Raw genomic sequence first — 144179 nt, 5'->3', positions numbered from 1 at the left:
TATTCTTACTAGAGTAACTGTCTTGGTGCCGCTTTGCAATACTGGTTGAAGGGCTGTCTTAATGAACCTTGTGGATCGGAACCTAATCAAGGAACTTATGTGTTGAACAACAATGTGTGGTAGTAATTAGATAACAAAAATGAAGTGTGAGTATGGGGTGGAAAGTGGGGCATTGGCTCGGGTTTCCAATGCCTATGAGAAGGGTGGTCCCGATTCATCGGGAACTCTCCGTCCCCATAGTGTTATAAATCGACACTAGTATTACTCATTGCCCCAAGAGCGGCGAAGTCTCAGGTGTACATGCCTCTGAAAGCTATGGGGAAAAAGACACTTGGGACTTCCCTCCTCTTGGAAGGTGGGTCTTAAGATCGCTAGATAAGTTAATCACGCTTTCCCTGCGGGGTGGAACTAGATCTCGATGCTAGTAGGCTCGAAATCGACTCACTTTGTGATGAGAGATCGTCTGCTAGATGAACCATAAACCACTTTGTTTTCTTCCGCTGTAGATATAGTGGCCACCAGGTTTACCATCAGATCCGTCGTTTGAGATGATGGAGTGGGGACCTCACACCTGGTATCAGAGCTATAGGTTTACAAACTGAAAAATGATGTTGTTTGAAATTTTAAAAAAAATAAGGGATAGTAGGATAGCTTGTACTAAAAGCTTGAGCATGATGTTTCCCAGAATAATGACATTGGATTTGTCTAGTGGATTGTCTCCTGAGTGATGTTAAAGATTTTTACTCGTTGAGCTTGTTGGGATTCAGTGGGTTCCACATGATGTTTTTTAAGAATTCGTTGGTGTGACTAGTACTGCGGGCAAGTAGCCTGTTGATGCACATAAAGTTATAAGTATGGATCAAAGCTCTCAAGTAAAGTTTTTACCATTATTTATCAGTCAATTTTGGATGTATTCAATGGAATTTAAACTAATGGTGGAATGGTTAAATCCTTTGTGATAGTTGTACAGATTATGTAGGCTGGTTAAGCCCAAAAAGTTAAATTTCTTCTGGAGTATGGAAAAGCGTAGGTTCATTTGAGAAGAGTGCTATATAGTAATGAGTTTTATACCATTGGATAGGTACTATCTACTACGTTATATACCGCCGTTCAGGAGAAAAAACTTCTCCTTAAGCAAGCTCAGTCTCCAACCTTTAAAGGCGAAGGGGTTAATGTGGAGAGAGATGCAGAAGTATGGATGGAAGCAATGAACGACTATTTCAAAGCTGCGGGAACTCAACCCGAGAACCAAACCATGCTTGCGATGTTCCACTTGTCTGGCGATGTCAAGATCTGGTGGAAACAACATTGCAGGGACTTGGATATCAAGGGATCTTCCCAGTCATGGGAAGACATCAAGGCTACTGTGATGGAGCGATACTTACCACCCGCTCACAAAGCCTTGAAGATGAATGAGTTTTTCTCACTTCGACAGCTGACTTCTTCCGTCAAAGAATACTACTCGAAGTTCATCACACTTCGGAGATATGCTCCTAGGATGACATTGGAACAGCAAGTAGCACGGTTCTGCCAAGGACTCATCGACCCCTTGAACAACCGACTAGAAGCTCTCAGGCCAGCAACTCTGCAAGATGCCTTGCTAAGGGAAAAACCGTTAGCTAAAGAGATTCAGAGGACTACCCAAGATAGTCAATACTATTTGTCAAAGAGGTCCATGCCAGACAACTAGAGTAACAGACCAATCAACCCTGCATACAACCATCGTCCGGTAGTAGCTACTACGGCAGCTACCGAGTTTCCCAATATAAGATGCTTTGAGTGCTAGGAGTAAGGACATTACAAAAGCCGATGTCCAAAAAGGATTTCCCAAACATCCGGTGCTAATAATGTACCTATAAACGTCAACGGGCGAGGTCAACCAAACAGAAGAGGAGGCCGAGGAAGAGGAAATATAGGACAAGCAAGCGGAGCTTTCGCTAATGCCGCAGTGAGACAACCAATTGTGGGTGACAAAGCTGATGAGAGAGAAGCTCTGTATGCTGCAACTGCTAATCCTAGTGATCAATAATTCAAGCACCAGGATCTCATCAAAGTTCAGCAGAATAAGACGCATAAAGCTAAAGACTATTCTATTATCAAAAGATGTCTTTACTTTAGACAAGGATATATGTACCTAAGTAGTTAGCATAGAGTTTATCCAGATGTATTCTTGAGATGAGGACATCTCAAATTTTTCACGTTGGGGAGGATGCAAGGTCTCCAACCCCGAGCTAAAAGAACACCATTATACCATGAAACAATCATAATGGAAAAAGTTACTATTTTTAGCAGTTTTCCAAAATCTGTCGATGCCATGATGTTTAGAATGTCATAAAGCTTCCAATAGTGAATTAAAATAACTGTGGAAATTTTCCAAAAATAGTAAGTTTTTGGTCACCCGACCCGTCTAGTTTTAACCGTCTCGAAAAACTACACATGTACCCCGAATTTGAAAAAATGCATTTTCGGATGCCGGGGGCTGCTAAATATGGTAGGTACCCAGGTTAATACACCTTAATTAGAGCTTAGTATAGCAAGTTCCGGCATTAAACTCTGATTCGTATTGCCCATCTTAGGTTAAAATTAAATTTTCCTAGAGTTGTGCGGGGAGGCACTGGGGCTCGGGAGCTATGTGGGAACCGGCTCCAGGCCACTGCTGAGTTGATATGGTAGGTAGAGGGCGCTCTCACACACAGATAGGGCTCGTGGGCTACTTTCCCAGCTTGAGAGATAGTGAGTGAGTGAGTTAGAATAGCAAATGGGACACTTTGCAGCCCATGCACCCCATGCAAGTAACCTTGCCCATGAAGGCTTGAGTGGACTCCAGACCAACATAGTAGGTGATTTCAAAATTTTGAGCTTGTGAGCCTATATAAGAGCATGCTCACACACACACAAGCATATATATGCTCACACACACATTCAGTATACACACACACACACACACATACACACACACCTTGGGGAGGTGTTGTCGGCACACATAGCCTTTGGAGAAGGAGCAAAAGACGGAAGTGCTGCCCAATTCTCGCCACAAGAAGCTCCTTTGGATCAGCAAATTGATTCAAATTCATCCCAAACTACGGTAACATAAAGCTAATTTCACGTTATGTTAAAATTCCTTCTATGGTTCTCATAATTCCGTTGCTAGTATGCATAATCACAGTTAAATTTCTCATTAGACACTCTCTAAATTGCTATATGATTATTCCATTGCACATTCTTAATTCTAATTGTCAATTATGCAAACAATTAACCTATCCTAATCATAGATTAATGTATGATTAGCAATAAGAGAATTATCCACTAAGTCACTATAGTTAATGAATGATAGAATCAAGCCAGCAATGTGATAAGGTTAGTCTATTTCATTCTATTACCACACAATGTTTATATAGCTATGTTTAGATTCAATTTGTTCAAATATTAGGATGTAATTAGTGCAATTAATTCCACAATTAATCCACTAGGAAAAAGGAATCATCTCACCTATGCATGCGGTAAATCTACAAATCTCTACTTGCATTAGGAAGTGATTAAGCATGCCTAATTCATCTTTAGTAAATAGATCAAGTAGAAATCTGAAATTCTTAATTACCTAGGCCAAATAATTAACCTTAAGGATAATTCCCATAGAACAAGTAAGGGGCTATCAGAAATCTCTATGTCTTGAAGTAATCAAACCTTCGTATAAAAGAGTTTGCCTATTGAAACTAATCCGTCATTTTGGTCATATGTGCTCTCGAATATTAGCTCTCTTTTTCCAAGTTGTCAATTTAAGTAGTGAGTATAATATGTCCCCGTTAAAGAGAACTCGTTTCGGTGGTTTCCACGACCGCGAGGATGGGACAAGCAACACACATGGGAAGGGAAAAGCTCCCATGGTCGACCAAGTACCGGCCAACTCATGGACCAATGACGAGGAAATTGTGGAGGTAGGTCACATTTTTAATTCAAGTTTTGCTCAATTTAACATTTGATTCGATAAGTTAGGAAAGAACATATCCCTATACATGTTGGAGAAATCCAACGGAGATCACAGCATTTGAATTGAAATATATTTTAACTTCCAAGTAGGAAAGAATGATTGTTGGATATATTGTTTGAGATAGTAAAGAATGTTTGCTAGGGAAAATTTAGCTCGGTCTCTTCATTTCTATTTCCAATGTTGATACTAGTCCGAACCCCCTCCTGATCACAGGGGGCAGAGTTCCTGGTTAAGGGCTCTTAAATCCACGTTTGTTGGTTAAGCGGTGGATACCCACGTCTGCTGGTTAAGCGGTGGGAACCCACGTCTTACGTTCTATGCGGTGGCAATGTCCACGTCTACTGGTTAAGCGATGGACATACGTAGTTGTATGGGCAGCTAGGCGACAAAACGGGAGGAGTAAACTCTCGCTGGAGGGGGGATGTTGTACCTCCAGAGCATTGGAATTTTAATGAATAAGTTTGAGTAGAATTTTTATGTTGACAGGTCAACCTTTTAACAACGCTTCCACAAAGATTCCATGAAGATTCCTCAAAGATTCGCTAAAGATTCCATATGAAGATGTTGATGAAGTGACAAAGATGGATGGATGTTGTAATGTGAAGATACAAGCTCATGGACATCATCGAATATCCCGTTATTATCATTTTGAGTCCTTACGGCCACTTTTTTAATGTTTACAGGAACTTCATATTTTAAGTTGGCAATTGTATATTGGCCACAGATGCTCGTTGGATGAGCAAAGCCAGCTCACGGTGTTGTAATTAAGCTCTATAGAAGCCTAGAGACAAATCAAGTCATTTTGGCCATACATTAGGTTTTCTAAGGTTTAGTGTATAAACCAAAACCTAAAGCTTTGTAAGGCGACTTCTAATAATCATATCTTCTGTGTCGATTGGGAGACTGCGAGAGAGAGTGAGTGAGTGTCTGTGTGTGTGTGTGTGTGTGTGTGTGTGTGTGTGTGTGCTACAAGAGCTACAGTGGTCAGAATCGCAAACGGAGAGCAGCAGCGTGTTGCCCACGAGGAGAGCTACGCGTTGATGCTTACATCACGCGCGTTCGTCTATGTTTTGGTAGATTCACCCGCGAGCTACTTTTGGAGTTTCGGTGAGTAAACGTTGTCCATTTTTGCATTTCAGCATATCCACGCGATCAGAGAGAGTAGAGCTACGCATTAGGCATGCTAGATTTTAGAAACAATGACCTGTAAAATTTGAGTGGACATACTACGTGTTTTCTGCACGGAGGGTATTGGGTTAGGATTTGTGGTCAAGGACCTAAGGGATAGCAGCCTTCCAGTGTGTGTAGGACTTCCCTTGAGTTTTGTGAAGTTTCGAGATCGTATAATGGGCTTTTGGCTTGCTGTAGCATCATAGGAGACTCTCACATTCACAGAACCGATGGCATGTAGATTTGATATCTCTGTAGGAAGTAGTCATTAGTCGGTCGCGTAGAGGTTGACACCCTTTGCTTGCTTCCACGCGCCTACAGGTCGAGCTTCGTCCTTAGCTGACAAATCTTGTTAGGTGAGTTCTCGCTATGCTGACGTCCATCGCGGCGTATGCACCAACATTGGCGCCGGTGCCAGGGACGAGGGCCCTAAGTAGATAGTCGAGACTAGTCCTTGAGGATAGAGGTCCCTCTCGCCTGCCAGAGTACTATTTTACATTTAGATAGGATCAGAGGGTGGTGGACTGTCTAGGTATTAGAGGGAGTCTAGGGAGCGTGTGTCTGGCCTAGATCCTTCGTCTTGGTAGTATTAGGTAGTAGTAGGTTTTGGTGTAGAGAGTAGGAGTTGGAGTGGTAGATGTGGTGGTAGGTTGACTTGAGAGTCCGTGTGAGGCCAAGAAGTAGCCAAGACATCAAAATCACCATCTCACATGATGAGTAGGAGTAGGGTAAGTAGGATATCTTGATTGTTGATCTAGAGTACTTTATGCATGTCTTATTTTCTGTTAGGCTCATCAGAGAAGTGGAAAACGCTAAGTAGGAAAGACGATAAATTGTGTTTGGAAGCTGATTTGAAGTCCAAAAGTTTCTGTGATTATTGTTGAGAGCTCTACAGAGCATAGGGAGTACTACTGCTAGAAAAAATTTGCATTTTAAGACAGTAGACATCCTACGCGTAGGATGTCTCCAAGGCACCTTTGGTAGGGAATTTGGGGAAACTGAGGTTACCAGTGTGTTCAGAGGGTAGGTTTTACCCTAGTAACATATTGACTTGAGTGTTTTTCCCTATTTTTGTTGACCAAAAGCCAAAAGGCGGAGTCAAAAAACGTAAAATTTTAGAAAAGGCTTAAATTGAGTGATTTTTGCATGTTTTTGCAAGTGTGAAGCATACTTGTACTTGCTGAGAGCATAAGGAAGCATCAGGGACACTTCAATCTGAAAAAATAAGCAGTAGAAATCCTACCCGTAGGATGTCTACAGGGTGATCTCGGTATTTTTTTGAAAATCTAAGGTTACCAGTGTGTTTAGAAGGTAGGTTCTACCCTATTTTCACCTGGAAAGTGGAAATTTGATCAAATTTTGACAGATTAAAGCCAAAAGACGATAATTGCCAGACATCCTACCCAAATTGTATCCAAGGCCTAATTTTGAGACCAAACCATAGGATGACTCCATAGGCATGTTCTAAATGTTGTATTGAGTGCATGTGATAAATTTCATCTCATTTGGGTCAATGAAAGTGAAGATTAAACAAACTTTAGCGTTTTTGGACGGACAAAAGGCAAGAATAGCTAGTTTTGGGGTCTTTTGACATCCAAACTCAAATCTAAGCATACCAGTGGGTTGCTGAAGACTAGGGGAATCTTTGGTCCAATTTTGGGTTCATTCTAAGCAAAAAGGTAGGATGTCTCCTGCATGATTTTGGACCCTATACCAACATTTGACAATACCAAAGTGTTTCATAGCATCTTATAAGCCTGCCAGTCAATTTTGGTCCAAGTTGGAGCTCATTTGACTTGAAAAATCAGTTGATAGAGTATCCAGCTTCTAAAACAGATTCTTGAGCATTTGACCAGCCTAGAGGTGTCAGAAACAAAAAGTGAGGATACCTAGGGGTTCAACACATCAAGGGAGTCTTTGGACCAAATTTTATTCAATTCTGAGCAAAAAGACATCCTACCCGTAGGATGTCTAGGAGCTTATTTTGAAATTTTGACCGTACCACTGTGTTGCTAGACCCAAGGGGAACCTTTGAACCAAATCTTGCTTCATTCTGAGCAGAAAAAAATTTGGACGTAGGATGTCTCCAGGGGTTTTTGGGCAGGAATTTGGGAATTTTGACACCACCAGTGTGTTCAAAGGGTAGGTCTTATATTATGAACATGTTGACTTGAGTGTTTTCCCATGTTTTTGATGTCCAAAAGTCAAAAGGAAAAGTCAGAACGCGAAAAATTCTTAAATTGATTGTTTGGAGTGATTTTGACATTCAAATGAAATTCTGAGCAACCTTTGAACCAAATCTTGCTTCATTCTCAGCAAAAAAAAAAAAAAAAAAAGGGCGTAGGATGTCTCCACGCCAGTTTTAGGGTCCAACTGTAATTTTGGCCATACAGGGGTGTTCACAGTGTCACAGAGATCCCAAAACTTCTTTTAAAATTGAATTTGGACTCTTTTGACCATTCTAAAGTGCATTTCACTATTTTGGCCATAACTTTCACAAACGGTATTGGATTGGAAAAGTTTTTATATCAAAACGTAGCCTGAGAGCGACACTACAAATCTTAGAGCAAAACTTGAACTAAATGTTTGACTTTGGAAACCATTTAGGTCAACTTTGAAAAAAACATCGTTAAGGCCTCAAAATGCATCCAGAAGTCAGCTGTGTCTAAAACCGACAGTTCAAAAGAATTGTGAGAAAGCGGTCACGGTTTTGAACATAGTTTTGACTTTTCCCTAGGAGAGGGGCTAGTGAGCCATAAGCGAGGTCATCGGCTAGAGTCAACCCAGGCTCTGGAACAGACCGCTCAATTCGACCTATAGCGGACACGAGTGCATGTGAGATTTTCATTATCGGGAAGCTGAAATTTGAAACCAGATTTGGTCTCTAGGCCTTCTAATTGACCATTAAAGACTACTAAGTTAGCAGATTGAAATTATCTTTTGGGAAAACCATTGGTCACCCGCGGGAAGGTGTAAAAGTAACTACGGCCTAGTGTAAAATTTGAGCGTCCATACACAAATGTGGTAGCAGTAAGACCATACACAAGGACTCTTGATTTCGCAACAACAGTCGCAAGTTTTGGAGAACTTTAACACAAGATTTTTGCTAGCAAATCGCTGCAACTTGTGCATAATTCTCTTGTGCTAGCTTAAGTTTAGTTTTGCTAAAAGCGAACTTGAAAGTCACTTCCGAGCCCACGGAACAAGTGTGGCCGTCAAAGGCACATCAAGAATTTTTGCATTCATTGTGAAAAAGTTTGCCAGCTAAATAGAATTTTGCAGATTGTGTGCTAAAGTGAACACAGGTCAGCTCGACTCAAGAATCGCTACGAAGGGAGCACTCGTTGCAGTATAGTGATAAGTTGCATAACTTATCACAGTGCTTCCAATAGATCGAGGTCTGCTAAAAAGCTCTAGGCAAAGCAAGCAGCTAGACAAGTCAATATCTGCCTTGGCAAGCAAGGGAGCTAAGAAGTTCAAGCAGTGCAAGCAAAGCCCAGTTCATAAAACTCAGAGATTAAGGCATCCACAAAAGCTAAAGGATCTCAAGCGAAAAAGACCGACACAAGGGTGCTAATAATTTTTATTAGCATTGAGGCAAGCAATTAGAGCTATCACTGAACAGGTACAACAAGGGAGTCAAGACGAAAGGAATGGCGTCTCAAAGGAATCAGACCAGTCCAGACGAAGCTTCGAGTACATCCACAGAAATTACAAGAGAGCAAATTTGGATCTATCTGATTGGCCACTACAAAGGACTGCCATGCTATGAGGATGTCAATGGGAATTTGTACATCAAGACAAAGAAAGATACAGAGGAAACTCGGACATCTCAATATGTGGAAGTTGAAACAGCGAAGAATGTACTACACCCACATCCAGATTTCATGGAAGACTGTCTGGGATCAATTTACATGAGGCACGGAAAATACATCGACAATGAGATAGAAATGTTGTACAAGGATCAACTTACAGATATCTACACATATCGTCCAAGTAGTTTTCTGTACAAATCACAAGATGGAAAACGGAAAATTGGTACCCTCTATGGAGATGAAGACGGTCGATACTACAGGGCTATCACAAGTCATGAAGTTCCTGTAGAAAACAATCACTATTTTGCAGCAGAAACGTTTGGCTCAAGAGGAGAAGACTACATGTCTAAAGGTGGTAATGTATACCATCTCGTCATGGGTTTACCTCTAACTCCGCACCTGGAAGAATTGACACCTACAGTTGTCACTACACAAATGAGTGACACACCACATGACACACAACAAGGCACAACACAAGACACCACATGGAAAGACACGACACAAGTCTCGTGCACCGCACCAGCACAAGACAAAGCACAAACACACCAAAATGCACAAACAGGGAATACGCCGGAAGTATCACCTATAAAGATAGCACAATTTCAAAAAGAACTAGCTCGGTCTCAAGAGTTACTTAACAAAGCACAAGAAGTCATATCATCAGGCATTAAACAGATGCCAACATCAGATATGGAACCCTCTCGGATGGGGGGAGTTCAAACTCAACAAAGAGACCTAATCCCTTCAAGAGTGGGATTAAGAAGTCCAGTTTTACAAGAAGCAGTGTCCTTTTCAGGAGCCCAAGTGGAATTTCAAGAAGCATTGGAAGCTGCCAAGCCGGAAGAGAGACCATCGAAAATTCACAATGCCAAATGTAGAAGGTCAGGTCAAGATGTCATTGTGGTCGACATATATGGTAGGCACTATGAAATAGCGGAGAAAAATATGGATGAGTTTAACATTTGTGGACAACTTGTAAGTCACATACTTGGACCTCGTCGAAAAGCACCATTTAGGGAAAGGGAAAACAAAGATTCGGCTCGATCTTCACCCTTGGTGCAAACCTCGCCAAAATCAACTCGGAAACATAACCCTAAGGCTATGCAGAAGCCCCACATCAAAGACCATATGTTGATGGAAGAATTAGCATTACGACTGCTAGAAAGAATGGATAGTGATTTGATCTTGTATGCAAGCAATAATGAAAGCTATTTTCAGCTTCTCAAGGACAAGACGATGGAGAATAAAGAGACGAAGCCAGTGGATACACCTAAGTCAGTCGTAATCTACAGATACATGCATGTAACTTAGATGTCTTATTTGTATCGAGATCATTATCAACAGTACTATGGAGAGCTGCCTCGTCCAAAGAATGCAAATGCTAAAATAGAGGCATATTGCAACTAGTGTTCCATCAGTCAACTCATCAAGGACTGCCCAACAAAGCTCTACCTGGAAAAGAAGAAGCAACAAGCCAAAAGCAAAGTTCAGACAATGACAACAAGGGAACGGAAGCAAGAATCCCCAACGAGATCTCCGGAAAAGAAGCAGATCTTGTCGCAGAGCACAAACGATAGGCTCAAGACACAGTTGCTTGAAGTCAAGGGTGTCAACGACATTATCATAGAGAACCAGGCTTTCAAAAAAGATCAATTGAATCAGCTGATTCAAGATCTCTTAAAGAACCTCAGTGAGGACAAGTCAAAGCATCCACAAGGTGATGAAGATGAAGCTCGCAGTTAAGGTTCGAGAGCAAAAGAAGCCAAGATTCTGAAGATGGTAAGCAAACCCAAGAAGAGGTGGCAGAGGTAACAACAAAACTTAGTGTCACCTCCCGATACAAAGACATGCAAGTTGAATCAATGGATGAAGCTGAAATTCTACAAGAGAATTCCTCTATTGTAGACTCCACAAGGATGATTGAAGAAATCAAAGAGCAAAAGAAGCTAAAAGAAGATGTAGCTAAAGTTTTAGAACCCATAGAAGAAAGGGAAATCCCCTTTTTTTAGCTATGATACTAGTATGAGGCTAGGGATAAAGAGCCCCTCCATTGCACCCACCCATCCTCCTCTATTATAAAGAGGGGAGCCCCCTTGTTTGTTCGCACTCAGTCGTGCCCAGGCCCTTGGCCTCATAGAGATACCCTACAAGATAGAAAATGTATAGGACATCTATAAATTAGCATTAGCAAATATCACCTTTAATAATTGGAGTAAACTAATTTTTTCATATAATAATTTATGTACACGTCTCGTACACATCAATTTGACTATGTTTCATAAATGACTAGATGGCTGTGGTGTGACTATTGTTGCTTACCGAATTGTCCTTGATTTTACCTTTTCTCACATACAATAAGAATTTACAGTTATTTGTCGATGACTATTATCTTTAAATTTGCTTAGCTATGTTTGTTGTAGTATATTGATTTGCAAGCCCCACATTTGGCCAACCAAATACACTATCATCACTTTATACACTACTATTTTGAATTCCTTTTAATGTGAGAGAGAGAGAGAGAGAGAGAGAGAGATTGCAATGGGGTTCAATGTGACAAGTCTTCCTTCGGTTTTTGGGTGCATAGTCCTCGTCGTTCTTCTTGTATACTTTTCTGGTGTATGAGGGGAGCGGCCGGAGCGTACCCTACCGAACTCCGAAAACAAAACAAAAACTAATAAGATAAAACTAGTGTAATGAAAACGTTATATTATCCATGGAAAACATGCTTAAAACAAGATCTATTTACATAGGTAAGGTCTCATTTTCTCTATTCCCAGGTACTCAAATTCACAACTCATGTATAGGCGCTACATATTTACTCTACTGTCTCTATCTTAATGTTACATTAATTAATTAGCAAGATTCCATGTTTTCTTATGTGAGTGTAGAGGAAATGGATAGCTTGGCCTTGTTCACACGAAAAGCATATCTCGACATCACAAAAGACATAAGCATAACGTTTTGTCACATTCACGTCGATTTCAAACATAATCAACAAATTGTAGAAGAAATGGATAGCTTGGCCTTGTTCACACAGAAAGCATATCTCGACATCACGAAAGACATAAGCATAACGTTTTGTCACATTCACGTCGATTTCAAACATAATCAACAAATTGTATCAAGACAATGGAGTTGATACTCAAGATGACTGTGAAAATTCAGTTATTAGATGCATAGTCACATAAGGTCAGCAATACATGCTGGGAGTAAATAACCAAAATGGCAGTACATGCTAGCAGTAAATAACGAAAATCCACAGCAGCAAAAGAACCCAGCAGGTGTCGAGACTGTGCTCACAAAATCGCCAGCAGATGCACTAATATTTTTTCGCATGTTGACAATCTAGTCAACAAGATATCTGTTTAGCAAGTTTGCAAGCCTATACAAGAGTGCATTCAGCTTGTTGAGCTGTGTTTTCAACTTTGATACTTCAGCACGCAACACCAAGATTTGCTCCTCTAGCTTGGAAACCTGGATATCAGCGACATTTGTTTCGCGTTCATCGATTGCATCCTTTAATCTATCTATTGCATCCAGGACATCAGATCGAAGAGCTCGATAACCCTCTGCTCGATTCCTGGAGACCTCGTGCAAAATTTCTGACACCATCTCCTCGATCTTGTCCAATCATGGATCCTGAATTTCATCCAGTGACTCGTCTACTTGAGTCTCTGTCATCGTGTTCACCAAGTTCATCTGGTCCATTTTACCTTGCATTCACAAAATAGAAACTTTTAGCCTCATCACATGCAACAAATAGAAGCTATTACAGTGAATTAGAAATACATCGTATCATGCAATTGTTGTGACGCCAACACTATGCACCAACGGGATATAGTCATCGCCTATTTCTGGACTCCCTCCGTCGCTATCATCATCCCCGTAATTGCGGTTTTGTTCACTATAGTTATCTTCGCGATTAGTTGGCACGCTCGCTAGACTGTTGAGAAGATGCTCGATAGTTAGCAAAATACAAAATCAAAATCATTCCTATGCATATTCATGAACGTACCTCTCAATTCCTTGCCACCGAGAGTGGAACCAGTCGGCACGTGGGTGGGTTGTACTACATACATCGTTGTTGATGAAGATGCTAGCGACATCTTGGTACGTTGTGGTTGATGGATAAACCATGCATCTCCAAAGAGCTTTTGTCTTGCCTAATTGCGTCCCCCGGCCTTGATAGGGTGTGACCCACGCCGATGACGGATAATATTTCCCAGTTTTTAGCATCTTGTGCACGGTCAACAAGAAATCGTTTCCCAATGGATGTCCCAATCTAAACTTCCAGAACATATATGTCCTATCAAATATATTTGCAGGTGTCAAACAAAATTTTTTCTTCAAGTCGTCACCGCCATACAAGCTGTACAACTCTATTCCCTTGTTAATCTCATCTGCATGAATATTGTGCATCACGACTCGAAAATACGGCTGGTCTTGGTCCTTCAAGCAGTAGCCAAGCATACCCTCGAAGCTATGCATATTACGCTGTTTCAAAGCACGGCAAAGCACCATCCCACCACCAGCACAGCCTTGTCCCAGCCCAAGTACTGATTCACTTTCCTATTTGCTGCGACCAAGGAGCTAGTCCAAAGCCGCATTACCATCTGGAAGTGCAAGTGAAAAAGAGTGCCGCCTCTTTCAACAGCACAAAGACCAACAGCTGTCTCCCTTTCGAGGAATGCATGCATGGAAGCTAACAAAGCTACATCAATATCGCAACCCCCTACAGACACCGTGACACTAACCTCCATGAGCCTAGAGCTTTTCGGCTTCTCAGCCCTGCATTACGAGCTGGCAATGACTCAACCCCATCCCTTTTTCGTTTTTTTGATACATTGCCCTCATTTGCATTCTGTCTGCAGCGAGCCTCTGCCTTGAGCCGAACCATAGGCCTTTGCATCAAACAATAACATGCAACAGAGTACAAACACAACAGTACGCATTCAGCATGTTGACTTGAATTCAGCAAACAATCCAGACCATAAACAAAAAAGCACAGTAGAACTTACCTCCTTCTGGTTAGATTCACCAGCCGCTTGCGTGCACACACAAAACGAACAGAACCAGCTCGCGAGCACTGACTAAAAATATCCGCCGTCTTATAAAATCAGCAAACACACACGTTTGTGCCCACCAGTAAACGGTCGCCAGCTGTCCTGACACATGCCAGACTGCCTGGCTCGCCTCCGATTTGCTTTCTAGATTTTGCTTGGCATCTACACTGATTCGCGTTAATTCCACTAGGAAAAAGCCGTTTTCGGGACCTACAAGGTCAGCAACCATAAAAAATTTATTTCCCTTCTCTCTCCCTATCAGTGTCATCGTGACAAGTGAAATGATATTATGCCCCCCTCCCCTCAACACTAAGTGACACCTATATTTAAGGAAAGGGCGGGGGGGAGGGGGTGTGTGTGTGTGTGTGTGTGTGTGTGTGTGTGTGTGTGTGTGTGTGTGTGTGTGTGTGTGTGTGTGTGTGTGTTTTTAACGGGATCAAGGGTGAGGAAGTTCACACACGAAGATCAAAAAGATCGCAACCATAGATGTCTGCTCAAAAACTAAACCTGGACACACACTAAACTTGGACTGCTCAAAAACTAAACCTGGACACTCACTAAACCTGGACAACATGGGCAATGCATATCAACTCACAATATTACATCGTAAAAACGGTTTGTGCGCGTGGGTGAGGTGGTGAACCCATGTGACCCTAAACGTGGACCCCGATGTCACGGGTTCAAATCGCGACGGTGCGCCTTATTTTTTGCACTGGCCAGGTTTAGTGCCCCTCATTTTTTTGGCGGCACGCCTCGATTTTTCCGGTAGCCAGGTTTAGTGCACCTCGAGATCCCGCCCCCCAACTCCGACTGTCGATCCCATTACTCTCCCCCGCATTAAATATAGGTGTTACTTAGTGCCAAGGGCCCCTTCTTGGAGTCTTGATGGCTGCAAAAGAATCCTTTTTCGTAATAATTTCTCCCATTGTGGCTCCCAACCTTTGTGGTCGTAGTTATTACGTGTTCACGATCGCTAGTGTCCTTTCCCTGCACCGTCAAGTTTGTTGCTCATGGGGCTAAAGATCTCATGCATGCATCTACTGTCGATTCCTCTACAGAATGCAACTTTGCAACACTGGGATGCACGCAACCTCAACATACAAAATCCAATGCTTCCATGGATGAATCAATGAGTTGGCATATCAACACATAAAATATAATCAAGGAGTGACACATCTGCATGTGAATGCTATCTACCAGCTTCCAATGATTGAGCACCAACTCAGCATAAGGAATAAGGTGCTGGTCACACGAGGCTTAGTTTCCAGTTATTTGCAATGGTTACTAAGCCTCCTTTCTGGTCATGCGCTGATAGCTAACCCTGCTTAGTACAACTATGCATGCCTTGGCCAACTATGCCGAAATCGGCATAGTTGCAAAACGCGAAGGGAAATGAGTTAATGCACGTAGAAGTAAAATTGCCAAGCACAAGTTTCTCCAGCTTTGCCTCAGAAATGGCGGAGCCCAAATCCATTCCACTCTCGCCACATAGGGCATGCAGCAGCGTGCAGCTTTCTGCGTACGCACAAGTCCTCACACTTCTCATCAGATTTTACCGAGCCACTGGCTAGTCGCCGCCTTGCAACCTCCACTTGGTAGCTCTCTGTGTATTGAGACCTCTCGCGTGACCACTCAAACGTTAAGAAACTTAATTTTTTAATATATTTTCCCTTAGTCGGCATAGTTACCCATTACGGATAACTATGCTTCGTGTGACCACACCCTACCATGTGCAGGTATTACGTGTATAGCTCTACGGTGCAATCCCTCGTGATTATATGACACCACTTGTGTCAGGTGGGATCAATGTCGCTATTAATTGGGGGCGACGGGATTGGTTTCGCGTCGTCCGATGGCGAATTAATCCCCAAGTGATCGTCATGTGATCACAATCAAAGTGAACCCCACGGAAACTCAATGTGAACATCAAGTGATCGCCAAGTGATCCCCATGTGATTCCCAATTGAGATGTGATCACCTTGTGAACCTACCTATTCCAAAGTGATCACTGTGTGACCCCAACCATTCTAAAGTGATCCCCAAGTGGTCATCCTGTAACCCCCAACCATTCCAAAGTGATCTCCAAGTGAACACCGTATGATTCCCAGCCCGTCACTTTTGCCATATCATACTATGTTCTCACCCTCTTTTCAAGTGGCGCGTGATACCTTAATGGAAGAGCCGACGTCTCTAGTGTGGGAGGTGGAGGGTCCAAATCGGTGGGGCAGACCGGCCGCCATCCTTTTATTCTTGGGAATAAACGGATGGTCCACATCTTTCAGAGATCTTGGACCGTCAAATAGTCCGGTGGGGGTGCAATCCTCACGCACAAATGATTGTTTGGCCGCACTCCGACTAACACTTGTCGGTCAAGAATGGTCAGCCATTGACCATTCCCTCTAATTAAGGCTCCTGCACACTGGCTCCCGAGTCTCGACTCCCTCTTGGGTAGCTAGCTAGTCAGTCACCTTACTTCACCTCACTGGGAGGCCATTCCCTACCACCACCACCCCTCTCTCTCTCTCTCTCTCTCTCTCTCTCTCTCTCTCTCTCTCTCTCTCGTGAGACAATCTGCAAGTTCAAACTTCATAGTGGTCAAGTTTTGAGTCAAAGATAAAATATAGTTTTCAAGAATGATTGCGCAAGCTTGAAAGAGGAGTTCATGAGAATCTTGGGATGGAGTACCTCTGCCGCTACACTCTAAAAGAGACACTCTGCAGCACACACATGTCACACAAGGTCTCCGAAGAAATGCACACGCACTCTCCCTCACACACACACACACACACACACACAACACACACAAGTGACACAAGGGGGACCTCAGGGCCCCTTCAAGACGTGAAGTTTAAAAGGGCCTATAGCCCAATAATTAGTATGCTGCTATGTATTTGTTTTGTACACTAGTGGGATCTCATTCATCGTGCTCCATCCGACTCCTCAAGCCTCAACCAAAGCAAGCAATCCATCATTTCATACCCTTTTACTTCAGCCAAAAGTAGTGGATTTTGTGCAAATTCAAGAGTTAGGCGAAAATGTGTCACTGCTTCCCGTTGTGCTGCTTTAGAAAAAATCTTTTCTTTGAACACTTTCTCACGACTCACCTTTGGTGTTAGCCACAAGCAATGGATTATGGGCCAATGCGCGTTGGCACCAATGCCCATCTTTGAGGTTTCTACCCTAGCGACAATAGATAAGTGAAGAGGTGTCAAGTTTTTGCTCCTTTTGGAAGTTGCCTTACTATTCACACTACCTCCAGTTTTTTAGCAATCTGTTTATTATTACAATAGATAATTGACAAATTGCATTGCACATACAGACAAAGTAGTACTAACTTAGGCAATGGTCACACGAGGCTTAGTTTTATCAGTTATTTGAACAAATAACTAAGCCTCATTCTTGGTCACACGCAAAAAAGAGCATTAAATGACTTACTAAGCCTACTCTTTGACACCACTTGTGTCAGGTGGGATCAATGGTTGCTATTAAGTGGGGGCAACGGGATTGGTTTTGCATCGTCCGATGGCGAATTAATCCCCAAATGATCGTCATGTGATCACAATCAAAGTGAACTCCACGGAAACTCAATGTGAGCATCAAGTGATCGCCAAGTGATCCCCATGGGATTCCCAATTGAGATGTGATCCCCCTATAAACCTACCTATTCCAAAGTGATCACCGTGAGACCCCAACCATTCTAAAGTGATCTCCAAGTGGTCACACGGAATCGAGATGTGATCACCTTGTGAACCTACCTATTCCAAAGTGATCATTGTGAGACCCCAACCATTCTAAAGTGATCTCCAAGTGGTCACCGTGTGACCCCAACCATTCCAAAGTGATCTCCAAGTGAACACAGTATGATCCCCAGCCCGTCACTTTTGCCATATCATACTATGTTCTCACCCTCTTTTCAAGTGGCGCGTGATAGCTTAATGGGAGAGCCGACATCTCTAGTGTGGGAGGTGGAGGGTTCAATCGTGGGGCCAGACCGGTCACAATCCTTTTATTCTTGGAAATAAACGGACGGTGTCCACATCTTTCAGAGATCCTGGACCGTCAAATAATCCCATGGGAGGCAATTTTCACGCGCAAATGATAGTTTGGCCCCACTACCACTGACACTTGTTGGTCAACAATGGTCTTCCATTGACCATTCCCTCTAATTAAGGCTCCCGCACACTGGCTCCCGAGTCTCGACTCCCTCTTGAGTAGCTAGCTAGTCAGTCACCTTACTTCTAGGGATTGGTCACTGGGGGACCATTGCCTCTCTCTCTCTCTCTCTCTCTCTCTCTCTCTCTCTCTCTCCAATCTGCAAGTTCAAACTTCATGGTAGTCAAGTTTTGAGTCAAAGATGTAACGAGGCAAGTTTGGACGGCCAAGTTTGTGGAGTTCGAAATGCTAGTTGTATAGTACTACACTCGCGCTCCTATAGTAGCAACGGCTCAACTACCCTACATAAATCTAAATGTTGTTGCCTACGATGGCTCTTAAAGGTTATTTTTGTAGGCTCTCAAATGCTGACATTGGTGGTGTTGTTGCCCGTGATAGGGCACCGACAAAAGGCAGACACTGAAGGAAGTCAAGGCAAGATTCAAAAAACTGGGAGATGCCAAGGTTCAGCAAATCAAATATGCATGCAAGCAAAAGCTTGAAACTAAAGAACTAATGTTTCAGTGGCCTTGTTACAGCAGTTTATAATTTGAAAGTATATTATAATATTATTAATAAGCTGCTTAAGAAAGAAAAATTGAGCAAATGATATACTAAATATGAACATGCAAAAGATATTCTGAGACTTATTTGTGATGTTAATATTAGACTATATAAAGTAGAATCAAATACTATAGCACCAGTGCAATCTGTTTATTACAATAGATAATGACAGATTGCATTGCACATAAGACACAGTAGTACTAACTTATTATAAGAGGTGGCAAGGGTCTCCTTGGAAGCTACTACATATTTTTCAATTCCATTTTACAATTCAAAATTATGTATTCGCTTCATCACCAAAATGAGAATGTTGCTAGGGTACAGGAGCCAATAAAAGGACAAGTCTCTTTTGTCGAAACGATCAACCACCACTTGATCTAGAGCGATTGAACTATTTTCAAACACTCTCCAAAGGTCGTAGGTTCAATTTGCAGAAAACCTCAAAGCGGATGAGCGTCGTAGCCAATCGGTCACACGGAACGGGTGAGCGTCGTAGCCAATCGGTCACACAGAACAAGACAGGCGAAAGGATAAAAGTCACAAAAGTGACTGTGCTTTCGTCGAACGATCAACCACCACTTGGTTTAGAGCGATTGAACTATTTTCAAACACTCCCCAAAGGACAAGTCCCGAAACTAAATGTTTAAATAAATCCACCATATCTTTTTTTTAGCATTTGAATACTTGATGAGGTCGATATTTTGTACATAAAGAGTAGACGTCAGCAAACTTTTGATGTCAGTTTCCATTCAAAATCATGGGGGATTGAATTGGGAGGATTTGAATTCCCTTAAATTGGGTCATGCGATTTGAGTGTCTATAAAATGGCTCCCCTACCCTATGTTTGTTTGTAGTAAACATTGTTTACACTTGATATCAACATGACTGCAAGTGTTGAAGGTTGATATTGGTGGTGAGCTAAACACAAGCCTAAGGGAAAAAGAACACAAAACCTCACGAAACCAATTGAAATTTCAGGTTTGTTATCATGTTTTTTATGTCCATGCCAGTGCAGTATAGCCATTCTTTGTTGACTAATTAGTAGATATTTAATAATGTCCACGATTTCATCATAGTTGAATCTCACTCAGTCATACTTATACTTTCCCTATCCTTCCTTGTGTGTCATAACAAGCATACATATTTACAACAAACTTTTGAATGTGACTCGCACATATGACTCCACATCGACAAGACTTCTAGATATGCTACCTCATTTGTAAGATTTATATACATTGCAACACGTTTTTGCGAGATGATGCAAGCCACCCTAAGAACATTTGAGGGATGTTTTTTTCATGATTTTTAAGGGTTCCTTATGTATAGAATATGTTTGTACAAAAAGCACAAATGCGGTCGATTCCAAGTCTGTGTGGGCGACAGCTATACGGTGCACTTACTTTTGTTATTTTAGTACATAGAAGTGTGCCCGCTTTTAAAAATCACAAAGTACTTTAAAAACATGAAGAAAAGTAGATTTCTATATTTTTTTAGTCGTAAGTACTGAGGAGGTTTCAAGGAAGAACAGGGAAGTAAATCATCTATGTTCTTGTGTGGGAAGGAGGACACATCGTTGCCATCTATGGGGCTTGTGTATCCAAGTGGAGGGTGTGACCCTCCTTTTGGAGCTGATGAAGATGGTGTTTGATCTTTGTAAATGTGGCTCTTTTATGTTATGGGTTTGCTTTGAACATCTTGGTGTGTCGTATGTAGTTGAGGCTAGGGCTTGTGGATAGAAGTCGTGACTTTTTTATATATGGAAGTGCAGAGATTCCTTGAGGTTTTGAGCTTCAAATTGTGAGTTTGCCTTTTTTTTTTTTTTTGCTAGAGTTAGTTGGATTTTGAATTCCTCTTTGTTTGGGTTTCATTTGCCCGAGTACTATACATAGTCATGAGTGCCTATGATCACCTCGTAGGGGTATGCGTTAGCGAGTTGAATAAATTGCAACCCAAGGGAGTGGCATCAAAAAATCAAAAATTTCCAGAGCTTTTGGGCTGGTTTTTTATGAGTTTTAGTATCTTAATTGGCTTTGCATGGGAGTTGGTCATGCTAGTCTCTACGAATGTGCAGACTGTAGCTAGTCAAGGTAGGTGGGGTGTTGTGAGTTTGAGAGTGGTGTGATTTGAGAGAGGAGTACATTCCATATCCCTATGTGAGGTTCCAATTAAGAAAGCAAACAAAGCGTAGCTTTTGAATTCAAACACATAAAAAAGCTAGATTATTTGAATTCAATTTTTTTCCAAAATAAAATATAAAATCTAGTGAGTAAAACCATATCATGTAGCATATCTATAAAAAAGAGCTCGACATGTAGATCATAGACCCATAATCTCCGCTCAATCAAAGATCATATGTACAAGTTATGGAAGGGCAAAAATCATAAAATTGTCCACCTTTTTGGGGAGCAAAGTGCATCCTTTGACCACTCTTTTACGGGGCTTTCCAATCAACGAGCAAAGAAAACCGAGCAAAGCCAATTTTTGAGCAAATATGAGCAACACCCTTGACAAATTGATGCAAGTGCAAGGTATATTGAAGAAAATAAGCATGTCATGTTGGATTCCACGAGCACCTCAACACAAAAGGGTTGTACATCTAAAATTACCACAAAGCAATGGAGGCTTCAAAATCTCTAACCACCTTAGATGTTGAGACCCGAACAAAATCCCAAGTCACACAAGTAAATATAAAGTAATTAATTATAAATGCATCAAAAATACCAAAAAAAGCTAGAACTAACAAGCTTCCAGCAATTCTATGAGGCCACTCAAGTACCTACCAAGTCTATGCATATCTTGTTAAGCATATTCCAAAACTCGATATGAGCATGTCTATTTTCCATTGTAAACTGAGAGATAGGCAAAGTCGAAAACTTTCAAATGTAAGGATCATAAATATGGGCTAACATAGTCAGCCATCCTTCCATTCGATGCACATGCTCAAAATGCACCCACATATAATGCATCTTTCCTCCAAGATGCATACGGTTAGCCAAGTCCACTCCACTTTTAGGGCCCATTGGCATTAGCCCAATTGACCAAGGAAAAGAACACTATGCACGTAGGGGACTCTTACACTTGAGTTTTAACATTGACTCAAGACCGATAGAGATGTAATACCCTTTGCTTTTTTGATGAGTTTCTAGAATTTGTTGCACTCAATGCTTATCAGACTCATGGAGTAACGGTATCAAGAAAACCAAAAGGGAGTGTTTGCAGAAGAGTTATGAACTCATTGTTCCATACTATACATGCTTGAGTTATCACATTGGGTGGCATCTCAAAAGCAATGCTTCTCTCCCATCTCACTTTGTGTCTACCCATCGCTTTGTCTCTCATCAAGTCTTATCATCTTGCTCGATTGACCTGTCAAATTGGAAGGCCTTTTGAAATCACTAGCACAACCCTATACCAGTCATTTTCAGTGACTATAACGAGTATAAACAGGTTGGCAGCCGATTGCTTTTCAGTGCGTGCATTGCCTTCAATTCAAAAAGTTGGGATTGAACATGCAATCTATAATTTTGAAGGTGAGAGGCCCTTCTAGAGGGTGGTTCAACCACCCCCCAAACTAGTAGTAGTTCTCATTGTGGCGGCATGTTCAGGAGGCCTATGAGGTTACCGTTTTCATTCAGGGGAACACTATCAAAATAGGCCCTTTTGGAGGGTCTAGGAAAGGCCCTATATTGTTACAGATGGGACATTTATTTAGGTCGATGAGGGTGGTGCAAATAGTGTAGATGTGGTGAGAGAGGGTGAAGAATGGAACAGTGGGATAAGTGGAGGGCCAGGAGGAGGAAGGGCAAAAAATGAGAGGAAAGAGCGGCGTTCCCAACAACTTCTTATTCAATTATTCATTCTTGAATGCCAATACCCCTGTGAGCAAGGCATAGCCATCCTGCAGCCTCTGTACCAACCTGGCCACCTCCTGTTGTCGGACATACTATAGCTCCTGCATGCGCTTGGCTGTAAACAGGCATGCGAGGTCGTTCTGTTTGAACATTTGCTTTGGATGGTGGACATGGGGCTGTGAGAACTTAGAGATTAACTTAAATGTGAGTAATATCACTATTAATTAATATGCTAATGTCAAGACATAAGAGAGTGCAAGATAGAAATAGAGCAATGACAAAAGATTGCACTTGAATGGAGAGTGAAGACCTTGTTACAAATGAGGGCAGCTAATGGGATTTATATACAAGTTGAGGGAGTGAGGATTATCCATCACATGTGAATTATAGGTAGGTGGGAATAGACACATGTTGAGACTTGCATAGGTAAAAGGAGTCCATGTGGGAATTAGGTGTAAGGACTTTGGGAAAAGAGGTAGGTGGAAAGAAGTCCACACTTATTAAAATCATAAGTTACTTTTACATCACCCCTTAAGGGTGGACTTCTCGTTGTAGCGCATTGAGATTGATGAACAAAAAAGCTTTGTGAAGTAGCCATGTCGTAGATACATGCTATCCCCCCTCAATGAGAAGTTCATCTAGTAGGGATCAAACTCAAATTACAAGATGAGACGTGAGAGATGCAGTCAATCGCTTGCAGAATCATGTACTCTGATGTGCCAAGAAGAGGAATGTCATCCGATGCGCCTAAGATAGCCATGCCTTTAGAGATTTGCCACATGTAGATATTGTAGTCTTGTTGTTGATTGAAGTCGCGAGCGACAAGGCGTGCCTTGTAGCGATCAACTTGTTACCATATACATGTGGTAGTGATGTGTGTGAACACACTAGGACCACCGGGGCATTTTTTCCCTCTTTAGGAGGTTTTTTCCCCTGTGCATTGTATATACGCCCATCACTCTAGGGCTATCTATCTTTTCCATTGCACACTAAGTAACACACTCTCTATTGTGTGCCTTGAGCTTCCTTCGTCTTCTCCAAGCAGTGTGCGTTTCTCTGCAACCCTAATTCCAACAATTGGTATCAGAGCAGGTCACGTCCTCCCAGGCTTAGTCACCAGCTGCTCCAGCACACGCCTGCTCACTTTCTCCGATTTCAATGAGCTTTGGCAAGTGTTCACAGGTCGACAAATTTTTTGGGTAAGCTCGAAGAGCTTAGTCTGCTCAGAATTTTGATTTGGGCTCATTTCGGCCTCCGTTTCCACTACAGGCAGTACTGCACAAGCTATTTCGTCATTTTGTGCAGAATTTTTGTCAGTGCCATTTTCAGCATAACAGGTGCCTTATAGTCTTCTACGGTTTGTGCTATATAGCACAGGTTGTTCCCGCTCCGTTTCTCCTATTTTTGGGCAGTTTTCACATCAGGTGCAGCATTTACCATGGCTGACAACAACAACACAGATGTGTTCAAGATGTTTGCTGTTGAGGACAGGTTGGATGGGGACAACTACCCTATGTGGGCTTATATGATGCAACATGTTCTTGTGTCAAAGGGTGTCTGGAACATTGTGCAGGGCATTGATGTACGTCCTGGATTTGAGGATGCAGGCGATGTTGAGGATGTTGCAGGTCTTGCTACAAGGATTGCAACTGTTAGAGTTGTTTTGCCTACGGCAGAACAAGCTCGTTGGGATGTTAAGGATGCGCAGGCTCATGCATTGATTGCGTTGTCTGTGAAGCGCACCATTGTTCCTCACATCCGTTCAGCAAAATCTGCAAAACAGGCTTGGGATATTTTAGCAAGTCTTTATGCAAGCCGCGATGAGGCTAAAATTGCTTTGCTGCGTAAAGAGTTGGAGTCGAAGATTATGCATGAGGAAGATGATATGGACACTTTCCTTGCTAGTGTCAAGGATATCAATGAGCAGCTTATTTCTGCAGGTGAAGTCATTTCAGACAGTTCCCTTGTGCAGACTGTTCTTGATGCCTTACGAGATTCCTACCAGACTTTTGCTAGTACTTGGAGACTGATGACCCAAGGAAATCCTGAAGTTGTCAAGTTTGATGCATTATGCACATTGCTGTTGCAAGAGTCACTGTCCAGAAAAAACATGACTAGACAGCGTGCAGTTGAACAGGCTTTTATTGCTTCTCCAAGAAAGGGTGGTAACAGCAATGCAGCCACTTCTTATGGTTCTTCTGCAAGTGACAAAAATTATGTTCCTGATGCTTCTGCTAGTAGTACTTCATCTGGCAATTCTGGTGATAAGGGCAAAAAGAAGATGCGTTGCCATTATTGTAAAGCCAATGATCACTTGATCAAGTCGTGTCCTAAGTTGAAGGCCAAAGAGGCTAAGAAGAAAGAGGGTGGTTCCACTGCAAATGTTGGTTCCACTACAAATGCAGCCATTGTTGAGTCTTCTGTGAAAGGAGACTGTGTTGCTGATGTTGATGCAGAATGGGCTTTTAGCGCAGAGTGCACTTACAATCCTGCTGTCCATGATGCATGCTTGTCAGTTGTTGCAGATTCACATGTGTGGTATTTTGACAGTGGTGCTACAAAGCACATTACCTCACATCGTGAATTGTTTACCTCTCTCGAGTCTGCCCCTCATGCGAATTCAGTCACTTGTGCCAACAACGCCTCTTATCCAGTTCAGGGAGTTGGAAAGATTGTGCTCACTGCTGCTAATGGCAGTTCCTTCACAGTTGTTGATGCACTTTATGTACCTGGGATCAAGAAGAATCTCTTGTCTATATCCGCACTTGCTAGACTTGGACTTGTAGTCAAATTTGTGGATGACAGATGTACAGTTCATGATCTCAGTTTTGGTGATGAAATTGTTGCATCTGGCCTTTTGTGCCGTGGGCTGTATAAGATCACTTTGTATGACAAGTGTGGACAAAACTTTGCAAATGCTGTTGCAGATTCAAGGGCTATTTCAGATGCAAAACTTTGGCATGCACGTTTTGGTCATCTGAATTTTGTGAGTTTGCTGCGTTTGCAGAAATCTGATATGGTTGCTTCTTTGCCACCTCTTGAAGCACCTGTCAAACATGTTTGTGAAGGCTGTATTTTGGGTAAGATGCACCGTTCTAAATTTCCAAAGGATGGTTCAGTTCGGGCCACATGCAGGTTGCACCTTGTGCATAGTGATGTTTGTGGGCCCATGCAAACTCCGTCCTTGGGAAATTACTTGTACTTCGTGACTTTCATTGATGATTACTCCAGGCATGCATGGGTATTTCCGCTTAAAGCAAAGTCCGAAGTCTTTATGTGCTTCAAACAATTTCTGGCTATGGCTGAAAATGTCTCGAAATGTACTATGGGCACCCTCCGTTCAGATCGAGGGGGGGAGTATATGTCTCATGAATTTAATGCATTTCTGGCTAGTCGTGGGATAAAACACCAATGTACATTGCCTTATACGCCTCAGCAAAATGGTGTTGCTGAGAGGAAAAACAGGTCACTGACGGAAATGGCACGATGTATGGTCAAAAGTCAAGCTTTACCGCATTCCTTTTGGCTTGTGGCCATCATGTGTGCCACTTATGTACTAAACAGGTGTTCTACGAAAGCTTTGCAGTCTATTACTCCATATGAAGCATGGCATGATAGAAAGCCTTTGAGCACATGCGTGTTTTTGGTTGTTTGGCATATGCTTTGGTGCCACAAGTGTAGCGCAAAAAATTGGATGATAAGGCTGTCAAATGTATTTTTGTTGGTTATAGTGCTGAAAGCAAAGGTTACAGGTCGTATCATCCGCAAACAAAACGTATTCTGGTTTCTCGGGATGTAGTGTTTGTGGAAGATTCTGTTCAGCCCTTGCTGTCATGTACTAGAGACAGTAATGTAAGCTCACAGGACATTTATGACACGTTGTTGCCTCTTTTCATTGGTGGAAATACGAATGTAAGTTCCAATGAGGCAAATGTACAGCCTATGGGGGTTTCTAAAAATGTTTTAGATCAGCCTATTACTGATGCAGATGTACATGATGTACTTGATGAGGAAAGGGCTGAAAATGAGCAGGCTAGAGGTATGCCAAAATTGCTGGTGCACACTTTGCGTGACAGTAAATTGGATGCACCTTTGTCTAGTCGTACTCGTTCAGGCTCTCGCCATGCATCTTATGCATCAGATTGTTATGCTTTGGCTGTGTCTAGTTTACATGATGTTGAGGAGCCTCTGACTTTTGATGAAGCACAGAATTCAGAAAATTGGATGGCTGCCATGCAATCAGAATATGATGCACTTATAGAAAATGACACATGGACTTTATGTGATTTGCCTCCTAGCAAAAAGGCCATTGGTACAAAGTGGGTTTACAAGTTGAAACGCAAACCGGATGGTGAGATCGATCGCCATAAGGCTCGACTTGTTGCAAAGGGTTATGCACAGCAAAAAGGAATAGATTATGAAGAGACTTTTGCTCCCACTTGTCGTATGACTACTATGCGTTTTCTATGTGCATTGGAAACTCATTTTGGTTGGGATGTACATCAATCAGACATTGTTACTGCTTTCTTGAATGGTGACATATTTGAGGAAGTTATTGTAACGCAGCCTCGCGGTTATGTCATAAAAGGACAAGAGGACAAAGTGTGCAAATGTAACAAGGCTGTGTATGGGTTGAAGCAATCTCCTCGTGCTTGGTATGAGAAAGCTGACACTCATTTGGTCAAACAAGGCTTTCATAACAGTCCAACAGAAAGCACATTGTATGTAAAGCGTGAGGGTGATGTACTTCTCATTGTGGTTCTTTATGTCGATGATTTGCTGATCACTAGACCAAATGAGAGACATATTGCTGAATTTAAGGCTGATTTGAATGCTACTTTCAAGATGAAAGATTTGGGGTTGTTGCATCATTACTTGGGTATACAGTTTAAGCAGTGTGATGGTGGTATTGCCTTGTGTCAGAAAAGTTACATAGAGACATTGCTATGTAAGTTTGGACTTGAGGATTGCAAACCTATTGCCACTCCCATGGAAACAGGTTTGAAATTGAGTCTACATGATTCTGGTGATCCTGCTGATGTCACTCTTTACCAAACTGCTGTTGGCTGTCTCATTTATGTATGCAACACGAGGCCGGGTATTCAGTTTGCAGTCTCACAGGTCAGCAGATTTATGCATAGCCCAGGGTCTAAGCATTGGCAGGTTGTCAAGAGGATTTTCCGCTACCTTAGTGGCACTTTACATCTTGGCTTGTTTTATCCCAAGGGGGGATCATTGCCGCCAGACTTACATGCTTTTTCGGACTCAGATTGGGCTGGTTGCTTTGACACGCGAGTGTCCACAAGTGGTTTTTGTTTCATGCTTGGCAGTTCATGTATATCATGGTTGAGCAAGAAGCAACCTACTGTGGCCACTTCGAGTTGTGAGGCTGAGTACAAGGCAGTCTTCACAGCTATGGTTGAGTGTGTATGGCTCAGACGCCTTATGGCTGATTTGGGTGTTGGACAGGACACTGCCAACACTATCTACACTGACAGTCAGAGTGCATTGGCAGTTACGAGGAACCCAGTTTTTCATGCTCGCACAAAGCACATTGAGGTGCATTACCACTATGTCAGGGAGAGGCTCTCAGCAGGAGAGATCAGCTTGGCTTATGTGCCAACACAGGACAACCTTGCAGATCTTTTCACAAAGGCATTGTCTCGTGAGAAGCTTGAAGCTTTCCGCAAAGCTTTGGGCTTACTCCCCTTTGTGGACTGATCCTGTCCTGAGGGCATGGCACTTCCCTTTACTCATGTGCCAGCTCTCGTTAACCGCATCACTCCAGGGGGGATTTGTTACCATATACATGTGGTAGTGATGTGTGTGAACACACTAGGACCGCCGGGGCATTTTTTCCCTCTTTAGGAGGTTTTTTCCCTTGTGCATTGTATATACGCCCATCACTCTAGGGCTATCTATCTTTTCCATTGCACACTAAGTAACACACTCTCTATTGTGTGCCTTGAGCTTCCTTCGTCTTCTCCAAGCTGTGTGCGTTTCTCTGCAACCCTAATTCCAACACAACTGAGCCGTTGGGGTGGTATTTCTTCTTTAAGAGCCATTTGCAAGAGACAATGTTATGATTCTTAGGAGGTGGCACAAGCTCCCAAGTGTTAGCTTCTTTGAGGGCTTGGAGTTCATCAAATATGGCGGCATGCCACGCCTTGCTCTCGCTAGAAGCGAGGGCATCGAGAACAAAGAGGGGAAGGGCATCTTCAAGAGGCTCTGGTTGATGTTCAAGAATCATTTCATCACTGAGGACAGCAGAGAAATTGGTGGCTTCATAGATCTCGCGAAGAGAGCGGGTGCGACCATGTGAGCTAGAGGCGGTTGGTCCAAGTGTATAGCCGAAGTGTGTTTCGATGGCGAGGTGGCAGAAGTAGAGCTATGAGGCTCGACTTTGTCGACATCTGCTGGGATGGGAGTAATTGGCAAGGTTTCGTGGGAGTTGTGGAAAAAAGATGGCAATTGTGAAGGTGAGACCGGTAGCGAAGGTGATGAGAGCTCACGAGGTGGAGCACCGAGTGTCTGTGGTGTGATGGAAGTAGCGGCAGTCGGGATGGACGATGTTGGTGATGGTGTCAACTCTGAGGAGATGGGTGTAAGAGGTGGTGCAGGAGTGTTGCCGATTGGCTGTGCATGAGAATGCGAGACACGAGGAGGTGGATGGGCGATGAGGAAAGGCCTTTGGATGGTGAAGGGAGGCTCAAGATTGTGCCTAGAAGGGTGGGAAAATTTCATGGGTGTGTGTGTGGGTGAGGCTGTCAACAAAGATTGATGAGAAGAGTGGACTGGTGATGAGAATGTAGGGTGCAATGGTGGAGAAGATTTGCATGAGATGATGAATTCTTCATCAAAGACGACGGTGCGGGCAAAGATAAACTTGTGATGGTCTGGGATATAGAGGCGGTATGCCTTGATGCCAAAGTGATCACCATAGCCGACAAAAGTTGTGCGTTGAGCACGTGGTGATAGTTTTGATAAAGGTTATGTCAGAAGTGGGTATGCAATGCTTCCAAAGATGCAAAGGTGTCCAAGATGAGGTGGGTGACCGTGCCAGAGGGTGATCATCTATAAAAGTAAGCATATACTTATTGCCAGTGAGGGATTTGATGGGCAATGGGCCACAAACATCAGAGTGGATGAGGTCGAGAGGTGCAGTGGCTCGTGATGATGAAGTGGGGAATGGGACATGATGTGCTTTAGCAAGAATGCATCCCTCACAAAGTGTGATGTGAGTGAGGTGCTTGGGAAGACCTAGTGCAAGTTGGCGATGAGTGAGTTGGTGCAAAACATGTTGAGAAATATGTCCTAGTTTATAATTCCATTTGAGTGTGTTTTCTTGTGTTTTTATGGATGATGCAGATGCATGTGCAGGCGTTTTGGGGACCAAAAGTGTGACATAATGACCATCTTTGTTTAGTGCCGAAATGTGGCAGCCTTCTCGCATGAATTTGATGATGATGCCGTTGTCGGTTAGCTCGCTGACAGAGATGAGATTTTTCTTGAGACCAGGGACATAATATACGTGAGAAATAGTGGTGTGTAGGCCATTAGGTAGGTTAATGACAGCATCTCCATAGGCTTTGGCGAGCTGGATGCTGTTATCACCGAGGCATACTTCTAGAGGGTGTTCTAGATAAGTGATGTTGGATAGCCAGTGTAGGTGATATGTCATATGATGCGTGGCGCCCGTATCAAGTAGCCAGATATTGGGATATGAAGTAGCTATAGTGGTGGCATATAGTTGCAAAGGATAAGATGGGCTATCATAAGTAGATATGTCAGCATAATGAGTTTGACCATAAATAATGACCATAAATGAAAGGAGATGGATGGCCATGGCGTGTCCCCCCTTGAGGGTAAGAAGGATATAGATTAGGGTGAGAGATAGGACGATTACCTTGATTGTGTGGTTGCCGACAGTCCTTTGTGAGGTGTCCAAAGCGATGAGTTGGCACATTGCTTTGAATTTTGGTGATTGTGGTGGCTTTGAAATTGCGACTTTCTTCCAGAATTATTGTGTTGTCGAGGAGGGCCCGAATATTGAGGCTTCTTGCCGTTGTAAGGGCGTGAGTTTCTTGTCATAGTGACAAGTGCTGTGGACTTCTGCGAGCTGCTAGTGTGGTCGCGAAGCGTTTCCTCCTGATGGATCTTGGCTACAAGATTTTGTAGCTGCAAGTTAGTCGTGGTGGCTTGTGTAGTGATAAAGGCTCTCCATGATGCAGGTAGAGAAGCCAATAAGAGCATACTTTGAAGCTCTTCAGGGATGGCAAGCCCTGAGATAAGTACTTCATCTAGAAGTATTTGCCACGTCTCCAAAAACTTGGAGGATGACTGACCCTCTTGCATGGTAGTGTTTACCAATTTCTTGATCAGGGAAACTTGGTAGACGAGGTCAGTGTGCTCGTAGTTCTTCTCGAAGAACTTCCAAATGGCGCTAGCAGTAGTTAGCTTTTTCACCATTTGGACTTGCCGATCTTGGCAATGGAGAATGAGCTCCATCTTGGCACTATTCTTTCTACTATGCCAAGTATTATAGGTGTCGATGAAGTATGTTGAATCTTTGTCTTCGGGGTCTTCAGGGTGGTCAGGTTGCTCTTCGACTCCTGACGTGACGTCCCAAAGTTGCAGCTGCGTGAGGTAGAGTTCCATCCGAATCTTCCACACTTGGTAGTTAGTGCCGTTAAGCTTGTCGATAATGTAGTGGGGCTTGTAGGTGGATGCGGAAGATGAAGAAGCTAACTCGGCCATCTTTCGAGGTTCCGGATTCCTTGAAAATAATGGAGAGTGAGGCTTCGAGTGTGGGCTAGAGAGATGGAAGACTCTTAGCGCTATTCAGAATTAATCTTAAGCTCTATCGCTCTGATACCATGTGAGAACTTAGAGATTAACTTAAATGTGATTAATATCACTATTAATTAATATGCTAATGTCAAGACATAAGAGAGTGCAAGATAGAAATAGAGCAATGACAAAAGATTGCACTTGAATGGAGAGTGAAGACCTTGTTACAAATGAGGGCAGCTAATGGGATTTATATACAAGTTGAGGGAGTGAGGATTATCCATCACATGTGAATTATAGGTAGGTGGGAATAGACACATGTTGAGACTTGCATAGGTCAAAGGAGTCCATGTGGGAATTAGGTGTAAGGACTTTGGGAAAAGAGGTAGGTGGAAAGAAGTCCACACTTATTAAAATCATAAGTTACTTTTACAGGGGCACCTGTTTGAAGACCCACCAGCCTTCTGCTGGGCCTCCTGCAGCTTCGCATGAACCGCCTCCAATTTCTGCTCAGCCAGCCGTGTAGAGGCTCTGCCATGGTGTGCTCATAGAGGCGAGACAAATTGAGGACGCTGGTGATCAATGCATCTTACGTGATCAATGCATCTTACGTGAAATTGCAAATGAGACCCTTGCAATTGTGGATCCATGATCAAAATGCGTGCCTTCAGCTTCTGCACATGCTTTCGTAAGTACTCACAATGTGAATGCCCGGATAATGTCAGCCCTGATGAGACTATCCCAACTCAACGCAGCTCAAAGGATCAAAGCTCTCATCCCATCTCTGCTTTGTGACGCTCCCAGCACGCAACCATGTGTGCTAGCATGAATTCCGCAGACCAGCAGCTAGGCTTCACAATCGACTGAGATCTTCACTCTTTGTGGACCACCTGATTCTCTTAGCTCTTTGATCGTCCCCATTTTTCTATGCAAAGCTCCCTTCTGAAACCTATCAAAACCAGTCCGCGCCGGTGCGGACTGGTTCGAGCACGTTTTGCTCATGTCCTATTATTTATTCATGGATCTCTATATCCAATTTGAGCAATGCACATTATTGTGATATCGTATTTCTCCCAACATTTATTTTATAAAAGAAAAAAAGGCTCCCAAGCATGTTGCAGAAGTCGGAAGCGTTCACGTTTCTTGCAATTGTCCTCTCCAACACAACCAAGAGCTGTTTTTTTTAATGTATATGTGATCCAGTTTTAATGACTTATCAGTTTTATATTTAAAAAATATATATTATAGAGCATAGCATTAGGATCCATCGTTGACGAAGTAGGCACTATCCCATGTTATAACCAATTTGCACCGGCGCAGACTGCTTTGGAGTGGTTTTACAAAGGTCATAGGAAGGCCTACTAAAGGCCATTTTCTTTATAAAAAACAAAACATCTTTTTACGTACACATTGCATAACTTTCATTAGTTTGCTATTTCTTTATGATCTTTACAAAATGTTTTCATCAATGGAATCTCAACATATCCTCTCACTTCTTACTGAAACCAAATGTATTAAGATCCATCTACATGTGGCATTGACACTTCATACATCCATGCCAAAAATGCATATGCATGTGGCACTACCACTTCATACCTCCATGTGAAAAATGTACGAGGCTCTCTCTCTCTCTCTCTCTCTCTCTCTCTCTCTCTCTCTCTCTCTCTCTGTGGGCAATCCCTGGGTGTGTGTTTGGTCCATCTTCAAGCCCTATGCCAAGAGCCTTAAGTAGCTCTTTTGGCAAGAACATGCATCTCTCTCAGTACAAATGCAATCACCTCCACATATTACCTTCAAGGCTTATACAAGATGAAAATTGAGGGTCATGTGGTCTTAGTGAATGATGAACAGATTGAGGGTCATGACAGGGGAGGCGGAGAGATTGAGGGCATAGGAGGAAATGATGGCAGATTGTAGTTGTGAACTATAAGATAACAATGCCACGACAATAGCCATTCAACCTTCTTTGCAGGCATAGAGGAGCTGCAACATTTAGTCAAAATCATTGTTAGACTAAACAGCTTGGTGACACAATCAAATCCTCATCGTAAGAGGAGTTATGAGCGTTTGTGCATGTGGTCTAGAAGCAGGCAAGGAAGGTGCTTATAGTAAGGTGTAGGGGTGAGAAGAATAAGAAAGGAGCTGGGGGAGGGGGGGTGGTTTGTATTTGATACTAAAGAGTTATTTACATGTTGAGCCAATATGTAGCTAGTATTTAAATAAGCCAGATCAAGTTTAATACATTCATTGAAAATTTTAGTGTAGTTTAAGTGAAGAAAAGTCTGTGTTTTATTAGCAGTAAAATTAAATATTGAAACCATTATGGCATATAAATATGTAGTCCTACAATTGGTCGTGGTTCTTGAAGATGGGGAAAAGCTTATTTTACTCATACTCTCTCTGCAATGATCAAGTTAGTTCATTGTCTGTCACCAAAGATTGTGATGGCTCTGATTATTATCATGTTGATGAGAGTGAGAGTATAGGCATTGGGTTGGGTTCATTGGTTGAAGATCCAAAGAAAGCTAGGCAATAAACTTTATTGAGGGACTTGCTCGTTTTTTTCATTGCTCGAAAAAAATCGCTTGCCATCTTGTAAGACTCCTCTTTTACACACCCACCATTCTTGCACACACAGTGAGCACCGATTCATGAAAATTGTAATCACTTTCATAACTTTATGGTAAATAAAGAGGCCCTCCTATACCCCATCCTCTTTCTAATGTTCCACTACCTACTTGAGAAAAGAAGCCTACAAATTTGTGTTAGCTATGTTTTGTTCTATGACTCGGTAAAGTTTGCATAAAGTGTGAGGTTTTGCAACCATTGTATAACGTGAGACGATTTCAGTTGCAACTTGCATAAAAGGAAGGAGTATTAGTATTGACATTATTTCCAGTCAAATCTATATCTAATCCAATCACATGCATGGTTCTTTTTTCCTATAAGTTTTGCCCGTCACATGTATGGTTCTTTCTTTTATTTGAAGAAAATGCAGAGGTTTCCAAGCACATGTAATGTAGTGATTTTCCGGTCTAAATTTTAGACCATGCAAGAGTTACTTACTGTGATCCTCATGGGGGTCGTCGTGTATACAATGTGTATATCGCATGCGTTCAAGACTATTTAAAAAACTCTTTTATTGTGAATTTTTGACAACTTAATTACACCTTTTTCGAGTTCAATGTGTAAATCTTTTCCATTTTATGATACCTTTCGGTATGTAAAAATGTGAGAAAAAGTAAAATTTAATAATCCCTTCTGTTGCACTCACGGGATAGTCACATAATTATTAAATGACCCCCCCAAGCTATGATCCATCTCTACTATCCTTCCCCTCCATAAATTAATGCTCTGAGACCAATAAAATATAGGCATTGATAAAAGCCTCTCGAGGTGACCTCCACCAATGAAATGTAGGCATGGTGGAAGGAGACCTCTTGCATGGGAACACTTCCATCGATTGTCCTCCCAGCTGTAGGAGTCTTGGATATATATAGGTCACGGTCTTTTTCTCACTTGGCTGGACACTGACAGAGCATGTCAAGTATTGTGATGTGCCAACATTCATGAGTGGCCTCTTTGCCCTAGACATGGAACTTCACCCCTCAACATAGGCCATTCAAAGGTGGAACCTTCTAATGGCAGAGTCCATCTACAATAGGATCTTTAAAACATCTGAAGGCATCATGACTAAACACCAGACTCAATTCTTTCTTGTTCACTGAAAGAAAAGGCTGAGGACTGTATGGTACAATCGGATGACATATCATCTACCCTTTTCCTTTAAAGAAACTACAGCTTAATGTAAAAGACCAGTTGTGCACAGCTACCAGAATCAACACTCCACACGCTGTTTTGGTCATATCTTGTGATTTAGGCATCCGATATGAATTCCATAAGTAGTTGTTGAGAGAGCTGGACATTAAAATCAATAGGATGTGTTGTTGTGAAAACAGACCTGCTAAATTTAGGCCTACTGACTGCCCATTCCTGGCATGCAAAAAACGATAAGCAACGACAAGTTGTAGACACGTAAGCAAAAAGCTGTAGAACCATCCATAAGTATCATGCTTCGTAGGCAAGAGCTGCAACATCATTGGAAATATAGAAAAAAGCTCAAAAACAATAGCCAACCCCCTCACAGACACTGCAAGATCATTGTCAGGCACAGAAGGGGAAGATCAGATATAATGAATTGAATGAAATAGTGTTTCTGGACACACACACATTAGCTTTGAAATGCTGGTGCTTGCTGCTATTCTCGTTACTTCAGATTCATACATGCGTCTGTCATCCATGCAGACGGTGAGCCCTATTGCAAATCCCCAAAAAGAGTCATTGTGCCCGTAATGCAAGTCAGATTTAGTTAGACACCGCCAACAGCTTGATAAAAAATCACTTTGGGCCAAAACATGCCACTCCCGGCAAGTGTAGGAGAGCTTTTCTTGGTATAACCCTTTCAATTTATATCCATTAGGGAAGACGATAAATTCAGGTCAACGTAGCCAGTAATTAAAGACCTCCCCTCATATGTGCCCCTAGTTCTCCAAATTGATCATCGTTTTCTTCAGTCTCCATGGATAGCCGTACAGAATCAAGCTTTGTCTTCAAAATATCTATGGCATTTATAAACATGTCCGCTGCTTTTAGAGCTCCTGTGGACTCTATTGTGAAAATGAAACTGTCATCCCTACTAATTATATTGACCAGACCAGGTTTGCCCATTGCCTCTGCCTTCTTTATGACCTCATCATCATATGCATAAGCTTCCGCATCAACCACAACCACCTGAACGTTAAGATAAGGGAGGCTTAAATTGATATTCGATTTGTGTCATTACCAACCATCCCCTACAGCAAAGATAAGTACCTGGTGAGTGTTTGGATCAACCTCAAACACTTTTGTTGGACAACTTTCCACCCACTCTTTCTTTCCCTCCAGAGAAAGTGTCTCCATTAGAGCCTCGTTGATGTGTATCTCAGGTTCATACTGAAATGTAATTGTGGCAGCAGGCGACCATTTCGCATGATCCTTGCCTATGCCCTTCCTTGCAATAGCACGCAACTTCAATTCCTGGCCACGCCTCAGCTTCACGATGAGAATCCCTCTGCGACAAGCAAAACAGCATAAAACTCAGCCCCTTGAAGTCGTCTGTGGCAACTATTCTAGCTCGCTTAAATCTTCAGTTCCAATAAGTACAGCGTGAATGCACCAACAGACCATATAAGAGAGCTGCAAATGCGAGATTGTGTTACCTTCGCTCCGGTGGCTCTTGGTCGTCTTCAAAACTGCTGTAGTCAGTATGCTCAAGAAAACCAACAGGATATACTGGATATTGCTGATCAGAAGCAACAAGGTCATGGCTTGTTACATCAAGGGTCTGATCGGATGTGCATTTCACATTGAGTGTGAACTCCACAGAACAAAATTCGCATCTGGAAAAGCAGCATATAGCCAGTTCAGTGAACTTCATGTCTAGAGTATATATTTTGACTATTTCTGGTGAAATACGATTTTCGCACAATAAGACAAGTGGTAAGTATCAAATTAAATGAGGGGGCAGCCTGCATTCAGATTACCTGAATAGTATAACCATCTACCATGTTGCATCCACCATACGGCCAACGCATGCAAGTATTGATGTATAATAGGAGTGTGTCGACCCTTGGACTTGAAACATACGTAACCCTCATTTTATTTAGGAAAACACCAACGCTTATGCAGGGCAAGCACTCATAGCACCATAGAAATATAGAACTTTTCACATCTTACTTCTGCATCAACCTCATTAACTCCAATTTTTCTTGCAAATTTGGCCAAGAATGATATTGTTTTCTATACGGGTATGAAAACAATTTCCATACGGTCATGGTTCACTTGAACATACGAGTATGATTGCAACTATGGTTGCATGAACTACAGATGTGGGGACATGATGATGCTAATTTAGCCTAATAAGTCTTGTATCAGCACAAGACTATCGACTAGTTTACAGATATCAATCTCTTTCAGCACAGGCGGACGTGTCCCCGGTGACAGCATAGATGGGACGCGGGCAAGGGGCGAATGGGTGGCAGTTTTCAATTTTTAAAATTCAAAAAAAGGGGCCGTTGAAGGCCGTTTCACTTGGGGGGCTCTCTATTTAAGAGGCCCAAGGAGAAGCCACTTTCAAGCAAACTTGCCCATTGCCCAAGCCTTGAAACTTGAGGCTTGCCCAATGCCCCTTGACTCTTGAAGCTTTGAGCCTTGCAAGTTTCCCTCCCCTCTCGAGTCTCTCCTTCCCCTCTCTCTTTCCCATCTCTCCTCCTCTCCAAGTCGAAACTTCGAAGTTTGGAGCCTTGGCCCTTGATTACTTGAAGCCTACCCCTCTCTCCTTCTCTCCGAATCTCTGAGCTTTCTCTAATATCTATCATCTATGGCATCTCAAGATGGGTCCGGAGCTTCTCTAAGCCCTCCTCCGACCCCACCGCGGCCTCTCAACCCCCTACCTCCGCCAGCTTCACATGGACATGGTGGAAGGAGGTGATTGCTTCCAAGTCCAGTGTTGGATGTGGAAGCAAGCCATGGAAGTGTCGCCGTTGTGGCTACGAACGCAACCGTTCTGTGAGAAAGGTGTGCGCCCACTTCCTTCACAAAAAAGGGCATCAAGTTCTATTTGCTTGCAAACCATCTCGAATGAGGATCCTATACCTTGAGAAGACTCTTGAGGATAACAAAGAGGCAAAGACGAGTCGCAACAAGCGTCGCACGGTGAATCCAAGGGAGATGGCCACGGCGGCTTTCATTCAAGCATCGGCATCCCCTTCTTCGACATCATTTTGTGCATCAACCGGCACCGACGGCGAGCGCCCACCTCCACCCTCTACCAACCCTTCTTCCCTCATTCTCGTCCACCCAAGCGGCAAGCAACTCTTGGAGAGAGTTGCAAACCGGCCTTGAAAGAGAAGGTAGATGTGGCTGTGGCAAGATTTTCTACCACGACCATATTGCTTTCAATGCGGAACGGTAAGCTCTATAGGCTATTATAAGGCTTGAGCTTTAATCTTTAGTATGTACAATGTACATTACTAATGTACACTTTTTTTTGGACAATAGGTCTCCTTATTTTAAAGAAATGGCACGGAAGATCGGAGAGTTTGGACCCACATATGTGCCTCCCTCTTTGGAGAGCTTGCACACCACTCTTCTTGATAGGGAGAAGATGATTGTGGAGGCGGCATGTTCATCCACAAGGGCTTCATGGAAGAAGAATGGGGTATCCCTCATTGTGGATGGATGGAGTGATACCCGTCGTCACTCCATTCATGGCACGGTGGCATATTCTCGGGGGTAGATGTATTTCATTGACTCCCATGATGCATCGGGGACAGGGAAGAGTGCACAAGTACTTGCATCGGAGTGGGCGCTTACCATTGAGAAGGTGGGAAAGCATGATGTCATTGCCAACGTCATCGATGGAGAAAATACGAATTGTGCCGCCAGAGCCATCATCGAATCCCTTTATCCAAAAAACACGGTCACAAATTACATGGCTCATTGCCTCAACAATCTTTTCAAAGATATAGGCGCCTTGGAATGGATTTCCCCCATCATTGAGCATGCAAATACAATGGTGACTTTGTCAACAATCATCAAAAGGTAACCACTAAGTGTGAACCAATCTCAATTCAATTCGAATCTAATTTCAATATGGAATGCCAATTCTCAGTTTTAATGTTGAATTTTCTAAATAGGTGAGGGCTGAATTTTCAAAGAGGTCAAAGCTACTCGGAGACTCACTTCGCCTTTAACTTCGTTATGCTCCATCGCTTGAGTGTGTGTAGTGGGGCATTGAGGGGACTCTTCGTTAGTGATGAGTTATTGGCAATACCCGAGGCAAAAAGTGCCAATGGAGTGGCATGCTGAGCTGACGTGTCAAGCCACTAAAGAACAGAGCCGACTTGTAGATCCCGGCCAAGTAGCCTAAACCCTAAGAGAAGCAACAGAAGCAGCGGAAGAAGATCCAACCAACTTACGGTTCCCGTAAGGGTGGTCTCATACGGTCCTGTACGTTTTGTACACGTACGAGATATGCGGTACTAAACGAACTAATAAAAAATTATGGTGTACGATGACGTTACGTACGTTCAAAATTAAAAAAACAAATAATTCTCGAGTCTAAGGCCTAGGCCCTTGGGTTTAAACTATAGACCTAGAGCTTGTCGCTTGAGAGCTAGAACATGGGAGCATTGAGAGCTTGAGAGCATTCAGAGCTTGTAGTTGTAAGTGTTGGAGAACAAGATGGAGAGGCATTGCTTAAATAGGAAGAGGCTAGAGGCTAGAGCATGAGAGAGGGAGAGCATGGATGATGACTTTTAATGAGTGAGGGAGAGCATGGGAGAGAGGAAGTGTCATTAAAATAGGTCACATCATCTCACATGGATGATGAATTCAAGCCTTATGTCCATTGTAATTTGTCAAATGTGGAAGGGCTAGGGCCTAGGCTCTAGCACATGGCATATGATCCAATGTGGTGGAAATGGGCTTCAAAACGGCTCCAAAACTTGCCTACAACGTCCAATAGGCAACAATCAAAATACCACCTACGTTAAAAAACAGCTAGAAATTTTTGAACGCACGAAACGTACTAATCGAACAGAATGGTACGTGACAGGCTGTACGGAACAAGACGTTCAGTACGTCGAACGAGAACTACCCTGGTTCTCGTCCAATGGGGCCTAAAGTAAAGCAACCCACACACATACAAAAAACCCGTAGAAGCTGATGACGTGACATCCTATACAGGATTCCGCATTTTACGTTGGCTTGCTGACGTGGCAGATTTTACGATTTTCGGATTTTATGCTGGCTGCTGACGTGGCAAATTGTACGGATTTCCGGATTTTACGATGGCTACTGACGTGACAGATTGTACGGATTTCTGCATTTTACGCTGGTTGTTGACGTGGCAGCGCTGTACGAATTCTTGCTTTCGCGATGGCAGCTTTTGAGCACCCGCTTTTGGGCTAGTTGCTTTTGAGTTTGAAAGATTTTCATGTAACTGCTTTTCATAGGCCAAGGGCCTTTAAATACGAACCAAGGGTTCATTCTCTCGCATGCTTCCTGGAGAAGGTGCAGAGCGCGAGTACTGGCATTGTACCGAATTCAAGTAATATAAAGAAAAGAAATACCAAAAGTGCACATGGCTCTGTGTGTCATGTAGACATGCTACATCAACTTCCAGAGCCAATTCTGCACTTATTCCAAGACAAGAGTATCTAGAATCCTAGGAGAATGAATAGGGAACATGGGTTCTATGTATTGTAAAATGCTCATGATGGGTACTGAATGTCATGCTGATGATCATGTTGTGTGCAACCAAAGGATATGCAACTACTCTTAAGTGCCTGGACATGCACGGCCTGCGCATAGGCTCACAAAGGTTCCAAAACACTTCCTAAGCTGACCTGAACCCTAGACCTAAGATAGCTTGTCCACATGCACATAGGGTTAGATGTGCACGTGACATCGGTCACAAACTGGTGATGTGGCTGCACACACATACATCCTCTCAGCATGGACAGCCCTCGGGAAAATTCCCGGCAATGCTAATTTGGCTGCCCAGTGCACACACCCCTGTGGTGGGCTGCTGGCTGGCAGCGGCAGGCTGACGTGGCAGCAGTACGGACGGCAATTGATGACGTGGCAGCATTTGCGACAGTGCTCTGCTTTTGGCTGTTTTTTTTTTTTATCCACGCGATGCTGGCTGAAAAGTGCTACATTGAAGCTTTTTGGCCTTGCTTTTAATTACGTAAGCTTGAAAGAGAGAAAGAGCTTTAATTTAAAAGAAGCTTTAAATTGCAAGCCTTTTCTTTTTTTTGGGGCAGCTTTTTATGGAAGCTTTTGGGGCTCTGCTTTTGGCATCGCTTGTACTCTTTAAATAAGCGGGTAGGCCACTCATTACTTATAGCAGCTGGACGCAGAGTCTGAGTGTGAGCGCCTGCCCGCACTCTTGTACTTTGAACTCAAATTAATACAAAAAGAAATACCGAAAGGGGCGCCAGTCTATGGGGCCAATAACTCTAGGCACGAAACTCCGCCGGGCCAGTGTCGAATCAATTGTAAACTGTGAACTATTTTGAAGTGGTTATTTGTGTTGTCGCGGTAGATTCTCGACTTGGAGTGTCCAAGTCTGTTACAGTGGCATCAGAGCACGACCGATTTCTCTTCTACGGGAAATCCGATCCCAAATTTTTTTCCGCAGCACCTATGGCTTCAGGCAAGGATCAATCGACTCCCTCTGCATCCGGAGATGCGGGAAGGGATCACAACGAAGATTCAGGCAAGGAGTATCGCCCGTCTCGGCCTACTTCGGCGGAGCGTTGAGAGATGGAGCGTCACCGATTGATCGGCGACGCAACAAAGATGATGCTTAATTTTTCCAAGGACCCGAAAATGGAAAAATATATGAGCAAGACCTCTTTAGAGGAGGTGCACGCGCAGTGGCAGAAAACCACAACACCACCTCCAAAACCCGCTCTCAAGAAACCTCCTGCTCCCAAGAAGTATACAAAAAAGGAATTAGAAGAGGTGGTGGATGCACGAATTGCTCAGCTTTTTGACGCGCAAAACAAAGCTAAAAAGCACGGCAAAAAGCAAAAGAAAGGCACTGATTTCCCGGGCTATTTGGGTCGTCAATCGACTTTTGAAAAGGCAAAGAAACAGAAGAAGCGTGTTTGATTTGAAGGAGTACCCAATTCTTCTTCTTCTTCTTCTGAAAGTTCTTCTAGCTCATTTGACTCGAGCGAAGAAGACAGAAAAGGCAAAAAGCGAAGTAAGAAGCAACGCTTCGGAAAGGGCAAGAAAAAGGCAAAGAAGCCAAAATCTCGCCCCGTGAGTGACAGTTCTGCAGAGGACTCGTCTACAGACAATTCAAACTCTGATGGGAGCAACTTTTATGCAAAGAAGAAGAATTTTTACAAAAGCCAACCAGTATGACTTTCTGGAAGACAAAAGCAAGAAAGTCCGAGAGTTTAAGGAAGGTGGACAGTCAATTAAATTTTCTGAATATAGAGATGCTTCGAAGGCTTTGTCTTTTGTACAGCAGTTTAACATCGCTTTCGCGGGAGGGCGTTACTCAGAGCACTCTAAGATTCGAAGAGCTGCCTCTTACTCTAAGGGGAATGCTCGAACTTGGTGGTCCACGCTTCTATTAAGCAAGATTGCGTTAGTTAAATGGCTGAAATTCAAAAGGCTTTTTATTTCTTCTTGGTTGACTCGAGAGTATGAACGTGATATACGAACTACTTGGAACCATCTTCGGATGACCAAGAAAGATACAGTGGACGCTTATTGCGAGAGATTTTGGAGCTCCTTTCTATCTGCCTCTTCATTTAAGAAGATCTCGTTCAAGGAACAAATTGAGCGGTTTACCTTGGGTCTACCTACAGAGATCCGAGATCATTGCTTGGAACAGAAGTCAGCTTCTATTCAGGAGTTGATGAGTCATGTGAAACGGGGTTTTCCCATTCACTCTGGCAGTCTGACATACCCTACCGATGAGACCATGACACAAAGAGCCGAACAAACTTCGACAAATGAAAGTAGAAAGAGAAAGAGCAACCCAAAAAAGAAAGATGCACGACCCAAGCTTACTCCTCAGGAGCAAGCTCGCTTCATCAGGGAGGGGAAGTGCTTTGGATACAGGGAAATTGGACATATCTCCGCGAAGTGCCCTAAAAAGGCAGACAAAGGACAGAATGACAAGGACGACGAAAGGCCTGAGAGTTGGAGAGTAGCTGAGGAACGTGGAAGAAAAGGCAAGATGAAAACAGGATTGGTTCCAGATTGCGTGGTTATTGATCCCAGCACGATGGCCAAAGTACAGAACTTTGCCGAGCTTGGGGCAAAGTGAAAGACCAAGAAGCCTGATCTTCTTTGATGGAGGAGCCAAGGCCAACTTCATTTCACCGGAATTGGCGTCGCGGCTCACGATCACTCCCGATCGGATGGGACCACTTGCGGAGGCAATTCTAGCGGCATCCGACAAGGACGTAGCCATTACACGTGTCATTGGCAAACTTCGGTTGCATTATCAGGGGTATTTGGGATATGAGGACTTTTACATTATACCTTTGGAAGGTTGTGATGTCCTCTTGGGAATTCCCTGGTACCACAAGAACAACGCCGTGGTCGACTATCGGGCGAGGAAAGCGACATTGACTACGGAGAAGGTCAGAACAATTGTGCTTGATATTAAACTTAAGGGCGAGTCTGTCCCTATTGTATCGGCTTCGGCCATTTTCAAAGTTAATGAAACCCAGTCTGTTTGTTTACTCGATCTTTATGAAAGAGTTGAGTGATGAGGATAGGACAAATATGTCTAAACTTGATAAAGAACGTCAAGATTTTCTCCACTCTCACGCCGATTGCTTCTGAGAGGGCCTGCCAAGCGGGTTACCACCTGCTCGTCCTGAAGATCATACTATTGATCTGATACCTGGCAGCACACCACCGAACCGGCCACCTTACCGTGTGAACCGAGCCCAGACCGAAGAGATTATGAACCAAGTGAAAGACCTCTTGGAAAAGGGTCTTGTCCAACCTAGTACTTCACCGTATTGCTCTCCGATGATGTTGGTTTTGAAGAAAGACGGATCTTGGAGAATGTGCATCGATTATAGAGCTCTCAATAAAATCAACATCAAGAACAAATTTCCGATTCCTAGGATCGATGATATACTCGACAGATTACAAGGATCTTCGTGTTTTAGCGGGATTGATTTGAAGAGTGGATATCATCATATCAGAATCGCGCCTAGAGACGTCTACAAGACAGCTTTTCAGACGACTTTTGGGTTATTTGAGTTTTTGGTGATGCCTTTTCACTTAACCAATGCTCCTACGACATTAAACCAGATGATGGACGGGATTTTTAGAGAGTACAAGCTATTTGTTGACACTTTCTTTGATGATATCATTGTTTTCTCCAAGAATGAGGCAGAACATCGAGATCATCTGCTTCAGGTCTTTCAGGCATTACGAGATCACAAGTTAGTGATTAATGCAAAGAAAAATGAATTTTTCCTACCAAAGATACACTTTTTGGGACACATTGTGTCAGCAGCAGGAGTGCAGACGCATCCGGCCAAGATAGAGACCATCCATGATTGGCCCGATTTCAAGAATGTCCATGAAGTTAGAAGCTTCTTGGGACTGTGTTCGTGCTACAGGCGGTTCATTCAAAAGTTTGCAGAGGTTGCTTCCCCTCTGCAGATCTTGACACAGAAAGGAGTCCCTTTCTCGTGGGGACCCACAGAGGTGACCTGTCACGTGACACATCCAACCCTATGTGTCCGTGGACAAGCTACAGCTCGACAAGGGTTCCATCAGTCCAGTCAATCTAGATTAGCAAGTGTTCTGGCACTTTTTGTGAGTCTGTTCGCAAACCGTGCATGCCCAGGCACTTAGTGTAGATGCATATCCTCTGGTTGCACACAGCATGATCATAAGCATTCCCATCAGAATCCTTCAGGGGAATTTTCCAGTGCATTTAACCTATTTAACCTATTTTCGACATTTTTCACTTATTATTTTAAGTGACTTTTGTTGGGAACTGAGTAGGGCAAACTCGGTAAGATAATATATAAGCAAACCTAGGCTAGCACTAATTGGCAGAAGAACAAGGAGAACACAGGCCACAGGCAGCAAGTTCCCCCTCTCTCTCTCAAGCAGGACATTCTCCCCCTTGGTGGCGATTTCCTTCAAGCAAGACTCCAGAACCCCTAGCGTTTTCATCAAAGTCATCCTCGCCATGGAGATCAAGCACCCTGGCGTTTTCAGCCCACAGTAGCATCGCCATAAGACCCCAGCACCTAGCGTTTTGAGCAAGGCTTCATCGCCACAGATCCCAAAAACCCCTAGCGTTTTTCAACCTCAGCATCATAGCCTTCTCCCTAGCGTTTTTCAGCAGCGCTATAGTCAGCCAGAAAACGCAGCCTAAAACAGCGTTTTCAGCCAGCAGATCTCAGCCTAAACCAGCGTTTTTGGCTTCAGCAGATTTCATCCCATTAGCGATTTTGGACAGCAGAGAAAGTGCATCAGTTTTCAGCCATAGAGTCGGTCTCGTCATCCCCGTCGTCGACATCGACATAGCCCTAGACTTGCATCAGGTTCCGTTCATCCACTTTGTACTAGTTTGTGCAATCAATAGTAGACCACTCTCGCCAACGAGAGTGGGGGCCTTCGGAGGAGGGCTTTACAACATCTCTGGTGTCGTATTCTCTTCTCTGTCTTTCTCTCAGTCTCATACACTTTCACGCACAGTGTCCATTCACTTTGTTTGTGTTCATTGCACTCTCTCATTAAGAACGGAAGGCTCTCCCTTCCATAAGAACAAAAGGAACCTTGAGCACAGTTCGGAGCACTCATCTAAAGCAAAGTTCAAACATTCATTCCGCTGCACCTTACATTGGTATCAGAGCTTTGGCAGTGTTCTGTATCACTCAAGGAAAAAACCACAAGAATCACAAGAATTTTGTTTGCTTGTTGCGGTCGCACGAACCCAAGTTCGCTTGGGCGTGTCGATTCCTAATCGTGTTTTTGAAGAGTGACAAGAATCCCAGGAAAGAAGGGCTTGTCCAGCCTCCCCTTGTGCCTCTTTTCACTCATTGAGAGCGGACCGTGCACTTAGCGGCCGGCCAATCGACGTGAGGTGGGAAAAAGCAACCTTGGTGCGAGCGCAAGGCCGCCAAGGGGTGCGGTGCGCCCGCGGAAAAGAGCAGAACTCGGGTGAAGAGAAGATCCTTCTCTAACACAGATTGCAAGCAAAAGAAGAACCTCAAGACCCTCAAGAACTCAAGACCCTCAAGAACCCAAGACCCACAAGAACCCAAGTTCCTCGTGAACTTAAGAACCCACAACTTCAGTGCATGGTCATCACCCGAAGCGGATTGGATATCGGGCATGAGAGTGATGGGCAAGAAAGTAGTGAAGAAGAATAACAGCAACAGGGAGGTTTTCCTGATCCTCCCCCTTCGCCATCTACGCCAGGAATTGCACCAAACCCCATGGAAGCTTTGGTTAAGTCGATGATGGACATGATGGCAAAGCAAGAGGCGACTTGCATTGCCGCGGAGCGTGACCGCCAAGACAAACAGGATTGCGATCGCTTGGCGGCCGAGGAACGGAAAGAAAAAAAAGCAGCAAGAAAGGCTGACTTGGAGCGAGCTCGCTTGGTGGCCGAAGAAAGAAAGGCTACTATTGAGCGTGAGCTTGTGCAAGCATGCTTGGCAGCCGACGCAAGAAGGGAAGCGGCCGAAGAAAGAAAGACTACTTTGGAGTTAGAGCGTGCGGCCCAGAGAGAACAGCGCATGAACGACTTGGTACTACATGTCCTCACCTCGAAACCCGAACCGGCCAAAGAAGTTGGTGGTTCATCAAGTGGTGCAATCCGAGATTCGGACTCCAACAACCTCGTCATTGAGAAGTTGACGTTCAGTAAGTATGATGGTAAGATGGACGCTACTATTAATCATTGTTGGATGCATCAATTTAATGCTTATTTTGCGACAACTAAGAAGACAGGAAATAGCACGGTTTTGACAGCAGCTATGTGCCTTGCCGATGATGCCATCAATTTGGTACCACGCATGGCAAGAGGCACAGCTAGCCGCGCACCTAGAGGAAGCCAATAGAGACACGCCCCTTTCCTTCAATTGGGCCGACTTCCAAGACAAGCTCAAGGCGCGGTTTATGCCTCCTCAGTACCTAGCACGATTGAAAGAAGATTAGAGCAATCTCAAGCAACATGGTATGCTAGTCATGTCTTTTTCTAACCGTGTTTTGCAACTAGGCACTCAATTAGGCAAATCGGATGATGAGCGCAAAGAGGCTTTCCTTTTTGGGTTAGCCAAATATATCAAGTTTGATGTAGAAGTCTTCGATCCAATCGATCTCAACAATGCGGTAACGATTGCTCTCGTACACGAGATGAAGCACAACAAGGGAAAGCCTAAGGAGAACAAGACTTCCACAAGTACCTCTCAGAACCCTCAGAACGGTAAGAATGGTAAGAACGGTAACTCTTCTAACCAATCTTCCAATAGTCTCTCAGAAAAGAACTCTCAAAATGAACCTAAGGGTAAGGCTAACACAATTGCTAAACCTAAGCTCACTCTAGATAAAAAGGTAGCACAAGGAATTTTAGAAGGATACATCACGTCAAAAGAGCAAAGCACTTATTCTAAGGAAGGTAGTTGTTTTCATTGTCACATTAAGGGTCACATAAAAAGAACATGTCCTAAACTTGACTCTAATGAATCTAAAGAATCCACAGAACCCACTTCCTTTGTCAATGCAATTAATGATAACACGAGTGTGCCCCAAGTTTCTCCTGACCCTCCCATTGATGAGTCTCTCATTAAATGTTATGGTCATATGACGGGGCACGTTTGTCATATTGTTTGACCCAGGCAGTATGCATGATGTGATCAGTCCCTCTCTTGTTGAGAGAGCCCGCCTAGAGGTTAGTCAGAAATCTCCTCTCGAGGTCTCTGGCTTCACTCCCGATATGGACTCTCTCATCACGACAGAGTGCCTTGATGTGTTGTTTACAGTTCAACAAGCTGCTTTCCGTAGAAATTTTTTTGTCTCTCCTCTCTCAGGATGTGATATGATTTTAGGCATTCGATGGTTTCGTGAGCATAACCCTCTCATTGATTGGGCGGAAAATACGTTCACTTTCAATGCCAAAAGTAACTCTCCCATTGTCATTCCTGGAGAGCAAGTTGTTCATTCTCCATCTCTCATTGCTAATGTGCAGGCAAAGATTGAACGGATTCAGGAGAAGGAGACTCTCTCAGTCTCTTCTTCTCCAAAGCATGACACACAGGTTTTGCATGATGATAAGCATGATGATTCGAATGACAAGCATGATCATTTGCATGATCAAGATGTGATTTCTCACAAGCATGATGATTTGCATGAAGATGACATGATTGTTCACAAGGATGATGAGTTGGTTGATGCTTTTTCTAGCGCAGCTAACCTCATTGCATATTCGATCAATCACGAAGGATCGATCTTGGCTCTCGAGCCTAGGTCCAAAGCACCCCTTCAGGAAGAACCGGTCTTGGCTCTTAAGCCTAGGTCCAAAGAACCCTTACAGGAAGTACTATGTGTTCGAATGATTCGTAAGCACGCATTGTTTGAGTGTTTCTTTCGTGATCGTTTCCTGTATTTTCGTCAACGTCTTTATATGATCCCTTTTCCTAGGAATGACATATTGTACGTTGGGCACGTTTCACTAATGAATGAGCATGAATGTATGCGGATTGTTCATGAAAAGCTGAAAAGTATGCATTCAAGGAAGTCACATTCCATGTCTCTTCCTTGGCACGACAGAGTTGTAGCAAGAGCACAAGCAAGTATAAGCACCAAGCATGGGCATTTCCGTTGTGAATTGCCACAGTTGATTGCTTTAGATCAGAAGAGAAAGATTCGATCTCATTGTTTGCGTGTGTGTGGTAAACGGTTTGGCACTCCGTCTCTTTGTTCATCTACATTGCATGCACAGTCTTGGAGGAAGACGAGAATTTTTCCAGTCACTTTACATGGAATAGGTATGTTCATGGTTTTGTGTTGGAAATGGTTTTAGGAATTTTCAGCCATGGAGATTCTTAAGAGGCAAGAAACATGACTCTAGATGAAGTTGAAGCATCGAAGGAGCCTCAGAAGACTTTGTGTAGTTGTCGGCGCGGCCCAAAGAAGCAAGCGTTCCAGACCTTTATGAAGTTCAAGTACCGCACGACCCACACATCAGAGTGGGCCGGTGAAGAGTCCCTTCCAGGATTCCAGATGCTATTGGCGATCTCCCTTGACGCCATACAGTTCGGTACCAGTACCTCACTTTGAAAAGGAGGGGATGTCACGTGACACATCCAACCCTATGTGTCCGTGGACAAGCTACAGCTCGACAAGGGTACCGTCAATCCAGTCAATCTAGATTAGCAAGTGTTCTGGCACTTTTTGTGAGTCTGTTCGCAGACCATGCATGCCCAGGCACTTAGTGTAGATGCATATCCTCTGGTTGCACACAGCATGATCATAAGCATTCCCATCAGAATCCTTCAGGGGAATTTTCTAGTGCATTTGACCTAATTTCCCTCTTTTTGACATTTTTCACTTATTATTTTAAGTGACTTTTGTTGGGAACTGAGTAGGGCAAATTGGGTAAGATAATATATAAGAAACCTAGGCTAGCACTAATTGGCAGAAGAGCAAGAACACAGGCCACAAGCGGCAGGTTCCCCCTCTCTCTCTCAAGCAGGACATTCTCCCCCTTGGTGGCGATTTCCTTCAAGCAAGACTCCAGAACCCCTAGCGTTTTCATCAAAGTCATCCTCGCCATGGAGATCCAGCACCCTGACGTTTTCAGCCCACAGTAGCATCGCCATAAGACCCCAGCACCTAGCGCTTTCAGCAAGGCTTCATCGCCACACATCCCAGAAACCCCTAGCGTTTTTCAACCTCAGCATCATAGCCTTTTCCCTAGCGTTTTTCAGCAGCGCTATAGTCTCAGCCATTCAGCAGTAAGACGTCAGAATTTCAGCAGGTTGAAGCACCAGAAAACGCAGCCTAAAACAACGTTTTCAGCCAGCAGATCTCAGCCTAAACCAGCGTTTTTGGCTTCAGCAGATTTCAGCCCATTAGCGATTTTGGACAGCAGAGAAATTGCATCAGTTTTCAGCCATAGAGTCGGTCTCGTCATCCCCGTGGTCGACATCGACATAGCCCTAGACTTGCATCAGTTTTCGTTCATCCACTTTGTACCAGTTTGTGCAATCAATAGCAGACTACTCTCGCCAACGAGAGTGGGGGCCTTCGGAGGAGGGTTTTACAACGTCTCTGGTGTCGTATTCTCTTCTCTCTCTATCTCTCAGTCTCATACACTTTCACGCACAGTGTCCATTCACTTTGTTTGTGTTCATTGCACTCTCTCATTAAGAACGGAAGGCTCTCCCTTCCATAAGAACAAAAGGAACCTTGAGCTTAGTTCAGAGCACTCATCTTGAGCAAAGTTCAAACATTCATTCCGCTGCACCTTACATGACTGCCTTTCAAACTTTGAAAGAGAAATTGACTACGGGACCAGTTTTGTCTTTGCCGGACTTGCAGAAGTCATTTGAAGTATATTGTGATACTTGTGGTCGTAGGCTGGGTGTGGTCTTAATGCAAGAAGGCCATGTTATTGCTTATGAGAGCCAATTGTTCTCAAGGCCGGAATTGACAGCACAGATTTATGAGAAAGAGCTTTTGGCGGTTATCCATGCTCTTACTCAGTGGCGGCACTACCTACTCGGAGCGGATTTTACTGTCTTTACAGACCATCAGAGTCTACGCTACTTCTCATCACAGAAGCAGCTATCGGAAAAGTAGATGCGGTGGGCGAACATCTTGTCACAGTTTCACTTCCAGATTGTTCATGTTCAGGGACAGAAGAATGTGGTGGTAGAGGCTTTGTCTCGGAAGCCGTTGGTTCTGGCTATTTCCGCGATACATCATAGGAGCTTCGAGGATATGGTCGACCAGTATGCCAGAGATCCGGATTTTGCAGACGTTTTCACACGGACACGAGATGGGGAGAAAGTAGCGGGATATTCCATTCGGGATGGCTACTTGATGAGAAAAACCATGTTGAGCGTTACACAGCGCTGAGAGTAAAGATTATGACCGAATGCGACTGTCCACCTTTTAAGGGTCACCACAGCGTTGCTACCACCATGAAAGGGATAGAGAGATATTTCTTTTGGCCGAGACTCAAGAAGGATGTGGACGAGTTTGTGCGCAATTGCTTGGTATGCCAGAAGGTCAAGTTTGACAGGCATAAAGCACAAGGATTATTACAGCCTTTGCCCATACCCACCCGCCCCTGAGAAAGTATTGCAATGGATTTCATTTTTGATCTCCCGAGAACACAGAGTGGTCACGATGGTATCTGGACTGTTATTGATAGATTTAGCAAGCAAGCTCATTTCATTCCAGTGAAGAAAACAGTCAAGCCAGATCACTTAGCGAGACTGTTTGTAGCCCAGATTTTCAGATTACATGGCATGCCTAAGACGATTGTCTCCGACAGGGACCCCAGATTTACGAGTTTGTTTTGGAAGGCAATTTGGGAGAACATTGGCACGCGGTTGCAATTCTCGTCATCTTTCCACGCGCAGACTGACGGGCAATCTGAGATTGCTAATTCAGTAGTTTTAGATTTATTGAAGTCTTATATCTTGGATTAGAAGACTCAATGGAAAAAGTATCTACCTTTGGTGGAATTTGCATAAAATAATACGATACACTCTTCGACGGGGAAGGCGCCATTTGAGATTATTGAAGGTGTTGCAAAGGTTCCACCCTTCCTAAGCACGAAAGATAAGATTTTTGAAGTTGATAAGTATACGCGCGACTTAGACACGGCTTTTGCCAAGATCCGCGAAGAACGACAGAAAAAGGCAACGGATCGCCATCGTCACGATTTGAAATTGAAGGAGGATGATTGGGTGCTCTTACATTTTGAGAAGGCACGCTTGAGAAAGAAGAAGGGAAAGGAGAGGCTTTTTCCAAAGCTTAGTATGAGATACTACGGACCTTTCCAGATCTCTGAAAAGATCAATGATGTCTCCTTCCGACTGAAACTGCCTGACACTTGGAGGATTCACAATGCATTCCATGTGAGTCTCTTGAAACCTTTCAAAGGTGATGTGCCTGATGATGGGGAGCCCGATGAGCAACCTGAAGTGGAGGAAAACGAGGAGATCCTTGTTTCTGAACAGATTTTGGTACATAAAGACACAAAGAATAAGGGTAAAGTTAGAAGGCAGTTCTTGGTTGAATTCAAGAACTATCCTGCATTGGATGCGAAGTGGATGGAGGAGGAGAACCTAGCAGATACTCCTCAGATTGTGAAACTTTACCTTGAAGCTTTTGGTTTAGCATAGTCTATTCCAAATGGAACCCAGAATTCAGCTTGGCCGCAGAGTGGGATGCACGAGAGGGGAGTTACTCCGCTCCTTTGTCAACAGATGCCTTGATTTTTGTATACTAGAGTCACTGATGTCTCTTTGAGCTTCAGGGATACTGAGAGATGACAGTATTCTACTGTATGACTTTATGAAATGGAATTCCAAAATATGAAACTGATTTGTTCTTGACTTGTTTTTAAGTGCAGGAACTGATAGACGAAATGATTGCAGCATTTCGGTCTAATTGATCTTGAATATACATGGTTGCAATAGAGGTTAGTCAATCAGGTATCTATGAGGTCCCGACTGGATCTAGATGTGATTGCTAGCTACATTGCCGATAAATCATCGTCTAAGATCCAAATGAATGTTAAATGTCATGTGATGTCGTGTGATGTCTAGTGATGTCCTGTGATGTCGTGTGATGTGACTGTTGATTGGTACACGTTGTCAGGAGTTTTTTGGAGCAAGGGATTGCGCATATGTACATATACATGCATGGTGCATCAAATAAAGGATTGCCCAATTTCCATAGCCAGGTGGTTACGTGGGGCCCACGTGTGTACAGGTAGGACAAGGTGTACATAGTGCAGCCATTTTCACTATTATCAGTACCAATGTGTTTTTCCTACAATAAGGAGGAGTTGATAGCGCATAAAACCTCTCGAGGAAGTTATCAGCGGGCCGACGACATGAGGTAAGCAGGTGCGTCAGATGGCATCTAGTGGCGTCAGGAGGTCGAATGGGGTCAATACTTGCACGCGGAGAGGTACGGACACGACCTGGGTGTTTTCTTGTGATACTTATGCAGAAAGGTCATCATGAGGACCACTTTTTGGGGCCACTTCACGTGGTTGCGAGATGTATTATTGGGAAAAACTGAGTGCCACGTGTGCGGATGATGCAAAAAGGTGACAACTATGCACTGCGAGGTCAGTTTTTGGCCTGTTCGGGGTCCGTTTGAGGTCATCTAAAAGGCCAAGGGTGCCCAACTAAAAAAGCTAAGTGTGGGAATTGAAAAAAGAGCAAGAAGACCATAAAAAACGTGGAGAAGAGAGGAGGAACAGCCGCAAGTGTGTTTTTGCTGTTTTTGGAGCATTTTTTGGCCCTAAACTGCTCATCCAAGGTCGGATTTGAGCACTTTAACATTGTAGACTGGGGTTTTTGGGCGTTCTGGACGCAATGGCGCTGTCCATTTTGCCAAATTCCTCACAGATTTTCTGTTGTTTTTCTGTGTAATCGTCTCCGGTGAGTGAAGCCTCTACTTAACTTTGTGGTTGTATCTGGTGTATTTCCTCAATACTGTGTAAACTATTTGCCCCATTGGTGTTGGGCTGAGCTTCATTGAGTCTAAACAACAGCAATTTGCCTCTTTTGAGCTGAATTGAGAGTGTGTGTGTGAGTGTTGAGTGGGCAAGTGGGAAATCTCTCTCTTCTCACTCCGTCTGTGTGTTTCCTGTCTCGGCCAGGCTGGTTGTGTAAGCCGAGTGGTGCCCCATAATGTGTGTGTGTATCATCCCAAGAGTGTGTGTCGGGTCATTATAGAGGCATTGTGTGTGTTTCCATCCCGCTCACATTCTTTAGGCGCCCCCACGGAGGATCTTCTTCGAGTACCTTCTGCTTCGAGCTTCAAGCTTCGAGATACGGGGCTACAGGTTACAGGTTACAGGGACAGGTAAAGGTATAGGTGATTCACACAGGTACAGGTAGCTGGAGTACAGTGATATACTAGCAGTGATGTCACTTGCAGTTGTTGTGGGTATGCATCAATTGGCGCCTATTTGAGCGCATTGTCTGCTGGATTGTACGTTACTTGTGGAAACTTCCATTGTACGTATTTGTGGAGCCATACTTGGTTGTATTTGGCAGTCCCAACCATTTCTGAGACTTGGTCTGGAAGATAGTCATTTCTGAGACTTGACTATACGCGATTTGCATTAGCCTTCGTGTGAGGGTCGATAGCGTGAGGTTTTTATTGAGCTGAGGGATTCTCAAATGTGGAGATCCTTTCGGTGATACAGGTAGTTGGAGCACCCTTTTTGTGACCTCGCCATAGGCTATGTACTAGTGAGTCCTACTTGATGCTCGGGTTCTATTGTTGACAGTTTATGCATACATATACAGTCTATATTTTTGAATTCCTACTGCTCTATTTCTGGGGTAACTCTGCCAAAATTTTTCCAAGTTATGATGGCTGGTTTTTTGGTCTTTTGAGCCATTTATGTTGTTATGTTGCTGAAATTTTGGCAAAATCAGAGGTTAAGTCAGGTGTGCCTTCTTGGGAGCTTCATGGTTGGCTTTAATGGATGATCAAAATGGCCCTCAATTCACTCCATTTCATTTAACTCAAAGAATCCAGATAAATGTTCATGTGTCCAGGAAGATTTTTTTCCAACAGCGCATAGTCTTTATGTTCGGGCCAAGAAGATTACGAGAGATCTTGGAATGTCCTTTGCCTGTTGTAATTCTGATGATCAACTATGAAAACTCATTTGATGTGCATGTGTTTGTCCTTATCTAAAGTTGAGCTCCATTGAAGTTTCTAGGGATTGGGTAGTGAAAAGTTTTGGGTTCTTGCACGTGTGTTCAAAGGGGTTCTCAAAGCATTGTAACTTGGTTAGCCATGGCTTTCTCTTATCCGGAGTTTCATGGAAGAAGTGATGAAGATGTGAAAGATTTTTTGGAAAAGATGGAGGCTGCCTACATTAGCAACCAGATTCATGACCCTGTGCAGATGTTACGTCTTCTCCAAATTTGTTTGAAGAGTGATGCACGAGTCTGGTCCAAAACATTTGAAGAGGAGTTGCGTGCAGCGGATCCACCTGTAAGATTGAGTTGGGACAATCTAAGGCATGGGTTGGAAGTGGAGTTTGTGAAGATAGAAGATCCTGAAAGTGTGGCAAGAAGTACAAGGTTTGGTGCAAAAGAAGGTGAGCCAGTAGATGCGTACATACGTAAGTTCTCATTGGCATGGGAGCAGATGTGCAAGGCCTTAGCACCACAGGTACCCCCGCCTGACATGATGAAGGACAGGTTCTTGGCTAGTCTTTGGGAGAATATACGTTGGAGAGTGGAGCTAAAGAAGCCTAGGACATATGAAGATGCACTAGAGGTAGCAAGGAACAAAGAGTGGAAGTTGAGGAAAATGAGTCAGTTAGGGGTGGAGTCTTTGCCCATGAGGTCTGAATTTCAACCTATAGAGTCTTTACAAGGTCGCATGTCAGGGGTTCATCATGAACCAGTGGTTCCTGTTACTACTCAGGTTATGCCAGCAATGGTCACTACATCGGTGCAAGATGATGGGCTAAGGCAAGATATGAGGCAAGTGGTAGATTTGATGAAGAATCTCAGCCTAAACATGCTAGGTCAAGTGGGAAATAATCGAGGTCGAGGGAGGTTTGCAAATCAGCCAGGAGGTGAAGAAAGGCCTAGGAATGGTGTTGGACAAAGCAATGGTAGGTTTTGGAGGCAAACGCCCACATGTTATAATTGTGGAGAGTTGGGTCACATCAGCCCGCAATGTGATAAGCCACCAAGGATGGGGGGAGACATGTATCCATTGCCAAGATAGGTGCTAACTAGGTCAAATGATTATGGCATCGAAATTAAGGGAGACGAAGGAACCAGTGGACTGACCCAGGAGGAAAAGGAAAAGACAAAAGTGCTAAGTGTAGTCACCTTGGAGAAGGCATCAAAGCTAGAGGATACATTAGTGATGCCTATTGGGAAGAGGACCACAGAGGATAAGGAAGGAAGAAGTGCCCCAGGTCCTAGTAAGAAGAAAGGAAAGAGCCATGAAGGCGAGGATGTCAAGGCCAAGAGGAAAAGGAGAGCTCGTCGAAAGTTTCATGTTTCAGATTTTCCACTAGGGGATGGGCAATTAAGCTATGACTTAAAGGAGGATCTGACAAGCAAGAAGGCAGATGTTACTTTTGGGCAGCTTATAGAGATGGTGCCTAAGATAAAGCGATGGTGGAAGAGGATGATTAACCCAATGGAGAAAGAGCCAGAGAGAGGTTCAGTAAAGGTATTGGCAATGGATGAGCTACCAGACATTTGTCCAATAGTAGATGTGTGGCATAAAAGGAAAAATTTGGGACAAGGTTATGTGGATGGCGGAGCCCAAATATGCGTCATAACACACTCATGCATTGAGAAGATGGATCTCACAGTGGCTGGGGTGTCAAGTTTCCGGATCAGATTGGCAAACCATCAAAAAGTAAAATGCTTGGGTGTTGTAAAGAGCTTAGAAGTGGAGGCATATGATGCAAAGGCAGTGGTTGATTTTCATGTGATGCCAGCAGGGTTAGGAGCATATCCTATTATACTGGGCAGACCATGGTTACGTGCAGTGGGAGCTGTTCAAGATTGGCGACATGGTACGATTAGCCTCTATGGAAAGATAGGTACCAAGAAGCTTTATAATATGGACACAAGGAAACGATTAGAGGAGCTTTATGAAGATGAGGATGAGTCTAGTGATGAAGACTCTTCCACGGTGACAAATGAGGACAGTGATAGCACTACCAGCAGTGATGAGGATGCTGATGTTGCATTTCTTTTGATGGACAAAGAAATCCAGGAGTTTGGTTTAGTTGCATTTGCGAATGAGGTTGAAGATGAAAGTGAAGGGCCTTATGAAGTGATTGAAGGGCTGATGCAAACCAAGGTTGAGTTGTCAAAGAAGCAGGAATTGATGACACAAATGATCAGTGGAGACCTCTCAGCTATGGAGAAGGATATTTATTTGCACATGCTGGCTAGTTTTCCTGATTTGTTCATTACTTCATACGAAGAGATCAGAGGGTTCAAGGGCGAAGAGATGCATATAGAGCTGAAAGAAGGTGCTAAGTCAGTGCGGCAAAGGCTAAGAAGGATGGGTCAAGAGCAAATGGAAGCCTTGCGAGAAGAGGTGGACAAGTTATTGAAGGCAGGGTTCATAGTCCTTGTGTAGACCACAAAATGGGTGAATCCAGTTGTAGTCAGTCCAAAGAAGGATGGGAAGTGGAGAATTTGTGTAGATTTTAAACCCTTAAACGCAGCCACTAAGAAGAACACATATCCTCTTCCATTCATCGATCAGATCTTGGATTCAGTGGCAGGTTATGAGAGGTACAGTGTGTGTGATGGTTTTTCAGGCTATTTTCAATTGAAGATTGCTCTTAAAGACCGCACAAAGACCACTTTTATTACGCCATGGGGCTGCTATTGCTACACAGTATTGCCATTTGGGTTGTCAAATGGACCTTCCTTCTATCAAGAGAGAGCGAATTGGGTGTTGGAACCATTCATTGGTAGTTGTGTTAAAGCTTTTATGGATGACTTCTGTGTTTATAGCAGTAGGGCTGAACACCATGAGAAGCTGCAGATAGTATTGGCTCGATATGATGAATGTGGAGGACAACTAAATCCAAAGAAATGTCATCTAGCACAGCCAAGGGTGAAGTTATTGGGCCACATGGTGTCAGAAAATGGCATTGAGGCTGATCCAGACAAGGTTAAGTCTATTATTCTTCTTCCATCACCTACGAGTACGAAGCAATTGGCAACCTTTATACACAAAGTGAAGTACATGGCAAGGTTTATTCCATTGTCTTCTCAGATTCTTTATCCATTACAACAAGTGGCAAAGCATGATCCATTGCAATGGGATGACAAGTGTGAAGAAGTGTTTCAAGAGGTGAAAGAGGTGTTACGGGGGTTGTCAGCCATGCAGGCTCCTGATTGGGAGAAAGTTTTTTATGTAAATCCCTCAGTAGGGGATGATGCCATTGGAGCCATGCTATTGCAAAAGGGGAAGGGCAGCCATTATATGAGGCCGGTGTATTGTGCAAGCCGAGTGAAGTTGGTAGCGGAGAGAAAGTTCTCGGAAGTAGAGCTAGTGATGGCTAGTGTAATATTTACTTGTCGACGATTTCGTCATTACTTGCTACCACGACCTTTTGTTTTCTTGACGAGTTATGCCTTTTTGCCACAGTTAATTAATGGCACTAACATGTCAAATGTGGTGAAGAAATGGGTAATTGAGCTGCAAGAGTTTGAGTTCTCTTTTCTAGTGGAAGATAGTACAAGGGCTACCCTAGCTGATTTGTTGACCTATAAGGAGAATCCCCTTATTGTTAAGGAAGAGGTGGTGAGAAAGGTAGTTGAAGAAGTGCCACAGATCAACAATGCATATGTGTTGTTCTTTGATGGTTCATACAGAAAGAGCCATGATGCAGCTTCAAGGGGTATAGCACTTTATGATCCAGAGGGGAAGCTAGTATGCAAGAGAGGGTTCAAATTGGATGCTCATAGTAACAATGAGACTGAATATGCTACTCTGGAAGCCGGATTACACATTTGTTTGAAGCATGGGGTTCGAAGGTTGAGCATAAAAGGTGATGCCTTGTTAGTGGTGAAGCAAGTGTTGGGTGTGTGGAAGAGCAAGAACAACTCATTGAAGGAAATGTGTTTCAGAATTAAAGGCCTGTTAAAAAAGTTCGAAGCATGGAGCATCAGACACATTGAACGTGCTCTAAATGGAGAGGCACATGAAGCGGCTCAAGGCATGATTGGGGAGCTATTTGTGTTGAGGACCAACTTACCTCTTTACCATAGTCAGTGCAACCGGCCCGTAGGGCGGTAGGCGTTGGCTTTCACCCGAAATTCTTTACTTTATACATACACACAGAGCACTTTGCAAAGAGAACCTGTGATGGGAATTAACACTTAATCACACACACAGCTCGGAAGCTAGAATGCTCCGAGCAGACGCCGACAACCTGTAAGCCCCAAAATTGGCGCCCCTTTCGGTATTTCTTTATTCTTTAGGAGGGTAAATTACAAGGTAAGGTCCTGGGAATCCTTCACGTGTATCCACCTAGATACCATTTGATTTGGCCAAATTTCGGCAGCATAACAGCCCCAAAACTTGCGCGAAACCAATTCCCCTGCTGGAACTCGCTTGCACTGTCGTATACCCTCTGATTCCTGTCCAAAAACAGTAAATTCAGCACGCTGTATTTACTGGTTTTTGCCCTATTTTCAGCCCCAAACAGTCCCCTAACTGTCCTTTGCCAGTGGGGCACGATTCCCAATGATCCTGGCATCCGTACGGCTGAAAAACAGTGAATTTACAGCGCATACACAGCGCTGATTTTGCACCTGTTCGGTGAGGTTATGACCCTCACTAGTGCCTGCTTTGGAGCAGCAGCTAACTACCCCTGTTCCTGCTCAAGGAGGCTCTTGCCTCAGCACAAAAGCATGAACCCACACAACTATACATCAGTCAAATGAGTAGCCCTCTTGTGGGGCATCACATAACTGCACGTAGGGGAGAGAGAGAGCAATGTGTAGTGTGCAGGGCATCACTCCTAGCACCACACTGTACATGAGAGGGAAAGAAAGCACTCCATAGCTCTTAACCTGTGACTGGTTCTCAATGAAGCATCCTCCCAGCATAAATCGAGCGCCCCCTCTGCTGCCCTTGACCTGTAATGCATCTATGAACAAATAGATGCAAAAAGGGGAAGATTTCCATGGCTGCCAAAACCTGCGTATCGCTGAAAACGCAGCAAAACAACCCCGTAAACACGCATTTGATGCCTTCCAATGCTGAAAATGAGCTCCTTGGACCTAGGCAAAGTCATGGGAAGCTCAAAAATGGAGAGAAATGGCTGAAAATCCAAGTTAACAGCCTCCAAAACTGCTCTCAAAAGTCAGTTACGAGTTCTCTTCTCCCAAACTTGGTAAATTGACCAAAAAGTGCCACTTGGCACTCATGCTTGCAATTTCCCCGCATTGGGTTTCCTGCTTAAAAATCTCTCAACTGGTGCATCAGTTGACTTTGCAGCAGAGTACTAAAATGTTTCCTTGGTCATACCGAAGGTAATGACGCGAACACATTTCACGGCCCAAAATAGCAGTTCCCTAATTTTTACGAGATGCTTCCGTCGGGCTCCCGCTGGTCTTCTAACCATCTATCCTCATTGGGACCGCATCCAAAAGTGCAATGTGGCCCAACTGTCGGATACTTTCTGTTGGTGATCCCACCTTGACTTTATGCCTTTATTGAGTTCACTTCCTAGTATCCACCAACTTGCTAAGTGCGATGGGGGGGACCTGTATGATCTTGCTCTGAGCCTAGACATCCTCTTACCATACGGATTCCAGTGCCGACCAACTTCCCGTCTGCGGGTGAAACTACCGTTCACATTGGCCATACAATGTCCGACCATTTGCAACTTCAAAAAGAGGGTCTCAAAAATTAAACAAAAATCATTGGAAAGAAACCAACAACTAAGGTTAGCAGTTGCCACGTCCTCGTGACATACCCCCCTCTTGAAATCGCAAACGTCCTCGATTGCATACCATAAATACATGCCATAGATGATCTTGTGTGGTAAGCACACTTTTATCATCGCATGTATCCGCAAGAAACACTGTCAAAACATATGTACAAATGACTTAATGAGACCTTCATACTTTTGTCAAACTGTACACTACTGTTGCACTGAATCCATGAGTACATTTGATGTGCTAGCTCTATCATTACCCCTCCTTTGCAAACATTGGGTTGGGGCATACGTAGGCTGTAACCCAAAGGCCTCAAGGTAGAGCTGCAATACATTTGGTGACTCTGACAGTTCATGCTCTTCCATCCACTTTGCATCCATAGGTGGATAGTTCTTGAACTTCACCATAGCATCTTGCAACCTGTCCCTTAACTTTTTACCTGTGCAAGAGGCTCTTGCCTCTGCAAACAAACATAATTCCACAACCTGACGTACCACCCACGACCAAGCAAGCTCAAATTTCAAGATAATTTACCAATGCGTCATAGAATCCAAGCAATCGCCTCAGAGAATCGGCAAGCAGCATGTCACCTAGCAGACCCACATCACTCCCGCAGGAGATCTAGTGGCCACTCTACCACCGTGAGACCTCTCCCTATCTCATCTTGGTTCATACTTGCAAACCCTAAAACGCAGCAAAAAATCAGCCCTAATTTGACCACTTTTTGGCAGGGCAAACATGCGGAATTTCTTGTCTGTCTTGTAAAGAGGAACCCTCTTCCATAATTCCCTTCCCCTTGTCGGCCATAGTGTAATCCCCGTGTTCTTGCACTGTGTGTCTTTACCCTGAACAATCCAGGCTCACTCTTTGAGGCAAAAGTGATTGATATCCCGACAATGGAACCATGCAACCGGCCCGTAGGGCGGTAGGCGTTGGCTTTCACCCGAAATTCTTTACTTTATACACACACACAGAGCACTTTGCAAAGAGAACCTGTAATGGGAATTAACACTTAATCACACACACAGCTCGGAAGCTAGAATGCTCCGAGCAGACGCCGACAACCTGTAGGCCCCAAAATTGGCGCCCCTTTCGGTATTTCTTTATTCTTTAGGAGGGTAAATTACAAGGTAAGGTCCTGGGAATCCTTCACGTGTATCCACCTAGATACCATTTGATTTGGCCAAATTTCGGCAGCATAACAGCCCCAAAACTTGCGCGAAACCAATTCCCTTGCTGGAACTCGCTTGCACTGTCGTATACCCTCTGATTCCTGTCCAAAAACAGTAAATTCAGCACGCTGTATTTACTGGTTTTTGCCCTGTTTTCAGCCCCAAACAATCCCCTAACTGTCCTTTGCCAGTGGGGCACGATTCCCAATGATCCTGGCGTCCGTACGGCTGAAAAACAGTGAATTTACAGCGCATACACAGCGCTGATTTTGCACCTGTTCGGTGAGGTTATGACCCTCACCAGTGCCTGCTTTGGAGCAGCAGCTAACTACCCCTGTTCCTGCTCAAGGAGGCTCTTGCCTCAGCACAAAAGCATGAACCCACACAACTGTACATCAGTCAAATGAGTAGCCCTCTTGTGGGGCATCACATAACTGTACGTAGGGGAGAGAGAGAGCAGTGTGTAGTGTGCAGGGCATCACTCCTAGCACCACACTGTACATGAGAGGGAAAGAAAGCACTCCATAGCTCTTAACCTGTGACTGGTTCTCAATGAAGCATCCTCCCAGCATAAATCGAGCGCCCCCTCTGCTGCCCTTGACCTGTAATGCATCTATGAACAAATAGATGCAAAAAGGGGAAGATTTCCATGGCTGCCAAAACCTGCGTATCGCTGAAAACGCAGCAAAACAGCCCTGTAAACACGCATTTGATGCCTTCCAATGCTGAAAATGAGCTCCTTGGACCTAGGCAAAGTCATGGGAAGCTCAAAAATGGAGAGAAATGGCTGAAAATCCAAGTTAACAGCCTCCAAAACTGCTCTCAAAAGTCAGTTACGAGTTCTCTTCTCCCAAACTTGGTAAATTGACCAAAAAGTGCCACTTGGCACTCATGCTTGCAATTTCCCCGCATTGGGTTTCCTGCTTAAAAATCTCTCAACTGGTGCATCAGTTGACTTTGCAGCAGAGTACTAAAATGTTCCCTTGGTCATACCGAAGGTAATGACGCGAACACAATTCACGGCCCAAAATAGCAGTTCCCTAATTTTTACGAGATGCTTCCGTCGGGCTCCCGCTGGTCTTCTGACCATCTATCCTCATTGGGACCGCATCCAAAAGTGCAATGTGGCCCAACTGTCGGATACTTTCTGTTGGTGATCCCACCTTGACTTTATGCCTTTATTGAGTTCACTTCCTAGTATCCACCAACTTGCTAAGTGCGACGGGGGGGACCTGTATGATCTTGCTCTGAGCCTATACATCCTCTTACCATACGGATTCCAGTGCCGACCAACTTCCCGTCTGCGGGTGAAACTACCGTTCACATTGGCCATACAATGTCCGACCATTTGCAACTTCAAAAAGAGGGTCTCAAAAATTAAACAAAAATCATTGGAAAGAAACCGACAACTAAGGTTAGCAGTTGCCACGTCCTCGTGACAGTCAGGAAAGTTTAGCTCAAGAAGAGGAGTTTTTGCTAACAAGAATCATTCCAAAGGAGATTCAGAAGTCTAAGAAGTATGGCTTTGTGCGTAGAGCATACAGGTACAAATTGATTGGTGATGTCTTATACATGAAAGGGGCTGATCTCGTGTTGAGACGTGTACCTTGGTGAGAGGAGCTTTATAGAGTGTTGGAAGAGAATCATGAAGGCGCATGTGGTGGCCATTTTGCTCTAAAGATCACCTTGCATAAGATTTTGCAAGAGGGGTATGTATGGCCTAGTTTGCACAAGGATGTTCACCATTGGTGTAGGTCTTGCAATAGGTGTCAAGCATTTGGGAAGAGAGTGTTGAAGCCAGAGCTACGAAAAACCATTATGGCGTTTGATGTGTTTGAAAAGTGGGGGATTGATGCAATAGGCCCGTTACCTATCACAAGCAGGGGCAAAATCTATATCTTGACGGCAGTGGACTATCTCTCTAGATGGACAGAGGCTATAGCAATAAAACAAATCACTGCAAAGGATGTGGCAAAATTTGTGTATGATGAAATATGTTGCAAGTTTGGGGTGCCATTAGAGCTCCTTTCAGATAAGGGGCCAGGATTTAGAGCTAAACTGCTAGACTTCTTATGCACAAAGATGAAGATTAGGCACCAGCATACCACTCCTTATTTCCCGCAGTGTAATGGCTTAAATGAAAGATTCAATGGTGAGTTGGTACAAATTCTTTCTAAAGTGACAGAGCACCAAGGAAAGAATTGGGATTTGGAATTGCCTAGTGCATTATGGGCTTACCGTACTTCGGTGAAGATAGGTACAGGGTTTACTCCATTTCATTTGGTGTATGGAAAGGAAGCACTATTGCCTGTGGAGGTACAGTTGCCTGCGGTCAAGATGTTAGAGAAGTTGCTTGGGCCGCCTAGTGATGCATTCAAAGAGAGGCTCTTGTAGTTACAAGAGGTCCAGTTGGATAGGATGAGCGCATTGGAGCATTATGGGCAGATGCAGGATAAGGCTTTGGCAAAGATAAATGAAAAGGTCAAAAGTAAGGGTATCAAGAAACATGACTTGGTTTTGCGCTACAACAGTAAGCTGGACAACACCTTCCAAAAGAAGTTTCAAATTAAGTGGGAAGGCCCTTTCAAGGTAGTGGAGTGTTTTCCAAATAGCACATATCAGCTGGCTAACCTGGATGGTGTTCTACATAAGTCAAGGGTAAATGGATTGCGTCTTAAATTGTATCATGCTAGATTGATGATGGTGGAGCAAGATGAGCTGTCTGTGGATCAAGCAGTGTGGTGAGCGATGAGGAGACTTGTGATGCGGCGAGTCTCATATCTCTCTTTGCTGCTGCTGATCATGAATGATCTAGCAGGCTAGGGGAAGGGCAAATTATGTCAGGAGTTTTTTGGAGCAAGGGATTGCGCATATGTACATATACATGCATGGTGCATCAAATAAAGGATTGCCCAATTTCCATAGCCAGGTGGTTACGTGGGGCCCACGTGTGTACAGGTAGGACAAGGTGTACATAGTGCAGCGATTTTCACTATTATCAGTACCAGTGTGTTTTTCCTACAATAAGGAGGAGTTGGTAGCACGTAAAACTTCTCGAGGAAGTTATCGGCGGGCCGACGACATGAGGTAAGCAGGTGCGTCAGATGGCATCTAGTGGCGTCAGGAGGTCGAATGGGGTCAATACTTGCACGCGGAGTACGGACACGACGTGGGTGTTTTCTTGTGATACTTATGCAGAAAGGTCATCATGAGGACCACTTTTTGGGGCCACTTCACGTGGTTGCTGGATGCATTATTGGGAAAAACTGAGTGCCAGGTGTGCGGATGATGCAAAAAGGTGACAACTATGCACTGCGAGGTCAGTTTTTGGCCTGTTCGGGGTCCGTTTGAGGTCATCTAAAAGGCCAAGGGTGCCCAACTAAAAAAGCTAAGTGTGGGAATTGAAAAAAGAGAGAGAAGACCAGAAAAAAACGTGGAGAAGAGAGGAGAAACAGCCGCAAGTGTGTTTTTGCTGTTTTTGGAGCATTTTTTGGCCCTAAACTGCTCATCCGAGGTCGGATTTGAGCACTTTAACATTGTAGACTGGGGTTTTTGGGCGTTCCGGACGCAATGGCGCTGTCCATTTTGGCAAATTCCTCACAGATTTTCTGTTGTTTTTCTGTGTAATTGTCTCCGGTGAGTGAAGCCCCTGCTTAACTTTGTGGTTGTATCTGGTGTATTTCCTCAATACTGTGTAAACTATTTGCCCCATTGGTGTTGAGTTGAGCTTCATTGAGTCTAAACAACAGCAATTTGCCTCTTTTGAGCTGAATTGAGAGTGTGTGTGTGAGTGTTGAGTGGGCAAGTGGGAAATCTCTCTCTTCTCACTCCGTCTGTGTGTTTCCTGTCTCGGCCAGGCTGGTTGTGTAAGCCGAGTGGTGCCCCATAATGTGTGTGTATCATCCCTAGAGTGTGTGTCGGGTCATTATAGAGGCGGCGTGTGTGTTTCCATCCCGCTCACAACGTGCTAGATGTGTGATCATAGTACGTAGGTACTAATAGTCAGTGTCTCCTAAGACAGTTTCTGGCCTCTGTCTGTTTTGCAGGCGTAATCGAGGGCGATTAATGAAACCGGCCCGTGGGGCGGTAGGCGTTGGCTTTCACCCGAAATTCTTTATTTTACACACACACACACACACACAGAGTACTTTGCAAAGGTAACCTGTAACAGGAATTAACACTTGAACACACACAGCTCGGAAGCTAGAATGCTAAGAGCATACGCCGACAACCTGTAGGCCCCAAAATTGGCGCCCCTTTCAGTATTTATTTATACTTTTGAGAGGGTAAATTTACAAAGTAGAGTCTTGGGAATCCTTTGTCAATATCCAACTAGATACCACTTGATTTGGCCAAATTTCGGTAACATAACAGCCCCAAAACTTGCGCGAAACCAGTTCCCCTACAGGAACTCACTTCCATAGGCATAAACCCTCTGATTCCTGCCCAAAAACAGTAAGTTCAGCACTCTGTATTTACTGGTTTTTGCCCTGTTTTCAGCCCCAAACAGTCCCCTACCTGTCCTCTGCCAGTGGGGCACTATTCCCAATGGTTCTGGCGTCCGTATGGCTGAAAAACAGTCAATTTACAGCACATACACAGCGCTGAAAACGCACCTGTATGGTGAGGTTATGACCCTCACCGGTGCTTGCTTTGGAGTAGCAGTTAGCTACCCATGTTCCTGCTCAAGGAGGCTCTTGCCTCAGCACAAAAGCATGAAACCACACAGCTGTACATCAGTCAAATGAAAAGCCCTCTTATGGGGCATCACATAACTGCACAGGGAGAGAGAGAGAGAGAGAGCAGTGTGTAGTGTGCAGGTCATCACTTCTAGCACCACACTGTACATAGAGAGGAAAGCAAGCACTCCAAAGCTCTTAACCTGTGACAGGTTCTCAATGAAGCATCCCCCCAGCATAAATCAAGTGCCCCCTCTGCTGCCCTTGACCTGTAATGCATCTGTGAACAAATAGATGCAAAAACGGAAAGATTTCCATGGCTGCCAAAACCTGGGTATTGCTGAAAACGCAGCAAAACAGCCCTGTAAACACGCATTTGATGCCTTCCAATGCTAAAAATGAGCTTCTTGGTCCAAGGTAAAGTCATGGGAAGCTCAAAAATGGAGAGAAATGGCTGAAAATCCAAGTTAACAGCCTCCAAAACTGCTCCAAAGAGTCAGTTACGAGTTCTCTTCTGCCAGACTTGGTAAATTGGCCAGAAAGTGCCACTTGACACTCATACATACAATTTCCCCGCATTGGGCTTCCTACTTAAAAATCTCTCAACTGGTGCATCAGTTGACTTTGCAGCAGAGTACGAAAATGTTCCCCTTGTCGTACCGGAGGTAATGACGCGAACACATTTTACGGCCCAAAATAGCAATTCCCTAAATTTTAGGAAATGATTCCGTTGGGCTCCCACTAGTCATCTGACCATCTATCCTCATTGGGACCGCATCCAAAAGTGCAATGTGGCCCAACTGTCGGATACTTTCTGTTGGTAGTCCCACCTTGACTTTATGACTTTATTGAGTTCACTTCCTAGTATCCACCAACTTGCTAAGTGCGACGGGGATACCTACATGATCTTGAACTGAGCCTAGACATCCTTTTACTTTACGAGTTCCAGTGCCGACCAACTTTCCATCTGCGGGTGAAACTACCATTCACATTGGCCATACAATGTCCGACCATTTGCAACTTCAAAAAGAGGGTCTCAAAAATTAAACAAAAATCATTGGAAAGAAACCAACAACTAAGGTTAGCAGTTGCCACGTCCTCGTGACAATTACAATGCTTTCAAAAGGGGGGTATGTCACAAACTGGTGACGTGGCTGCACACACATACACCCTTTCAGCATGGATAGCCCCCGAGAAAATTCTTGGCAATGCTGACGTGGGTGCCCAGTGCACACACCCCTGTGGTGGGCTGTTGGCTGGCAGTGGCAGGCTGACGTGACAGCAATACAGACGGCAATTGATGACGTGGCAACATTTGTGGCAACGCTCTAGTTTTGACTTTTTTTTTTTAATCCACGCGATGCTGGCTGAAAAGTCCTACGTTGAAGCTTTTTGGCCTTGCTTTTATTTACGTAAGCTTGAAAGAGAGAACGAGCTTTAATTTTAAAGACTGGATTGTTGGAGTCCGAATCTCTGCTTGTGCTACCTGATGAGCTACCCACATCTTTGACGGCTCGGACTTCGAGGTGAGTACCTGTAGGACCAGCTCTTGCATGAGTTGGTCTCTCTACACCTCATGCTCTAAGTCCAAGGCCGCTCGCCTTTCTTCGGCCGCTATGCGTTGAGCTTCACGTGCTTGCTCACGCTCAAGATCCATAGCTGCCCTTCGTTCTTCGGCTGCCAAGCGCACTTGCTCACGCTCACACTCCAAGGCTTCCTTTTTGTCTTCGGCCGCCAAGCGCGCTTGCTCACGCTCACGCTCCAAGGCTACCTTTCTATCTCCGCCACAAGGTGGAATCCGTACGTACGTACCTAACGATTCCGTACAGTACAGTACGGCATGAAAAAAAATTGGGGCATTTTCTCCACGGACCAAGTGCGCTAGGGGCGCTTTCAGATTGGGATAATAGGGTGAAGGGGAGAGAGCCTTAGGCTTTTATAATCCTCCAGGATTACATGCCGACTTCTGGCTGATGCCATGGACATGATGTTTGTAGTTGTTATTTGGTTTTATGATTTATGGTCATTGGTTTTCTCATTGAGACTTGAGTATTGAGTCTTGAGTCATTAAGTTTTATGATCAATATGTTCATTTTAAGCATTGCATTGTTAATTTGTTAATGAGGCTGAATTTTGAAAGGTCTGTGAACTTTAATTTAGTGTAATTTTTTTTTTTTACAAATGGTACGTACCTATCACGTGCCTAAAGGTTGGTTCAGTACGGAAGTACGTTCCGTATGTACCTAAACCGTACCGTACACTACCTACCTTTTCACTGGTCTCCGGCATCCAAGCACGCTTGCTCATGCTCACGCTCCAAGGCTACCTTTCTTTCTTCGCGCTCGTGATCCAAGGCAGCGCGCTGCGCCTCTTGTTTAGCATCATGTCCATTCACCGACTTGACCAAAGCCTCCATAGGATTTGGTGCAACCGGTGGTGTAGATTGGGAAGGGGGAGGGTCAGAAAAAAATCCTCCTGGTGGGGAAAATTCTTCGTCACCACCTCCATGCTCATCACCCTCACGCAAAGTATCCATTCCGCTTTGGGTGATGACCATACACTGAGATCTTGGGTACTTGAGTTCTCGAGGAACTTGGGTTCTTGAGGTTCTTGGGGTTCTTGAGGTTCTTGAAGTTCTGTAGCTTGCAATCGATGTTAGAGAAGGCTTCTCTTACCCGAGCTCCACTCTTCCCTGTGGGCGCACCCTTTGGCGGTCTTGCGCTCACACCAAAGTTGCTTTTTCCCACCCCACGTCGATTGGCCGGCCGCTAAGTGCACGGTTCGCTCTCAATGAGTGAAAAGAGGAACAAGGGGAGCTGGAAAAGCCCTTCTTTCTTGGGTTACCTGTCACTCTTCAAAAACACGATTAGGAATTGACAAGCCCAAGTGGACTTGGGTTGCATGCGACCGCAACAAGCAAAAAATTTATGTGATTCTTTCCTTGAGTGATATAGATCACTACCAAAGCTCTTATACCAATGAGGTGCAGCGGAAGTGAATGTTGCTATTGCTCAAGATGAGTGCTCCCAACTGTGCTCAAGGGTTCTTTTACTTATGGAAGGGAGAGCCTTCCGTTCCTTTAATGAGAGAGTGCAATGATTACAAAGAAAGTGAATGATACTGTGAATGAAGGTGCTGAGACTGAGAGAGAGAGAGAGAGAGAGAGAGAGAGAGAGAGAAGAATACGACACCGGACGGTTCTCAAACCCTCCTCCAAGGGCCCCTCTCTATGGCCCGAGAGGTCTATGCTATAGATTGCACAAATCTGGTAGAATGGTCTAGATGCAATGGACCTGCTGACGATGTCGACAACAATGATGACGACGACGGAGACGACTGAAATTTGAAAACGCTAGGACTGAACTGTTGAAATCTGCAAAACACTGACTTTCTAGCATCTGCTGATCTCTGACACTGTGTCGGCGAGGACGGCAATGGCGACGACGCGACGACGATGCGCTGAAAACGCAGATGCTGAAATCTGCAGACAGCGGGCTGAATCTGAAAACGCCGGCTGACTCGATGGTACGACGAGGATCTACTGCGGGTAGGTGAAATCTGTGAGGCTAATAGCTGAATTTGCGGTGTCTAAGTGTTGAAAACTGAAAACGCTGATGTGCTAGGCTGATCTCACGCCGGAATCTGCAAACGCTAGGCTGAATCTGCAAACTGAAAACGCCAGGCTGATCTGTAGCAAAAACGCTAGGGAAATTGCATTCCAACAACGCTATCTGCTCTGTTGACTGAAAACGCAAGGCCTCTTGCCGGTCTTGCTGAGAAGGTGCACTCCAAGTTGCTGGAACTTCTTTTGCCTCTTCTGCCAAAAAGTGCTAGCGCTAGGTTTCTTTTATAGAGACTTAGCAAATTGCCCTACTCACTTTTCCAACAAAGTTACTTATTAATAAATAAGTGAACAATGAGTAAATAAGGAAAATGGGTTCTATGCACTATAAAATGCTCATGATAGGTACTGAATGTCATGCTAATGATCATGCTGTGTGCAACCAGAAAATATGCAACTACTCTAAGTGCCTGGACACGCACAGCCTACGCACAGGCTCACAAAGGTTCCAGAAAACTTCCTAAGCTGACTTGAACCCTAGACTTGAGATAACTTGTCCACATGCGATTAGATGTGCACGTGACAGTACTTGGATTACTTTGGTACTTCCGGTGCTTAATACTTGGTTTCTACTTGCAATCTGCATTTGAAAAGGCTTTTCTCTTATCCAAGCTCAACTCCTTCTTGCGGGTGCACCCCTTGGCAGCCTTGCACTCCCACCAAGGTTGCCTTTTCCCACCTCACGTCAATTGGCCTACTGCAATGTGCAAGGTCCACTCTCAATGAGTGGAAAAGAGGAACGAGGGAGACTAGACACGCCCTTCGTTTATGGGTTACCTGCCACTATTAAAAAACGCAGAATAGAGAGATCAGCACGCCCAAATGGTATTGGGTTACGTGCAATCTCAAAAATGCAAAAAAAAATGTATGTGATTTTTTATGGCTTAATTGCCTTCTAGATAGAGCAATGAAGACAGGAGCGTGCCCAATCCACGATAAACTAAGGATGGAGCAGCTAATACTTTCAAGGTAGGGACATGAGAATCCTTTAAGAAAATAATTTGAGAGGTTCTTTAGGGTCTTTTCTTGAGTGATAATACCGAACACTACCAAAGATCTGTGTCACAAGACGGGCACCACGTGCCAATAGAAAAGAACAGACTGAACAGACTTTTAGCACTTCAATAACAACTAACTGAAAGAGAGAGACGACACGTGACACGGAGTGGCGGAATTCCACCCCAGAGAGTATTGGGCACAAACCTTGGCGCCCCTTTCGGTATTTCTTTATATTGCATCAACTCAGTTTAAGCCGGTACTCCAGACTTTGCACCTTCTCCAAGAAGCATGCCAGAGAATGAGCCCTAACCTCATATTTAAAGGCCCTAGGCCCCAAAAGCAGTTTACAGTAAAAAGCCTTCAAACTCAAAAGCATATAGTCCAAAAGCAAAGCCAAAAAGCTGTCAACGTAAATCACGGAAATCCATACAATCTGCCACGTCAGCAACAAGCGCAAAACACAGAAATCCGTACAGCCTGCCACGTCATCATGTCAACGCAATTTTCGAAAATCTGCCATGTCATCAGTTTTTGTGTGTGTGTGTGTGTGTGGGGTCCCCATAAGTTGGTAGGACTTCTTCTGTTACTTGTTCTTCTTAGGGTTTAGGCCCCTTGGCCGACATCTGCAAGTTGGCTCCCTTCTTCAGGGCTTTGACACGTCAGCAGTTTGTTACATCTCCCCTTCTTGAAAGACAGTAATCGTCCGCGATTACAGCAAATCTGCAAAACAACTCAAGTTAGCTCAAAAATTTCCGAGGGACATTCCGAGGGACAATCAGTTTGCTCTTTTTATTAAGGAGTTAGCTTCTCCTTTCTACTCTTTTGATCAAGGAGTTAGCTTCTCCTTTTGTCCAGATCGAAACTCTTGATATTCCGGCGTAGTAAAATTAGCCATCACACCCGGACCGTACTGATCTTCCACGGGTGTCTTGATGCACTAAAATTACATACCCAGGCAATCTCATCGAATTAGGAATACTCATTGGTTGGCACATCACAATGCAACACAAATGCTCACATATGCATGTTACAAAACATAGAAACATAAAGCCGCCGATGAACACTCCCTCCGCAAATAACCATCCAGGTCCGGGCCATGAGCTATTCAACGACTCCCTCATCACTCCTCCCGCAAATAACCTAAAAAGGTCCGGGCCATGAGATATAGAGGCTTTTTACAACCAAACGCCCCCCAAACCGCAGCCTACGTCGTTTGGAGATGCGGAGAGTAACCACTGCTCAGACTTCTAAATACTCCCCCTATAAATAACCATGCAGGTTCGGGCCATGAGTAACAACAACAATACTCCCCCCATAAATAACCACAATGGTCCGGGCCATGAGTAAAAACACCTCTTTTCAATCATTCAATACTCCCCCCGCAAATAACCACAAGGATCCGGGCCATGAGTATGAACAAGCATTCTCAAACATCATTTCTCACTACTCCACCCGAGAGTAAAATCACCAATTATTGAAAGCAAATTTAAAACCAGAGTCAAACAATTCAAATCGGCACCAATACAGGTTCAAAATACATACCATCCATTTTAAACAAATTCCAAACAAGATCACCAAACAAGTTCTCAAACAGATTTCAAACTTAAAAAAAGCAATCTCAACATCAGTCGAGCTCGAAAAGTCGACTGACTTTCCATCCTGAAACCTACATCAAAGATTAGGGTTAGGTTCATCCCATAGGGTCGTAGCCGAGCACAGCATGGTCCATCAACTCTTGGACAAACAGTGTTTCTTTGGCGGCGATGGTAGTCCCAAGATAGCAATCGCACTGGACCTCCAAGGTCATCTGAACGTGAAAAGACATCTACTGGAAGAAGTCGAGAAACTTCAAGTTATAATCAGCTAGGGTTTCCATGGCAAGCATTTCAGGATACCCCATTCTGTCAGAAATTGCACTTTGAAGAAAGATGTCAAACACCATATAACTTCGGGAAAAAAAAAAATCTTGAAAGCTTGCCAAGTCCTTGGAAGTGTGCGGCTTGGTAGCTAGACGTCTGCATGGTACTGTCTCTGAGAAAAACAGCATCTCGAACAAATCTTGGATCGTTCTCTTGCAAGTGATCTTAATGGCTTATGCCCTGTAAGACATGAGCAGTGAAGACGGGAGCGCGCCCGATGCGCGATAAAGTAAGGGTGGGAGTGGCTAATAAGTCAAGGGTAGGAGCACAAAGATACCTCAAATAAAATTCCAATAGCTATGTCTGCTCCTTTTGTAGAACCGGTATGCTTTCAAAAAAGCACACGCCTGATGCTTTGATACCACTGTCACAAGACGAGCACCACGTGCCAATAGAAAAGAACAGACTGAATAGACTTTTAGCACTTCAATAACAATTGAACTGAAAGAGAGAGACGACACGCGACATGGAGTGGCGGAATTCCACCCCAGAGAGTATTGGCCCCAAACCTTGGCGCCCCTTTCCGTATTTCTTTATATTATATCAACTCAGTACAAGCCGGTACTCCAGACTCTGCACCTTCTCCAGGAAGCATGCCAGAGAATGAGCCCTAACCTCATATTTAAAGGCCCTAGGCCCCAAAAGCAGTTTACAGTAAAAATCCTTCAAACTCAAAAGCATCGGGTCCAAAAGCAAAGCCAAAAAGCTGCCAACGTAAATCACAGGAATCCGTACAGCCTGCCACGTCATCAGCCAGCACAAAACACGGAAATCAGTACAACACGCCATGTCATCATGTCAACGCAATTGTCGAAAATCTGCCATGTCATCAGTTTTTGTGTGTGTGAGTGTGCAGGTCCTGCTTACTTTAATCCTTTGTCGCTTGGGGCCCCATCGAACGGGGTCCCCATAAGTTGGTAGGACTTCTTCTTCTGTTACTTGTTCTTCTTAGGCTTTAGGCCCCTCGGCTGACATCTTCAAGTTGGCTCCCTTCTTCAGGGCTTTGACACCTCATCAGTTTGTTACAATCCCTGATACCAATGTAATGTGAAGCAGAAGTGATTGATGGTGAATGCTCAGGATGAATGCTCAATATGTGCTCAAGGTTCCTTTTATTTCATGAGAGATGTGTAAAGACTAGAGAGAGAAGAGAGAATGATACTGTGAATGAAGGTTCTATGAGTGTGAGAGAGAGAGAGAGAGAGAGAGAGAGAGAGAGAGGACTAACACCAGATGGGGTCCCAAACCCCCCTACAAGGGCCCCCCTCTCTATCGCTAGAGAGATATTTGCTTTAACTTACACAAATGCTGATACAATTGCCAATAATATCATGCAATCACAGCGGAATTGGTTAATGAAAAGAGAGTTTTCCATTAAAAGGGATCTTTAGAGGAGAGCCGTAGGTAGTGTAAGGTTGATTTCTTAGCATCATTTACACATTACAAAATCAAATCATTAAAAAAAAAACTTGAAGAGAAAAATACATTAAGATTGACAACTTGTTGAGGACTGGATTTGCATGGAGCGGGGGGAAGGACTTTGTATTATAATTCTCTCACAAAGAGATGCTTTTTAGAATACAAACTTGTGCACTTACAAAGCTCCTTTGAACCAATGAGATGATGAGCTTCACGAACCGATTAACTTTGCATGGTGTAACCCTCCTTTCCAATCCCTGAACACCCCATCCAGGAGAAAGAACTATGGGGATGGAGGTAGATGAGGGTGAAGAAAAGTATTTTTTAAGCAAAGAGGTAATCTTTTCTTGTATGCTTACTCTATGAACAAGCTTTTAGCATAGCTAGAGCAATAGAGAAGAAGAAGAAGAGCTTTAAAATTCACTTGCTTCGATTTGCATCCATAGCCAAGTGCCTTGTCGGGGGATTTGTGTTCAAAAGGTGAGCCAGGAAGGCGCAGGGCCTCTGACTGTGAGATGTCACGTGCACATCTAACCCTATGTGTACATGGACAAGCTACTTCATGACATGGGTTCAGTTCAGTTAGCTTAGGAAGTGTTCTAGCACTTTTGTGAGTCTGTTCGCAGACCGTGCATGCCCAAGCACTTAGTGTAAGGTCCAGCGGAATGAATGTTGTTCTTTCTCAAGATGAGTGTTCCATATTTTGATAGAAGTTCCTTTTAGTTCTTATGGAAGGGAGAGCTTTCCGTTCTTAATGGAAAGTGCTATGATCACGAACAAAGTGAGTGGATACTATGCGTGCAAGTGTATGAGACTGAGAGATAGAGGGAAGAGAGATACGTAAAACCCTCCTCCGAAGGCCCCACTCTCGTTGGCGAGAGTGGTCTATGATTGATTGCACAAACGGGTACAATGATGATCCATGGACTGATGCAGATCTAGTCTATGTCGACGATGATAACCGGAATGGCGATGACGACAAAAGGGCTGAAAACTGAATTGTTAGGTGCAACGGAATGAATGTTTGCGCTTTGTTCAAGATGAGTGCTCCGAATTGTGCTCAAGGTTCCTTTTGTTCTTATGGAAGGTAGAGCCTTCCGTTCTTAATGAGAGAATGCTATGATCAAAAACAAAGTGAATGGACATTGTGCATGCAAGTGTATGAGACTGAGAGATAGAGAGAGAAGAGAGATACGACACCAGAGACGTTGTAAAACCCTCCTCCGAAGGCCCCACTCTCGTCGGCGAGAGTGATCTACTTATGATTGCACAATCTGGTACAAATGGGATGCATGGATTGATGCAAGTCTAGGCTATGTCGGTGACGACGACGGGGATGGCGACGACGACCTAAGGATTTCAGCGGTCTTCTATCTGCTGTCCATAAAAATGCTATGGCTGAAAATCTGGGACTGATTCGGGGTGGCTGAAAACGCTGATTTGGCTGCGTTTTAAGATGCTGAAAATGATGATCTTCTGCAATGTCTAGGGCTGAATCTGCTGCTATTCCCAAGGCTGAAAACGCTGCCTTGCCTGCCTCACCGAAGGCTGAAAATCCAAAAACGCTGGTAGCTTTGTAGCATTAGAAAACGCTGGGAATCTGGGAGTGTTGGCGATGAGGGAAACTGAAAACGCCAGGACTAGGGCTTGAGGCAGGCTTGCGGTGGAAATCTGTTGGAAACACAAAAGCTAGGGCTTGGAGAAAACGCCAAGGCAAGGGAGAGGAAAATTGCCAAGGCAAGGAGTTCTTGATGGTTCTTGCTCAGAAGATGCCTGTTGAGCGGGGAGCTCCTGCTGCCTCTTCTGCCATTGAGAGCTAACTTGGGTTTGCTTATATATAAACTTAGCAAAATTGCCCTACCTACTTTTGTTGGGAAGTCACTTAAATTAATAAGTGAAAAATGTCAAAAATAGGAAAAATAGGCTAAAATCACTAAAAAATTCCCCTACCTGATTCTAATGGATTCTGATGGGAATACTGATGATCATGTTGTGTGCAACCAGAGGATATGCATCAACACTAAGTGACTGGGCATGCACGGTCTACGAATAGACTCACAAAAGTGCCAGATCACTTCTAAATCTAAACTGACTGGACTGACTGAACCCTGATCATGTTGTAGCTTGTCCACGGACACATAGGGTTGGATGTGTCACGTGACATCCCCTCATTTTCAAAGTGAGGTACTGGTACCAAACTGTATGGCATTGAGGGAGATCGCCAAAAGCATCCGGAATCCTAGAAGGGACTCTTCGTCGGCCCACTCTAATGTGTGGGTCGTGCGGTACTTGAACTTCATAAAGGTCTGCAACGCTTGCTTCTTTGGGCCGCGCCAAAAGCGACACAAAGTCTTCTGTGGCTCCTTCAATACTTCAACTTCGTCGAGAGTCATGCTTCTTTCTTCTTCAAGAATCTCCATGGCTGAAAATTCCTGAAACCATTTCCAACACAAAACCATGGACATGTAAAGTGAAGGGAAAAAATCTTGTCTTCCTCAAAGACTGAGCATGCAATGTAGATGAACAAAGAGACAGAGTGCTAAACCGTTCATCAAACACATGCAAACAATGAGATCGAATCTTCCTCTTCTGATCTAAAGCAATCAACTGTGGCAATTCACAACGGAAATGCCCCTGCTTGGTGCTCATACTTTCATGTGCTCGTTCTACGAATGTGTCATGCCAAGGAAGAGACATGGAATGTAACTTCCTTACATACATACTTTTCAGCTTTTCATGAAAAATCCGCATACATTCGTGCGCATCCATGAGAGAAACGTGCTCAACATACAATATGTCATGCTTAGGAAAAGGGATCGCATAAAGACGCTGACTAAAATACAGGAAACAATCACGAATGAAACACTCGAACAATGCGTGCGTACTAATCATGCGAACACATAATACTTCCTGTGAGGGGTCTTTGGACCTAGGCTCGAGAGCCAAGATCGGTTCTTCCTAAGGGGGTTCTTTGGACCTAGGCTCGAGAGCCAAGATCGGTTCTTCGTGACTGATCGAATCTACAATGAGGTTAGCTTCACTAGATAAAGTATCAACTAACACATCATCCTTGTGAACAATCACATCATCTTCATGCAACTCATCATGCTTGTGAGACATCAGATCTTGATCATGCAAATTATCATGCTCGTGAGAAATCACATCTTGATCATGCAAATCATCATGCTTGTCATTGTCAATCAAATCATCATCATTCAATTCATCATGCTTCTCATAATCATGCAAATCCTGTGTGCCATGCTTTGGAGAAGAAGAGACTGAGAGAGTCTCCTTTTCCCGAATCTTCTGCAGCTGTGCCTGAGCTTGAGAAACGAGTTGCAAGAACACTTTCACCTGTTGGTCGCTCTTTCCTTTGACAGTGGCTGCAATTCTTTCTTGGTGTCTGCACTCCCTTTCTGCTCTTCTTTCTGCGTGTCTGCGTTCCATTTCTACCATTTTTTCTGCATTTCTTGCTTCGCGTTCTAACTTCCTTTCCATAAACATCTTGTAGAAAGCCTCCATAGGAGTTAGTGCAATCCTTGACGTAGATGGGGAAGGGTCAGAAAAACCTCCTGGTGGGGAAAATTCTTCTTCGTCTCTCTCATGCTCATCACCTCCTGTCACGTGACACATCCAACCCTATGTGTCCGTGGACAAGCTACAGCATGATGAGGGTTTAGCCAGTCCAGTCAAGTCTAGATTAGCAGTGATCTGGCACTTTTGTGAGTCTATTCGTAGACCGTGCATGCCCAATCACTTAGCATAGATGCATATCCTCCGGTTGCACACACCATGATCATCACTATTCCCTTCAGAATCCATCAGATTCAATCAGGGGAATTTTCCAGTGCATTTAGCTTATTTTCCCTATTTTTGGTATTTTCACTTATTATTTTTAAGTGACTTTCCAACAAAAGTAGGTAGGGCAATTTTGCTAAGTTAATATATAAGCAAACCCAAGTTAGCACAATAGGACAGATGAGCAAGGAGCACAACAGGCTTTTCCAAGCAACAGGTACTCCCTCCCTCTCTCAACAAGACCTCCCCAAGCCATCCCTTGGTGAGCCATCCCCATCCAAGACCTAGCGCCATCCCATCTCCCTCTTGGCGTTTCCCTCCAACAGCCATCGCCATCCAGGAACTCCCCTTCCTTGGCGATTTCCCCATCTGTAGCCATCGCCAGCAAATCAGCCCATTAGCGTTTTTGACCTCAGCGTTTTCAGCCATAAAACGCAGCATCAGACCTGCAACAGATAAGCGTTTTCAGCCTGGACATCAGCATTCAAAAACGCAGATCTTCAGCAGATGGAAACGCAGCAAATTGAGCCTAATTGGTTGCAGAAGAACCCCCATTTTCAGCCCATAAAAACGCAGCCAAAACAGTCATTTTCAGCCACCGAAACAGTCCCGAAATTCAGCAGATAGAAGACCACAGATTTCAGCCCTAAGAAGTTGTCGTCATCACCGTCGTCGGCGGCGGCGGCGGCATAGTCCAAGTTGCATCAGTCCATTGCATACGCATTGTACCACTTTGTGGCAATCAAAATTAGACCACTCTCGCCGACGAGAGTGGGGCCTTCGGAGGAGGGTTTTACAACGTCTCTGGTGTCGTATCTCTCTTCTTTCTCTATCTCTCAATCTCATACACTTTCACGCACAGTGTCCATTCACTTTATTTGTGATCATAGCATTCTCTCATTAAGAACGAAGGCTCTCCCTTCCATAAGAACTAAAAGGAACCTTGAGCACAGTTCGGAGCACTCATCTTGAGCAAAGCGCAAACATTCATTCCGCTGCACCTAACACCTCCAAGCGAAGTATCCATTCCGCTTCGAGTGATGACCATTCTGAAGTCGTGGGTTCTTGTGGGTTCTTCGGTTCTTAAGTTCGCGAGGAACTTGGGTTCTTGGGGTTCTTGAGGTTCTTGCGGGTCTTGAGATTTTTGAGGTTCTTAAGGTTTTCTTTTGTTTGCAAACCGCGTTTGAGAAGGATCTTCTCTTCACCCGAGTTCTACTCCTTTCCATGGGCGCACCCCTTAGCTGCCTTGCGCTCACACCAAGGTTGCTTTTCCCCACCTCACGTCGATTGGCCAGCCGCTAAGTGCACGGTATGCTCTCAATGAGTGAAAAGAGACACAAGAGGAGGCTGGACAAACCCTCCTTTCCTGAGATTCCTATCACTCTTCAAAAACACGATTAGGAATCCACACGCCCAAGCGAACTTGGGTTCGTGCGACCACAACAAACAAAAAAAAATTCTTGTGATTCTTGTGGTTCTTTCCTTGACTGATCAGAACACTGCCAAAGCTCTGGTACCAATGTTAGGTGCAGCGGAATGAATGTTTGCGCTTTGCTCAAGATGAGTGCTCCAAACTGTGCTCAAGGTTCCTTTTGTTCTTATGGAAGGTAGAGCCTTCCGTTCTTAATGAGAGAATGCTATGATCACAAACAAAGTGAATGGACATTGTGCGTGCAAGTGTATGAGATTGAGAGATAGAGAGAGAAGAGAGATACGACACCAGAGACGTTGTAAAACCCTCCTCCGAAGGCCCCACTCTCGTCGGCGAGAGTGGTCTACTTATGATTGCACAATCTGGTACAAATGGGATGCATGGATTGATGCAAGTCTAGGCTATGTCGGTGACGACGACGGGGATGGCGACGACGACCTAAGGGCTGAAATCTGCGGTCTTCTATCTGCTGTCCATAAAAACGCTATGGCTGAAAATCTGGGACTGATTCAGGGTGGCTGAAAACGCTGATTTGGCTGCGTTTTAAGATGCTGAAAATGATGATCTTCTACAATGTCTAGGGCTGAATCTGCTGCTGTTCGTACGGCTGAAAACACTGCCTTGCCTGCCTCACTGAAGGCTGAAAATCCAAAAACGCTGGCAGCTTTATAGCGTTAGTGAAAACGTTGGGAATCTGGGAGTGTTGGCGGTGAGGGAAACTGAAAACGCCACGGCTAGGGCTTGAGGCAGGCTTGCGGTGGAAATCTGCTGGAAACACAAAACGCTAGGGCTTGGAGAAAACGCCAAGGCAAGGGAGAGGGAAATCGCCAAGGCAAGAAGTTCTTGATGGTTCTTGCTGAGAAGGTGCATGTTGAGCGAGGAGCTCCTGCTGCCTCTTCTGCCATTGAGTGCTAACTTGGGTTTGCTTATATACAAACTTAGCAAAATTGCCCTACCTACTTTTTTTGGGAAGTCACTTCAATTAATAAGTGAAAAATGTCAAAAATAGGGCAAATAGGCTAAAATCACTGGAAAATTCCCCTAACTGATTCTAATGGATTCTGATGGGAATATTGATGATCATGCAGTGTGCAACCAGAGGATATGCATCTACACTAAGTGACTGGGCATGCACGGTCTACGAATAGACTCACAAAAGTGTCATATCTAGACTGACTGAATCCTGATCGTGCTGTAGCTTGTCCACGGACACATAGGGTTGGATGTGTCACGTGACATGAATGAAACTAACTGCTGTCCAAAATCACTAACTGCTGAATTCTGCTGCAACTGAATTGTTGAAATTTGGGCTGACCTTGTGTTGCTAAAAAACGCAGGTTTGGGCTGAGAAAAACGTTGAGATTGGCTGCGTTTTTGGATGCTGAATTTGCTTGATAAAAACGCTGATGATTGCTGTGTTTTAAGGCTGAAAACGCTGCTGTCCTGCTACGGGTTAAGGCTGAAAACGCTAGATGCAAATGGGGGTGAAGCTATGCGTATCTGCTGAAATTGCCGAGGCAAATAGATGGCTAGCGATGATGCAAAACGCCAGGGCTAAGGGAGGGAAAACGCCAAGAGGATCTTGGAGAGTCTTGCTGAGAGAGGGGGAAACCTGTCGCCAATGGCCTGCTGTTCTCCTTGCTTATCTGCCCTTTAGTGCTAACTTTGGTTTGCTTATATATTTTCTTACCCAAATTGCCCTACCTACTTTTGTTGAAAAGTCACTTAAATTAATAAGTGAAAAATGTCAAAAATAGGTAAAATAGGCTAAATGCACTGGAAAAATTCCCTAATTGATTCTAATGGATTCTGATGGGAATGCTTATGATCATGTTGTGTGCAACCAGAGGATATACATCTGTACTAAGTGACCGGACATGCACGGTCTACGAATAGACTCACAAAAAGTGCCAGATCACTTCTAATCTAGACTAACTGGATTGACGGAAACACTGTTATGGTGTAGCTTGTCCACGGATACATAGGGTTGGATGTGTCACGTGACATCCCCTCCTTTTTAAAGTGAGGTACTGGTACCGAGCTGCATGGCTTCCTTGTAGTCTGCCAACAACTCTGGATAATCCTTGAATAACTCTTCGTCTACCCACACAGCTTCGTGGGTTCCTCGATCCTTGAACTTCAAAAAGTATTGTCGCACTTGCTTCTTCGAACCATGGCGAAACCGATGCAACAACACTTGCTCCGGCTCCATGACTTCAGGTTCATCGATGATCTCCGGTTCTTCTTCCAAAATGTCCTTTGGAGATGTTCCCTAAAACACTTTCAACCAAGAAACATGGAAAACGTTGTCCATTGACCATGAGTTAGGCAACTGCAAATTCATTGAAACCTCATTTATCTTTTTAATGACTGGAAATGGACCATACATACGAAAAGACAACTTTGGACACTTCTTTTCAACTTGCTTAAGACGTTGCTTCATGATTCTTAAATACACCCAATCTCCTTCCTTGATCGAAACATCCTGACAATGCTTATTAGCCTGCCGTGATAAGATTTCTGAGCCTTGCTTAGCCGAAGCTTCACAGTCTCAGAAATCTCATCCAATGACTGACTTTCAGCATTGGCATCAAGCATTTGACTGACCGAGCGAGTCAAAAGTGACTAGGACAGACGGCCAAAAGCTGCCTCATACGGAGTTCGACCAATAGCAGAAGAAAAAGAGTCATTCAAAATAGCCTGTACCAATGGAAGATAGAGCTCCCACTGAAACTGTTGATCATGCATATATGACTTTAAAACATCAAAAGCCAATTGATTGTAAATTTCTATTTGACCATCTGATTGTGGATGAAAAGCTGATGAAAAATTCAACTTAGTAACAAAATTTTCAAAGAGTGCGCGCCAAAAATTAGACGTAAACTTAACATCCCTATTTGAAACAATTGACTTTGGCAAACCACAGAGAGGGTACCAATGCTTAATGAACAACCATGCTACATCTTGTGCAGTAATTGTGGCTTTACAAGGAATCAACATGCAAAATTTTTTGAAACGATCAACAATTGTTAAACATTGAGTGTTCGTTGAATGCAAACTTGGTGGTAGGTTAGTCACAAAATCCATGGAAATATCCTGAAAAGGTCCATCGGGAATAGGCAACGGAAGCAAGAGACCTTGCTGCTTACCCCGAGGATCTTTTACTTTTTGACATATAATGCACTGTGTGATATAACGAAACGCATCTTTTCGCATTTTAGGCCAATTAAAAAATCTTTCAATTTTTTCCAATGTGGTGTTCATTCCCCTATGCTCACCCATGAGAGAATCATGTGCATCATGCAATATCGTTGGCCTGAGAGAGGGCAACACACATAAACGTTGACGAAAAAACAACAATCCATCACGAATGAGATAGTTGCTTGGCCCTTGGGAAACAAGAGTTTGCAACCAATGCTTATGTCACAAAGTGATGACGTGGCGGACAACAGAAACCCTAATTTCTGCCAAAAACCCTAAAATTCTTGCAAACCCTAATTTTTGCCAAAAACCCTAATTCCGGAAATCGCGGAGGCGGATTATTACTATAAAAAAAAAAAAATTTATTTTTTTTCTTTGGAAAATGATGAGCGACGCAAATTTCGCTTTTTCTCTACTTAAATGAGAAAGAGAGAGAGAATGCTTTTGCTTTCATGTTTTAACTCTCTGTGAGAGAGAGAGAGCAATTGCTTTTGATTTGAAGCTTTTGGGGCTCTGCTTTTGGGCATCCCTTGTAACCTTTAAATTAGTGGTGAGGGCCTCACTTCTCGAAGCATCTGGATGCAGAGTCTGAGAGTGAAACCCTAACCGCTCTCTTGTACTTTGATGATTGATTAATATAAAAAGAAATACCGAAAGGGGCGCCAGTCTTTGGGGCCAATATCTCTAGGCACGGAACTCCGCCGGGCCAGTGCAAATCTATTGTGATCTGTGAATTGTTTGGAAGTGGTTATTTGGTGCTGTCGCGGTTGATTCTTGACTTGGAGTGTCCAAGTCTGTTACAGTGGTATCAGAGCACGGCCGATTTCTCTTCTACGGGAAATCCGATCCCCGAATTTTTTTTCCACGGCACCTATGGCTTCAGGCAATGATCAGTCGACTCCCTCTGCATCTGGAGATGCCGGCTGGGATCACAACGAAGATTCAGACAGAGAGTATGGCCCGCCTCGGTCTACTCATGCGGAGCAAAGAGAGATGCAGCGTCGTCAATTGATTGGCGATGCAACAAAGATGATGCTCAATTTTGCCAAGGACCCGAAGATGGCAAAATATATGAACCAGACCTCTTTGGAAGAGGTACAGAGGGAGTGGCAGAGAACCACAACACCACTCCCGAAACCCGCTCTCAAGAAACCTTCTGCCTCCAAGAAATATACGGAGAAGGAACTGGAGAACGTGGTTGATGCACGGATTGCTCAGCTTTTCGACGTGCAAAAGAAAGGCAAAAAGCACGGCAAAAAGAAGAAGAAAGGCACTGACTTCCCGGGATATTTAGGTCGTCGGTCGACATTTGACAAGGCAAAGAAATTGAAGAAGCGCGTCAAGTTTGAAGACCTACCCACTTCTTCTTCTTCTTCTTCTTCTGATAGTTCTTCTAGCTCCTCGGACTCGAGCGAAGAAGACACGAAAAGCAAAAAGCGAAGCCAGTAACAACGCTTCGGAAAGGGCAAGAAAAAGGCAAAGAAGGCTAAATCTCACCCAGAGACTGACAGTTCTACTGAGGACTCGTCTACAGACAGCTCAGATTCCGATGACGGAAAGTTTTATGCGAACAAGAAGAATTTTTACAAAGCCAACCAGTATGACTTTCTCGAAGATAAAAGCAAGAAAGTCCGAGAGTTTAAGGAAGGTGGCCACTCGATCAAGTTTGATACTTTTCAGGATACTTAGATGCTTCGAAGGCTTTGTCTTTTATACAGCAGTTTGACATCGCTTTCGCGGGAGGACGCTATTCAGAGCACTCCAAGATTCGGAGAGCTACCTCTTACCTTAAGGGGAATGCTCATACTTGGTGGTCCATGCTTCTTTTAAACAAGACTGCGCCAATTACATGGCTGAAATTCAAGAGGCTTTTTATTTCTTCTTGGTTGACTCAAGAGTTTGAGCGAGATATACGAGCTGCTTGGAACCATCTCCGGATGACCAAGAGCGATAAAGTGAATTCTTACTGTGAAAGATTTTGGAACTCTTTTCTACCAGCCTCTTCATTCAAGAAGATCTCGTTCCGAGAACAGATTGAGCGGTTTACATTGGGTCTACCTACAGAGATCCGAGACCACTGCTTGGAACAGAAGTCAGCTTCTATTCAAGAGTTGATGAGTCATGCGAAGCGGGGCTTTGCAATTCACTCTGGCAGACTGACCTACCCCACAGACGAGGTCACGACACAACGAACCAGACAGACTTCTGGGAATGAGAGTAGAAAAAGAAAGAGCAACCCAGAGAAAAAGGATGCACGACCCAGACTTACTCCTCAGGAGCGGACTCGCTACATCAGGGAGGGGAAGTGCTTTGGATGCGGGGAAACTGGACATATCTCCGCGAAGTGCCCTAGAAAGGCACAGAAAGAACAGAATGATAAAGACGACGACAGGTCTGAGAGTTCGAGAGTAGCTGAGGAATGTGGCAGAAAAGGCAGATAGAAAAGCAGAACTGGTACCACATGGTGTGGGACCTGCACCGAATCTAATGAATGAAAGTACAAACTTTGCCGCTTTCGGGGCAAAGTGAAGGATCAGGAAGCTCTTTTGAAGGAGCCAAGGCCAACTTCTTTTCACTTGGAATTGGCGGCTCGATTTGGAACTACGCCCGACAGACTGACGCCACAGGTGGAGGTAGTTCGACTGGCACCCGGATGGGATGTTGCCATTACACCAAGCATTGGCAAACTTCGTTTGCAATGACAGGGGTGTTCAGGGCACGCGAGTGACGTTCTACTCGGGATCCCTTGGTACCACAAGAACTACGCCGTGGTTAACTACCGGGCCGAGAAAGCGACTTTGATAAATGAAGGGCTTAGAGATTGTACTTGATGAACTTCAGTTTTCTTACTCATTCTTCTGGGAGAACTGAACGATGGATAAAGGTTGAATATGTTTTGACTTGAAGAAAAGAACGCCAAGATTTTTTTTCTCCACGCTCATGCCGATTGCTTTTGAGAGGGCCTGAAGATCATACCATTGATCTGATATCTGGAAGCACGCCACCGAATCGGCCACCTCATCGTGTGAGCCGAGTACAGAATGAAAAGATTATGAACTCAGTGAAAGACCTCTTGGAAAAAGGTCTTGTCCAGCCTAGTACTTCACCGTATTGCTCTCCAGTGTTGTTGGTTTTGAAGAAAGACGGATCTTGGAGAATGTGCATCGATTATCGCGCTCTCAACGAAATCACCATCAAGAACAGATTTCCGATTCCTAGGATCGATGATATACTCGACAGGTAACAGGGATCCTCGTGCTTTAGCAGGATTGACTTGAAGAGTGGATATCATCAGATCAGGATAGCGCCAGAAGATGTCTACAAGACAGCTTTTCGGACGACTTTTGGGTTATTTGAGTTTTTGGTGATGCCTTTTGGCTTAACCAATGCTCCTGCGACATTTAACCGGATGATGGATAGGATTTTTCGAGAGTACAGGCTATTTGTTGGCACTTTCTTTGACGACATCATTGTTTTCTCCAAGAATGAGGCAGAACACAGAGATCATCTGCTTCAAGTCTTTCAGGCATTACGAGATCACACATTAGTGATTAATGCTAAGAAAAGCGAATTTTTCCTACCAGAGATACACTTTTTGGGACACATTGTGTCAACAGCAGGAGTGCAAATGAACCCGGCCAAGATAGAGACTATCCGTGATTGGCCCGATTTGAGGAATGTCCATGAAGTTAGAAGCTTCTTGGGACTGTGTTCGTACTACAGGCGGTTCATACGAAAGTTTGTAGAGGTTGCTTCCCCTTTGCATACCTTGACACAAAAAGGAGTACCTTTTTCGTGGGGACCCACAGAGGTGACTGCCTTTCGGACATTGAAAGAGAAATTGACTACGGGACCTATTTTGACTTTGCCGGACTTGCAGAAGTCATTTGAAGTATATTGTGATGCTTGTGGTCGTAGTTTTGGTGCGGTCTTGATGCAAGAAGGCCATGTCATAGCTTACGAGAGCCGTTTGTTCTCTAGGCCGGAGATTACAGCACAGATCTATGGAAAGTACCCAGTTCTTCTTCTTCTTCTTCTGACAGTTCTTCTAGCTCCTGGGATTCGAGCAAAGCAGACAGAAAAGGTAAAAAGCGAAGCAAGAAGCAACGCTTTGGAAAGGGCAAGAGAAAGGTAAAGAAGGCTAAATCTCGCCCAGAGACTGACAGTTCTACTGAGGACTCGTCTACAGACTGCTCAGATTCCGATGACGGAAAGTTTTATGCGAACAAGAAGAATTTTTACAAAGCCAACCAGTATGACTTTCTCGAAGATAAAAGCAAGAAAGTCCGAGAGTTTAAGGAAGGTGGCCACTCGATCAAGTTTGATACTTTTTCAGGATACTCGGATGCTTCGAAGGCTGTGTCTTTTTTTTCAGCAGTTTGACATCGCTTTCGCGGGAGGACGCTATTCAGAGCACTCCAAGATTCAGAGAGCTGCCTCTTACTTTAAGAGGAATGCTCGTACTTGGTGGTCCACGCTTCTTTTAAACAAGACTACGCCAGTTAAATGGCTGAAATTTAAGAAACTTTTTATTTCTTCTTGGTTGACGCAAGAATATGAACGAGATGTACGAGCTGCTTGGAACCATCTTCGGATGACCAAGAAAGATACAATCAATGCTTATTGTGAAAGATTCTGGAACTCTTCTCTACCCGCCTCTTCATTCAAGAAGATCTCGTTCAGAGAACAGATTGAGCGGTTTACCTTGGGTCTACCTACAGAGATCCGAGATCACTGCTTGGAACAGAAGTCAGCTTCTGTTCAGGAGTTGATGAGTCATGCGAAGCGGGGCTTTGCCATTCACTCTGGCAGTCTGACCTACCCCACAGATGAGGCCATGACACAACAAGCCGAACAGACTTCTGGGAATGAAAGTAGAAAGAAAAAGAGCAAGCCAGAGAAAAAGGATGCACGACCCAAGCTTACTCCTGAGGAGAGAGCTCACTTCATCAGAGAGGGGAAGTGCTTTGGATGCGGGGAACATGGACATATTTCCGCAAAGTGCCCTGATAAGGCACAGAAAGAACAGAATGATAAAGAGGACGACAGGTCTGAGAGTTCGAGAGCAACAGAGGAATGTGGCAGAAAAGGCAGATAGAAAAGCAGAACTGGTACCACATGGCGTGGGACCTGCAGCGAATCTAATGAATGAAAGTACAAACTTTGCCGCTTTCGGGGCAAAGTGAAGGATCAGGAAGCTCTTTTGAAGGAGCCAAGGCCAACTTCTTTTCACTTGGAATTGGCGGCTCGATTTGGAACTACACCCGACAGACTGACGCCACAGGCGGAGGTAGTTCCACTGGCACCCGGATGGGATGTTGCCATTACACCGAGCATTGGCAAACTTTGTTTGCAATGACAGGGGTGTTCAGGGCACGAGTGTGAAGTTCTACTCGGGATCCCTTGGTACCACAAGAACTACGCCGAGGTTGACTACCGGGCCGAGAAAGCGACTTTGATAAATGAAGGGCTTAGAGATTGTACTTGATGAACTTCAGTTTTCTTACTCATTCTTTTGGGAGAACTGAACGATGGATAAAGGTTGAATATGTTTTGACTTGAAGAAAAGAACGCCAAGATTTTTTTCTCCACGCTCATGCCGATTGCTTTTGAGAGGGTCTGAAGATCATACCATTGATCTGATATCTGGAAGCACGCCACCGAATCGGACACCTTATCGTGTGAGCCGAGTACAGAATGAAAAGATTATGAACCCAATGAAAGACCTCTTGGAAAAGGGTCTTGTCCAACCTAGTACTTCACCGTATTGCTCTCCAGTGTTGTTGGTTTTTGAAGAAAGACAGATCTTGGAGAATGTGCATCGATTATAGAGCTCTCAATAAAATCACCATCAAGAACGCATTTCCGATTCCTAGGATCAATGATATACTCGACAAGTTACAGGGATCCTCCTGCTTTAGCAGGATTGACTTGAAGAGTAGATATCATCAGATCAGGATAGCGCCAGGAGATGTCTACAAGACAACTTTTCGGACAACTTTTGGGTTATTTTAGTTTTTGGTGATGCCTTTTGGCTTAACCAATGCTCCTGCGACTTTTAACCGGATGATGGATAGGATTTTTCGAGAGTACAGGCTATTTGTTGGCACTTTCTTTGACGACATCATTGTTTTCTCCAAGAATGAGGTAGAACACAGAGATCATCTCCATCAAGTCTTTCAGGCATTACGAGATCACAAGTTAGTGATTAATGCAAAGAAAAGTGAATTTTTCCTACCAGAGATACACTTTTTGAGACACATTGTGTCAGCAACAGGAGTGCAAATGGACCCGGCCAAGATAGAGACTATCCATGATTGGCCCGATTTGAGGAATGTCCATGAAGTTAGAAGCTTCTTGGGACTGTGTTCGTACTACAGGGGGTTCATACGAAAGGTTGCAGAGGTTGCTTCCCCTTTGCATATCTTGACACAGAAAGGAGTACCTTTTTCGTGGGGACCCATAGAGGTGACTGCCTTTCGGACATTGAAAGAGAAATTGACTACGGGACCTGTTTTGACTTTGCCGGACTTGCAGAAGTCATTTGAAGTGTATTGTGATGCTTGTGGTCGTAGTCTGGGTGCGGTCTTGATGCAAGAAGGCCATGTCATAGCTTACGAGAGCCGTTTGTTCTCTAGGCCGGAGATGATAGCACAGATCTATGGGAAAGAGCTTTTGGCGGTTATCCACGCTCTTACTCAGTGGCGGCATTACCTACTCGGAGCGGATTTTACTGTCTTTACAGACCATCAGAGTTTGCGCTACTTCTTGTCACAGAAGCAGCTTTCGGAAAAGCAAATGCGGTGGGTGAACATCTTGTCACAGTTCCACTTCCAGATTGTCCATGTGCAGGGAGAGAAGAATGTGGTGGCAGATGCTTTGTCTCCAAAACCGTTGGTTCTGGCTATTTCCGCGATACATCATAGGAGCTTCGAGGATATGGTCAATCAGTGTGCCACAGATACAGATTTTGCAGATATTTTCACACGGATACGGGATGGGGAGACAGTAGCTGGATACTCCCTTCGGGAAGGCTACTTGATGAAAAAGACTATGTTGTGCGTTACACAGCCGTTGAGGGAAAAGGTTATGACTGATTGCCACTGTCCACCTTTTACGGGTCACCGCGGCATTGCTACCACCATGAAAGGGGTAGAGAGAGATTTCTTTTGGCGGAGACTGAAGAAGGATGTGTAAGAGTTTGTGCGCAGTTGCTTGGTATGCCAGAAGGTCAAGTTTGACAGGTATAAGGCACAGGGATTGTTACAACCTTTACCCATACCCACCCACCCCTTGGAAAATATTGAAATGGATTTCATTTTTTTTGATCTCCCGAGAATACAGAATGATCACGATGATTTTCCGATTACATGGCACGCCTGAGACGATTGTCTCCGACAGAGACCCCAGATTTATGAGTTTGTTTTGGAAGGCAATTTGGGAGAACATTGGCACGCGGTTGCAGTTCTCGTCATCGTTCCACTTGCAGACTCACGGGCAATCTGAGATTGCCAATTCAGTGATTTTAGATTTATTGAAGTCTTGTATCTCGCATCAGAAGACTCAATGGGAAAAGAACTTACCTTTGGTGGAATTTGCCTACAATAACACGATACACTCTTCGACGGGGAAGACGCCATGTGAGATTGTTGAAACTGCTACGAAGGTTCCATCCTTCCTGAGCACGAAAGATTAGAAATTTGAAGCGGATGAATATTCACGAGACTTGGATACGGCTTTTGCCAAGGTTCGCGAGACTTTGCAGAAGTCTCAAGAACGACAGAAAAAGGCAGCGGTTCGCCATCGTCGCGACTGGAAACTGAAGGAGGATGATTGGGTGCTCTTACTTTTGAGAAGGCACGCCTAAGAAAGAAAAAGGGAAAGGAGAGGCTTTTTCCAAAGCTTAGTATGTGATACTACGGACCTTTCCACATTACTGACAAGATAAATGATGTCTCCTTCCGACTGAAACTGCCAGATACTTGGAGGATTCACAATGCATTGCATGTGAGTCTCTTGAAACCTGTTAAGGGTGATGTGCCTGATGATGGGGAGCCTGATGAGCAACCCAAAGTGGAAGAAAACGAGGAGATCCTTGTTCCTGAACAGATTTTGGCACATAATGATACGAAGAAAGGTAAAGTCCGAAGGCGGTTCTTGGTTAAGTTCAAGAACTTTCCTGCATTTGATGCGAAGTGGATGGAGGAGGAGTACCTAGCAAATACTCCGCGGATTATGAAACTTTACCTCGATGTTTTGGTTTAGCATAGTCTACTCCAAACGGAACCCAGAATTCAGCTTGGCCGGAGATCTAGTGCAGTGGGATGCACAAGAGGGGAGTCACTCCACTGCTTTGTCAACATATGCCTCGATTTTGATACTAAAGTCACTGATGTCTCTTTGAGCTTCAGGGATACTGAGAGCTGACAGTATTCTGCTGGATGACTTTATGAAAAGGAATTCCAGATTATGATACTGATTTGTTCTTGACTTCTTGTGAGTGCAGGAACTGATAGCCGAAATGACTGCAGCATTTTGGTCTGATTGATCTCGAATAGACATGGTTGCAATAGGGGTTAGACAATCGGACATCGTTGAGGTCCCAATTGGACCTAGATGTGATTGTTAGCTACATTGCCGATAAATCATGGTCTACGATCCGAATGAATGTTGAATGTCATGTGATGTCCTGTGATGTCTGGTGATGTCCTGTGATGTCATGTGATGTGACTGTCGATTTTGTACATGTGCTAGATGTGTGTTCCTAGTACGTAGGTACTAACAGTCAGTGTCTGCTAAGACGGTTTATGGCTTTTGTCGGTTTTTGCAGGCGTAATCGCGGCCGATTACAATGCTTTCAAGAGGGCGGTATGTCACAAAGTGATGACGTGGCGGACAGCAGAAACCCTAATTTCTGCCAAAAACCCTAAAATTCCTGCAAACCCTAATTTTTGCCAGAAACCCTAATTTCCGAAAATCGCGGAGGCGGATTATTACTAAAATAAAATTAATGGAAAATGATGAGCGACGCTAATTTCGCTTTTTCTCTACTTAAATGAGAAAGAGAGAGAGAATGCTTTTGCTTTCATGTTTTGACTCTCTGTGAGAGAGAGAGAGAGAGCTATTGCTTTTGATTTGAAGCTTTTGGGGCTCTGCTTTTGGGCATCCCTTGTAACCTTTAAATTAGTGGTGAGGGCCTCACTTCTCAGAGCATCTGGACGCAAAGTCTGAGAGTGAAACCCTAACCGCTCTCTTGTACTTTGATGATTGATTAATACAAAAAGAAATACCGAAAGGGGCGCCAGTCTTTGGGGCCAATATCTCTAGGCACGGAACTCCGTCGGGCCAGTGCAAATCTATTGTGATCTGTGAATTGTTTGGAAGTGGTTATTTGGTGCTGTCGCGGTTGATTCTTGACTTGGAGTGTCCAAGTTTGTTACATATCCATTCCGCTTCGGGTGACGACCATGCACTAGGATCTTTGGTTCTTAAGTTCACGAGGAACTTGGGTTCTTGAGGGTCTTGAGGTTCTTGAGGTTTTCTTTCGCTTGCAAACCGTGTTTGAGAAGGATCTTTTCTTCACCCGAGTTCTACTCCTTTCTGCGGGCGCACCCCTTGGCGGCCTTGCGCTCACACCAAGGTTGCTTTTTCCCACCTCACGTCGATTGGCCGGCCACTAAGTGCACGGTCTGCTCTCAATGAAAAGAGACACAAGGGGAGGCTGGACAAGCCCTTCTTTCTTGGGATTCCTGTCACTCTTCAAAAAACACGATTAGGAATCGACACGCTTAAGCGAACTTGGGTTCGTGTGACCAGCAAAAAAAAACCTTGTGATTTTTGTGGTTCTTTCCTTGAGTGATACAGAACACTGCCAAAGCTCTGATACCAATGTAAGGTGCAGCGGAATTAATGTTGTTCTTTCTCAAGATGAGTGTTCCATATTTTGCTCAAGGTTCCTTTTAGTTCTTATGGAAGGGAGAGCCTTCCGTTCTTAAAGGAAAGTGCTATGATCACGAACAAAGTGAGTGGATATTGTGCGTGCAAGTGTATGAGACTGAGAGATAGAGGGAAGAGAGATACGACACCAGAGACGTAAAACCCTCCTCCGAAGGCCCCACTCTAGTTGGCGAGAGTGGTCTATGATTGATTGCACAAACGGGTACAATGATGATGCATGGATTGATGCAGATCTAGTCTATGTCGACGATGATAACCGGGATGGCGATGACGACAAAGGGGCTGAAAACTGAATGAAACTAACTACTGTCCAAAATCGCTAACTGCTGAATTCTGCTGCAACTGAATTGCTGAAATTTGGGCTGACCTTGTGTTGCTGAAAAACGCAGGTTTGGGCTGAGAAAAACGCTGAGATTGGCTGCGTTTTTGGATGCTGAATTTGCTTGATAAAAACGCTGATGACTGCTGTGTTTTAGGGCTGAAAACGCTGCTGTCCTGCTGCGGGTTAAGGCTGAAAACGCTAGATTTAAATGGGGGTGAAGCTATGCGTATCTGCTTAAATCGCCAAGGCAAATGGATGGCTAGCGATGATGCAAAACGGCAGGGCTGAGGGAGGGAAAACACCAAGGCAAGGGTTGATGGAAAACGCCAAGAGGATCTTGGAGAGTCTTGCTGAGAGAGGAGGGAACCTGTCGCCAATGGCCTGCTGTTCTCCTTGCTCATCTGCCCTTTAGTGCTAACTTTGGTTTGCTTATATATTTTCTTAACCAAATTGCCCTACCTACTTTTGTTGGAAAGTCACTTAAATTAATAAGTGAAAAATGTCAAAGATAGGTAAAATAGGCTAAATGCACTGGAAAAATCCCCTAACTGATTCTAATGGATTCTTATGGGAATGCTTATGATCATGCTGTGTGCAACCAGAGGATATGCATCTATACTAAGTGACTGGGCATGCACGGTCTACAAATAGACTCACAAAAAGTGCCAGATCACTTCTAATCTAGACTGACTCCACTGACGGAAACCCTGTTATGGTGTAGCTTGTCCACGGGCACATAGGGTTGGATGTGTCAAGTGACACTTACAGCAGATGCATATCCTCTGGTTGCACACAGCATGACCATCAGATTACAGTTAGAACCCATCGGAAGCATTTTTACAATGCATAGACCTATTTTTCCTATTTTAGCCATTTTTCACTTATTATTTTTAAGTGACTTTTATTGGGACTGGGTAGTGCAATTTGACTCAGCTTGTATAAACGAAAACCTAGCGCTAGTGGATTCTGGTAGCAGAGGCAACACAGACCAGACATCCAACAGGCACCTTCTCAGTAAGACCTTCCCCAACAGCATACCTAGCGTTTTTGCCACAAGCAGAAGCCTAGCGTTTTCATCAACAGCAGAAGCCTTGGCGTTTTGCATTGCAAATCAGCCCCGGCGACAGCAGGACCAGCAGAAGCCTAGCGTTTTTGCAACAGACCCCCAATTCAGCCTGGCAATTTTTTGAGCAGCATAGCAGACCAGCGTCTTGCAGTTCCATCACAATAGAAACAAGAATAGCACCAACGTTTTCAGTTTTCAGCGTGTAGATACCGTACCGCAGCCCCCAAACCTCGCAGATCTCACCTTCCCACAGCAGATCCTCGCTGCACGGTCAGATCAGCCACAGTTTGCAGATTCAGCCCGGAAAACGCAGATTTCAGCATCTGCGTTTTCAGCGCGTCGTCGTCGCATCGTCGTCATCGACGTCGTCACCGACATAGAGTCAAAATTCAGCAAATAAAGATTTGCAGATTTCAACCCTTTGAGCGTTTTCAGATTTCAGCCCGTCTCGTCGTCGTCGACATCATCGGCAAGTCAAAGCATTGTAGAGATTTATGCAATCAATAATAGACCGCTCTCGCCATAGAGAGTGGGGCCTTTGAAGGATTACTACAAAAGAAACTCTGGCAACAACTCAGAATCCTCGCCCACAACAAACAACTTCTCGAGATTCTCATGAAAGTCAATCTCAAAGGCCTCGTTTGACGCCTCAACAACAAGACGCTTTATTACAAGAAGGCAGATGTTTCGGATGTTTTCAATCAAGGCATAATTATTTTAATTGTCCCCTCCAAACCGATAGACCCGCCAAGTCGACACCTGCTACGATAGCCGATCGATCTTAAAGACCACCTCTGTCTAAGTGAGCTAGACCTGCAATTGGGCTTGTACCTAATATTTATGATATCAATCTCGAAAGTTCTAATGAATTGTGCAGAGCATATGGAAAAATCAACGGCTGAAAGTCCTAATCTTCTCTACCGAGAATTTCATCCATCTCGACTTCCTCAAGCAAATGGACTTTGACTATGATTCACACGGTGGAGAACTTGAAGCCGAGCTAGCCACGGGGCAAACTCAAAAGGTGATATTCTCATCGGTGCTCTTCCATAAGGATACAATGGAAAAGCAGATTTTCACATCGTCAAGTTTTGCAATTGCGACGCTCTCTTGGGCATGCCTTGGTATGACAAGAATGACAAGAGACTCCAAATACGGAACCGTACAATCACTTTAATCCATAAGGACAAGCCAATCGTCCTTAAAGTTGGACTGTCTGAACAAAACCCCAAATAAATTTCGAATTGCTTTGTATTTTGAATACTTTTCGACTTTGTTTGAGAATGAACTGTTTGGAATTTGTCTACAATAAATTTTATTTGTTTTATACCTTTCTTGGTGCCTACTGAAGTTTGTTTGACTCTGGTTTTGAAATTGGTTTCAAGAATTTGTGATTTACTCCCGAGAGGAGTACTGAGGAGAAAATTGGTGCTTGATGATGTCTGGATATCTTTGTCTCGGACTTTCCTAGAACGAGTGTTCATGTTTGTTGTGAGCATCTAAACCATGCAGATCAGGTGTCTGGGGAGAGTTTAGTTGCATGTTGGAAACCTCTGAACGACACATACTAGGTGTTTGGGGAGCGTTTGGTTGAATTAGTCCTCTAAGCTCATGGCCCGCACCTTTTAGGTTATAAGATAGTCGTTCACTAGCTTCATGCTTAAGACCGTCTCCCTACGAGGAGTACTCAGCAACATTGTTTGTTGTGTCTTGTAACATGCATATGTGAACATCTGTGTTCGTATCGTGATGTGCCAACCACTGAATATTCCTAATTGGGTGAGATTGCCTGAGTATGTAATTTTACTGCATCGAGACACTCGCTACAGATCAACATGGTCAAGGTGCGATGGCTAATTTTGCTACGCCAGAATATCAAGAGCTCCGATATGGAATGAAAAACTGAATGATGTCACAAGACGGGCACCACGTGCCAATAGAAAAGAGCAGATTGAACAGACTTTAAGCACTTCAAATAACAACTGAATTGAGAGAGAGAGAGAGAGAGAGAGAGAGAGAGAGAGAGAGACAACACGTGACATGGAGTGGCGGAATTCCACCCCAGAGAGTATTGGCCCCAAACCTTGGTGCCCCTTTCAGTATTTCTATATATTGCATCAACACAGTACAAGCCGGTACTCGAGACTCTGCACCTTCTCCAGGAAGCATGCCAGAGAATGAGCCCTAGCCTCATATTTAAAGGCCCTTGGCCTAAAAAGCAATTTACATGAAAAGCTTTCAAACTCAAAAGCTTCTGGTCCAAAAAGCAATGCCAAAAGTTGCCAGCGTAAATCACGGAAATCTCCCTGCTGCCCTCAAGGTTAGGGTTTCTGCAGTTTTAGGGTTTCTGGCAGCAAAATTAGGGTTTGCAGGTTTTAGGGTTAGGGTTTTCAGAATTAGGATTTGCATTTTTTAGGGTTAGGGTTTCCAAAATTAGGGTTTACAAGTTTTAGGGTTAGGGTTTCCAAAATTAGGGTTTCAACAGTTAGGGTTAGGGTTTCTGCTCTCGGGCAGCCACGTCATCACTTTGTGACAGTTTAGGCCCCTCGGCCACATCTGTAAGTTGGCTCCATTCTTTAGGCTTTGACACGTCAGCAGTTTGTTACATCTCTCCTTCTTGAAAGAGAGTAATCGTCCGTGATTACAACATATCTGCAAAACAACTCAAGTTAGCTCAAGAAAAAAAATTCCGAGGGACATTTCGAGGGACAATCAGTTTTGCTCTTTTTATTAAGGAGTTAGCTTCTCCTTTCTGCTCTTATGATCAAGGAGTTAGCTTCTCCTTTCGGCTCTTTTGATCAAGCAGTTAGTCGTCCAGATCGGAACTCTTGATATTCCAGCGTAGTAAAATTAGCCATCACACCCAGACCGTACTGATCTTCCACGGGTGTCTTGATGCACTAAAATTACATACCCAGGCAATCTGATCGAATTAGGAATATTCAGTGGTTGGCATATCACAATGCAACACAAATGCTTAAATATGCATGTTACAAGACATAGAAACATAAAGCCACCGATGAACACTCCTCCCGCATAACCTAACAAGGTCCGGGCCGGGAGATATTCAACGACTCCCTCATCACTCCTCCCGCATAACCTAAAAAGATCCGGGCCGGGAGATATAGAGGCCTTTTACAACCAAACGCCCCTCAGACCGCAGCCTGCGTCGTTTGGAGGTGCTGAGAGTAACCACTGCTCAGACTTCTTAATACTCCTCCCACATAACCATCCAGGTCCGGGCCGGGAGTCACAACAATAATACTCCCCCCGTAAATAACCACAAGGGTCCGGGCCATGAGTAAAAATAGCACTTTTCAATCATTCAATACTCCCCCCGCAAATAACCACAAGGGTCTGGGCCATGAGAATGAACAAGCATTCTCAAACATCATTTCTCACTTCTCCATCAGGGAGTAAAATCACCAATCATTGAAACCAGTATCAAACCAAAGTCAAACAATTCAAATCGACACCAAAACAGGTTCAAAACAGGTACCATCCATTTCAAACAAATTCCAAACAGGATCACCAAACAAGATCAAACAGAACTCAAACTTAAAAAGCAATCTCCACATCAGTCGAGCTCGAAAAGTCAACTGACTTTCCATCCTAAAACCTGCATCAAAAATTAGGGTTAGGTTCCTTCCATAATGTCGTAGTCGAGCACAGCATGGTCCATCGGCTCTTGGACAGACAGTGTTTGTTTGGCGGCGATGGTAGTCCCAAGAGATAGCAATCACACCGAACCTCCAAGGTCATCTGCTCGTGAAGAGACATCTACTGAGAGATGTCGAGAAATTTCAAGATATAATCTGCTAGGGTTTCCGTGGCAAGCATTTCAGGATACCCCACCCTGCCAGAAGTTGCACTCCGAAGGAAGATGTCAGAAACCATATAAATTTGGGCAAAAATTTTCTTGAAAGCTTGCCAAGTACTTGGAGTATGCTGCTTGGTAGCTATCAACATCTGCATGGCACTGCCTCTGAGAAAAACAGTGACTCGAAACAAATCTTGGATCCTTCTTTTGCAAGTGATCTTAATCGCTTATGCCCTGTAAGACATGAGCGGTGAACACGGGAGCGCATCCGATGCGCGTTGAAGTAAGGGTGGGAGTGGCTAATAAGTCCGGTAAAATTCCAATAGCTCTGTCTGCTCTTTTGTAGGACCGGTATGCTTTCAAAAAAGCACACGCCTGATGCCCTGATACCACTGTCACAAGACGGGCACCACGTGCCAATAGAAAAGAACAGATTGAACAGACTTTAAGCACTTCAAATAACAATTGAATTGAGAGAGAGAGAGAGAACACGCGACATGGAGTGGCGGAATTCCACCCCAGAGAGTATTGGCCCCAAACCTTGGCGCCCTTTTGGTATTTCTTTATATTGCATCAACACAGTACAAGCCGGTACTCGAGACTCTGCACCTTCTCCAGGAAGCATGAAACTAAGTCAGAATTTGTAAATAATTAATTTATTTACAAGAAAATAATTATCTAATTAGTTGTGTGCACACCAGAATAGACCTAGCAGTTCTAAGGCCTCAGGTGAGCCTAAATGCGGGCTAGAACACCTCAGAGGGACCTTAGCAGAAATTACCCTGAAGCCCTAGTGATTGGGAAATCGGGTCTTCAGAAAGGGGTAAGCAATAGCCTCAGATTTTAGGCTCAGGAAAAATACGCGCGTCAGTACAAGCACATGAATGAGATGGGGTCCTTAGAACAGTGACCCTAAGGCTAATAAAGCTAATAAAGCCTTAGGGTAAGTTTCGTGAAATTAAATTTAACTGTCCGTGCCCGGACGGGCGGCCAAACAAGTGTGAACAGGTAAAGGCGGTGCAGTGCAAGTGCAGCATTGCGCCGGCAGACCTTTGGTGTTCTCATAAAAGAATCATTGGTAGCATTTGTTAGTTAGTTGCACATTTTTAATTAATGAGCTAGAAGTTTTTAAAGTCAAAAGTTGAATGGTTTTTAAGTTTTTAAAGTAAGTGTGCCAAGTGGCACACTTACCAATGCAAACTAACTCTCTCACTCTCATTCTCATCCTCTCTCTCTTCCTAGCGCCCCCTCTCCCTGATGACTATTTAGGAGCCCCCCCTCCCCCATTTTCAGGGCTGGCAGTGCACCTACCCCCCCCTAATGTGAGCGTGCTCTACGCGGTGGAGCCCTCCATTGAAGCTTGAGAGCAGCCCCTTGCGACAGATGTGGTAGCTTTGTGCTCCCATTGTCAAGAACAAGGGATCTCACAGTCATAGACACCTTCTGGTGAAGTTTCATCGCGAGAAGTGGCCGTAGACGCTCTCTTAGCAGAGTGCGGCTGCTGTAATTCTCTGTTTTCAGCCCCTAATCACCTCGATTAGGGCTGTTTTCAGCAGATCAGCCATAGAAATTCTCTTCTCTCTCCTTATCCTAAGTCTACATCAAGTTTGGTGCGATTCCATCGTGAAGAAGACCTCTGTTTCGGCGTAGGGGTGTGCACAGGTAAGAATTTCAGGTTATGTGCAGAAAATTACAGCAAGCATGTGTGTGTGCATTTTGCTTGTTTCTCTTTTGTGTTCGATGCATGAATGAATGAGCATGAAGGCAACACATAACGGAAGATGGACTCTCCTCTGTGAGAGCTTCCGATGAGCTGTTTCGGAAGATAGACTCTCTTTTCGAGAGCTTCCAACCAGTCTCGCAGAAGAGAGGAAATCCCCTAAGCAGTAAGAAAGTGGAAACACTTTCTCAGTCAGTAGTCAGAACAGAACAGAAGAAAGAATAGAGGACGGGCGTATGCCCCGTTCCTGTGCTTGTAAAGATTCTCCCTTAATAATAAAGATATTCTCTTTATTGGAGGGGGGACCAGCCCATCTTCTGGTCCCCAATGAAGTGTCAAGTTTTCTCGCTCCCTCTAATTCTCTTGAGTATTTGAAGTGCAATTAAACGTCAGTTTACGCTTCCGTATTTTTGTGACAAAGCATGCCAAAGAATGAGCCCTAGCCTCATATTTAAAGGCCCTTGGCCTAAAAAGCAATTTACATGAAAAGCTTTCAAACTCAAAAGCTTCCGGTCCAAAAAGCAATGCCAAAAGCTGCCAGCGTAAATCACGAAAATCTCCCTGCTGCCCTTAGGGTTAGGGTTTCTGCAGTTTTAGGGTTTTTGGCAACAGAATTAGGGTTAGCAGGTTTTAGGGTTAGGGTTTTTAAAATTAGGGTTTGCATTTTTTAGGGTTAGGGTTTCCAAAATTAGGGTTTACAAGTTTTAGGGTTAGGGTTTCCAAAATTAGGGTTTCACAAGTAAGGGTTAGGGTTTCTACTCTCGGGCAGCCACGTCATCACTTTGTGACAGTTTAGGCCCCTTGGCCACATTTGTAAGTTGGCTTCATTCTTTAGGCTTTGACACGTCAACAGTTTGTTACAAATGACCCTCAGATATTTTTGAGCTAACTTTAGTTGTTTTGCAAAATTAATCGAGGACCCTTACTCTGCAGACGTGGCAAGCCACTGAAGACCCAGCAAGTTAGGGCTCCCCGAGCCTAACCCTAGCCAACCTGAAGATCCCCGTCAAGGGGCCTAAACCCTGGCAGAAGTAGAAGAAGAAGAAGTTCTCACCAACTCACCGAGTGCCCCAAGTACAAAAAAAGGGTTAGGATTAGAATCCTAACCCCCACCAAGGTCCCTCGTTCGACAGGGCCCAAATTAATAAATTAAAGCAAAACTCACTCACACACAAAATTGCGTATCAGCTCATGAGGTGGCAGGCTGTACGGATCCCTCCGCGCTTTGCGCTAACTGTTGCTGATGTGGCAACACTATACGGACAACCCCCAGGGCAAGTGCTTTTGGACCAGATGCTTTTAGATTTCATGCTTTTCATGTAAACTGCTTTTGAAGGGCCAAGGGCCTTTAAATACATATTGTGGGCTATCTCTGTAGCATTCTACCGCGTGGAGAAGCAAAGCAGAGCCATAGAGTTGTACATTGTTCAAGCAATATAAAGAAATACCGAAAGGAGCACCATCGTTTGGGACCAGTGTTCTCTTGTCTCGTGTGTCGTGCATCACTTTCAGTTCAATTGTTTTGAATTGCTAAAAGTCCTTTTAGTCTATTCTTTGCCATTGGCACGTGGTGTTACACTATCAAAAATCGATCGAATCCGTGATAGTTTTAGGTTTCCCCCACCTAACTCCACATCCAAAGCCTTGGAAAAATTGTATACTTAGAAGGGACTCATAGGCAAAAAAGCCATGCATGAGAAAAATCTACCTTAGATATTCATGAAAAAAAAAAATTAAAGCTCTATTAAAGCTCAAAAACTCCCAGTAATATAGCAAGCTATTTTCCATAACCTTTTGAGCAATAAAATCCTCTCTCTCTCTCTTTCACTTGTTAGACACAGAGAGAAAAGGAAAAATCCAAAAAAAATCTCTTGAATGTGATGCATCCGGACGAGTGTATTCACAGCACTTTTGGATGCTTTTGTGTGGACACATGCGAATGCAAGTGCTGATCTTGCCAAGAAGCTGGTCATTAGCACAATGATGGCTGATGTCTAATTCATGCGTACTCATATGCATGTTTGTGTACAATCTTGCTCATGCAAAAACACCCCATGATAGAAATGTATCATCCACATGAATGCATAGTGTAGTTAAACTACTGACTACATATCACAGAAATTTTAAGTGCAAAAAGAGAGAGAGAACCTACTTGCCATCACCATCGCAGGCGTCACAATCACGAGAAAACTTCATGTCCATAGCGCGTGCACTTGTAAGGGGGATGAGACCGAGCCTGTGAGCTATAAACTCGTCATTAAGAACTGAGGAGTTCATCTCGATCTCTACTAGGTCAATGGCTATGGTGGGCACTTCTGCCAACACCACACGGCGCAGAGCATTGGCCATGCTAGCGTCTGTATTACGCAGCTCAAATTTCATGAACTCGTCTTTCATCTCCCGTATCCGTACTGTAGGGAAGCGCTGGTAACTCGCACTTTCCATCGCCTCGCCCACAGAATCCACAGAGGCTTATCTGGGACAAAGACCGTGAGTCCTGTTTCTTCTTGAGCTGACAGCCTCTTCACGTTAGTTGCATCTTGGTTAGCCTAACATCGTTCTAAGGAAAGATGGAAGGAGAAAATTCCTTTTGTAAATCACCTAAAAACAGGCTGGCACAAACATGCCGTGCCTGAGAGAGAGAGAGAGAGAGAGAGAGTTGCTTACACTCATACAAAGAGGGAAAGGGTCTCATTTGTTGTGTTGCATTGGGGAGAGAGAGGTAATTGTGAAATTGAAATGTTGAAATGAAAGCATGCGGAATTGATATTTGAATTTACACAAAAATGAATGTAATCTACTTTCAAGTGGTCTTCATGCATGATTGTACATGTTGTTGAAGCTTAGTTTGACATATGATAGGCATGACTATGTAACATCGATGTCCACATTAGGTCATATGTGTAGTTGGGTTCATCAACTTTCTATTTTTCCAAATTTCAAAGTCTCTGGAGTCCATTATACACAAGGGAGGAACGTAGCACAAAATGTATGCTTGATTTGGTTGCTGAAGAAAATGGAGCGAGGATTTGTGTTTTAGCATAGTGAGCCGTACGGAGGATGAAATATGTTTCGACCTTAACCTCCTCAAGTCAGTGCGATGTTGACTTGGAATGGAATATCTACTTTGTAGTGTGAGTGCGTACACCCTTGCTATTGTCGACTTTGTGGGGAGCACATGTGCAAAGTCTTGAGGAACATGTGTAGTGAAGTTGATAACCTGATGCCGCTAGATGTGTCCGTGATTTGAAGCGAACAAAAGCCCACAATGGCATCGTGTGGACAAGATGGGGCTTTGTAGTGGAGGCGACTTTCCTTTTGTTGCGAGCAGCTTCCGGAATGTCATTGTACTACACTAGAGATTGTTTTGTAAGTATGGATTTGTTCCTTGGAAGATATACATATAGAAAGCTTAGTAGAAGGGGTTTATCTGTAGCGAGAGGCGATGTTTGAGGAATGTAGTTGTTGTTATGGTTGCTTTTGAGGGATATGTAAATTGCATCATGATCTGTCCAATACGTTGGATAATTTTTTAATATGGTTTGGTAATTTGTAAAGTTTGTCCATATATGATTTAGTTGAGATTTGTAAATTGTTGTTAGTCCATTGTTAGAAATTTGAAATTTGTGTTTTGGCATTATGTTGATACGAGTATCTCAATCTTTTGATCGTTGAAGGAAGTCAATGTTGAAATCGCCTAGCACAAAAGTTTTCATTGATTGGATTGTGCGCTGCAAGACACTGCTCAGAGTTGCAAACAATGTTTGTGTGTTTGTGTTTCTTGGTGAATGATACAAGTTTACAATTTTGATTGCTTGATTAGTATCTGTTACAAGCAATGTTTCGAGAATTTTGTAGTTTGTATGCTTGTGTATTGATCGGGTTGATAGTTTGTAGTTTTTATTGTACAATGTGACTGTGCTATTTTGTGGAGGATACGAAATTGCATTGTATAATGTTAGCTTATTTGTTATGATGGAGCTGGTGTCTTTTGCATCCTGCACGCAAATGATGACACTATATTTGTAAAGCATGTGTGCCAGCTTTAAATCCTCGAAATACTTAGGTAGTGATCTAGTGTTTAGAGTACTTTAGAAATTGTATCCACATTATTGTTTGGTTCTTGTAGGTTGATATTGTTTGGAAATGCCTATCAGCACGATTGACAAGGCCGTCTGCTATGTTATAATTTCCTGAGCAAAGCTCAACGAGCATTTTTGGTTTAAGTTTAAGACTCTTTTGAAGGTCTCATGTGTTGTTAATGTTTTGCACAATTTCAAAAGGAAATGTTGGAGGGGAGTTTATTGTTGTTAGGGTGTATGTTGGGCCTTCAATTTTTTTGAACATTAATATATTATGTTCTTGTGTTTTTTGCTGTTGTAAAATAGATGTGGCATGTAGAAATCATATGTTTCTTTTGCAAGGCAAATGCTCTTTATGTACTCAATGTCTTGGATATCATGAGTGTTTTTTCTTATTTTATTCAAAATGTTTACAAAAGTGGGGTCTGTTTGGCACATGACTTGGGTTGGTTCATACTTTTTGAATTTTGCTCGCCATAAATTTACGTGCATTGGTGTAATGTTCTTGAAAATCCATTTGTCTTTCACAGGTGAAAGTTGGTATAAGTCACCAAAACATATGACATGTAGTCCTCCAAAGGGCAAATGATGTGTGTGCTTGATTTTCTACAGTCTTTTATTGATATGTGTCAACATTGTTGCGCCAACTAGTGAGATCTCGTAGATAACAATACGTTGAATTCGATAGAATTTTGTATCCAATTGTTCGTCGGATACTTGGATGAGTATGTTTTGATTGATAGGTATATGTAATCTAAAGTGTATCATAATTCCGTCTATGTTGTATATTGCTTTTCCTGTGAATGCCAATTTGAGCACTTTGATTTTAAGTGGATCACTTTTTTGGACTATATCGTAGAATCTTGTTAAGTGCTCGACCAATGTTTTCAATATTGTTGTTTTTCCGGTGCTGGCTCCTCCTGTTATGAAGGCACACATTTGTTGTTTGGTCTCATATGTTATTTTAAACATGATGTCATCAAATATGCAACGTTGTTCGGGATTGAAGTTACGAATGTTTTTGAAATGATCTCGTGTGTTGAGATGTTTTGTTTGTGTAGGAACTAATTGAATTTTTTGTGAGTTCTTTGTTTTTATATGTGGATTTGAGGTCATAGCTCTCTATGTTTTATGTGTTTGTGATATTGATGTCATCCATGGTTTCTTTGTATGTGTCTTTTTCATGTGCTTTCAATGGTATATTTTCTAATTCGTGCCATTCTTTTCTATCGCTATTGGTTTGTTGTAATTATATTTTTCACAGTTTTCAGTTATAGAATCTTGCATGGATAAATATGTTTCCTTCCAAGTTGTATGGTCTTTAATGAGTTCAATTTCTTCTTGCCAAAAAGGAACACATAGCAAAAGCATTTCTTTGTAATGACCCTTGTTGTCCTTTTGTTTGTTGTAATATATACTTCTCAAGATTCTTGGTTTCTTCCTTCGGGTGAAGTCCTGATTGTAATTATATTCTGTGAAATGTCGGTTAATGTTTTTTTTTTCCTAAGCTTGTTCGACGCTCTTTGTTTTTGTCTATGATGGATTCTTGTGCGATATATGTGGAGTCATCAGCAGATTTTGTAGTTGATGTCGACGTTTAAGAATGATAACACGATCATTTGTAGGAGCCGTATTTACAAATTGGAATTGTCTTGATGAATGAAAGAGAGGAACTGAGAGTATGAGATATACTGCTTGCTATACAGACATTTGATGTGTGTTTAGCAATGTGGAACCTAGTTATTTTATTTGAGAAGCTACATCAGTTTCGTTTTTTGTAAGCTTTCTTAGTAATTGTTGGTACGTTGGTGAATGTATTGTCCATTTTTGTTAGATAAGATGTGCAATATGTTGCAACTGTATATGGTTAATGTATAGATTGTGAATCTATGTTTGCTTCTCAAATGTTCACAAGTTTTTTTGCAAATGCATTTGTTTGTATGCCTGATATTAATCTTTTGACAAAAACTGTGGAGCGTTTCAAAGTACTAAAAATTGATCTCTTGTAAGTTTCTCTTGTCATGTTCATTCCTTGAAGGAAAGTAGTGAACTCTATGTCACAATCACTTAGGTCATATTTTTGTTGTGTTTGCTATGTCGTCGTCATTTTTGTCATCTAGTGGATTTAGAATAGTTGTTTGTGAAGAAGGTGGTTGTGGATACTTAAATCTCCATTGTTTTCTATTTTGTTTCTTACATGTATGTTTTTTCGTAGGCTTTCATAATAATTTGGTGAATTTTGTAACCACTGCAAATCTCTATAACCCACAATGATTTTATTATGCTTTCAATGTCTGTTGATCCTTTGAGTTCTCTAGCACCTTGTCGTGATGTGGCACGCATATAGTGGGAACGGGCATTAAACGATTTATCTTGTGACTTTTTGATGCATAAGTATACTTCATATAATACTCATATGCATAAATAATAGCTTTCTACCATACTTTAGTATTACCTTTGAAGTAATATAAATGTACATTACTATTAGAAAGTACTGCAAGAGAAGTATCAATGATTGTGCCTCTTTTTGTCTGGGGAAAAGCATTTGTATATTTCTTCTAATATCTCAGCTATACCCTACCATATATAAATTATTTTCTTCTTTTCACATTTATTTAATAATATAACCCTTCAATAATGCATACCTTCTTGGATACATACAAGAGGGAAGGGCCTACTACAAGACTTTATGAAAAGGAAGATCCAAAGCTTCTTGGACCATCCCAATTTGAAAATCCTGACCTAAGGGCATGGAGAAAAAGTCAAAACCAAGTCAAGCTCTTTTAGTAGGCCGATTTTGCCTTTTGAAGCATGTCAATCCGAGTTACAGGTCAAAAGTTACAGGGAAAAGAGTGAAAAAGCCTCTCACAACTACACTGCAAGAAGAAATGGTAAACAGGTGAATCAAGTGAAAAGAGGTAATCTTGGTCTTTTTCCATAAAATAAGATATTTGGAGGATAAAAGACACAAGCATGTGAATGTGACACCTCAAAGATGCCTTGAAGGACAAGACACACAAGTTGGGACCCCCTGCTGGAGCCACACAGAAGATGCCTAGGTGGGGCCCATATACATCATGCACCCACATGGAGCCTCAACAACCAAAAATGCTGAATTTCATGATATTTTGAGTCCTAATATAGCCCATTTTAAGAAATATCCAAAGAACATTTGATTTGGGCTAACTCTTTAGCCTAATCAAGTGATTATGTAAAACATGGCTCCCTCACCTATAAAAAGGGCAACCTTCTCTTCATTGGGAAAAAGTTATGAGTGAGTGAGAATAGCTCAATTCCATAGTGTCACACTCATCTTAGTGCCACACTTTCTCTTGAAGAAAGGTTGAAGTCTTGCCTCATCTTCTCTCTCCATTGAGGTGGTGGCGATTGCTCTCATGTAAGATATATGTTGCTAGTTTTTCTTTCATTTGCATATCTAGTCCAATACTTGTCTCTTACTCTATCTCTATCTCTTATTGTCTATCTTTAATACCACCACCACACTTAGATCTATCTCTAATTCTATCTTACTTACCCTTTGATCTCTCTTGTTGTGTCCTAATTGTTTCATTGGAAGGTATTCAAGGAGCAACCTTGTCAATGTAATGAGTACAACCTTCTTGTGGGAAACAATCATGAGCACAAAGTTAGTAACCATATCTTCATCTTCCACAAGCATCTCTCTCTCTTAAGGTTCTCATTCTCTTCCACAAACTCTAGAATCTCCTTACTATAGGTACTTCTCTCCCCGTAGTATCCTTATTGCCTAAGGGCAACAATAGGGCTTGGGAGAGAAACTCTCTTCTTCTTCTCCTTTCACTTCTTTCACACCTTTATCTTTGAACATACTAGGTACTATATCATTGATGAATAACCATAAGCCACATAGAGGTAATTTCTTTCAATTCCATTCAGTGCAATCTATTAGGGTCAACATTTGGATTAGTCGAAAGATTCACTTTCAACAACGCATAGTGTTTCTATTTGGTCCTAAAAGGCTCAACGAAATACTTCTCTCACCAAATCCCATCATACTACCTATTATTGACTATGACTTCTCTTTTGATGTGAATGTGGTTATTTTATTATGAATCAAGAGGATTTATACTCACAACTAATCCCAATCGCTAGCCAAAACATATACATTATTGTAAGCACAAAGCTACAGTTCCAAAGAGCAATCCGCAGCTTATTTGGACAACAAAGATTAAATATCATTAACTCATCCATTAACCCTTTTATCCTACCCATGATACGAAAAGTGAGCGGCTTCTTTGGCTACATTTCTTCTTTAGCTCTAGAAGCTATGTTATCTACATCTTAGCTCTTTCTTATAACCCTTGAGCTTCCTCACAAACTCTCACAGCAAGAGGCCCAGTGCCTTCCTAGCAAGACCGACTACTTTTTGACAACGTATAGTTTGATTATGTAGTACAGCTTTACGAAGGCGCACCCATGTTGATGTCCAAATTTGATGCATTATTATTTTAATCTTCTTTTTCTATGCTTTTACAAACAAAAAAAGTAGTCACATGATTCAGTGTTGTCTTTACTGATACAAATTTATGGCTATCAATTAATTCTACACGTAATAATGTCAATAAAATAGAACTACAAAGGCTACCTTTACTAGGATAGGAAATAACTTCAACCTCAAAGTTAAGTTATTATCCAGACAAAGATACAATAAAAAAAAACACCAATATAACACATTAAATAGACTATTCATCATTGGATGTGGAGGATTCATTAAGTCCCCCATCTCAAAGTGTTGTAAACTCAAGCAATCCAGCACCTATTTTATCTTTCTTCATCAATGGTTATCGGCCAACAAGCAACACTAGCATTATCTATGATTATACTATTGCTTACTGAATAGATACCCATTCCAAATATTCCTTCTTAGAAACAACTTCTATGACAGTCAGCATAAATGCATAATTAGTTCCATGGATCTTGTTGTGCTAACCATACACTACAAGACGTGCTTAAGGCTTGTGACGGCCTTAGCGACAAAAATAGACAGGGATATTTTTATCCTCGGTGTCGCTAAAGCCATCGCTATGAGCGTCGCAAAAATACCGTTGTTATGGGTGTTGCTATAGGCGTCTGTATAAGTGTCTCTATATAGCGACACCTATAGAGACGCCTATAGCAATGCCCATAGCTATTGTGTAGGTTCCCAATATAGCGATGCTACAAATCCCAAAATAGCGATGCTTATAAACGATGCCCGAGGATATAAAAAATTGGTGACAGGACATACAATAACGTGCCACCCAAGCAACCATATTGAACATAATACATCCAAAAGTGAACCAAAAAAATTTGACAAAAGCATAGCGTAATGAACAAATCATGGGCAAAAAAACTTGGACACATCGATTGATTGTTAAGTTGGTTCAAAATGTACGAGTTAGAATACAATTGCCATTATAAAAAAAAATGTAGAGCTAAATTACATTGTTGTGAATCATTTACAAAATTGACGAATACACGTCATCTCCTAATACATGCTATATAGAAGTAAGACCAGTGCTAGCTAAGGGTAGTTGACATTGGCTAATCTGACTTTAAAGCAATAAGAATTTCTATAAGTATAAATATACAAATATAAAATAATCTAGGGGCTTATTCTTAAAATATAATAAATTTTAGAGCGTAAAGTTAAGTAACTACCAAGCTGAGTTGAGAGCTTAGAATATCCATAAGGGCGTTTAAGCCCTTTCTGCTTGCATACTTTCCCTCATACGATGTGAGGCCACATCTAGTCATCGATCATTGTTCAGGACATACAAAGAAAATGTTATGTTAAAAATTAAGATTACAAATACCCAAAACTACTAAATCTAGAGAGCAATGCAATAACACTTACAAAGTCGACCTCAAATGATGTCCATCCACCGCTCCCCAAGTGGTTCGAGTTCCCTGTCTCTACTCGCGCTATGGCCGCCTCCCTTTGTTGCTTCCACTTGTTGAGATTCTTGCACACTTTTCGCTTTGAAATCTTCCAATCTTCTTTAGTTAGCGGAGATGTCTTGCTCCACCCATGCTTTATTGCTTTCTACACTTTAGAGTGCTTGTGCTTGTAGTAGTCGCGCATCCGGAGTGTCATTAAGTCTTCATTGAAGCACTTTTTCCGATTTGCCACGAGAAACTGGTCATGCAGCATACTGATGGCTCTGTCTTTTAATTCATTGGGCACTTCACTCCAGGAATTTAATACAAAGTGCTGAAAAACCTAAGAGCATAGGCCACACGTATGCGTAAAATCACCTTCTTACCATCCTCATCCAAGATCATGTTTTCGCTTCTGTCGATCAAGTATGGCAAGCCCTCTTGCTTGTTGTGGGTTGAACCTAGGTATCATTGTAGGCATCTTGAGAGGGGTCTTGATAGGGGTCACAACTGTAGATGTCTCCATGGGCGTCTGGACTCTAAAGTGAGGAGTGTTGAGTGGGATGAGTCCGGAGGAGTAGCGAGTGGTGTGTAGCCAAGAGTGGTTGATGGTCACACCAAAGCTGAAGTAGAGGGCGACGTCGTGGTCGGTGTGGGGGTGGGTAAAGAAGGAGGGGTTAAGGAGCCTCGACGACTACGAGGTAGTGTGGAAGCGTCAGTGGAGCCTCCTCCACAACAACCTCCACCTCCACCACTAGAGCGTCGGTGCCTAAAGGAGTATGTAGTCCGTCTAGTCGACACTGAGATCTCGGAGCGTGCTGGTCGCTCCGAAGCAAACGAAGACTCCAAAGGGCGATAAAGCTCTATAGAGGTAGAAACAATTAACCCCTATATTATGGAAACTATACCAATAACTACAGCTAAGTGGAAGTCATCATCTCGAATTGATTTCCGTTCTTTTATATTCCCAAATTGTTTATTGTTGATTTTTCATGCATTTTTTGCATTTTTAATTTTTCTTTTTTTACAAGTGACGGCGAACTTGGTTGATTCATTTACTTACTTCATAGGCATTCCACTCTCACTGCTAAGTCAAGAAGGCATTAATAACACTTTACACTCCCACCCCGCACAAAACTTGGATACGGCTTGTGGCTCTGACACTAGAGACAGAGTTGGCACACCCACCTACCAAGCTTGTATGGCAACAAATACATAACATAACATGAAATTCTGTTTTATCCCCAAGCTCATCACAAGTGTAAAGTATCTAATATACCGTCCATATCTAGAGTTAAAAGGTCTATAATTCCAAACCATTGAGACATACACCACTTCAAAGGGGTCATTAGATCACCATTAAGAGCATAAATTTCTTGGCTAGAACTAGATTAGCTACAACCTACAATGACTCTATTAAATAATCACCTTGACTACCACTCTCAGCCACTAATCAACTTGGTCACAATCGATGATTAATAAGTCTAGATAAAGGAAATTAGTTAATAAAAATATATAAACCCCCTGATCTAGCAAGTTTAGTAGAACAATGCATCATTAACTTATCACTAACAAAATCTTGCAGCCAGCATGAAAATTTTAAAAAAATTTAAACATTTAGAGTAATAATTGGAAGTAAACACCTGTTCAATATTCTTGAAGCACTCCACTTTATAACTGCATCCCCACATATAGCTTGAACACGTCAGCTTTTCACTTCACAACAGCTACCTCCCTCATTCAAAATTTCTTGCTACAAAAAAGGGTTAGACTACACTCCCCTGGAGGAATGTAGGGATCTTATTCCTAATTTTTCTAGTTTTGTTTTGGTTTCTTTGGTTGTTTTGTATTTTTTTGGTGTCTTTTGAATAAAATAGAGACTCAAATATAAAAAAGATATTTCTTTTTGGATTTTTTTGGGTTTTTATTTTGTTTCGATTTTGTAAATTTTTTAAATGCGTGTATGTAAAGCTAGGAAAATCAAAATCCCATCCCCTTGTCTGCATCATCATCTGGATCTCGTGCAAACATGTGTCATCATAGGGCAGGTGCATTGGCTACACCATAAGATGCTACACGCTGGACTATAGGCTTCTAGACATGGTCCAGTTGCCCACACTTAGTAAAAGCTTTAGAATCCTACTCGTATGCCATGTAATAGTTAAAGGCATCTATACAAGGTCCAAAAGCTATAGCTTCCGACATGCATGTCAAATCCTTTTCACTTTCTTCTATTGTGGTATGGATTCCAAGTATATATATATGCTACAAACACCTACTTTCCACCAAAAAGCTGTAGTGTCCTACATGTACAATGGCCTATGCACTACACACATTATCTCCTATATTGCACATGTATTTGTCTGGATAATTTCTTCTTTTCACATGATTTAGCAATATGGCATGCTATACCACAATACTTACACTTGGGTTGATATTTGGGCTTGCAAATTTTCAACTCACTCCTTCCCTTAGCTCTTTTTTAGCTTCCAAGGAACATGAAGCATGCATAGTCACTACATTGGGCTCTTCAATTTTATCGACACAATGACTATTACTATCCATTTCTCTTAATGAAATTATGCTCTCATTTCCCTTATGTCCACTTGTGTTTTGACCACCTAATGCAACTTGTCTACACTAAGTCTTACCATACATCGAGTGATATTTTTCGAGCGAACCAAAATTCAAGCAAATATTTATACCGCATGGGCCCATCTTGTCCTATGTGGTGCGGTTTGAGCCCCATTCTCAACATCAAGGATGAACCTAGGAACCATGTCTATAGTTTTTTGCTTTATTCTCTCTCTCTCTCTCTCTCTCTCTCTCTCTCTCTCTCTTAGCATATGCAGAACCACCTTCAAAGCCTAATAGGAAATTTATGAGTCCCAATTCTTGTCTTCACCTCCTTATTCAAGAGACGTGACTCATGAGGCTTTGACTCCAAGAGTTGTAGGGCACAAACATTTTGCATACTCGTTGTCTCTCCTCTCGCATCCCCTTGCTCTTTCTCTCTTGCTACAAATGTGCTCTCTTCTCTCTTTGATCATAGCACACAAGACTCTCTCTCTCTCTCTCTCTCTCTCTCTCTCTCTCTCTCTCGCTCTCTCTCTCTCTCTCTCTCTCTCTCTCTCTCTCTCATACTGCACATGTGCTAAGGTGGAAGCTACTAGAGGAGCAAGGCAAGGCTCGAGGTGCAGTGTTGAACAGGCTAGGCAAGGTATACTTGTGGGTGAGGCTTATTAGTCAGGCAAAAAAAATGAGGTGGAGATATGTATTAGGCACAAGTCACACTAATTCCGGGAAGTGAAGGCCATGTGGAGGTGCTAGTCCGTCATTTGTATATGAAAAGAAAAAAATTGGCCTCCATCCGTTGTCAAAGGGACAGCCTCGGACCTTCGGCCAAGTTCTTCAAGCAGAGAGACCAACTGCAAAAAGTGTACATGGGAGTTTATTTCCGAGGCGCCCTAGTGTGATAAGGGACTTAGAAGCCATCTAAGGTACGAAAGTGAATGGACCTTTTTGTTTGGAATTCTTCGATGTGTACAAAACTAAAAAAAAAAAGCGAGACTCTCTTTCAATGTTAGAAAAAAATTGGGATCTAGTGTTTTAACAGGCTGAAATTGTAAAATCTTGGCTAGATTTTGAGCTTGCCTCTAAGAAAACCGAGAAATTTACACAAGTTTTAGTGTAATTGGCAAAAGCTTCAAATTTTGACCTAAAAATTGTGAGAAATCCAAGTTTGCCCTTATTTTCACCGGTTAGGGATAATGTATTTTTCTAGCCTTGCTCTCTCTCTCTCTCTCTCTCTGTCTCTCTCTCTATACTAACTGTAAAAGTGAATACACTTTTCTTGTTTAAAGCTCTTCAATGTGCGAGAAATACTTTTTTTACTCTACTAACTGTAAAAGTGAATACATTTTTCTTGTTTAAAGCTCTTCAATGTGTGAGAAATACTTTTTTTACTACAAAAGAAGAGAGAGAGAGAGAGAGAGAGAGAGAGAGAGAGAGAGAGAGAGAGAGAGAGAGTAAAAAGAAGACTATATTCACTAAATCTCCATCCTATCGATCTCTCTCAATCTATTAGGTAGAAGGTCGTTTGTTGTTTGTCACTTAAAGCTCAAGCCCGTGACTTGTAAGCAACGAAGCATGTACTGAGCTGTGCTAGTCACCGCAAGTGCTTTCTTGCTTCTTGAGCTCCACACAAATAATTAAGAAAAAAACAAATTTTACTTTTCTGCTACCTTGCACACATTGCTCCATGTGCATGCACCACCTCTGACATGTGTCCCACCACTTGTATCTCCCTCCACCCTCATTGTTGTGCACCCCGGCTCAATGTGGCCGCCACATTCTCTTTTCATTTGAATTACCTTCCAAGTAAAATAAATGGGGCTTTGTCTTTTCATTTGAATTAACTTCTAGGTAAAACTAAAGTAAAATTAAAGGGGAATCACTCTTGATTCCCTTGAAAAATACATTTGTGCATAGTAAGTACTTAGTGGCTCCACAATATGTATTAGACAAAAAAATTTCTAGATTTCAGAAATTAACTTGTTGCCCCTTCTCCCCTCCTCCCGAATATTGACTTGTTGTCCCCTCTCCCTCCCCTTAAGTCGCTTCCCCTTCTGTTGAGTGACGTGCCATATTGCCTTCTACCCCAGCTCATCGAGTGAGTGTTATGCAGGAGATTGTGCCAAGAAAGAGATAGGGGACGATAGTGCAGAACATGGCAAAGGGCTACACAAAGAAGAGGGTTGCCTTGCTCGTTTGCACGAACCTAAGAGACAAGGGCTCCCTGCATGCATTGCCACGCCCATATCCATCTAGTGCAGTCTCCCTCTCTTCCCCTCCAGTTCCTACAGCTTGCTGTAAGGCTCCCAACTTCTGTCATGCCTTTTGTCCCACCACCCTCCTTTCTCGATCCAGAACGGATGTGCCTCTGAAAGCACTATCTCCCAGCTTTATCTTTCCCATTTCTTAAGCAAAAACGTTCTTACAATCGTCGTGAGCTCCTTCCCACGTGTTTGATGGCCCATTCCACAAATTCCATCCTTAACGCATAGATCAAGAGATGCAGACCGCAAGCAGACATGTGCCCTTTGCCCCCGCCAAAAAAGATTGAGTAAAAAAAAGAAGCCCCCCTAAAGGATCTACGACTGTGTAGATCCTTAAGGGAGGCTTTTTTTTAAAACCCTAACTTTTCTGTAATGGATACAAAGTGTTTAGAGAGTTAAAGAAACAAGTGATAAAATCACAAGGCTTGCCCTTGGGAGGGATATGCTATGTGCACTTTGGAGAAGACATGCATTATGAACAGTAAAAGGGAGAGAATTGCCTTCAAGCATCACTTTGTAGGAGACATGCATCCTCCACAATCAAAGGGGAGAAAATCACCTTCAAGCATGTCTTTGTTTGTGCATAGTCAATGATAAAAGTGTGATTGCAATAATCATCAGCGAGTAGTCTCCATTCAATCGGCAACATCTGCGCAATCAAGATGGAAGGATCAAAGTCATGGAAAGTCTAATGAATGTAGAGGTAAGTATGAAGCTACCCATCAGTCTAATATTGCTATGTACATGAAAAATGTCACTGAATGCATGCACCATGTAGACACATGCTCTTATGTTGTTAAGAGCTCTTCGCATAAGCAGTGCATGGAGAGGCTCTAGGGGGGGGAGAGAGAGAGAGAGAGAGAGAGTAAAAGCCACATGCAAGCTCTTCTTGTCAACCCCCTATGTGTTCTTCCTGCTTCTTGTCAGCTAATGGCCATGGTTTATATACTGTTGACCATGATTTACATAATATTTCACATCAAAACCACGGCCTTATTGTTGCAATAGAGGAAGTAGCTTGCCATGGCTGGGCCTGGGGTGCTAGATAAAGAGCCTGTTACCAAAAATGGATAGAAAAGGCATACGCAAACTGCAGACCCCTAAAGGCTACGATGTTGCTTTGCATTCCACAATCTTTCCTAATGCCAACATATAAAGGTGAAGACTTGCCATTGTCCGAACTCCCTTCAATCAGCATATAGCAAAGGCGAAGGGATTCTCTTGACTCAACATCTCTCTCTTTCTCTCTCTCTCTCTCTCTCTCTCTCTCTCTCACACACACACACACACACACACACACACACACACACACTCTCTCTCTCTCTCTCTCTCTCTCTCTCACACACACACACACACAATGACCTAATGGCGATAGACTTGAGGTGGTTTTGAAGCTGTAAGCATCAATAGGTAGGTCTATTGGACTTGCAAAAGCATCATCTATCGGAGGATGAACGTTATTTCTCTTTAAGTGTGGACGGAAAAGGCTTTCATTTGAAGGCAGTGATGGTGACTAATTTAACATCGTGCAAAGAAAGAGAGAGAATCTATAGCAGATGGCGCAAGCTTTGAGCCGAGAGAAAATAAAGTAAGCTTACAGGTGAAGTCTTCTCAATTGCAAGAGGTTAGTTACTTGCATTCTCGACCAGTGGTAGGAAGATATTGACGGGGAAGATCCCGATGTGCAAGTGTGTGCTCAGGCTGTCGGAGCGAGGGTGGGGTCGCTACGCTGGGAACGCTGACTAGACCTCGGACTGCAATCTACAATATGGTTGTTGGTTTCCGGTGCAACGTCATGAATATGGCTACTAGCGTGATGCACTGTGGATGCTAGCTATTGGCAGCTATCAAGGGACTCAAATCTCACTCCTGTCTAGCTGGTGACGATGGGATCGATTTGGGCATGCTGGAAGAGCACTTTGACGCATTCTTCTTTGTCTAGAAAGAGAGTGAGGCAATGTTCTATCAGGTCCTGCATCTGCAATTCAACATAATTAGCAAAGCAATAATGTGAACTTGCATAGCAGGTGAGGGCCGAGGGCCGAGGCATATTGTTGTAGCACAGTGACGACGACAATATTAATAGACATAGTGCTAAAAAAACCAGTCCAGTCACAAGATGGTCAATGTCGACAGTATTGTCAGGATACGAATGTATTGAGTGATGTAGTACAGACACAATACAATACAAAGTCCAGCTACTATAGAGATAGTAAATTATCCATTAGTGCTCGATTAATGGAGCCAAACTTGTACAATAGGTTGTCATGCGCACATACACTCTGTCACTCTTGACTCTTGAGCGCATTTGGGGACTCGTCACTCGGGAGCAAGGTTTGAGCTCCATCCTTGCAAGCTACAGATTAACAAGGTCGAGTGTAGACATACCTAGCACGAGACGCATGGGCATGCGAGCCAACACGAGGATCACTGTAAGAAAGACAACAAAAACATCAGAGCAAGGCGGGAGTCTTTTGATGTTGGGTATATGCTACGCACACGAGAGAAATCACTGACTGATGCAAGGATGAGAGAGAGAGAGAGAGAGAGAGAGAGAGAGAGAGAGAGAGAGAGAGAGAGAGAGAGAGTTGTTATGTGTCAGCGCCAGGATTGAAGGCATGGCCCTTCGCGGAGCCTTGCCCCCCACTCAGGGTCAAACACCTGCATCTCATCGACTCTCACGGACAGAAGAAGTACACCTCAAGCCTAGCTGTAAAAAGGCAAGAACCATTGCTAATGCAATGGTGGCTTTGTCTTCCCTTAGTGAGGAGCGCTACCTCCTTCCCTTGACTCTGATTCGTGCTGCAAGAAAGTATGTATGATTGCAGTCCTTGAGATTCTATGCTAGTTACTTGTAGGCCAATCCGCCCCTCCTGCTGCATGTTGTCAAGATTCATCATGGCATTCCCTCCTCCACACACACAAAGAAAAAGCTAAGGATCCCGATGTGGACGAAGAGGACGTGTATCAATGCTCTTCATTGCTATCACTTTCTTTGGCAGACAGCAGAAAAACTAAACTCTCTCTCCCCACATTACCTGCTCTGTGCAACACACCCTGTCCGTTCTCTGGAATCTCTTCCTCCGCCTTCGCTTTTTACTCATCACCACCACCATCAGCTTCAAAGGCCCTGACAAGGGTTGCATTGACATGCAAACTTGCGAGAGAGAGAGAGAGACACAACATAGCACACCATTCAGATGCAAGACACTGCATCCGATGCTACTGCTACGAGCTTTGAGGAAAAATCTCTCTTGCTCTCTCCAAGACTGACAGACGAGGAAAAAACCTCCCACCTTCACGTTCTCCAATGCATCTGCTATAAAGACACTGCTGCAGTCCTCGCCGCTTGCGCAACACCCCCTTCATGCCTATGACCTCCATGGCTGAGGCTCCACCCAAAGCCCTACCTTGCCAGCTTTCCTCTGCATGTTGCAAACCAACGCGAGAGAGTGAACCAGGTGCAGGCAGCTTTGCCCCCCAAGCTCCCACAACAACAAAAATATATTTTTTGGTCACGTGGTAATGCACCGCATGCCTTTTTGGTGCACCTTCTAGCACCTTGTTTTCTCTACAAGCCCCAATAAAGCAGGGTGTTTCATCATTTTCTTGACAAGCTCCTGCAACAATGAGTGCCCTCTACTTTATTTACCAATCAAATATTTATGTTTCAACAAAAAAAAAAAATTATCTTTATCCAACCAAAAAGGGAACCCATTTCTCCCCTTTGACAAATGGCATGCCAAAAAGCTCAAAACTAAACCCACTTATTTTTCATAAAGGTAGCCCAAAATTCTTAATATTTCAAAATTCAAAACATGTCCATCATTAGAGTTACACACTCTTCATTTAAATGAATGCTCACTATCTTATTTCAAACAATTAACATTTTTGACCTACCAAAAAATGTTTAAAAATACAACTCAATCTTTTTTGGCCTTCTGTCCAAAGGGCAAAGGCTATAGAGATCACTTCTCTTTTTGCTGACTAAAATAGGAATAAAATTGAGTTGTATTTTCAAACATGTTTTTAATAGACTTAAAATGTTGATTGGTTGAAATAAGATAGTGGGCACTCATTGAAATGAAGAGTGTGTAAATCTAATGATGGACATGTTTTGAGTTTTGAAAAATGAAATGAACTTTCATATATCAAAGAAAAGATTTTGTGTTGCCCAATGCCTTAGAAAGCATAAAACGTTGACAGCTTTATATGTTAAATGATAAAGTTTAGAGGCTCCACAAATCCCAAGAGTCACTTTTTCATTTTGAAATTTGAGAAGTTCTTTTACCAATCTTTTCATTTTGAGAATTTTCATTCACGGTTGAAACTTGAGGTTATAACTAAAGTTGTCATTTTTGTTGGTTAAAACTTTATGGTATAAAGTGCAAGATGCTTCCTTTTAGAGACATATTGGGTCTGTTCTCCAAAAAGTTCATTAATTTGCCATGCAGATTTCAACGAATCTATTGGAATCTACCAATCCCGAAGGAAAAGTGGTCACAGCCTCGTTCACGCGCATCCTTTCCCATTGTTGCCCTATCCTGTGTCACCTCCAGCTTCCATGGCTCTGCTTGCCGAGCCTAGCTGCAAAACAGGCAGACTGCCTACGGTCACAAGTGTCGCAATTTTCTTGCACATGCCGTGTTGCCTTCGTTTGCAGCCCTCATCGTCTCTCTCTCTCTCTCTCTCTCTCTCTCTCTCTCTCTCTCTCGTTCAAACCGACCACATCTTCTAAGCATGATAATCGCTTGCTGGATCCCCTCTGTCGTGCTCATCATGGCACAGACACACACACACTCCTGATTGTGTGCAGAGGAATAAAAAAGGATAGATATTTCAGCTCATATCGCGTGCTCTCTCTCTCTCTCTCTCTCTCTCTCTCTACATCAGTTCGCACAATGGTAGCCCTCAGTGGCAACACTCTCGCATGCCTCTTCCCAGCATCTGTGCGTAACTGCATCGAGGGCCTTCTATCCCAAGCCTACAAAAAAACTCATCTCGATCTTCTCTCTCTTGTCGCGCTCAGAGCTTGGGCCTGCTACATGTCTCCATTCGGGCTATGGCAGCCCTCAGTGGCAACACTCTCGCATGCCTCTTCCCAGCATCTGTAAGTAACTGCATCGAGCGCCTTCTATCCCAAGCCTAAAAAAAGCTCATCTCGATCTTCTCTCTCTTGTCGCGCTCAGAGCTTGGGCCTGCTACATGCTGCGCCAATTGTTGCCCTTTATTGGATGCCAGTTGTTCTTGCTTTCGTTTCCTTTATGATTTCCCAATCTAAATCGAAAAGGCATCTCCTCAGATTCTCGCTAATTAGAGCTGCTTGCAAAATTAGAGGAACATATTGGAAGGAATTTATCCTTTAGAGCTTTAATCTTTAAAGTTTTTTTTTTTGAGAATTTAAAGCTAATCCAATGAGGAACTAGAGTTTTTTTTATTAGAAGGTAAAAATTTAAATTAAAGAAAGTGAAAATGTTACATGGATCCACAGGCAGGGGGAGGGTCACCCTGAGATGTTAGAATTTTAGGACTTACTAACTTAGAACTTTAAAGCTTTTAAAGTGGGATTTACAACTTAGGGATCTACAGTTTTAATTTGTAAAAGGCGCTCTAGAGCTTAAAAATGTAGAATTTTTAAAGTGGGGTGTAGAGCATATGGATCTAAAGCTTAGGGTGTAGAGCTTAAAGGTGCTTTTTTAATTCAATTCACTATGCTTATGTTTTTTTTTTAAAAGCTTAGAGTCGTAGAGATTTTAAAGTGGGGTCTAGCATCAGATCAAGGCCTAAAATTGACTTTTTTTTTTGTCAAGGGCTAGGTAATAACTAAAGTTGTCATTTTTGTTGGTTAAAACTTTATGGAAGGAATTTATCCTTTAGAGCTTTAATCTTTAAACATTTTTTTTTTGAGATTTTAAAGCTAATCCAATGAGGAACTAGAGTTTTTTTCTATTAGAAGGTAAAAATTTGAATTAAAGAAAGTGAAAATGTTACATGGATCCACAGGTAGGGGGAGGGTCACCCCGAGACGTTAGAGTTTTAGGGCTTACTAACTTAGAACTTTAAAGCTTTTAAAGTGGGATTTACAACTTATGGATCTACAATTTTAATTTGTAAAAGGCGCTCTAGAGCTTAAAAATGTAGAATTTTTAAAGTGGGGTGTAGAGCATAGGGATCTAAAGCTTAGGGTGTAGAGCTTAAGGGTGATTTTTTAATTCAATTCACTATGCTTATGTTTTTTTTTAAAAACTTAGAGTCGTAGAGATTTTAAAGTGGGATCTAGCCTCAGATCAAGGCCTAAAATTGACGCTTTTTTTGTCAAGGGCTATTTTACCTATCAAAACAAGTGCTTTAAAAAAACCTCATGTCATTTGACATGCTAGAATCTCAAAATTGCCTATCATTTTTTGTGTTTATATCTTTAAGTTAACGTTATATATGGAAAATTATATAAATTGATTGCATTACACAAAAGCATATGAAAGGGTACTTGAAAAATTGCATCTCAAGAAGAAAATTTTATCAGGCCTGGCATGATTCCATACATTATGTTTGTGTTTATCCTATCAAAACACCACTTTGATACTCTTCAATCCTTCATCGCGGTCAACATATATGATGTAATCTGTAAATCACTTTCTCTATGGATCAATATGATTACCATCCTAGTAGTTTTTTGTTTCACTTTCATGTTCTTTATTAGTTTCCTTAATTTGGCAGGCCTTGTGATTTTATCACTTGTCTATTTTAGTCAACAAGAAGAGAAGGCATCTCTATAGCCTTTGCCCTTTGGACATGCCAAAAAGATTCTATAGTGAATACAAAGTGAAGTGCTTAGAAAGGCGAATGCAAAATGGTTAGAGAGCTTTAAATTTTTATTTTTATTTTTAGTGAATACAAAGTTGCTTATAGTGTTTAAAGAGATTGATTTTATATAAACAAGCATAAAAAAGTGATAAAATCACGAGGCGTGCCTACTAATGGTGGTAAAAGGGAGGAGAGAACGTCATAATCTCAATGAAGCTATGAAATTGTATCTTGATAGTGGTACATAAAGGATCTACACACAAAATATGATGATGGTGCAAAAGAGCTACTATGACCATGGACACTCTACTCAATCCCTTGTTACCTCAACTCCATGGATGCCGATATAATTTCCCTTGAGATTACATTGGACACCAATAAATGTCACCGACTTCCTATAGTTATCAAGGCACAAGGTGAAGTAAAAAGAGATCACCCTCTCTCTCTCTCTCTCTCTCTCTCTATATCATGTTGAGGTAAGGCATTCTACTTGGCTACCAAATAAGAGGCTTAACCTTGATGTACATCACCTTGATGCTCAAGACCTTGTTGAAAGAGTGCACATGCACCAACCTTAGGTAGATAGTTGTGCGCAAACTTTTGATTGTCTTAGCCTGGATTTTCCTACAGTACTCTCCCGGCCCTGCTCTCAACTTCACCAACTTCGACATGCATAGCAAATTCCAAATTACTGTGTTGCAATGTTGTCCATCATGACATCCTCCCCATTAGTGTCCTTGACCATTTGTTTGATGATCTCCATAGAGAAGGGGAAGAGAAAAGCTCAAGAAAGTTTGATGATATCATGGAAAGAATAGATGGCAATCAACCCTTTCCGAAAACAAACACACACACACACACACACACACACACACACACACACACACACACACAGAGCTTGCTTCATAAGGCAAATCAATTGGGTCTTGAGGTAGGAGAAGATTTTACCATAACACCATTCAGTGCTGAGATGATCAAAATCTTTCTCACAACTAACTACCTTAGGCTGGTGCATGTGTGCTCTTTCAAAGAGGCCTTTGGCATCAAGGTCATATATATCAAGGTTGGGCCTGGTTATTTGGTAGCCAAATAGAGAGAGAGAGAGAGAGAGAGAGAGAGAGAGAGAGAGAGAGAGAGAGAGAGAGAGAGAGAGAGAGAGAGAGAGAGAGAGAGAGTTTGCTTCACATAGCCGATCAATCGGGTCTTGAGGTAGGAGAAGAGTGCACCCCATTTAGTGACAAAAAGGATGATGCGCCATCTCGTGGGTCTAATAACGTCACCCTCCTTAACTATCATAGCAGAGCCTACCAGCACCTATTGTGCTTGAGGCTGCCTTTGCCTTTGCCTTCGCTCGCACTCCACCAATCATCCCTTGGATGTATTGCCCACCCAGTTGCTCGATTTGCGATGGTGCGCGATAACAGTTTCTCTCCATAGGAGGAAATATGCATATTCTGGACCCTGGTCCTACCTCTGACAAAAGAAATAATCAGAGGCAGTGATGCATGACCCATTGTCGACTCAGTCCAATCTTGGATTCAAACTTAAAAAGACGATGCTACGGAGACCTTGGGCTAGATGTGACCTCTACATTTAATTATTATTTGTAAGCCTACAACAAGTTAGTTGACTTGAGTGTTCGTATTATATGTAAGGTTGGTGCCAGGTTGCTATGACTGCAATATATAACTTACACAAAAGTTGAATGGCGATTATCCGCATGGACCATGGTGTTATGTGGGTGCCTTCTCATGGTTCTGTGAATCACGTCGTGTATAGGCGTAGTGCCAGGTTGCATGATGGTAGATTAGTGATATATTTTGCTCTTAATAAGCTTCCCAACAGACAAAAATTGCAGGAGGAAGACTCTAGTCTGGAAGCGGGATTAGTTGAAGCGGGAAATCACAACCGTTTCCTTAGGGGTGCAGCTGCATTCTTGGGATGTGGACAACTCGAGTACTTTTGTCATAGTCGGCCCTTGTAGAGATAATTGGAGTGTTTGACATGTGATGAGATGAGGGTCAAGTTGCTTGCAATCAACCTATATGACAAGCAGCTACGAGGAACTCTCGCACCCTCTCTCACACCCTCACACCCTCTCTCGGTCTCTTGTCCTTAGCCTCTCTCACATCGCTCGACCTTTCTCAGAACAACCTCACCATTTTTTAATCCATCATATTGGCCCCTCCCTTACCCTCCTTAACCTCAGCTACAAGTCCAATGCCATGATCACGACTGACAGCCCTAGATGTTAGCTCTCCACTCTTCTCACGATCAACGTCAGCAATGCCCGATCCTTGCAGCACACTGTGGCTGGACTGCATGCAGCTCTCTGGCTCGTTGCTATAGGGGCTGGGCAGCAACTTGCCTTCCCTCTAGACCCTTTTGTTGTCCCATAATTAACTCCCACACGGACCAACTACCAGCCACCACACATGAACTGCTCTCCTTCCACTCTCTACAACACCTGGATCTGTCTCACAACAATCTATCAGGGACATTGGATAGCTGATGCAAGAGTAACCTCTCTACCATGTTGACGTACCTCGACCTGAGCTACAACACACTGCAAGGGCTGATTCCCCCAACCTTGGCCAATTGCAGTGCCTTGAAGCACTTGGATCTTTCCTTCAATAGCTTGCGGGGTTGCACTGCCGCTCTTGTGTTGCAAGCTCACCTTCGTTAGAGCTCGCTTCCTTCAGAGTTTGGTCTCAAGCCACATGATAGGGGAGAGAGTCTAGACTTGTCGAGAAGGTCATGGTTCACCCTCTCGTTCTGCTCAAGAGAAGGAGAAGGGGGGAGAGAGAGAGAGAGAGAGAGAGAGAGAGAGAGAGAGAGAGAGAGAGAGAGAATCAAATACAAGGTAGCACATTAGCACATCTCACTCTTCCAAGTTCAGCTAGCGCCATGCCTCGTCACTGCGAAGTGACTATGTCTACTTTTCATGATTAAGTGTTAGTCTAAATATATTATCGTGTCCTCATAATATTTGATGTCATCCAACCAATCAAAAAAGATATTGGCTTGTTTGGGTAATGAGTATCCTCCGTGCACTTGGTCAATAAAAAATTTATGCTTTAAAAAACAAAACTCTTTTCACTAACAAAAAGGAAATACATCACTATGGCCTTACCCCTTTGGGCAGGCCTAAAAATCCCTCCCTAAAGGATCTGCGCCAGACGCACAGATCCTTTAGGGAGGGTTTTTTTTTTCTTTAAAGTCAATCTCTTTGAACACTCTAAGAAACTTTGTATTCACTACAAATAAAAATAAAAATTTAAAGCTCTTTAAGCACTTTGCATTCACTACCAAATCTTTTTAGGCCTCGGAGCTTGGTGGGCCTCGAAGAGGACATTACGGCATGATAGAGTGCAAGTGTGCCTCCATTGGAGGGTGTTGCATGGATATCTCAGGCCCCAAGGTATCTGGGGTGAGGTGTCGGGTGTACCTTGCTTCTTGGGGTGATACCAAGTTAACCGCACCGCCCTCTAACCCGGCCTGAGAGTCTAAAGTTCTCGGTTTTCGAAGCCGAGACCGCATGAATCAACCCAATCGGGGAGCCAGAGGTAAAGAAAACCACAAAAAAATAGCATTTTTTAATATTATTACTGCCGCCACCAACCCCACACTCCCTCTCATTCTTTTAATTTCCTTTCTCGCTCTTCCACCAAGTCCCGCAGGGTGCATAAAATATCACACACTCTCTATCCCTATAGTGGGCTGCCGTGCTTTTACAAGTCTCTCTCTCTCTCTCTCTCTTACCCCTCCTCGCTTGTCTTTCTCCCTGTGACACGATCGCCATACCTCAACCACCCTCTCCTCTCGTCCACACTCTCTTGGCCTCACACACACCCCTCTCTCCCCTCTTGTCTTTCTTCCACAGACGGACCACATAGCATATACTCTCTCTCACTCTCCAACTCTGTGTGTGTGTGTGTGTGTGTGTGTGTGTGTGTAAACAACCCAAAGGCTAGCATAATAATGCACTCTCTCTCTCTCTCTCTCTCTCTCTCTCTCTCTCTCTCTCTCTCTCTTATTACCCCACCCCGTTGACCCTCAATAACTCCCCCCCCTTCCTCGCTCGCTGTCGGCCGAGAGCAGCCCGAAGGCCCCTCCTCTCTCTCTCTCTTCCTCTCGCGCGCGCTCTTGACCAACCCGAAGGCACAACAAACATCGCTACTCTCTCTCTCTCTCCCTCACCCTCGAATGACATCATCTCCCTCTCGTTCCCCTGTCGAACCAGCCTGAAGGCGCAGTAAAACAGCTCTCTCTCTCTCTCTCTCTCTCTCTCTCTCTCTCTCTTAACCTCCTACCCCACGCACCATATCCACACACACTACCCCCCCCCATACCCCTCATCCCTTCCCTCGTTCTCGGTCGGGTACAGAGCCGCCTACCCTCTCTCTCTCTCTTCGTGCAAGCAGCTCGAAACGCGCAACCGGGTAATTCTTCTCTCTCTCTCTCTCTCTCTCTCTCTCTTACCCATACACACACACGCACACCGACACACACACGCACACCACCTCTCCCCATTCCCTCACCATCTTCCCCCCCTCTCACTCATGCCATCTCGTCCCCCCCCCTCGTTCTTTGTAAGAAGCTGCACATAATTTTTTTAAATATTGTTTTTATACATATAAATAAATAACTATATATAAATCACTCTATCCCTCGTTCCCACACTCACACACCCTTGATTGCTTACATAAACACTTTCACACACTCTAGACACACACACAACCCATGGTATATATATACGACACTCACACATTACCCATACACACAGTACACACACGCATATACGCACACACACCAGAGAATAATAAAAAAATCCAAAGGAATCAACGCCAACAACAAAAAGAAGACGGCCAACTCGCGCGTCGTCAACACCAAAACAAGAAGTGGCGCCGAAGGTGTGCCCCGGCCGGCACGGAGAGGAACCGACACGTAGCATCTCGGCTTCCCGCAACAAATACCAGTTCTGGCAGCCTTAAACCTCACACTGACCACCCGAACCATCAACAAAACCCTTGTAAATGCTCCGAACTCCACTATTCCCTAATAACCACGCCAGTGGCTAGTGGATTGTAAATAAAAACTCTCCCCACCCCACTCTTTCCTCTCTCTCTATCTCTACCTTCTCTCTCTCTCTCTCTCTCTCTCTCTATCTCTCTTACTAGAGAGGCATCTAGACCTTCTACAACGACCAATGGATATTGGCAAGGACCATTGCGTAAGGACCACCCCTCAAGCCTATATAAAGAGGCCTCCGCTAAGCACAAAGGAAGGCACAAGTGAAGGAGGAACACACTAGCTCCATGCACTCTATATTTTAAGCACCACTAAGCACATAATGCACCCCAAGCTAGAGAGATCATGGCATCATGTTTGGTTGCAAGCTTGGGCATTTTAGCATTGGCAACATCACCATTTCCCCCATTATCCACCACACCATGGTTGAGTTACTAGTCACGACCACTCCATGCACATAAGGCAGTCACTACCCCCCCCCAAGGCAACATGAGCACGCTAGGATTGAATGCATCGACACCATGCTACCTTGGGCTGCTCTCAATGTTGGTGATTGACATCGTCGGTGGCTGCATCATCTTGACGTTTTCCCTCAACTAACCTTCCCGCTAATTCCAACTTCGCCGTGCACCATATGGCGCTTGCATTCCATCATGCATCCCTAGTGCCGAGAGCCAGGTTTGTAACAGTCAAGACCACCATTTGTAAGTATCATCGTCACCAATAAAAGGGTGCAATGTTGTCTTGATCTTTGGATTCCATTCTCTATTCTCCTTAGTTTTGTTTTCCCACATTCGTGGGATGTTTCGTCTCTTGTATATCACTCTGCTTGTGCTCCATCACGTGCGGCCTCTCCAATCAGCCAGTATGCTCCATTCTGACCTTGTAACATACCTCTCTCATACACACACTCCTGACTATTGACTAGGAATTTTTACATGTGGACATCTTCTGTATCACCATTTCATGTTGGTTACCTAGAGGGCATCTCACTTTTGCTACCCTAGGTCATGCATGTCTGCTTCCTAGCCGCACTTTTGCTACCCTAGGTCATGCATGTCTGCTTCCTAGCCGCACTTTTGCTACCCTAGGTCATGCATGTCTGCGTCCTAGCCGCACTTATGCTAGGTGGTGCCCTTTCTAGTTATAGGATTACTCCTACCTTGAGATGTTGCTTGGGAATGTTCAGGCTATGTGCGGTGTAGAGGCCACCCCATATGGCATATCATTTCCGGCTATCATTTTCTTGGCGCCCCCATCGAGAATCCTTTCATGAAACCCTCCAGTTTACAAGATTGAAACCCCTAAACTTTTGTGGATGGATGAATGGTTAGCAAGGTTCGCTAACTGGACGACTAAAGAAGAAGAGCTTCAAGCACAACTAGACAAACTCCGCATCTCCATCGAATCTCGAGTGCCAGGCGTAACGGTAATCGATTTGCAGTGGGAGAGTCAACCAACACGCCAAAATCAGTGGATATACATAGGCCGGGTGCCAAGAAGAAGAAGGAGAAATTCAAGACCATGTCTGCAACCTACAACCAACCCGCAACAACAAGATGGAGGGAGCTTTGCACAATAGAGAATCAACACTATTCTACTTCGTCAAGAATCGGGTAACTCAAGTCACCGAGGTAATTATCACAGTCAGTTTCCAAGTCGCACCTGATGCTGCAGCACAGATAACGGAAGCACATGCTCATGCTCTCACTAGAGAGACTAGGGATCTACTGAGCTTGTTTTAGGAAAGAACACCACCCTCTCCCACAAGCTTGGACAATGACTAAGCACCTCTAAGCTTCACATGAATCAATACAACTCAAGGCAGATCACACATTCCGATATGAGTACGCTCAATCAAGGTAATACTGGACTTGAAGGCTCACTACCAGCACGTCATCAACACCATACTGGGTGGGGAGCGCTTCTTTGAGGTTCTGACATCAGATCAGCCATTTGTCTTACCTTTGGTACAAGGCAATGTACCATTTGAGATTTTAATCTATGTTCTAGTGTAAAAAGGGTATACACGCCTCCATGTAAAGGGGAAAAAAAAACTTTTGATTGCAAGCTAAGCAGTGTGTCTTTCTAGCTCTCTCTCTCAGTAATTATGGCAAGTGTAGCATTTCCAACATTTAAAGGAAAGAAGGGGGAGGATTTGGTAACAAATTTCCTAGATGAATTTGAAGTAGCATGTGTAGTAAGCAACAAAGATACAGATGAATCCCGGGTTAGAATCTTTAAGCATCTCATGGAGCTAGAAGCTAGGTCATGGTACAACCCACTTCCACAAGCAACTAAGGATGACTGGGAATCCTTAAAAACTGCTTTTAAGAGGCGCTTTGGGGGAGGTACTACTTCAAAGAAGCTGTGGGACAAGTTGAGAGACTTGAAGTAGGAGGGTCTTTTAGAATATGCGACCTATGAGTCCAAGTTTGTGGATTTGTGGGAACGGTGGGTTGAGTCACTGGCAAGAGAGGAAGCTACACCTGATTTCCTAAAAAAGGACCGGTTCACGCATGGCTTATGGCCGCTTCTCAAGGAGAAGGTGAAGGGTAGATTCCCTGTTACGTACGAGTTAGCCGTTGAGATTGCTCGCCTTAAGGACAAGAAGCTGCGGATGAAAGCCAAAGAAACTGAGTCAACAGAAGTAGGAACATCACGTTGGCCAACAACCACGACAACCACCATTCCTCCACCACCACCGGCTCCTGGGGTAAGAAATGACCAACAAGATATGTTGGCCCATATTACTGACCAACTGCAGAATTTGTCTGTCCACTTGATACAGCAAGGAAGGAATCAAGAAAGAGATCAAGACCCGGGAAGAGTGCAACGACAAAACAGGGAGTATCACTGCTACAACTGCGGAGAAGATGGTCATGGTATGTACTACTATCCCAAACCGCGACAAAACTTTAATAGAGGAGGTAGGAGAAACCAACTTTCACCCCCTAGAGAGAGAACACCCCCACCTCGAGCACCAGCCCCACCAACACAAATTTTACGTCCACCCCAGGCACCACCACAAGCACCCATTCCACCTCTTCCACCGGCACCACCACCTGATCGCCCTGTAAACATCATAAGGCTAGAAGAGAAAGGAAAGGCCTTAGTAGTGGATCCACCCAGAGTAAAGGAGAGGGATAAGGGTAAGGAGAAGGTAACCTTTGTAGAACCATTTGAAGCCATGACTGTAAAAAGAGCTAGGAGGGAGAAAGCTACACAATTTGATGATGAGAGAAACATGAAAGGAGAGACTAGCAAGAGGCCATTGTTAAGTATGGAGCCTGATTTACCCCTTGTAATTTTCTGTGGTAAAAACGCACATTTGTTAGGTCCCCATTATGAGGAGAAGCCATCATGCGTGAAGAAAAATCACTCGCCGGAAATAAAAATCACTAGTCGAAAACCAAAATTTTCACGGTCAAAATTTAGGGCCGAGACTTTTTTTTTTCTTTGCCAAAATATTCCTTTTTGTCGGAATATTATGGCCGGACGGCGGCCGAAAAGTGGTCGGAAAACGACTGGTCAATTGGCCGGTTGGCCGGTAGTCAATGGCCGGTGGTCGATGGTCGGAAGTCAATGGCCGATGGCCGAATTCAAAAGCGGACTTGACTTCTTATACTAAAGCCATTGAGTGGCTGCTTTCCCGTGGACATAGCCTACAATGGGTGAACTACGTATATCGTGTGTAATCTCTCTCTCTCTACTCTATAATCTCTTGTGTGTGAAATCTATCTCTCTCCATTAAGTAATCTACTCAAATATCTATTTAGCTACGTCGTATTTCCTAACAGCCATCAAGGCCACGACGGAAATTAGGCATCACCGACTTCCAGTTAGGGGAAAGCTCTAGGCCCTATGATCTAACATTGGATGTGGCAGAGAAAGGACCAAAGATAACATGGCCACAACTGCTACATCTCACACCAAAGGTAAGGCGGAAATGGTCCAAAATGGTAAGTACAAGGCACTCCAAAGCAACGGTAGCCGGAGCAATTTCGGGTTGCAACATGGATGACATCCTTCCAATTGTCGACGTCAACATAAAAGGTAAGAGGGTTGGAAACACCTACATTGATGGAGGTGCACAAATTTGTGTGATGAGTGAAGCTATGATTCTTCAGCTGGGGCTCGAGGTTGACAGGCCTTCTCCATGCAAGGCAAAGTTGGCAAACAATGCAAAAGTAAAATGTGCAAGTGTGGTAAGTGCTGTGAAGATCAAAACTTTCAACACTGAGGTAGAAGTAGATGTTTTTGTAATGCCTACTAAGGGGGAGGGCTATCCATTAATCTTGGGAAGGCCATGGTTGATGGCCATGAAGGCAAAGCAGGACTGGGGCAATGGCCTTCTACGCATGACTGGTAAGAAAGGGGAGACAATCTACTACGACATGAAGACTGGCAAGCAGAAGAAAATGGACCTAGAGACATCAGCAGATGAAACCACTAGTGAGTCTTCCACTTCTGAGGAGGAGACCACACCCACCAATGAAAGCGACAGTTCCATGGATGTGATGGGTATCATCATGGAGGATCTACAAAGGGCAAACACCACTGGGAACCCGTCACCAGAAGGGCAAAGCAACGAAGAGGAAAGTAAATCACCTGGCCTAGGAGAAAGTTGGTTGAAGGGTATGTTGTCTATGGAATTAACAATTGAGGAGAATGATAAATTTTTGCAAATGTTGATGGGATTTCCTGACCTTTTCATTGACAACTATGAAAGAATCACATGTATTACAGTATTGGAAAACCATATTAAGCTGAAGGAAGGGGTAAAACCAGTTGTGCAAAAGCTACGACGGCTGGGGGTCATACAAGAAAAAGCACTCCTGGCCGAGGTAAGGAAGCTACTAGAAGCAGGGTTCATCTATCATGTAGAAAACTCAGAGTGGGTGTCACCCGTATTAGTGACGCCTAAAAAGAATGGTAAGTGGAGGGCCTGCATTGACTACAAACCACTAAATGCAGCTACAAAGAGAGACCACTTTCCTCTCCCTTTGTTGGATGAAATTCTGAATGAAGTGGCGGGTTATAAATGCTACACCCTATGTGATGGTTATTCTGGGTATTTTCAAATACTCATAGCCTTGGAAGATCAGCTAAAAACCACTTTCATTACTCCATGAGGCTATTTTGCATACAGAGTTATGTCATTTGGTCTCACAAATGCACCTGCCACATTCCAAAGATATGTCACATATGTCTTCCAACCGTTCTTTGGAACATCCATAAGAGTGTTTATTGATGATTTTTGTATATATAGCCCTGGCATTTCCCACTTAGAAAAGGTATTTGAGGGTTTGGCAAGGTTGCAAAGCCTAGGTGGTCAATTAAATGTGGACAAGTGCCACATTGGGGAAAGTAGAGTCCTTCTGTTAGGCCATGAAATTTCAGCAAAGGGTATCAACGCCGATCCAAGTAAGGTGTCCGCACTCATAGCCCTGCCTTCACCAAAAACTGCACGTCAACTCGTCTCTTTTTTACAAAGGTGAGGTACTTGAGTAGATTCATACATCTACTATCACAACTTGTTCTACCACTGCAACAGCTCACTCAAAGATCAACTTTCACTTGGGACGAGGAGAGCGAACATCACTACAACAAGGTAAAGGAGGTCTTGGCCACCCTACCAACTATCTCACCACCTAAGTGGGATGAAAAATTCTATGTCACCTCAAGCATGGGTGATGACTCCTTGGGGGCTGTGCTACTCCAAAAGGATACAACAACATCTTTCATGAGGCCAATTTACTTCTCCAGTCGAATGATGACAACAGTAGAGAAAGGTTTCACCCATGTGGAACACCTAGTCCTAGCTCTTAGATTTGCAACTACAAAGTTCATGTCATATTTGCTGCCTAGGCAATTTGTAATTTTAACCATGGATGAGATGTTTCCCTATGTTGTACAACACATGGATGTTTCTGCTAGGATTACTAAATGGCTAGTTCGTTTGCAAGAATTTGACTACACAGGACAGGTGGAAAGCACGACAAGGACTAGCTTGGGGGGACTCATGACCAACCAAAACTTTGAGAAGAAGGTAAATCAATCTAAAGGGGAAGGAATTCAATCATTTCCAGAGCCACCAATGGTAGAAAGAGCACACTCTCTCTACTTTGATGGAGCCTACAAGCGAGCATCTGACAAAGCAACTGCTGCAGGCATAGTGGTCTTTGATGACAAAGGTATCAAGGTATTTTCGCTTGGCCATTTGTTGGAATCACGTTCTAACAATGAAGCTGAGTATGTAGCACTAACCAAGGGTTTACAATGGTGCGTCTTGCAAGGGGTAAAGCACCTTAACGTATTTGGGGATGCTCTACTTTTGGTAAGGCAAGTAAATGGAGTGTGGACATGCAAGAATCCTAGCTTGAGGACTCACTTAAGCTGTGTAAAAACTTTGTTGGGTAAGTTTGAAGCAGTTCAACTACACCACATCCCAAGGGCTCAAAACCATGAAGCTGATGCCCTAACAAGCGAAAGACTGCATGAAGTGGTGGTTGGAGCTATAAAGCTAAAGCTCCCTCTATTTCAAGGCAGTGACGCCTTACCTGACATCATGCATTTTTTGGATACAGGGGAATGTCCACTTGATTTAACAAAAGGACAGAAGTAATGGCTTACCCGGAAGGCCACAAGGTATCGGCTTATCGATGACGGTTTGTATATAAGGGTAAGGACCAAATACTCAGGAAGGTCCCTCTCTCTAATGAAATTACGGGGGTAATTGCCAGTTGTCATGATGGTGTTTGTGGTGCTCACTTTGCCCTAGATATAACAAGTAGGAAAATCTTGCAGGCTGGTTTTGTATGGCCTAGCCTCAACCGTGATGTACACCACTGGTGGTAGGACATGTAAGTTGTGTCAAAAGGCCGGCACCAGGTCACTCATGCCTAAACCACAGACACCTATCCTTTCATATGGACCATTTGAAAAATGGGGTATAGATTCCATAGGAACATTGCCTAGGGCCAACCGAGGGAAGTTCTACATCATCATGGGAGTCGACTATATGACTAGATGGACGGAAGCTACAGCCACAACTAGGATCACAGCTATAGAGGTAGCTAAGTTTGTCTATGTGCACATATGCTGCAGGTTTGGCACACCATTAGAAATCATCTCTGATAGAGGGCCAGGTTTCAGAGCAGATTTAGTAGGAGAGTTAATGCAAAAACTTGGCATTACAAGGAGGCACTCATCACCATATTACCCTCAATGTAATGGCCTAGTTGAGAAAGTGAATGGAATGGTTTGTAAAATCATCACCAAGCAGGTTAACAATCATCCTGGAGACTGGGATAAGTATCTACTCCTAGCTTTGTGGGCCTACAGAACCTCATTCCGTACATCTTTGGGGTTCACCCCATATCATTTGGTATTTGGCAAGGAGGCAATCTTGCCTATTGAGGTGCAACTAGCAAGTCTCAAAGTGATGGCAAGCCAGCTTCAACGGCCGAACATGCATTTGAGAGATCACATCCTCGACTTGGAAAGACTACAGTTGTGGACAAAGAAGAGGCAATCAATTATTATGCGGCACAGGCAGAGCATAGACGGCTTAGTTTCAATCAACATCTTCGGCGCAAAGAATTAAAGAAAGACATGTTGGTGCTCCGCTACGACAATCGCTTCGACACACACAAAGATAAGAAGCTCCTACTCCAATGGGAGGGCCCTTTCATCATGAGGAAAAAGTATGCCAATGGGAGTTACCAGCTTATGGAAGCTGATGGCAAGCTTCATAAGACCAGAGTAAGTGGTTGGCGGCTTAATCCTTATTTTCTTCGATTTGATCAAACTCCACCTCTTGACATTGCTGAACCTCCGACGACAATGATCAAACAGGTGAGTTAGAGGCATGAATGCCCCTAACATTAAGGGGGAGGGCTAATGATACCAGGTTAATTGCACCGCCCTCTAACCCGGCTTGAGAGTCTAAAGTTCTCGATTTTCAAAGCCGAAACCACATGAATCAACCCATTCATGGACCCGGAGGTAAAGAAAACCACAAAAAAATAGCATTTTTTTGTATTATTACTGCAGCCACCAACCCCACACTCCCTCTCATTTTTTTAATTTCCTGTCTCACTCTTCCACCAAGCCCCGCATGGCGCATAAAATATCACACACTCTCTATCCCTATAGCGGGCCGCCGTGCTTTTACAAGTCTCTCTCTCTCTCTCTCTCTCTCTCTCTCTCTCTTCCACACACACTCTCTCTCTTACCCCTCCTCGCTTGTCTTTCTCCCTCTGACAGGACCGCCGTACCTCAACCACCCTCTCCTCTCGTCCACACTCTCTTGGCCTCACACACACCCCTCTCTCCCCTCCTATCTTACTTCCATCAGCGGACCACGTAGCATATACTCTCTCTCACTCTCCAACTCTCTCTCTCTCTCTCTCTCTCTCTCTCTGTGTGTGTAAACAACCCAAAGGCTAGCATAATAATTCACACACACTCTCTCTCTCTTATTACCCCACCCCATTGACCCTCAATAACTTCCCCCCCCCTTCCTCGCTCGTTGTTGGCCAAGAGCAGCCCGAAGGCCCCCCTCTCTCTCTCTCTTCCTCTCGCACGCTCTCTTGACCAGCCCAAAGGCACAACAAACAACGCTACTGTCTCTCTCCCTCACCCTCGAACGCCATCATCTCCCTCTCGTTCCCCTGTCGGACCAGCGCGAAGGTGCAGTAAAACAACTCTCTCTCTCTCTCTCTCTCTCATAACCTCCCACCCTACGCACCATATCCACACACACTACCCCTCCCATACCCCTCATCCCTTCCCTCGCTCTTGGTCAGATACAAAGCCACCTGCTCTCTCTCTCTCCCTCCTCGTACAAGCAGCCCGAAGCGTGCAGCCGGGTAATTCTTCTCTCTCTCTCTCTCTCTCTCTCTCTCTCTCTCTCTCTCTCTCTCTCTCTCTCTCTCTCTCTCTCTCTCTCTCTCGCTCTGACTCCATGGTCGGCCTCACAACAGACAAAGTGAAGGAAGTCGAAGAAAAAGTCACTCAAGCGCACACGATTGCATTTGCCAAAGTGGAAACTTGTGTGAAGACAGAACTGCGGGAACATCAACTTCAAGAAGAGAATGCCCTCAAGCTTCACATTGGAGGACTGCCCCAAGCATGGGACGAGTGCAAACAAGATTTCTGCAAATTAATCGACCTCCTCAACGAAACTCTTAAACTGGTCCATGTCGACTACGATGCGGTAGAATGTATCGTCAACAAATTCAACACCAAGCGCACACCTAGTGGACATGCCATTCTTGAGTTCAAAGACAAAGAGGAATGGCTCCGACTACTCCAGCAATCGCGTCTCCTTAGAGACACTGAATTTTGGATCGCCGAAGAACTCACCCCGACACAAATCAAGCACAAAGGCGAAGAGCTGAAAAAAGTGCGTGAAGCACGAGCCAAAGGCAAGTGGGCAGTATACCGCAGAGGGAAGGCCATCATCCAGGAGTTTCAAACTCCTAAACCGGCCGCTGCTCCTGCCCCACAGGACCCCCCTTAGACTTTGCTTTTTCTTTTGCTGGACCCTCAGTCCTTAACTGATATGTATCCATTGCCCTCACTTAGAAGAAGTGGTTGTAATGTTTGTTTTTGGTCCCATGGGTCATATCTGACATCCGTGGACGATAATTCAATCAATCAATCAATCTATCTATCTATCTCTTACCCATACACACACACACACCCACACACACACACATCACCTCTCCCCATTCCCTCACCATCTTCCCCCCCTCTCACTCACGTCGTCTCCTTCCGCCCCCCTCGTTCTCTATAAGAAGTTACACGTATTTTTTTAAATTTTGTTTTTATACATATAAATAAATAAATAAATATATCACTCTATCCCACGTTCCCACACTCACACACCCTTGATTGCTTACATAAACACTTTCACACACTCTAGACACACACACAACCCATGGTATATATATACGACACTCACACATTACCCATACACACAGTACACGCACGCATATACGCACACACACCAGAGAATAATAAAAAAAATCCAAAGGAATCAATGCCAACAACAAAAAGAAGACGGCCAACTCGCACGTCGCCAACACCAAAACAAGAAGTGGCGCCGAAGGCGTGCCCCGGCCGGCACCGAGAGGAAGCGACACGTAGCATCTTGGCTTCCCGCAACAAATACCAGTTCTAGCAACCTTAAACCTGACACCGACCACCCGAACCATCAACAAAACCCTTGTAAATACCCCGAACTCCACTCTTCCGAAATAACCTAGCCAGTGGCTAGTGGATTGTAAATAAAAACTCTCCCCCCCCACTCTTTCCTCTCTCTCTATCTCTACCTTCTCTCTCTCTCTTTCTCTCTTACTAGAGAGGCATCTAGACCTTCTACAACGACCAATGGATATTGGCAAGGACCATTGGGTAAGGACCACCCCTCAAGCCTATGTAAAAAGGCCTCTGCTGAGCACAAAGGAAGGCACAAGTGAAGGAGGAACACACTAGCTCCATGCACTCTACATTTTAAGCACCACTAAGCACATATTGCACCCCAAGCTAGAGAGCTCATGGCATCATGCATGGTTGCAAGCTTGGTCAGTTTAGCATTGGTAACATCACCACTAAGCACCACTAAGCACATAATGCACCCCAAGCTAGAGAGCTCATGGCCTCATGTTTGGTTGCAAGCTTGGTCATTTTAGCATTGGCAACATCACCATTTTCCCCATTATCCACCACACCATGGTTGAGTTACTAGTCACGACCACTCCATGCACATAAGGCAGTCACTACCCCCCCTGCAAGGCAACATGAGCACGCTAGGATTGAATGCATCGACACCATGCTACCTTGGGCCGCTCTCAATGTTGGTGATTGACGTCGTCGGTGGCTGCATCGTCTGATGTTTTCCCTCAACTAACCTTCCCGCTAATTCCAGCTGCACCATGCACCATATGGCGCTCGCATTCCATCATGCATCCCTAGTGCCGAGAGCCAGGTTTGTAACAGTCAAGACCACCATTTGTAAGTATGATCATCGCCAATAAAAGGGTGCAATGTTGTTTTGATCTTTGGAGTCCATTTTCTATTCTCCTTAGTTTTGTTTTCCCACATTCACGGGATGTTTCGTCTCTTGTATATCACTCTGCTTGTGCTCCATCACGTGCGGCCTCTCTAGTCAATCAATATGCTCCATTCTAACCTTGTCACATACCTCTCTCGTACACACACTCCTGACTGTTTACTAGGCATTTTTACATGTGGACATTTGTTGTATCACCATTTCATGTTGGTTACCTAAAGGGCATCTCACTTTTGTCATGCATGTCTGTGTCTTAGCCGCACTTATGCTAGGTGGTGCCTTCTCTAGTTATAGGATTACTCCTACCTTGAGATGATGCTTGGGAATGTTCCGGCTATTTGTGGTGTAAAGGCCACCCCATATGGCATGTCATTTCCGGCTATCAATGGTTGCTTTCCCTCGTCTCTTCCATATTCTTATCATACAGGAGGCATCACCCCTCCTGCCTCGTCATTGAAAGGGTAAATGAGTAGCTTGGCTATTGTTTCATCACATGATGTTCTCGGTTCTTCACTTCGGGTGTTCATTGCTAGGGCAAGGCTCCCTTTAAATAGCCTGTTGTTTCGACTTAAAGGTGAGTGTCGGCCATGATCTTGGAGGATGCTAGTGCTTTTGATTGGTTGGCTTGTGATTCGGACCTTTATTGTGGGTTTGGCTCGGTTATTCGTGGTTGTCTCGACAAACTGCAAGTTCAGGGTGATAAGGCTTTGCTTTGAGGCATTGCAAGTGCTCTTGTCCGGATCTCGTTTAGCTGCTGCCCCTAGTGGTGGATTTTGTTGGTCAATCTATCACGTCGGCTCTATTTGGAGATTCCCTATGTGCATGCAGTTTTCCGGTGGAAGAGGCACCGTCGTGGTGGCAACTAGAGATGTGGGTCCCATCTTCACGGCATGCTAGGCGGATTAGTTTTTTGTTTGTTGCGGATTGGCCTCCCGTGTTCTGGCTAGTTTGTTAAGGGTTATATATGGTCAAATGGTGGTTATTATCGGAGTTATTTATGTATTTGTTGGCTAGGCCTCCATGTAAAAGGTCATGATCTGGTTGTTGTTCTATCGTGCTACTGGGATGCCATGGCTCATTTTGAGTTGGGATTTTTATTTAATTCTTTTTGCTATTTAATATATATACTACTTACTATTGTGAGTATTCAAGAAAAAATTGAATAGAGTCTTTTTTAACCCTCTCTCTCTCTCTCTCTCTCTCTCTCTCTCCCCCCCCCCCCCCCCCCCCCCCCAAATGTAAAAGTGAACACACTTTTCTTTTCTACAGCTCTTGTGCTATAAAAAAATCCCTTAAAGCATCTCCATCGGTGTAGGGATAATTTTTTTACTATAAAATATGAGAGAGAGAGAGAGAGAGAGGAAGCTATATTGAGCGATTGCATCTGTTGTTAATGAAAATTTGTGATGATTAGCATTTTTTATTCCCACCCTATCTTTCACCAATAGTAGCCCACAACTAGCAAGGCCTCATTGTGTTACGCACCGTGTTATGCACATAACAACAATCTCGTCCTACCTCTCTAGTAAGGCCACACACCTTTAAGAGCTGGATAGAAACACTTCCCACCACCTACGCATCACAGGTTTTCCAAAAGCACGCTGAGAGAGAGAGAGAGAGAGAGAGAGAGAGAGAGAGAGAGAGAGAGAGAGAGAGAGATTTGCCTCTTTAAAATTTAAAAAATTGCTATAGCCCTTGCCCCCTGCAATGTTTGCACTTGAGAATGGTGGTGGCACTACTAGATGTGGATGTGGTGGTGGACACACAACTTTGCTGAGAAGGAGCATAGTCTTTTTTTTGGTGGAGGCTACATCACATGAATTTCCAAGTACCTCTTGCTTAGCATATCCATTCTTAAATTTAACTGCCATCTTTAGGAGTTTTAGGGCCAATATATGTAGTCTCTTAAGTGAAGAATTACATAAATGATGAGTGACTTACAGGAACTCTTCACTATGTGTGTTTTCATAAAGTGCCTCTCATTAACTGGCTCGGTTTTTCATCGCTTGAAAACGTTTGCTCGGAGTTGGGGACTCCTCGTCTACACTCGTCAAGCTCTTACTTCATTACTTTAACATCATTTCTCAAGGCTGCTATTTGTTTAAGATAAGATTTAAGTTCTTAGTTTATAATCTCAAACATCTTCTCAATGGTCCTTCGACTTCTCATCCATTTCTTCTTGTTGATAATACTTTTCCATTGACTTAATAGCTCTTTATTGTGTGCTGAGCTTTTAAAATAGCTTGTCCTTTTTCTATCTCTAACAGGGCCATTTTTTGTAGAACCTGAGCCATAACCTCATTGGCTAGTTCTCGCTCTTCTAGTGACTGTGCCCAAATAGCTTTTATTTTTTTGGTTAGTGTGCCATTCATGGCATAAGCATAATTAGAATAGAGTTAGCTTAAGTCTTGATATTGGGCACACAGTACAATAGAGTATAGTTGCAAAACAATAGACTTACTTTTATTCAACATAATGTGCCTCTATATAGGCATATACAAAGGGACAACTTGTGGCCACCTATGCACAAATACAAGTGGTTGTGCTTTACACAAGGATTCTAAGAGGTTCTTCACATGGGTTATTGACACATCACTTTTCTAGGTGGAAAAGGTTGTTCACACAAGAGATGCAACAAAAGCGTGTGCAGTGAGAGGAAGGTCTTACCCAGGTCATTGGGCAGTGTCTAGTCCTCGTGAACAGTTAATCTCAACTCATTTTACAAATTATTTGTGAATTCACTCTCCAATTTCATGGAGCACCCCTTCACAAATTTCTTGACACGCCTTGAAGTTCAAGAGGTATTGATTTTTTTTTGGGGATTAAAAAATTTTAGGGCTCTTATGTAGGGAAGATTGTTTAAAATTTTGCAATTTAACGTCTTGAATGCTCAATTTTTTTTTTCTTAAAAACCACCGTGGGAAGAGGGTTTAGACCCAAAGGGGCTTTGGAGCTTGGACACGAGAAGTATGTGGGATTCCATGTGAGAAAGAGAGATAAGCTTCTAGGAAATTAGGCCTTGGAGGCTTGTGGCTCAAGGGCTTGAAGCTCTTGAATGAGGCTTGTGGAAAAAAGGGATTGTAGGTCTTTGAGCAGTGCCATGGGAAACACCTCCTGTGAGGTGTGAATGAAAACCTCAAGGATAAACTTGAACTTCAAAGTGCTTTGTTGATTTACCAAAGCTGCGACTCCTGACAATGAGGTCATGAGCAAATGGCAAGATTTGAGGCGAGAGAAAATGTGGTGAGGGCTTCCTTCAATGACAAATTCCATCGGGTCTAGATTGGTTATGTGAGTAGCATGAAAGACGAAGCTCAGTGATTGACTCTCGAACACTAGGCGAGGACTGAGTTGGCATAGGGCCATATGCAGGTGACTCGGTGAGTGAAGGTAGAGCTGATGGAAGAGTTGAAAACAATAACCGAAAAAGGATTCACTATTGAGCAAAGGCAACTGACAACGAAGAAGTTTTGGGGCTAGTAGTAGTCTACATAGCAAAGAAGTTTTGGGGCTAGGAGTAGTCTAGACTCAAGCAAGCTGTAGGCATTCTAAGAGGAGCCAACAAGACTGATGAGTATGGTGTTGGCAACTTGGTAGAAGATTGGTAGATCTCATTGGGTAGTGCATTTAACATTATGTAGCCCATGATGATGCAAGCAATGATGGTGTTGGCGGGGCCGACTCTGGATGGGTTGTTAAGTGCTTGCCAAAAATAAGTTGGACAGAGGGAATGATGGGTCACAATGATGCTGAGACTCGCCCTTTAGTGACAGAAAAAAACCAACCTCTTATTAATTTTAGAGTGGTCTGCCACACACACACACATAAACTGTTGTAGCAAAAGATCTAGAGAGCATAAGAACACACTTTGCAAGTTGATTAATAATGCTAGAGCCTTCCAAATGCAAAGACTAGGGGCTCAATGGAAAGCCCTTGACCAATGCTTCTTCCACACACAATTAATGCAATGGTGTGATGTTTAAGTAGAAAATTATTAGGAGATAAGAAACATGCAAAATCACTTACATATGCAATCAAGAAATGCAAATACAATGAAATATGCACGCTAATTGTATCTAAAATGCAAAGCACAATCATCTCTTCACCTAATAACCAAAGGGTAGTGGAGCATGCTCATGCCAAAGTGGTGATTAGAGAGTGTGATTATTAGGGATGCTAATGCAATGGGAGTTAATTGGCCAAGGTGTAGAACCGTCGACTCTGATTTCAGTTGTTGGGTCATGGTGGATAGGTTAATGTGCCATTCATGGCATAAACATAATTAGAATAGAGTTATCTTAGGTCTTGATATTGGGCACACAATACAATAGAATGTAGTTGCAAAATGATAGACTGACTTTTATTCAACATAATGTGCCTCTATATAGGCATATACAAAGGGACATTCTTTTGACACATGGGCATAAAATGTGGCTGCCTATGAACAAACATAAGATGTGGCTGCCTATGTACACATACAAGATGTGGCTGCCTATGCATAGAAGTGGTTGTGCTTTCACTAGGATTTTAAGAGGTTTTTCACATGGGTTATTGACACATCACTTTTCTATGTGGAAGAGGTTGTTTATACAAGAGATGCAACAAAAGACCACATCCAAACAACATGAAACTCAAGCTCTGCCACTATAGTCTTAATTCCTTATAAAATTCCCAAGGGTTTTACACGTTGTTGATCAACTAGATGTAAAACTATGTTTGTGGGCTCTACATGTTTTAGTCCCAACTCTTCCATGGTTTGTTCAGTCATTGAGCTTACTGTAGCTCCACCATCAAGTTGCAATCTCATCACACTATGGCTTCCTATTTCCAAGAAAATGCTAGGGGCTTCTAAATCCATAAACATATCCACCACTTGAACTCCCTTCTCTTTAACTTGTTCCGTCATCTCTTAGAGTCTCTTCTCTTCCCTCTTCTATGCACAATTTTATGGTATAATTGCTTCTTACAAAGAGGATACATTTTTGCCAAAGTGGTCAAATCTAATGATATCTTGTATTCTTTCATGGATTCCCATAAATCAAAGGGTTCTTGTGTGCTCTTTCTTCAAATTACGGAGGTTTGTAATCTCTTTGGAGAAGGAGCTACACCTTTTGTAATCTTAGACTTCTCTTGTAGCTACAAACCAATCAACTGCTCGTCAATACAATGATCCTCTGATATTTCATCAAGTGATTCCACAAATTTATTTTCACTCTTCTTATTTGAAATTGAGGCTGTTAGCCTATTTACCATTTTCCATCTTTTGGGATCTAGTAACCACACCTACCATCAGAGGTTCCCTAGCAAAAGTAACTTTTTAAGCTTTTTGTTTATAAGGATATACACTTTGTGGTTGTTCAACTTCCACTGGGTTAGCAGAGGTACTAGGACCCTCATCGACCTTTTGCTTTCCCTTATCATCTTGTACTGGGAGGGATTATTTGTTTTGGACAAGAATTTTCATACTGACCCTCCTCACTACAGATTTGACATAAGGGAACATACTCTTGATTCTTACAAGGAGTTGGACAATATGGAGCTATATGTCCTTTCGGTTGAGAATTATAACAAATTATGGGGTTGGGTGGTCCCATACTTTGATTATTATAAGGCTAAACTTATTTTTCCTAAAAATAGGTCTATAAGGCAAATTTCTCCTCATTTGTCCTTGCATCCTTGGCATAGGTGGTATACCCTATGTAGGTAACCCTTGCCTTTGTTGTTGTAACTGGTGCTGATATGTTTTTGGTATGCCTCTTTGTATAAATGATTGTGGAGATGGGCCAATTTCATAGGTGGTATTGTTTCTATCCATGATATTCTAATTGGTCTACATAGCTCTTGCTTTGGCAACATTCATGAGCTTGTTTCACAAAGCAATTCTCCTCTATGTGGTTATTTTTCAAGCAATAGGTACAAAATAGTGCATACTCTTGATCGGGTACAACTTGTGATGCGGTTGCACATTTAGTCGCTAGATGACCGTAACCATTTCACTTTCCACACCAAATATTTGATCTCATGGAAGGTGCACTCGTAGATGATCCTACTACTTGTTGAGCTACAACAAAGACCTCTTTCATTTGAGGCCTTATAGCACTAAGAATTTCCTCTTTTAGATTTTCAACTATAATTGGCATCAATTGGACTACCCCATCTTATGTGAGAGCTAGTGTTGGGGGTGTGCTAGTTTGGAGCATGTATGCTGGAGCTGTCATATATGGATTTGGAGATAAATACGGAGTTTGATTTGTATTGGCCACAACTTGAGCTGGTGTAACCCCATAGGAAGGCACAATTTCCTAACCTCGTGTAACTGATATAGTAGGAGTCATTGCATTGGGACCACCACGATATAGCTCTCTTCTCCTTTGTTTACTTAATTGAACTTCCTCCCAATTTTGGGCCTCTTGTTTGGCAGCTGCTAAGTCTACTGGTCTTCTTAGACTCACATACTGCTGGGCATTTGGGTCTCTTAACCCATCTACAAGCCTGTGCTTTTGAGCGTCCTCATTGGGTGCTGCAACCCTCGTCTTTCGTACTATGGTCTCCATCCTTTGGATATAATGATCCATACTCTTATTAATCCCTTACTGAAGATAATCATATTGTTGAGAGAGTCTATCTTGGAAACCTTGATGGTAAAAT

The 144179-nt window shown here is 43.5% G+C and overlaps 3 protein-coding genes and 2 pseudogenes across 3 annotated transcripts; 1 reads left to right on the top strand and 4 right to left on the bottom strand.

Annotated features, from left to right (window-relative positions):
* Positions 1-12153: 12153 nt before the first annotated feature.
* LOC147451404 (uncharacterized) lies at positions 12154-13052 on the bottom strand (annotated as a pseudogene).
* A 168-nt stretch (positions 13053-13220) lies between these two features.
* Positions 13221-13882, bottom strand: LOC147451403 (uncharacterized; annotated as a pseudogene).
* A 15142-nt stretch (positions 13883-29024) lies between these two features.
* On the top strand, positions 29025-29249 carry LOC147451402 (uncharacterized). Its single transcript, XM_086520922.1, has one exon. The coding sequence runs from the start codon at positions 29025-29027 to the stop codon at positions 29247-29249; it is 225 nt and encodes a 74-aa protein (XP_086377048.1).
* A 6317-nt stretch (positions 29250-35566) lies between these two features.
* On the bottom strand, positions 35567-102443 carry LOC147451401 (DNA-directed RNA polymerases II, IV and V subunit 3-like). The gene is made up of 4 exons (XM_086520320.1): positions 101948-102443; positions 36652-36831; positions 36266-36503; positions 35567-36184 (listed from the first exon to the last, which is right to left on the bottom strand). Exons 1-4 carry the CDS (start codon positions 102238-102240, stop codon positions 35909-35911), a joined length of 987 nt encoding a protein of 328 aa, XP_086376446.1. The 5' UTR covers positions 102241-102443; the 3' UTR covers positions 35567-35908.
* Positions 102444-142191: 39748 nt separating this feature from the next.
* LOC147451400 (uncharacterized) lies at positions 142192-144085 on the bottom strand. The gene is made up of 2 exons (XM_086520616.1): positions 143839-144085; positions 142192-142352 (listed from the first exon to the last, which is right to left on the bottom strand). The coding sequence occupies exons 1-2, from the start codon at positions 144083-144085 to the stop codon at positions 142192-142194; spliced, it is 408 nt and encodes a 135-aa protein (XP_086376742.1).
* Positions 144086-144179: the final 94 nt, after the last annotated feature.

This window comes from Adiantum capillus-veneris, chromosome 9 (genome assembly GCF_014529385.1).
Source record: "Adiantum capillus-veneris isolate H3 chromosome 9, ASM1452938v2, whole genome shotgun sequence".
Classification (NCBI taxonomy): Eukaryota; Viridiplantae; Streptophyta; class Polypodiopsida; order Polypodiales; family Pteridaceae; genus Adiantum; species Adiantum capillus-veneris.
This window is presented reverse-complemented; position numbering and strand designations above follow the sequence as displayed.

Bases quoted from the DNA above. Each gene is read 5' to 3' on its own strand.
- LOC147451402 (XM_086520922.1), top strand. From the start codon at position 29,025: ATGGGAGTAATTGGCAAGGTTTCGTGGGAGTTGTGGAAAAAAGATGGC.
- LOC147451401 (XM_086520320.1), bottom strand. From the start codon at position 102,240: ATGGAAAGTGCGAGTTACCAGCGCTTCCCTACAGTACGGATACGGGAG. The intron at 36,504-36,651 runs GTAACACAATCT...TGCTTGTCGCAG, and splicing joins CAAGAGCCACCGGAGCGAAG to AGGGATTCTCATCGTGAAGC. The intron at 36,185-36,265 runs GTACTTATCTTT...CTTAACGTTCAG, and splicing joins TTGATCCAAACACTCACCAG to GTGGTTGTGGTTGATGCGGA.
- LOC147451400 (XM_086520616.1), bottom strand. From the start codon at position 144,085: ATGGAGACCATAGTACGAAAGACGAGGGTTGCAGCACCCAATGAGGAC. The intron at 142,353-143,838 runs GTTAGGAAATTG...TCTTGGAAATAG, and splicing joins TACTATATCAGTTACACGAG to GAAGCCATAGTGTGATGAGA.